General features: G+C 43.9%; 1 protein-coding gene across 2 annotated transcripts; it reads left to right on the top strand.

The window, feature by feature from the left end:
* The first annotated feature begins 57,388 nt into the window (after positions 1-57,388).
* LOC147629559 (disease resistance protein RPP2B-like) lies at positions 57,389-122,105 on the top strand. Of its 2 annotated transcripts, XM_086811056.1 has the most exons (5): positions 57,389-57,719; positions 58,090-58,675; positions 59,070-59,360; positions 119,902-120,591; positions 120,766-122,105. In XM_086811056.1, the coding sequence occupies exons 1-5, from the start codon at positions 57,685-57,687 to the stop codon at positions 121,324-121,326; spliced, it is 2,163 nt and encodes a 720-aa protein (XP_086667182.1). In that variant the 5' UTR covers positions 57,389-57,684; the 3' UTR covers positions 121,327-122,105. The 2 variants fall into 2 exon arrangements, with proteins under 2 accessions (XP_086667182.1, XP_086667183.1); XM_086811057.1 differs by lacking the exon at positions 59,070-59,360 and having other exon boundaries at positions 57,553-57,719.
* The last annotated feature ends 10,395 nt before the right edge of the window (positions 122,106-132,500 follow it).

Raw genomic sequence — 132,500 nt, 5'->3', positions numbered from 1 at the left:
TACATACATACATACATACATACATAATATAATATGTGTGTATTTATCTATGTATGCATTGGTTTTTTATATTCTCTCTCTTACACATGTATATAATATAATATTAGAAGATATATATGTGTGTATGTAGAAGGGTGGGCAATTTGCTTTCTAATGTATTTTATATATATATATATATATATATATATATATATATATATATATATATATATATATATATATATATATAAAAGAAACTCATTTAATGAGCAAATGGCTTGATGGTGACAATTAATTGTGAGCCCCAATGCATCTAGGTGTGTGGGAAAGAAACCCCCAAAGAGTGTCTTCTTTTCTCCTTTCTCCTTTTCAAAATTTATCCCTCTCCTTTCTCCACGTAAAAAGGGTAGTAGATAGATGTGAATAAATGCCTCCTTCTTTGCCCATGTGGAGGGAGAGGTAGTCGTCCTTTATCTTGTATAGATTCCTTGTGAAATTTCCACCAAAAGTTTTTTGATGGGACAACACCAAGAGTACTTTTTAAAATATTATAATAATAATAAAAAGCAGCATTATATTAAAAAGGGGAGAAAGACACTCCAACCCAAAAAAAGGGTCTACCATAAGAAGTTAAAATGTTATAATAATAATAAAAAGCAGCATTATATTAAAAAGGGGAGAAAGACACTCCAACCCAAAAAAAGGGTCTACCATAAGAAGTTAAAGATTGGAAGTGGTTTAATGGAGTTAAACTCAATAAGGGCTCATCAGCTAAAGTCCTGTGCACAGAGGTAAGGAAATTAGATATAAACATTGATTACTACAATAAAGCTTGGAAAGTAAACTGGAAGGTTGGCATCTAGAGGAAGAGATGGAAGCTTATTTGGGAATCTAACCTGCCTCTGAAGTTTCAGGTTTTCTTATGGAGAGCTTGCCTATTAGCTCTTCCAATTGGCTCTAAACTTCTGCAAAGAAACTTTACCTCGGGATGCTGCCCAAGGTGTAGATCTACTCTAGAGGATGGGAAACATATTTTCTGGGCTTACCCTGCTCTATTAAAAGTTTTTGGTTCAGATTGGGGAGATGGGTGGCTAGGTCATTGGAAATTCTGGGATTCTAGGGGGACTAGGTGTTGGGAAGGGGAGTTGAGGAAGAGGATGTTAGTATACACTCAATGCCCGCCTCTGAGCATATCTCACTTTGATGTATAATGCACATTTGAGGAGTAGCCATGGTGCATATGTATTTAGTGGGAACCCTAGCTTAGACGCCGATGTGGTCATATATTGTGACCATTGATGATGTGATTAGGAGATGGTCAAGGGTACAAGTGTTAGTTGGGGTCTGGGGCATTGCCCCACCTGTGGGGGGTCCCCAGGGAGCTAGCAGCCCCCCTAGTGGGGGTTCGGGGGGTGGAAGCCCCCGAGGTGACGGTATGAGGAATATTCCCTCGGATACCATGCCATCATTAGTGAGTAGCAATGGTCGGTGGTCATCGGTGGGCTGCGTTCTTGATACGCGAGCGGTGACCATGTCTACGCATCTACCACACTGCCTACAATACTATATATGGACATGGTTGCCATGAGCTAAGGCATCCAATGCTTGTGAGTATCCACCCCCTTCTACACTTTGTACATACTCCATCAGAGTCTATCTAGATCGTCACCTAAGTTCTACTTGAGAGCGCATGGGTGGACAGCACCATCACTTGTATCTCTTTGGTATAATCAGAATTTTAAATTCTCTCCATTGTGTATCTATTGCATTGTCTTGCTATCTCTTTCCATTATGCCATATTCTTATAGAGGAAGCATCTAATTGGTTATTTAACAACATTAGATATGTATGCTTATGGAAAATCTGGACTTCTAGGAACACTTTAGTATTTCTAAGAGAGGGGAATCTGGCTTGGATGCTATTGAGATAATGCATAAATGTGTATATGTGTGTATTTCTGTATATTATGTTAACTAAATGAATGACATTAATATTCTTCAAGCCATTCGATCCATTCAGAATGGGATCATTTGATGTGCAGGGCTGATGATATTGGTACATACTAGGCTCCCCTAGCACTTGGATGATTGCAGGTGGCTCCAACAGATAATATGAAGATTAAACTTCCTAAATTTGGACCTAAAACCAAGAGATGGTACCTCAAGGAAAAGCATCCTATACACACTTTTGCAGCTTTTGTGGAGAACCCAATAGGGACTAGACCATTGGTAAAAGTCTGGACATGTAAATATGTGTTAGAGAGACTTTCCCCCAAGGGATTCACTACTAAACCCATGATGATAGCTTGTATGCAACTTGGGTACCATGTATCCTAGAGTCAATCCTCATTTGTTTAGGAGGATGAAAGACAGGAGTTGCTGTGCAAATTACTGAATTGCATAAGTATGATATGGAGTAGGTAGGGGGCCCTTATTCCCTTCTTTTGTGATGATGTAAAAAGGACTCTTATATGTCGTAATTTTCATTAGGGAAAATTTGGACTATGAAATGGGCCCTGTAAGAAATCCTAATTTTTAATAATCTTTTGATTAAATATGCTAATTTTGACCCCATAGTGGGAGACAAAGCAAATGATTCCCCTATTTTTTATAGACTTTTTAGGGCTTACCATCTACATTTTATCCACTCTCTCACTAGCTTTTAGGTCCGTTACACATACCCCACCGCCCATGTATGGAGCGGGGGAGATTGCCTGCCCATGAATTATGGGCGGTGGATACCCCCACCACATCAGCATGGGTAGGTAGGGATATGGCGATGTATAATGGGCCTTAGTACTTTTATAGTCTATAGTTTTGAAATATTTTAGCCCACTACTTTTAGATATAAGTTGCATCATCATTCCCAAGGTTTCACTTTTCGGCCATAAGGGGGGCCCAAAAATTGACTTAAATTTTTTTTTTGAGTTTTTTCATCAAAAAAACTTTCCTTATACATATATAAACCCAAAAAGTGATTTTTTATATCATTTATTAGTTATAACTACCTCATAACAATCTTGTCATATCTTTCTAACTTCTATGATATCTAATGATTGTAAGGTGCATTCTAATATTTTATACCAAAAATAGAATGGAAGTTGCACTACTTTTAGATGCAAGTTGCATCACCATTCTATTTTTATACCAAAAATAGAATGGAAGTTGCACTACTTTTAGATGCAAGTTGCATCACTATTCCCAAGGTTTCACTTTCACCCATAAGGAGGGCCAAAAAATTTGACTTTTTCAAAATTTTTATTTTTTGAGTTTTTTCATCAAAAAAACTTTCCTTGTACATATATAAACCCAAAAAGTGAAATTTTTATATCATTTCTTAGTCATAACTACCTCATAACAATCTTGTCATATCTTCATAACTTCCTCAGAATCTTCACTCTTGTCATATCTTCTTAACTTCTATGTTATCTAATGATTACAAGATGCATTTTAATATTTTATATCCCAAAATAGAAGGGCATTTTTTGAGACCACTAAAATAATGACTTTTTGATACTTTTCACATTTTAGTGTATTTTCATGTAAAACTTTCCTCCCAAATATATATATATATATTGAAAAGTTTATTTTTTAATATCATTTTCAAATCCTTATCTCATTTAATGTCATTTAATGCCACCCCACTCCTTTCATTCTTATCATATCTCCTTATTATCATGACTAGAATCTTTATTTTTGGAGTGTCAAAATGTTTTTTTAGATAGATATATTCTTAATATATATTTCTCTAGGATCATTCCAAATGTTAGAATATTATTATCTAATTTAAATCTCTTTTCTAATCCTCTATTAATCTTAGTTTTTTGTCATCTTGAATTAGGCATGCCTTTAGATGATATTACGAATGGTAGAAAGCGTAAAGTAGACATTCACATTCGTATAGATGAAGATTATGCACTAGCAAAACGTCCATATGTTAGGCAACCATTACCTGATTCAACCATGTCCACACTAAGAAATGAGGGAAAGAAGAATGTTGATCTTTGGGTGGATGGGAATCTCTTCCCCTACTATGATCCTTTGACCTTGTACAGTCCACCATTTTGTGACTTGACTAGTTCGATACATAGGTGATGGGGAAAATGGACTCTTAGGTTATTGTAAAAGACTTTCTATTTGTGGTGGTCTTCATAACCAGTACTTTGAAGATTTGAAAAAACATTCACATGATCTAGATATGAAAAATAAAGAACAAGAAACACTCATAAATAATCAAAGAGATAAATTGTCTAGGTTAAAAAGAAAAATAAGGAGGTTGAAACACACACCAATTAGTGCATGTGAGCGTAAACAAAAGCTTTCTAATATTGAAAATCTTTCGGTGCAAGGCAGCGCAAGGAAACGGAGGGTCATGGCAACAAGGTATGTTTCCATGGAATTTTTTGTTTGTATTTTTTATGTATGTGTTAATTTAAAGGTTTTTCTTGATAGATCTAATGGTGGTTTCGCTATGTCCCAGAAATTTCTTAGTTGATGCATCTGGTGTAGGAGATACTATTCATGTTTTCAAAGCCTGCATGAAGAACAAATAGATAACATCAATCATCCATGATCCAAATTACAAGAGGGTCCTTGAGGTGGTTACAAAGGACATTATGCAAGACATCAAGGGGCTTATGAGTGCAAGGGATGTACAAGATGCATGTGACGAAGCCGGCATTAGTCTCGCAAAAGGGTTACGAGGGAATTTATGGAGTCATCAAAGGAGCTCTTTGTGCCCGAGGGATTCGAGGGCACTTTCTTCCTCCTTCCTACAAAGTATCATTAGAAAAGAAGACAAGCAATGCAGATGTTAAATCATATCCTTGTTGGTGAGTATATTCATGTAGAAGGAACAACGGTTTTAGATCCTAAGTCCAAGGATAGGCTTGAAGTATAGTACAACACATACAACAACCTCTTTGTGGATCCAAATTGGGCACCAATTATTCCTTTCCCAATGGAATGGAAAGTATACACTTTTGCACATTGCATGCCATGATAAGGATTTTTGATAGGTTGCTTAAGCTTCACATTGACTATGCATTCACTCTGCAGCCAGCCTCACGCTCAGCCCAAGCAATAAAGCAAGTGGAGGAGCTCCTCAACTCTCTGGGAGTGCATGGCGGGAATGTAAAGATTGTGAAAGATCTTAAGAAGCATGGGGCACATCATATTGTTGCTCAACAAGTGCCAATGAGCGGTTTAAAGGTGAGGCGAATCTTGCATCCTATGAACGATTGAGGAAGGAGCCTGCGATGGGAGCATTTGAAAGATCTTTGCAAGTGCACCACAGATCTTGACAAGGATCCAACTCTACGAAACAAGCGAAAGAAGGTGTGGGCTTACTTTGATAAGGTTGTGACAACTATGTTAAAGAGCACAACAACTCAAGAAGAACAAAGTGTGTTCAAAATGGATGTGACAACTATGTTAAAGAGCACAACAACTCAAGAAGAACAAAGTGTGTTCAAAATAGATGTGACAGAATTCATCAAGCTTGTTAGTGAGAGTTGGGGAGATACCTCCATTACATATGACATGGTAAGATATTCTCATCTTAATTATCGTCGTTCATTAATTACCATTGCAATTGCTTACTAAAATTCCATAAATTAAACATTTTTCTTCATGATTTCTTACTTGGACATTTTTTCCTAGCACATTGTATATGCACAAGGACCGTATTTTCTACAAAAATACGGGTCCTTGGATATGTTCAGCACCCAAGACATGGAAAAATCACATTACGCAGCTAAAGGCATGTACTTCAAGAATACTCAACATGGTGGAGGGAAGGCACATAGCAATTACCTTGTGGAGATGTTTAATTGGTTCTATCGCAACAATCTTGCAAGAAATGTTACTAGGGAAAAGGCTCGAATGTCAATAATTGCTAAAGCCGCTTACCCATACCAAACTTTAATCTTCTATTTCTTCATAATCCTCTATTTCTTTAATCATTTCTTAAGCTGTTGTGCCCTCTTGCCTTCAAGTGTGACCTTTCGATACTTAAAGACTCGTCAGAGCTTATCCATTCGATTCTTCTATGAAAGATGGATGAAGAAGGATGGGGAGTGGGTTCCATTTCAATCAAGTGAGGGTGTGGATACACCCATAGATTTATCTGTGACTCTTCCTCAATTGAGGTGGTGAATGCAAGCAATGAATGGAACTTAGGAGATGCTCGGGAGCATTTACTCATTCTGGGATTTCAAGATGTCCAAGAAGCAAGCATCAAGATTGGCCGACGAAAGGTGAGCTTTGATATTTGTAAGTTTGCATTGCTTTGTGTTTTTTGAATATGTTATTTTATTTATTACACTTGAATTTCCTTGTTTAGATTGGAAGACGTTTGGAGAAGAGCTTAAAGGTTTGTAAAGATTGGAGTAACGGTGCATGAAAATTTCAACTTCAGAATTAGTGTCGCAAGTCGTCGAGGGGCTATTTGTCTTTTTTTGTAATTAAGATGGTTGTGTATCAAACCTATTATAAAACGATGGTTCCTTGTGACCACTTGTGTTATGTCTTGTCGATTTAATTTATATCTTTATATAAATTTGGGATTATTTACTAGTCACTTATGTTATAGTCTGAAATGCCCAATGTTTAATTTTGAGGTCTATAAATATAGGACCTCTCTCATTTTCTAACACTTTGTTTTGAAGTTCCTCTCTCTTGCAGCACTCATCTCTCCATTTCTAGCATTCGTCACTCCCTTCCAGCATAGACCCAAACATGGCATATGAGAGGTTTCTCGAGTTCTTGCAGAGGACCGAGTGGGCTGACAGAGAGGAACTTTTCTTTATCTTCTCCCATGAGATTGACTTTGGAACGACCATCCTCTTGGCGCATAAGAGGACTACAAAGGTACTCTTGACTACATGGAGAAGTACATGAGGCCCTGGACTATCAAGCTACCACAGGAGGATGGTGATTGGGTGCCATGCGATCTCCTACGATATATCAACAAGAATGACGCGAATGCCCTCAGGAGGTTGTAAAAATTCCAAGATATTGTGCTCCTTGATGGTCACTACAAGCAAATCACCAAGGAGGAGATGCTTGCACTTCAAAGGGGGAAGATTGGCCTTGATTTCCTCTCTTGGGTTGCCACCTTCATATACCTTTCTGGTGAGCAAGACTCTAATGAAGAGGTAGAGGTGGAGGATGTCTCAATTGGAGGCATGGTACAAGGCAAGGAGGAGGATCCTAAACCTGAGGTCCTCAACCAGATTACTGAGGCCGTTATGGCCAAAGGTCTCCTCCTCCAAATTGAGGCACCTCAATCTGGTGAAGCATCCTCGTCAAAGGCATTGGTGCCATACTCTGGAGAGACAAGTGCCTTAGCCACAACAGAGGGTGGAGAAGAGATGGGGGAGGGTCCTATAAAGGGTACCCTAGATGTACCGGCGGATGTTGTGGGCAAGGGAAAGGAGGTTACACATGAGATGCCGAAGCTTGAGCTTAGTAAGCTCAGCTCTATTGTTGGTGATTTAGGGGAAGAATTCCTCTTTTTACATGACCTAGAAAAGGTCTACAAGCTCAAACAAGCTGAGTGCCTCTCCTTGTTAGCTATGAATGATGAATTTCCCATCGACAACGAAGGCTTTGCAATAAGGGTTTGTTCTGGTGCAGGGTGGAGTGCATAAGTCGGTGATGATTCTGAAATCAGCAAACTGCAGAGACTAATCAAAGCCTTGTGGACTGAGAAGGAGTTTAGAAAAGCTCAGGAACAATGACCGCTGACCAGAGAGTTTGAGGATGCTACATTAGTGCCGTTGGTGGAACACAAGTCCTCCATTGACATTTGCAAGCCTAAGGTGGTTAGCTCTGATTTCAAACACACAGTAAGATAAATTATATATGAATCTAATAAATATAATTAATAATACTAGTAGAATTCCACTAATCCTCTTTCTTGTGTGCAACATATAGTCTTTGTAGATGCTTGGGCTCAACGTAAAGGTGGCATGTGAGGGTTTTGTAAGAGATGCTGTGTGTTAGCCCATTACATGGGTCATATTGCACCTCAACACCTTGTTGTAGTGCACAATGCATTCACCCCCATGGCAAGATTCATGTTAGCCCTCAAAGTACTTAGCAAGGTCCTATACTTGTCAACGATTCCAAGAAACGCTGACAAGATAGTGCTCATCAACAAGGTTGCAGCGTACGCTGCCTTCCAAGGGGGTTACGCTTCTAAAGTGCTCACACATAGTGCATTTGCACGGCAGAGAGTATTGGTCAGAAGTACCTAGATTGTGTTGTCGATGCCATATTGTCGGGGACCCTTCCACTTAGCAAGAAGAGGTGCAAGACTCTAGCTAGGCATCTCAAGAACATTATGAGTTAGTCTGAAAATTTATCGTAGATACTGTGTTCGATACTACTACTTTGTTAAAGACAATTAATGTAATTTCTTTTTATTAATACAAGTGGGGATTTTTTATACATAATCTCTACATAAAGTTTGAATAATGTAAGTTTTCATGATATGAGAGAGAGAGAGAGAGAGAGAGAGAGAGAGAGAGAGAGAGAGAGAGAGAGAGAGAATAACACTAGATTGCATGCATGTTTAGGTTGTGGTATCGATAATGATTAATTTGGGTCAACTTCCCATGATGTCCCCTGTCCTCTCTAACCACAATGGGTGTGTAGTTTTGTCCTATCCAGCCATGATATGAGAGAGAGAGAGAGAGAGAGAGAGAGAGAGAGAGAGAGAGAGAGAGCCATTATGGTGGATAACACCTAGCTCTACTAGATAGCAAGGCCTATGTGTATGGAATGTGAATGTGAATGCTTGTACATGACAAGTGGAGGCCACCAAATACAAAAATCGTCCCAACCTGAACAGGGTGACTTTTGCCCAGACAGGCTTGCTGTCTAGGCAAAAGTCGCCTTGTTCAGGTTGGGGCTCCTTTTGCATTTTTTAGCTTTCAATTATCATGTATAAGCATTCATATAGGCTTTGCTATAAACTAGGTGCTTAAAATTAAAGATATATAGTGCCTTACAAAGTAGTATTAAGATCATAAAAGATACCCTTTTACATAATGAGAGAGTTCTTACACATGGAAGGAGAGAGTTCTTACATGAGTGTGTAGTTCTTACATGAGTGTAGTTCTGTCTAATTTAGCCAACACCCAACTTTAATTGATAGGAAGGCCTATGTGTATGTGAATATGAATGCTTATAAATGCTTGTACATGAGAATTGGAGGCCACCAAATACAAAAATAGCCCCAACCTGAACAAGGCGACTTTTGCCCAAACAGGCTTGCTGTCTGGGCAAAAGTCGTCGTGTTCAGGTTGGGGCTCCTTTTGTATTTTATAGCCTTCAATTGTCATGTATAAGCATTCATATAGGCCTTGCTATAAATTAGGTGCTTAAAATTAAAGATATATAGTGCCCGACACAGTAGTATTAAAATCATAAAAGATACCCTTTTACATGATGAGAGAGTTCTTACACATGGAAGGAGAGAGTTTGATTAATGTGAACCATAGATAGATACATTTTTCCCATGATGAGCTATCGATAAAATGGAAAATGTGGTGCCTTCACACGGGCCCTAACATCACCTAGTTATTTAGAGTTCAAAGTAAAATGGTAAAATGTTGCATTGTCCCTAATGCTGACATTGGAAGCATATTTTGAAAACTATCTATATCATACATTGCAAGCTTTTCTATCACCAAGCAATTTACAACTAAATAATATTGAAATAAAGAAATATTGATACATATGGTTGGAAGGAAGGTTTACAAAGGCAAAAAGACCTCCAACCTGAAAAGGGTGACTTTTGCCCAGTTAGGCTTCTTGTATGGGCAAAAGCGCCCTGTTCAGGTTGGGCTTTTTTTAAAACTTTCCTAAGCCTTCAAACTATACATACTAGCAAGTGAAATATACAAATCACCCTTGCAAATGAAATATACAAATCAAATATATTAAAATTTTTTTGATACAATTTTGATATAGATACACATGCAATCAAGGCCTTGATGGACAACTTGAGAAGCACCCAAAAAAGAGTAGATTAAGTGAAGTTTTACATTGTTCAATCATGTAAATCACAAGGGAAAATATTCATACGTTATCACGTCGAATGGTGCTGTCTTTACACATGATTGTGACCCGCTTTGCATGGTTTGCACATAGGTTAAAATCTTCAAACATGGTGACCAAAAATGCCTCCGCTGCTTCTTGGATTGCAGCCAAGGCAAGGCTTTGCATCCTCTTGTCTCGGGCCCCAAAATTATACAGTATCTCTTTGACAAGACGTGCAAAAGGAACTCTTGGGATGAGGAGGCCGACACTCTTCTGGAACCTCCAAATCTCCTTTAGAGCTGCCATGCCATTGCATTGTTTCCTCCTGGGGGCACGAGGAGGAGGGTTTCTTATTGCGGGTGGTCGAGGAGGACGTGCATGAGCACTCCAATCTTGTGCACGTTTATGCCGAGAGGATGATGGATCTCCTTTAGTTGCTGTTGCTTCTGTGCTGCTGCTTCCGTTGTTGCTGCTGCTGCCACCTCTTCTCGTGTTAGCAACGGACCCATGCCTTGATGCATGCTCTTCCCCCCAATTGTGAAACGTATTGGGGGGATAAGAATATCACCCCATGGCACTCCATCAGGGTCAACATCACTCCCTGTCTCTCGATCAAGGTCAGTGGTATCTGGATGAGGGGGAGAGGGAGGTGGAGGTGGAGGTGGAGGTGGAGGACGATGAGGTGATGGTGGATACTTACGTGCAGTGTTTTTCGTGCGAGCCATGGCAAAAAGTGAAGTCAAATATATAGAAATGAGAATGAATGAGACTATTATGCCTTATATAAAGTCATTTATAATGTGTTCAGATAGTCTGAAACTGGCCAAAAATTACAAAACCACCATATTAGACACGTTTAACCCAACGTCTTCCATGTCTTGCCATTGTGGCATGCCATGCAACATGGCCTGCTATTGAACTTCCATTCCACTTCTCTATGTTTGCCTCCTTCCTTTTGAGTTCAAAAAGGAGATTTGACCCTTGCCTTAAACTTTGGTGTGACCTCTAGAGAGAGGTGGAAGATAGGGGACAAGGCTAAGAAATGTAATAACTACCCTATATTTCATAGCTAAAGCTAGTGGATAGAATGTGCACTCCCCCCCTTCCCATTGGTGGATATCTTGATTAGCACTAATTTTTTGATTAGTAAAGGACCCATTTTATAGTCCATTTTCTCCCTAATGTATCTTTTTGAAGTTTAATATTTATAAATATTCTCTCCCCAAAAAAAGGTTTTTGGCATTTTCCCTTGTGGAAAAGAGGCCTCCTTTTCCTTCTATTTCTGTTCAACATCATGAGCTTCTACAAGAGAGTCACCGCATACCTAGCTAGGTGCGGTGGGGGACCACCAACCTTAGCTCTAAATGGCATGGGCTAGGGGAGATGGGATCAAGGGCCCCTATACATTTGGGGTGCTGAGGCGAATTATGCGTTGTAGATCTTGTTAGCCTGAGATTACTTTTTTGCCCGAGATTACTTTCGGGTCACACATTAAAGTCACTTGTGGCACCAATATGTCATGAAAGATGGGCGGGCATAGTGGTAGAGTGTGTGCCTCTAGAACCGGGGGCTCGAGTTCAAATCCCAGCGGATGAAGGGGGCCTTGCACCTGAGATTACCCACCATGACCTGTGATTACTTTTGGCCTGAGATTACCCATTGCAAAATCTCCACCGTAGATCTTGGGGGGTTAGATGAGAACCATTGATCCCATCTCCACTAGCCCATGTGATATAGTTCTGAGGTACTGCCCCCGACCCCCACTCGGGGCTAGCAATCCCACACCTAGCTAGGTATGCGGTGCCTCCCCTACAGAAGCTCATGATGTCATATTTCGCAAAGTGGAAATTATGGTGGGACAATGTCTAAAACTTCTTAGCCCACCAAAGCACTAGTAAAACTTGGGACCCATAAAGGCTCCTAAAATCTAGAAACAACGATACAACTTGGAAGCTATCAGGCCCCTATATTCTTCCGGAGGAGAGGATTAGACCACAAAGCTCTCTTTGTTCCAAGGGTAAAATACACAGGGGAACCCCTTGCTGCAAGCAAAGTGCTCCAATCTAAACAGTTCACTTGCTCTCCCAATATAGGATTGTAAAGGCATATTGACTGCTTCAACTGCAATTTGAAGGCTATCTACATCAAACATATCAATTTTAAGCTATGAGGGGGGTAGGGCTATTAAAGACCTTAACTTCCAAATGTGCCATAAAACCTCAACTTTGGTAGTGTTCAATAAAGATGAAGAATAGCCTTTGAAATCTCTCTCTCTCAATGGCTGGATAGGACAAAACTACACACCCATTGTGGTTAGAGAGGATAGGGGACATCATGGGAAGTTGACCCAAATTAATCATTATCGATACCACAAGCTAAACATGCATGCAATCCAGTGTTACCCATAATGGCTCTCTCTCTCTCTCTCTCTCTCTCTCTCTCTCTCTCTCTCTCTCTTTCATATCATGAAAACTTACATTATTCAAACTTTATGTAGAGATTATGTATAAAAAATCCCCACTTGTATTAATAAAAAGGAATTACATTGATTGTCTTTAACAAAGTAGTTGCATCGAACACAGTATCTACGATAAATTTTCAGACTAACTCATAATGTTCTTGAGATGCCTAGCTACAGTCTTGCACCTCTTCTTGCTAAGTGGAAGGGTCCCCAACAATATGGCATCGACAACACAATCTAGGTCCTTCTGACCAATACTCTCCGCAAATGCAGTGTGTGTGAGCACTTTAGAAGCATAACCCCCTTGGAAGGCAACGTACACTGCAACCTTGTTGATGAGCACTATCTTGTCAGTGTTTCTTGGAATCGTTGACAAGTATAGGACCTTGCTAAGTACTTTGAGGGCTAACATGTAGAATCTTGCCATGGGGGTGAATGCATTGTGCACCACAACAAGGTGTTGAGGTGCAATATGACCCATGTAATGGGCCAACACAACATCTCTTACAAAACCCTCGTGTGCCACCTTTACGTTGAGCCCAAGCATCTACAAAGACTATATGTTGCACACAAGAAAGAGGATTTAAAGTGGAATTCTACTAGTATTATCAATTATAATTATTAGATTCATACATAATTTATCTTACCCTGTATTTGAAATCTGAGCTAAACCACCTCAGGCTTGCAAATGTAAATGGAGGACTTGTGTTCCTCCAACGACACTAATGTAGCATCCTCAGACTCTCTGGTCAGTGGGATTTTTTCCTTAGCTTTTCTAAACTCCTCCTCAGTCACACAAGGCTTTGATCAGCCCTGCAATTGCTGATTTCAGAATCATCACCGACTTATGCACTCCACCTTACACCAGAACAAGCCCTTGCAAAGCCTTCGAGCCCTTGTTGTCAATGGGAAATTCATCATTCACAGCTAACAAGGAGAGCACTCAGCTTGTTTGAGCTTGTAGACCTTTTCTAGGTCATGTAAAAAGAGGAATTCCTCCCCTTCAATCACCAACAACAGAGCTGAGCTTACTAAGCTCAAGCTCCGGCATCTCATGTGTAACCTCCTTTCCCTTGCCCAAAACATCCGTACATCTAGGTGTGCGCTTTTACCGCACAGGTCGTAGCTGGGGACTTGCCAGACACCGTATGCGAGCCACGGTTGGCTACAAGCATACAACCAGGGAAGGAAGCTCAAAACAGAATGCAAAAAGGTGTGTCACTCACCGCTTAACTGTCGCCTTGAAGGATTCCCGCGTCGTAGCCGTGAAGGAGGAGCCGCCGTCGCCGCTCTACCGCCTCTCCGCCGCCGTGCCGCTACACAGTGCTCGATCACTCTCTCTCTCTCTCTCTCTCTCTCTCTCTCTCTCTCACACACACACACACACACGCAGGAGAAGGAAACCAAAGAGATAAGGCAAGAGCACTCTTGTATTCACAACACATGAGAATGAGGATTTTAGGGTTACATTTGACTCATATAGGTGACTTGGCCGTTCACACTTGGGCGCCCATACATGGCCGGCCGACCTTAACCCTTATCCTACTGATATCCAAGGTGCGCCTCTCATCGGCGATCACCCAATCCCTTTATCCTTAACATATGGTGCCGACAAGCCCGGCCCATGACTCAGAATATTTAAATTAATGACGTAAAACATAGTGCGTCCGTCATGGGTTAACATGCCCCCCTTCCTGATGTAGATTCCGTCCTCGGAAGCTATGGTATGGTAAGCTCGAGAGGGTTGTTGTGGTAGACCGTCTGCAAAATAGGGAAGTAGAGTGAAAGTATGCTAGAATTCAAAAGATATAAAGTGTAGAAATTCAAGCATGTTAGACCACAATGGATGTTGCGATGAGAACTTAGTTTAAGGGTCACATGAATGAGCTGGTGTAGCAAATTAACAGGAGTTTAAAATTATTGAAAGTAAATCAAGAGTCAGCAAGGTGTCAAAGTTTAATCAAGGTTTATAACTGGCCTAAGTCAAGGTAAATAACCAAGCTTAATAAATAAACAGATGACCACACTGTGTCTACTCTAAGAACAAGTTAATACCACGAGTCTAGGGACACAAGAAACATTAGAGTTACAGGAGCCTTTTGCCTTCTTTTTTTTTTTTTTTTAAAATGCACGTGACAATTTTTACACAATGGCGACCTTCCTAAGGCAAAACTAACATCGATCCTAGTACCATGTTTAACACAAGGCATTATCCAGGAATCTATTAGCTCACTTTAGGCAAGGCTACCCCCTACCAACCAAGGCATCGGTTTGGAGTAGAATACTCCTCGCCTACCAAGTATCAATAAGGCGATAGGCCAACATTAAAGCACATCATAGACTTGTATTGCCATTTATTGTAGGCTTTTTTTTAAAAAAAATCTATTTCTTTTGATCCTCGCTCCTGAACTATAATTTGTCTTGCATCCTTTCGACAAAGGGGTAATAGCTATGTCCTAGAGGTCAACACACACATGGCCAGGTGTCAAACATTAAGATGGTTTTACCCTAGACCTAAGACAATCGTATTCCAAGGTTAACTAAAGACGTCATGCTGCCTAGGAATATTTCCAATAAAGTTAAGCTCATTAATGATTTACACTAGCATGCAAGCAACTTCAAAAACTAAGTAGTACATTGACAATTTCCATGTGGTCATGCATTATAGTTTATGCAATTGATTGAACAGTAAAAACGAAAGAGAGTGGGTATGGAAGAATTACACCTGTAATTGGAGATCTCCTTGATTTGACGAGACAGCTTGCAATTTGATGTAGATATATTTTGATGAACGTTGCGACAGTCTCTGGACTTGGAAGCGAACCCACCTCAAACTGTTTAACCTGTACAATTAACTAACAAGCACTATACCTCGAGAGGCACATCAGTGTGAAAATTTCAAGACTTGTTTAAGGAATCTGAACTAGAAAAAACTTGAAAACGCTAACCTACCTACCAGTCACCACACTACTACTGAGGATACGGTAAGAGGATGTTGTAGAGTCCTGGCTCTAGCCCTAAGGCTAAGCCTCTATCCGCATCATCCAAACAAATAAAGTCAACCTCAGTAGTGCCATGAGTTTCATCCGTCCATTCATCATTGTCAGATATTTCCTTTTCATTTTCCCATCCACATAGACTCATCAAGAATGTAACCATGCGAGGATAGTCATCTTGTGGAAAAGGAAAGCATTGGGCTATCGGGGATATGTCCTCTACGGAGTAGGGGTCAGTCATGGTTAATAGGCGAATTAGCCATTCTAATTCCTCAACATTTTCCTCTCTGGCTAATACATCTATATGATCCCATTCAGTTTCAATTACAGGATAGCACATGTGAAATATCTGAGAAAGGTACAGATGATACCCCTCATCAAAGGTAGGAGTGGATGAAGTGTATGATGATCGTGCATCTGCCATATCTGCAAACACACACAAATATCACTCTCGGTTCTTGAGAGACTCTCTGTTTGAGACTCTGAAGATGTCTCGAGAATGCTCTCCAAGTTGCCAACAATCGATTGAGTGCCGCTCCCTTGAGTGGTTACCCTAGATGGTGCACTAGTGTTACGTCCCCCTAGTGTTGTTCCCGAGCGTAGGTTCATATGCTATTTTTAGCACGTAGTAGTGTCCAGTTTTGATTTTTTTTATTTTTTGATTATATATATATATATATATATATAAACCCTACCTAACCACTAAATGCAACTAACATGAATATGTGTGTAACTATCTATTATTATTATTATTATTACTACTATTATTATTTTAGTTTTATTTTAATTTTATTTATTTTTTTAATAATTACACAAAAAATAAGAATTATGCTAAAAATACTAATTATGCAAATTATACTAGTTATGCAAAAATTTACAAAAATTTAAAAAAAATATAAAATATGCAAAAAAAAATGTGGACTCAAAATAAAACACATAATTTACATAATTTTATTTTTGTTTTTCTTTTCTTTTCTTTTCTTTTCTTTTTTTAAATTTATTTTTATTGTTTTATTTTTTTTTTAAAATGCAAAAAACATGAAAATTAACAAAAAAATAAAAAATAAAAAATAAGAAATAAAAAAATACTAACCTTATCTTCGGCACCTTATCGCTTCCGGATTTCTCTGCTGCTCCTTCGCTTCCTCCCTCGTCAGCTGCGCGCCTTCGTCGGCTTCAGATGCCACTCCTCCTCTGCAGCCTCCGCGGCTCTCCTTCGCCGCCCCCTTCTCCGCCGGTGCTGCTTCGTCTACACCTGGAGTTCGCCTCCTAGCACCGGCCACCCTCCTTACCTTCTCTTCCGGCCACTGCACCACCGCCGGCCATGTTCGCTTCCTTGCTTTCGGCCTTCAGCGGCCACTTCACCACCGCTGCTGCCGCACCTTCGCTGCCTTCACGCCTCCTCACCGGTGCTGCTGATGGCGACACAGGCCACCTCACCACCTTCTTTTTTCGGCCAGTTCACCACCGCACCGACCTCTTCGCCGCCTTCGCAGCAGCTGCGCACCTTCACCTGACCTCTTCACACCTGCAGTCGCCACCGTCAACGACGCATGGGCCTACGCCACCTCCTTCGCGTGCGTACAAGTAACGAGCCCTTCACCTTCTTCTCCCCGCTCTCTCTTCAGCCTTCGCTAGCCCCTTCACAGCTCTGCTGCTGCCGTTTTGAGCTTGAAAACCGGATCTCCCTTCCCGTGCAGTAAGTGAACGAGAGAGAATCATCGCCTTCTCTTTCGGCCCTTCACAGCTGCAGCCGCCGCTTTGAGCTTGAAATTAGCATAAGCACAACTTCATTTAGCTTAATGATGCAAGTACATGCTTTAATCTTCTCTTAATCTCTCATTAATTTTTTACAAATCACACTCTCTCAGCCGCACAACTAGGTGCCTCTTTTGAAGTTGTATCAAACCATTTACTATAGATGAGAGTGTGCTTACTAAGCACCTATTTACACACATGGAAATGTTTTAATGAGATCATCTATTCTCTCTCAAAAAGCCCTCCCATAGGAAGAGGATCAATAAACTTTGTGGTAATGAGTGTCCCTTCCCAATTAAAGTTTTCTAGTTTTGGATTTCATAGGATAGGAAGAGAGATTCCACACTCGTGCTAACCCTAAGCCTAAAAACAAAAAGAATTAGTGGTAGTAATGCAAGCTTCTCAACCGGTTTTGAGTCTTCTCCCCAGCAGCGGTGCCAATGGAGAGACGGAAGACTCTCTCACTTGTAGCATGAGTAGTATGATCCGTGTGTAGCTCAATCCAATGGGATTTGCATCCCTTTCGGAGCTAGGGATTCAACCCGTACCGATGCACAAAAGCTTATCCATGAATGGAGAAAATGCTATGAACACCACTACCTTGACATAGACTTTACACACACAAGCTCAATCTTGCCATTGCTCATTCACTCATCATCCCACTCATTCATGCATCCAATACAAGAAGAAAGCTAAGCTAATGCATACACAAGCTCAAAGCATACTTCATTCTCAAGCTCTTACTTCCCTAGCATGCACACAAATCTTGAAACTTAATGAAACTTGAAATAAACATGCATTCTCAATCACTACTCAAGTAATGCCTTGCCCATGGATAAGCTACAAGCTATGGAGAAGCTTAAGCTTGAATCCACTACCACACAAAGCCTAATAGAGAATTCACAAGCATCAACAAAGAAGCATGCACACTAGAGAATAGAAATGAGAAGAGAGAAAAACATCATCTCATTGCATTGAATTAGAAGAGCATTGCTCATACAATAGTGTAGATAGGAAGAGAGAAGAGCTTGCACCTCTATGAACAAGAGGGAGAGCTAGTCTCAAGAGAGCTCAAGCATAAGTTTAGCCCAATGTGTCCATAAGCTCTCAAATGAGCCACTTTTTATACTAAAACTCCTAAAACTCCCAAAACTTCCCATGTGGGATTATTCTCAAGCCCACTCCTACACTCACCTACAACTTGGAACTTTTTACAAGAGCCCTAAATAAGAATGTCAAGTCTCTTGTTTTACTGCTTGCATCTTTGTGTTGCATCCTTGCATTGATCACCACTCGTCACACAACAGCTGTTGTGCCCTCTTGCCATCAAGTGTGACCTTTCCATACTTGAAGACTCGTCAGAGCTTATCCATATTCGATTATTCTATCAAAGATGGATGAAGAAGAATGGGGAGTGGGTTCCCTTGCAATTAAGTGAGGGTGTGGAACACCCATAGATTTATCTGTGACTCTTCCTAATGGTTCAATTGAGGTGGTGAATGCAAGCAATGAATGGAACTTAGGAGATGCTTGGGAGCATTTACTCATTCTGGGATTTCAAGATGTCCAAGAAGCAAGCATCAAGATTGGTTGACGAAAGGTGAGCTTTGATATTTGTAAATTTGCGTTGCTTTGTGTTTTTTGAATATGTTGTTTTATTTATTACACTTGAATTTCCTTGTTTAGATTGGAAGACGTTTGGAGAAGAGCTTAAAGGTTTGCAAAGACTGGAGTAACGATGGATGCAAATTTCAACTTCAGAATTAGTGCCGCAAGACGTCGAGGGGCTATTTGTCTTTTTTTTTGTAATTAAGATGGTTGTGTATCAAACCTATTATAAAACGATGGTTCCTTGTGACCACTTGTGTTTTGTCTTGTCGATTTAATTTATGTCTTGTGTTGTGACCACTTGTGTTACGTCTTGTCCATTTAATTTATATCTTTATATATAAATTTGGGATTATTTACTAGTCACTTATGTTATAGTCTGAAATGCCCAATGTTTAATTTTGAGGTCTATAAATATAGGACCTCTCTCATTTTCTAACACTTTGTTTTGAAGTTCCTCTCTCTTTCAGCACTCATCTCTCCATTTCTAACATTCGTCACTCCCTTCCAGCATAGACCCAAACATGGCATATGAGAGGTTTCTCGAGTTCTTGCAGAGGACCGAGTCGGCTAACAGAGAGGAACTTTTCTTTATCTTCTCCCATGAGATTGACTTTGGAACGACCATCCTCTTGGCGCAGAAGAGGACTACAGAGGTACTCTTGACTACATGGAGAAGTACATGAGGCCCTGGACTATCAAGCTACCACAGGAGGATGGTGATTGGGTGCCATGCGATCTCCTACGATATATCAACAAGAATGACGCGAATGCCCTCAAGAGGTTGTAAAAATTCCAAGATATTGTGCTCCTTGATGGTCACTACAAGCAAATCACCAAGGAGGAGATGCTTGCACTTCAAAGGGGGAAGATTGGCCTTGATTTCCTCTCTTGGGTTGCCACCTTCATATACCTTTCTGGTGAGCAAGACTCTAATGAAGAGGTAGAGGTGGAGGATGTCTCAATTGGAGGCATGGTACAAGGTAAGGAGGAGGATCCTAAACCTGAGGTCCTCAACTAGATTGCTGAGGCCGTTATGGCCAAAGGTCTCCTCCTCCAAATTGAGGCACCTCAATCTGGTGAAGCATCCTCGTCAAAGGCATTGGTGCCATACTCTGGAGAGACAAGTGCCTCAGCCACAACAGAGGGTGGAGAAGAGGTGGAGGAGGGTCCTATAGAGGGTACCCTAGTGTTAACCCATGACGGACGCACTATGTTTTACGTCATTAATTTAAATATTCTGAGTCATGGGCCGGGCTTGTCGGCACCATATGTTAAGGATAAAGGGATTGGGTGATCGCCGATGAGAGGCGCACCTTGGATATCAGTAGGATAAGGGTTAAGGTCGGCCGGCCATGTATGGGCGCCCAAGTGTGAACGGCCAAGTCACCTATATGAGTCAAATGTAACCCTAAAATCCTCATTCTCATGTGTTGTGAATACAAGAGTGCTCTTGCCTTATCTCTTTGGTTTCCTTCTCCTGCGTGTGTGTGTGTGAGAGAGAGAGAGAGAGAGAGAGAGTGATCGAGCACTGTGTAGCGGCACGGCGGCGGAGAGGCGGTAGAGCGGCGACGGCGGCTCCTCCTTCACGGCTACGACGCGGGAATCCTTCAAGGCGGCAGTTAAGCGGTGAGTGACACACCTTTTTGCATTCTGTTTTGAGCTTCCTTCCCTGGTTGTATGCTTGTAGCCAACCGTGGCTCGCATACGGTGTCTGGCAAGTCCCCAGCTACGACCTGTGCGGTAAAAGCGCACATTTTTGGCGCCGCTGCCGGGGAGTTGCCCTGCACCAAGCTCCAGTTTGCAGCTCGGCTGCTGCGTGAAGTTTAATCTACACTGTAGGAAAGGCGTCTGTGTTGCTGTTGAGGTGTTTCTGTGGTTTTCAATCTCTGTTTCTGCAATTTGTCTTCTGTATTCCTGTTTCTTTTGTTATATTTTCGCTCCGCGTGTGGGCGTACGTACTGTTATCTGGTTTCTGCGTGTGAGAGGGATTTCTGAATCCCCAGATCTGTGCTGTGTGTGCGAACTGCACCGCGGCAAAGGCTGAACCCTAAGGAAACCCTAGAAAACGCAGCTCACAAAAAAAAAATAGAAAATAAAAAAGAAAAAAATTATAAAAAGTAAAAAAGAAAAAATTAAATTTTATTTTCAAAGAAAGAACCAAACATGTGGAGAGGAAAGATTTTCTAATTGGAGAAAAAAATTTTGAAAAGAAAGAACCCCAAACGACCCACGACCCCGGCCTCGGCCTCGGTCTCGGTCTTTTGATATATATATATAGGAGAGTGAGCCTCCATAGCTTTCTCTCAAGTGAGAGCTTTGGGAAGTCGTGCCCTATATGTAGCCCACTCCCCAAGGAGTAAAGTGAGCATGTGGGATAAAGCCCTCACCCTTTCCTCCACAAGCAAATAGGCTTTTGCCCCTTCCCCCCAAGGGAAACGAACTGTTTTGAGGACTACAGGAGCTCTAGATAGGCGAACACGGTGCTGTAAAGCACACTAGGATCCTTTGAACGATACGCTCGTTTCGAGCTATCATACGCCCTAGTCCAAGTTCGACTGTAAGTAAGGGGGTCAAAAACGGGTTAAAAACAACACAAAAACAAGTAAAAACGGGGTGCGAAACACCTAAGAAACCACTTGTGTGAGTTTCAAGGGTAGTTACAACGCACGTAGGGTACCCACGTCACATGCATCTACGTTCTGGTCGGGTGCTAGAGCCTGAACCACTAGAAAGTGTTTCAGTTTACGCAGGCTCACACCATCCCTCCACGTTGGCATCTTGGCCTTCGGCTGGAACCCAAGGGAGTGCAACCCAAGATCCACGAATAGTGGATAGTGACTCGTCCTCTGACTCAGAAGCCATGGAAGGGCACCCTACCAAGAACCCTGAGGAGACAAGCCAAAACATGCCAGTGTGGGCCCCACAGCCCGGATCTAGCATGTTTAGTCGTTTAATAGAGACCTTTAGTAGAGCTACACGCTCTGAGCATGCGACAAGCGAAGTAAATGAGGAAGGAGGGGTAGTAGATTCGCCATTCACATCTTATGTGAACCCTACCCTCCCAAAGAGTGTCCATGTGGATATTCTACCCACTTCGTTTAATGAGGGCCCTACTGAGCTACCACATTCCGATGCTCTTCCTAAAGTAGAGGTCCCTAGAAGCCAATCCATAAGAAGTGACATTGCGTCCACTTCAAGAGAACCGTTTGGCACACCAAGTCTAGATGGGATATTTCTCAATGAAAATTGGGAATATGATCTACACACAGAGACTCTAACGGACCTATACACGGGTTACACATACCATGTAGGTTGGTTAGAAGTCCTACGATCTACATCTAGCGCCACTAATCTAGAGGAGCAACAACACATGATATGTGAGGTTATTCATAGAATTATCCAAATTGAGAGGCAAAATAGGGGAGTGGACCTAGTTTCCACTGGCCCTATGAGGTTTTTGGATACGGGCAAGGCCAAACAACCAACCCTATCACAATTGGAGACTCCCTCGGTGAGTCCCATAGACCCTTCATATGTTGTTTCGCCTGGAGTCTCAATGCAGGTTGAGCCCACGAGCAGTAACTTTAGTTTTCCAACCTTGGCTCAACTTTCCATTAAGGAATCCGCAATGCCTACCCCAATGATGAGCATAGCTGAAAGTGCACCTGTTGCCGCTGTAGTTAGTACGACACTGCTACCTAGTGGAACAGTACCTACAACAGTGCGTGCCAGTGCCTATCGGCCTTATGTACCTATTGTTACTCATGCTCATGTAGCTCCTACGCCTCCTAGTATGCCAATGGCGTATGCTCCAAGACCGCTTTATCATAACCATTATCCAAGGGGAGCTAGGCCTAGTCACATATCATATCCTACGTCATTTGCCAACCTACTCAGACCAACGCCAACTCCTATCAGCCAGGCTATCCCAGAAGTGCCTCCACTAACTATGCCTGCTCACCTAGGTGATCTCGCAGTGTTTGCTCAGACGATCGGACGATCTATTGCGAAAAACATGCGGGGTATGCCTGAGAGAGAACCTAGAAGCAAGGCAGTACAAGTGGCTAAGCTCACTCAAAACTTCAGTGGTAACGAGGATGTTAGGAAGCACATTGAAGTCTTTGAGCACGTGTGTGATTCCTTGGAAGAACACAATGAGCTGCATAAGTGTAAAGCCTTAGGCTTAACCTTGAGTGGGAAGGCCGGAGATTGGTATCGAACCTTAAGGGTTGAAGAGCGCACTCACTACCCCACTCTCAAGAGATTGTTCTTGAAAGAATACATACGTGAGGATGTGCTTTGGGGAGTAGCATCTCAACTCCAAAAAGCTGAACGCGAGGAAGGGGAGTCAGTGAGAGACTTTATAAGTCGATTGAAGCATCTAAATTCTCGCTGCACTCCCGATGAACGCTTCAATAACAACCAACTCCTCGATAGATTCATCCGAGGATTGCGCCACGAGGACATTTACAATGGCCTAGTCATTAGAGGTCTTACAACGTGGGAAGCAGTCACTGCCAATGCAATCCAGTTAGAAGATAACTTGATGATTGCAGGTAAAAAGGTGTCTTCAGAAACAAAATCCGTTAGTTCGCAAGTATCTGGGCACGAGCCAATGACGGTAAAACCTATTGCCAAGGAGCCCAAGATATCTGAAATGTCTGTGACCGACCTTACTAAGGCTCTCCAAGAATACTTTAGGGGTAATCGAGCTCCTCAGAATAGCCATATGTATCCAAGGAGAGAGCAACAATGGTGTTCGGTGTGCTTAGGACCACATAGCACGAGTGAATGTCCCACATTCAGAGTCAAATTCAATGGGAATTGCAATGCATGTGGTAAGTATGGCCATCAATCTAAAGATTGCCTAACACTTAAGCGAATGTTGGCAAACCAGGCACCACTAGCTTGGTCAAACACACCTCAAGTACCCGCGCTAATGCCTGCACAACCTATCGAGCAACCGTCACAGCACATAGTTCCAAGGAATCCAAATGTAGTCCAGTCTGTGCCGTTACCACCGCCAGTGCTAGGACCACAACCTCCACATCCAAGGATTACCCCAATAAACCAGATGGGTTGTGAGTCGCATAGTGCATGTGGGGATTATGAAGAGGAGATAGACCCCACTGCTCCATATGGGATTGATACGTTTGAAATGATTTCCCAGTACTACATGGAGGATCATTTCGGGCAAGTCAAGCCTGTATATCAAGCGGCTGCTCTCGCCACAAGAGGGCAAAACCTTAATACCTTGGCGAGGAGACCACCTCTTCAATGCTACGATTGTGGTGGACCGCATCGTGTAGCAGAGTGCCCTAATAGGCTACAGAAGATCGCTACTCATATGCAACCAAATCAAGGGAGCACATCGGGAATGCCGGTACTTACATGTAATCGTTGTGGCATAGATCATTTGATCGCTCAATGTCCACATAATCCTAATGCACCCAAGATTACGCCATTGAATTTGGTTGAGGTCACCAACCAAGCACGAGGAACCACACCCGTTGTACCCGTGAATGTAGTTACACGATCAATGCTTCAAAATCAAAACTACATTCTTGAAGAGAGGGATACTGCATCAATCGCTCAGGCAAAGAAAAAGAAAACACGACGAAAGAGATCACTTAATGCCACGAGCTCCAAGCCCAGTTCAAAGACTAACATAGGGACAGGAGACGACCCCGTGTATATGAATGATCCTGAAGACGATTCTGATTCAATAGAAACCATGGGGACCAAAGCCACTACCTTAAGGGAGGAACCCACACGGGAGCTCAATGAAGGAGAATCAAGCGAGTACATAAATAAGGGGAAACAGAAGGAAACTTCCTCGGCCCCACAACCAAGTCAGTTAATGCCCTCTCGACCACCCAAACTGACTGAGACTCCCCAAGACAAGCCACGTGGGCCAAAAACCCTCAAGAAAAAGATTGGAACTTACCCAAACCCAGTTGAGGAGATTGAACAAGTACAACACTTAAGGGGTTTGGTGGAAGAAACACAAAGAGAACTAGAGCCAAACCCGAGAAAAGTCAAAATTTCAGACACAGTGTTTCCTACGCAAGTTCAGCCTCACCGGAACCATAAACCGTTAGCTATACCGAGTATCATTCGGGAAGAAAGTGAGGATAGGACATCCGGAAGTGGGCAAACACCCTTCTTGCTGGAAAGAATGTTTAGTGAGGGAATGCCTGACCCCATCGAAGAGGAAGTGATTCCATCTTCACCAGTCCCTAGTCAAGGGGCGATGTCTCGAAAAGTACCATTGAATGTGTCCAAGCTAATGGATTTCATGTCCTCCGAAATCAGAACCACGATCATATCCAAATTATACGGAGATCCTGAGCTATTCTTAGCTCTTCGGGCATTTCTCAATGGAGAACTAAAGGCGGGGTTACTACAATTTGCAAATATGGATAGACCCGACACGCTTCAAGATGAAGGGGAACATTGGGATCTACAACCCAACTTAGATGAAGATTCGGTCGTTGAAATACCTGTGAACAAGTTGGGTCAGTACTTTGAAGGGGACGAATCTAATGCAACCCTCCCCATTACTACCAAGGGATTAACTCTAAAGGGAATCCTTGATGGTGGTGCTGGTGTGAGCATTGTGACTAAAAACTGTTGGGAATCCATGGGGAGACCTCACCTCGAAGTCACAAACATAGTGGTTAAGATGGCAAATGGAACCATAGCTAAACCTATTGGAATGTTAAGGGACCTCAAGATCAAGGTCCTGGGATACAAGGTAAAACATACCTTCATTGTAATGGATTTCTCCAAGCATCCTATGTCATATCAAATGATCTTAGGACGTCCTTTCATGAGGGAAGCACAAATGGTACATGACTGGTCGAAAAACCATGTCTACCTACAATTCCAGAACTCTGTCATTCGAGTTGATCTTGAGAATGGTCGTGCACATCCTTTAGGAAGCAAGGTTATCATTGATAATCGATCAGATACCACTATTCACTCCGCCCCATTAAGGTATTGCTATACATGCAAAAAAGAGACTGATGATGGGAAAGACTCTCCTTACATGGATGTCCTACCAGGTATGACTGAGTCGGATAACGTGGATTGGGTACACCTAGCGGCAACCATAGACACATGGGGAAATAGAGGCACAAGTTGGGTAACACCTGAGGGGCAAGATATGCCACCGTTAGTGCCAATAAACATGATAGGTGTTATGCACATGACTCCTGATGGCGAGAACGTGGCAAACTCCACCGACACTGAAAGTAGCGAAGACTCTGACCAATGCAACTCTGAGTATGAATCTCAAGAAGAAACTGACCCTGAGCCTGATGGAGAAAATGAATCAAATATTCACCCAAATGTGGAAGCAAGGTGCTCAAGGCCTAGGACAGTGGCCTCCTGCAGTTCATCCGAAAGTGAAGATCGACCAAGTGAGTCCGAATCGGATAGAAACAAAAATCAAAAACTTGGTAAGAAGAAAACGAGACATAAGCGCCAACGCTATCGAGCTAATGTACGAACTGCAATAAATAAGGAGAGATCCACTGCAGAATGGCTTAGTTATATAGGAGCCATTGATGCTCATCGGAAGATAGCGGATAATTGGGGACAATACCTCCAAAGTATCATGTGGTGTATTCCGCAACCTCATGACGTCGCCCAATTAGAAATCAAAGAGAAGCCGAAACTAAGTCGTACTGTAAGAAGGCGGCAAAACCAAGAGTTGGCTCAACAACAAAAGGAGGTGGAATTAAAAGAAAAAAACCGGGCACAACAAGAACCAGTAGACTTACATCCCGCACCCGAGCATTTCAAATCATTCACCACAGGGGAACGTAAAGTAGTCTACACAAAAGCCCAACGAACGCCTACCAATGGGAGTAGCGGTGTCTACGATGGCCCTGCGGTAGTCAAGGAGATAGACTTAGCAGATCCGGGTGAGGAGTCTAAACCAGTTTTTATTGCTCAAGACCTCACCAAGGCGGAAGAAGCTGCACTTACGAAGCTTCTTAAGGAATTCAAGGACATATTTGCCTGGACATATCATGATATGAAGGGTGTCCCACCCTCGGTGGTGCAACACACGATTCCAATGATTAGCACTGCTAAACCAGTCCAGCAACGTCCCTACCCAATGAATCCTAAGTACGCAAAGATTGTACAAGAGGAAATTGAAAAGCTGGTAAAATGTGGATTCATATACCCAATTGAGCACTCAGAATGGGTTTCTCCGATAGTCATCGTGCCAAAGAAGAATGGGAAACTCAGAGTGTGCGTTGATCTCAAAAAGGTTAATGCAGCCACCAGAAGGGATCATTACCCCTTGCCATATTCTGAACATGTGCTTGAAAGAGTGGCAGGCAAGGAGGCATATAGCTTTTTAGATGGGTACTCGGGTTACAATCAGATCACAATTGCAGTCGAGGACCAAGCTAAAACAGCATTTATCACGGAGTTTGGAGTGTTTGCCTTTCGCGTCATGGCTTTTGGCTTGACCAATGCACCTGCAACATTCCAACGATTGATAAACACGGCCTTTAAGGAATATCTAAGGGACTTCTGTGAAGCTTTCTTAGATGATCTTTGTGTTCATTCCTCTTGGGATGAGCACTTGATGTGTTTACGAAAAATATTTGAAAGGTGTAGATTATATCGCATCTCATTGAATCCTTTCAAATGCCAATTCTGGGTTAAACACGGAGTTATCTTAGGGCATATAGTGTCCAAAAATGGGATTTCCACAGACGAGAGTAAAATCAAGGTCATTCTGGAACTGCCACCACCCACCAACTACAAGGGAGTCCAACGCTTTATGGGCCACGTTGGTTATTATCGAAGATTTATTCTCTTCTTCGCCGAGATAGCTCGACCATTGTATAAGCTTCTCATCGAGTTTATTTGGATCGAAGAATGTGACCGTGCCTATGAGCTATTAAAGAAGGCCTTGGCGAGTGCTCCAATCTTGAGAATGCCTAACTGGGATTTACTCTTCCATGTGCATATTGATGCATCAAACTTTGCTATTGGGTGTGTGTTAACTCAACCTGGAGAACATAAGCTAGACTACCCCATTAGCTTTGCCAGTCGCCAGTTGAACGATGCTGAGATGAACTACACCACTACGGAGCGAGAAGGGTTGGCAATGATATATGCAGTAAGGAAATTTCGTTATTACCTCCTTGCCACCAAGTTTGTTTTCTATGTGGATCATCAAGCATTGTTGTATCTGGTAAATAAACCATGCTCCACAGGAAGAATCACACGATGGCTATTGATTCTTCTTGAGTTTGATTTCATGGTTGTTGTGAGACCTGGCAAGAAACATGTTATGGCTGATCATTTGTCTCGCATACCCAATGGTGAGGCTCCTACGGGGGTTGATGATGACTTACCTGACACTTCCCTGTTCATGGTGGAGACAATGCCTGAATGGAGTGAGAAGATTGTTAACTTTTTGGTTAATGGCTTTCCACCCAAGGAGCTTCGTAAAGATCTAGCTCGAAAGCTGATCAAAGAATGCGAACCTTATTGCCTGATAGCCGGGACTCTTTATAAAAGAGGAAAGGATGACGCTCTTAGGCGTTGTGCCCGAGAGGATGAGTATCTATACATTTTGCAAGAGGCACATATGGGCGTAGCCGGTGGTCACTTCTCAGGCGACTTAACTGCGCGAAAGATCTTACAATCAGGGTATTGGTGGCCCACTATGTTCCAAGACGCATCACTCTTTGTGAAGGGTTGCGATGAATGCCAACGATATAAGAAACCCCAGAGGAAAGATCAGATGCCCCTACATCCGATCAAAGTAAACCAACCATTTGAAAAGTGGGGTTTAGACTTTGTAGGTCCAATTAGTCCAGCGGCCCGAAACACACAATCTCGCTATATTATTGTGGCCACTGACTATATGACCAAATGGGCTGAAGCGAAAGCGACACGTAAGGCAGATGCGAGGACAACAGCCAAGTTCCTCTTTGAAAATATAATCACACGATTCGGTTGTCCTTTTGAACTTGTGAGCAACAATGGTACGCATTTTATAAATGAAGTGATTAAGGAGCTCACAACAAATTTCATGATATCCCATCATAAATCTACTCCTTACTATCCGCAAGCGAATGGCCAAGCCGAGAGTACCAACAAGACTTTAATCTCTGTTTTGACAAAGACAGTTGAAGCTCATCGCACGGATTGGGATCTAAAGCTTACGACAGCTTTATGGGCCTATCGTACTGCGTACAAAGTGGCTATTAATTGTACACCATTCAAAATGGTATATGGCCAAGAAGCAGTCATGCCGTGGGAATTTGTCATTCCAAGTCTTCGTGTTGCTACTCAAGAGGGTTGGGATGGTAATCCCTTAGCAGAACGTCTGTATATCCTTGAGCGGCTAAATGAAGAAAGACAATTGGCTGTATACAATGCCCTTGTGGAGAAGGATAGAAGGAAAAAATGGTTTGATCGCCATCTAAAGGACAAGGACATCAAGGTGGGGGATAAAGTCCTGATGTATGGAGTGCGAAATGAAAAGAAGAAGCTCAAATATGCTGGTAAGGGACCATATAGAGTATGTGAAATTACCCCGCAAGGTACTATCAGAGTGGAGACTCTCGACGGAGTTGAAACCATTGGATTCCTTAATGGGAGTAAATTCAAAAGATACTATGACCCCCTAAGCCAAGAGGAGTTACATGCAATCCATCAAAAGAAGGCAGCTAAAGAACAAGCTGAGCTTAAAAAGATACAAGCGAGAGTCGAAGCCAAAGAACGTCAACAGCGTGCTAGGCGACAACGAGAAGCCAACTTGGGAATTACGCAAGTATTTTTCGAGGAAGCAGAGGAGGATGCGCTGGAATCTGACCCACCTCTAAGATACCCAATTGAGTTACAGAGTCCTTACGGGGAGGTGCTGTATAATGCATTATTGGATACAGGAGCTCAACATAATTTGCTATCATATGGCGTGTGGTGTCAACTGGGAAAACCACCTTTAACCAAGAGTTCTATCCAAGTTCAAGGAATCAACAAGAAGAAAACCCCTGTATCAGGAATTCTGCACACTCCGGTTGCCTATGACAAGGGAACCATAATTCAAAGCTTTTTGGTTATGCCTACTGGTACCATGGAAGGGACTGTAATCTTAGGGCGCAAATGGATGATGGCCACCAAGTGCAATATCGATTGGGCAACCAGACAAGTCACAACGCAAGAACCAACACTAGGTCTGACCGCTTAAAATCCCGCACCTAAGTCATCCACTCAAATATTAGATAACGAAAAATCACAAAGTCCAGCGGCAAAACCATCTTCGATTGTTGGCCACCCCTCTAACGCTTCAACGCCAAGAGTGGAAACAGGCAAGGTGGTCCCTAAAGCTTTGCTTACTATGCCAAAGAGTACATACAAATGGGTCCCCAAAGCTTCGCTAACAGCTACTTCCCCTTCTCAATCTCCTTCAGCCACCAAGAAGCCTCGTAAAAGGAAAGCAGCTACCCACCCGAAAAAGGGCAATGTAACATCACGATGGATCCCAAAAAAATTATTAGTAGCCCAAGGGTACTACGAGGGAAATGACCAGATTTGGGTCCCTAAACATAAGCTGAATCCCTCTACATCACTTGTAAAACCTTGCAAACCAATTGTTGCCACCCCAACGATAATTCAAGATCGTGGTAAGGGAAAGGTAACAGAGTGCTCCACACCACTTCTTCCAGAGTTAGTTTGGATTCCCAAACGATATCGATCATTACCACCTAGCTCAGGAAGGGGGGAGCCACATGAAGCTTCTAGCTCCTCATGCTAGGCACACGCTGATATAGAAGTTTCTACATGCTCTACACCTACTCTTGCCAACACCCAACAAAAAACCGATGAGTCTATGTCTCCCCTTGTAATAGTATCATCGGAAACCATTTCCTCCATTCGTCAATGGGAGCGTACACTACCATCTCTGCAATTGGATGTGGCCACAAGGGTCATAAAAAGCTATCTGCCCACATCACAACCTATGACCCGCTGGACAAATTGGTTCCAAGAGGCTGCAACATCATTGCAAATAATATGATCTACCCAAGGAAAGGAGGAGCATGTACTCACGCTCGACATTCTAATGCTTCCTCCTTATAACCTTCTCCCCTGACCATGTAATTGACAAATTCAAGGGGATGTATATATATAGCTTTATACACAGAAGAGAAAAGAAAAGAAAAGCAAAAAAATAGTAAAAAGCGCAAGAGCACGTTAAAAACAGAAATATCCGTATATACAATCAAGAATTAGATTGACCTGTCATAAACCTACTGATGCTATATCTGTGTTTGCAGATATGGCAGATGCACGATCATCATACACTTCATCCACTCCTACCTTTGATGAGAGGTATCATCTGTACCTTTCTCAGATATTTCACATGTGCTATCCTGTAATTGAAACTGAATGGGATCATATAGATGTATTAGCCAGAGAGGAAAATGTTGAGGAATTAGAATGGCTAATTCGCCTATTAACCATGACTGACCCCTACTCCGTAGAGGACATATCCCCGATAGCCCAATGCTTTCCTTTTCCACAAGATGACTATCCTCGCATGGTTACATTCTTGATGAGTCTATGTGGATGGGAAAATGAAAAGGAAATATCTGACAATGATGAATGGACGGATGAAACTCATGGCACTACTGAGGTTGACTTTATTTGTTTGGATGATGCGGATAGAGGCTTAGCCTTAGGGCTAGAGCCAGGACTCTACAACATCCTCTTACCGTATCCTCAGTAGTAGTGTGGTGACTGGTAGGTAGGTTAGCGTTTTCAAGTTTTTTCTAGTTCAGATTCCTTAAACAAGTCTTGAAATTTTCACACTGATGTGCCTCTCGAGGTATAGTGCTTGTTAGTTAATTGTACAGGTTAAACAGTTTGAGGTGGGTTCGCTTCCAAGTCCAGAGACTGCCGCAACGTTCATCAAAATATATCTACATCAAATTGCAAGCTGTCTCGTCAAATCAAGGAGATCTCCAATTACAGGTGTAATTCTTCCATACCCACTCTCTTTCGTTTTTACTGTTCAATCAATTGCATAAACTATAATGCATGACCACATGGAAATTGTCAATGTACTACTTAGTTTTTGAAGTTGCTTGCATGCTAGTGTAAATCATTAATGAGCTTAACTTTATTGGAAATATTCCTAGGCAGCATGACGTCTTTAGTTAACCTTGGAATACGATTGTCTTAGGTCTAGGGTAAAACCATCTTAATGTTTGACACCTGGCCATGTGTGTGTTGACCTCTAGGACATAGCTATTACCCCTTTGTCGAAAGGATGCAAGACAAATTATAGTTCAGGAGCGAGGATCAAAAGAAATAGATTTTTTTTAAAAAAAAGCCTACAATAAATGGCAATACAAGTCTATGATGTGCTTTAATGTTGGCCTATCGCCTTATTGATACTTGGTAGGCGAGGAGTATTCTACTCCAAACCGATGCCTTGGTTGGTAGGGGGTAGCCTTGCCTAAAGTGAGCTAATAGATTCCTGGATAATGCCTTGTGTTAAACATGGTACCAGGATCGATGTTAGTTTTGCCTTAGGAAGGTCGCCATTGTGTAAAAATTGTCACGTGCATTTTTAAAAAAAAAAAAAAAGAAGGCAAAAGGCTCCTGTAACTCTAATGTTTCTTGTGTCCCTAGACTCGTGGTATTAACTTGTTCTTAGAGTAGACACAGTGTGGTCATCTGTTTATTTATTAAGCTTGGTTATTTACCTTGACTTAGGCCAGTTATAAACCTTGATTAAACTTTGACACCTTGCTGACTCTTGATTTACTTTCAATAATTTTAAACTCCTGTTAATTTGCTACACCAGCTCATTCATGTGACCCTTAAACTAAGTTCTCATCGCAACATCCATTGTGGTCTAACATGCTTGAATTTCTACACTTTATATCTTTTGAATTCTAGCATACTTTCACTCTACTTCCCTATTTTGCAGACGGTCTACCACAACAACCCTCTCGAGCTTACCATACCATAGCTTCCGAGGACGGAATCTACATCAGGAAGGGGGGCATGTTAACCCATGACGGACGCACTATGTTTTACGTCATTAATTTAAATATTCTGAGTCATGGGCCGGGCTTGTCGGCACCATATGTTAAGGATAAAGGGATTGGGTGATCGCCGATGAGAGGCGCACCTTGGATATCAGTAGGATAAGGGTTAAGGTTGGCCGGCCATGTATGGGCGCCCAAGTGTGAACGGCCAAGTCACCTATATGAGTCAAATGTAACCCTAAAATCCTCATTCTCATGTGTTGTGAATACAAGAGTGCTCTTGCCTTATCTCTTTGGTTTCCTTCTCCTGCGTGTGTGTGTGTGTGTGAGAGAGAGAGAGAGAGAGAGAGAGAGAGAGAGAGTGATCGAGCACTGTGTAGCGGCACGGCGGCGGAGAGGCGGTAGAGCGGCGACGGCGGCTCCTCCTTCACGGCTACGACGCGGGAATCCTTCAAGGCGACAGTTAAGCGGTGAGTGACACACCTTTTTGCATTCTGTTTTGAGCTTCCTTCCCTGGTTGTATGCTTGTAGCCAACCGTGGCTCGCATACGGTGTCTGGCAAGTCCCCAGCTACGACCTGTGCGGTAAAAGCGCACACCTAGATGTACGGATGTTTTGGGCAAGGGAAAGGAGGTTACACATGAGATGCCGGAGCTTGAGCTTAGTAAGCTCAGCTCTGTTGTTGGTGATTGAAGGGGAGGAATTCCTCTTTTTACATGACCTAGAAAAGGTCTACAAGCTCAAACAAGCTGAGTGCTCTCCTTGTTAGCTGTGAATGATGAATTTCCCATTGACAACAAGGGCTCGAAGGCTTTGCAAGGGCTTGTTCTGGTGTAAGGTGGAGTGCATAAGTCGGTGATGATTCTGAAATCAGCAATTGCAGGGCTGATCAAAGCCTTGTGTGACTGAGGAGGAGTTTAGAAAAGCTAAGGAAAAAATCCCACTGACCAGAGAGTCTGAGGATGCTACATTAGTGTCGTTGGAGGAACACAAGTCCTCCATTTACATTTGCAAGCCTGAGGTGGTTTAGCTCAGATTTCAAATACAGGGTAAGATAAATTATGTATGAATCTAATAATTATAATTGATAATACTAGTAGAATTCCACTTTAAATCCTCTTTCTTGTGTGCAACATATAGTCTTTGTAGATGCTTGGGCTCAACGTAAAGGTGGCACACGAGGGTTTTGTAAGAGATGTTGTGTTGGCCCATTACATGGGTCATATTGCACCTCAACACCTTGTTGTGGTGCACAATGCATTCACCCCCATGGCAAGATTCTACATGTTAGCCCTCAAAGTACTTAGCAAGGTCCTATACTTGTCAACGATTCCAAGAAACACTGACAAGATAGTGCTCATCAACAAGGTTGCAGTGTACGTTGCCTTCCAAGGGGGTTATGCTTCTAAAGTGCTCACACACACTGCATTTGCGGAGAGTATTGGTCAGAAGGACCTAGATTGTGTTGTCGATGCCATATTGTTGGGGACCCTTCCACTTAGCAAGAAGAGGTGCAAGACTGTAGCTAGGCATCTCAAGAACATTATGAGTTAGTCTGAAAATTTATCGTAGATACTGTGTTCGATGCAACTACTTTGTTAAAGACAATCAATGTAATTCCTTTTTATTAATACAAGTGGGGATTTTTTATACATAATCTCTACATAAAGTTTGAATAATGTAAGTTTTCATGATATGAAAGAGAGAGAGAGAGAGAGAGAGAGAGAGAGAGAGAGAGAGAGAGAGAGAGAGAGAGAGCCATTATGGGTAACACTGGATTGCATGCATGTTTAGCTTGTGGTATCGATAATGATTAATTTGGGTCAACTTCCCATGATGTCCCCTATCCTCTCTAACCACAATGGGTGTGTAGTTTTGTCCTATCCAGCCATTGAGAGAGAGAGATTTCAAAGGCTATTCTTCATCTTTATTGAACACTACCAAAGTTGAGGTTTTATGGCACATTTGGAAGTTAAGGTCTTTAATAGCCCTACCCCCCTCATAGCTTAAAATTGATATGTTTGATGTAGATAGCCTTCAAATTGCAGTTGAAGCAGTCAATATGCCTTTACAATCCTATATTGGGAGAGCAAGTGAACTGTTTAGATTGGAGCACTTTGCTTGCAGCAAGGGGTTCCCCTGTGTATTTTACCCTTGGAACAAAGAGAGCTTTGTGGTCTAATCCTCTCCTCCGGAAGAATATAGGGGCCTGATAGCTTCCAAGTTGTATCGTTGTTTCTAGATTTTAGGAGCCTTTATGGGTCCCAAGTTTTACTAGTGCTTTGGTGGGCTAAGAAGTTTTAGACATTGTCCCACCATAATTTCCACTTTGCGAAATATGACATCATGAGCTTCTGTAGGGGAGGCACCGCATACCTAGCTAGGTGTGGGATTGCTAGCCCCGAGTGGGGGTCGGGCAGTACCTCAGAACTATATCACATGGGCTAGTGGAGATGGGATCAATGGTTCTCATCTAACCCCCCAAGATCTACGGTGGAGATTTTGCAATGGGTAATCTCAGGCCAAAAGTAATCACAGGTCATGGTGGGTAATCTCAGGTGCAAGGCCCCCTTCATCCGCTGGGATTTGAACTCGAGCCCCCGGTTCTAGAGGCACACACTCTACCACTATGCCCGCCCATCTTTCATGACATATTGGTGCCACAAGTGACTTTAATGTGTGACCCGAAAGTAATCTCGGGCAAAAAAGTAATCTCAGGCTAACAAGATCTACAACGCATAATTCGCCTCAGCACCCCAAATGTATAGGGGCCCTTGATCCCATCTCCCCTAGCCCATGCCATTTAGAGCTAAGGTTGGTGGTCCCCCACCGCACCTAGCTAGGTATGCGGTGACTCTCTTGTAGAAGCTCATGATGTTGAACAGAAATAGAAGGAAAAGGAGGCCTCTTTTCCACAAGGGAAAATGCCAAAAACCTTTTTTTGGGGAGAGAATATTTATAAATATTAAACTTCAAAAAGATACATTAGGGAGAAAATGGACTATAAAATGGGTCCTTTACTAATCAAAAAATTAGTGCTAATCAAGATATCCACCAATGGGAAGGGGGGGAGTGCACATTCTATCCACTAGCTTTAGCTATGAAATATAGGGTAGTTATTACATTTCTTAGCCTTGTCCCCTATCTTCCACCTCTCTCTAGAGGTCACACCAAAGTTTAAGGCAAGGGTCAAATCTCCTTTTTGAACTCAAAAGGAAGGAGGCAAACATAGAGAAGTGGAATGGAAGTTCAATAGCAGGCCATGTTGCATGGCATGCCACAATGGCAAGACATGGAAGACGTTGGGTTAAACGTGTCTAATATGGTGGTTTTGTAATTTTTGGCCAGTTTCAGACTATCTGAACACATTATAAATGACTTTATATAAGGCATAATAGTCTCATTCATTCTCATTTCTATATATTTGACTTCACTTTTTGCCATGGCTCGCACGAAAAACACTGCACGTAAGTATCCACCATCACCTCATCGTCCTCCACCTCCACCTCCACCTCCCTCTCCCCCTCATCCAGATACCACTGACCTTGATCGAGAGACAGGGAGTGATGTTGACCCTGATGGAGTGCCATGGGGTGATATTCTTATCCCCCCAATACGTTTCACAATTGGGGGGAAGAGCATGCATCAAGGCATGGGTCCGTTGCTAACACGAGAAGAGGTGGCAGCAGCAGCAACAACGGAAGCAGCAGCACAGAAGCAACAGCAACTAAAGGAGATCCATCATCCTCTCGGCATAAACGTGCACAAGATTGGAGTGCTCATGCACGTCCTCCTCGACCACCCGCAACAAGAAACCCTCCTCCTCGTGCCCCCAGGAGGAAACAATGCAATGGCATGGCAGCTCTAAAGGAGATTTGGAGGTTCCAGAAGAGTGTCGGCCTCCTCATCCCAAGAGTTCCTTTTGCACGTCTTGTCAAAGAGATACTGTATAATTTTGGGGCCCGAGACAAGAGGATGCAAAGCCTTGCCTTGGCTGCAATCCAAGAAGCAGCGGAGGCATTTTTGGTCACCATGTTTGAAGATTTTAACCTATGTGCAAACCATGCAAAGCGGGTCACAATCATGTGTAAAGACAGCACCATTCGACGTGATAACGTATGAATATTTTCCCTTGTGATTTACATGATTGAACAATGTAAAACTTCACTTAATCTACTCTTTTTTGGGTGCTTCTCAAGTTGTCCATCAAGGCCTTGATTGCATGTGTATCTATATCAAAATTGTATCAAAAAAATTTTAATATATTTGATTTGTATATTTCATTTGCAAGGGTGATTTGTATATTTCACTTGCTAGTATGTATAGTTTGAAGGCTTAGGAAAGTTTTAAAAAAAGCCCAACCTGAACAGGGCGCTTTTGCCCATACAAGAAGCCTAACTGGGCAAAAGTCACCCTTTTCAGGTTGGAGGTCTTTTTGCCTTTGTAAACCTTCCTTCCAACCATATGTATCAATATTTCTTTATTTCAATATTATTTAGTTGTAAATTGCTTGGTGATAGAAAAGCTTGCAATGTATGATATAGATAGTTTTCAAAATATGCTTCCAATGTCAGCATTAGGGACAATGCAACATTTTACCATTTTACTTTGAACTCTAAATAACTAGGTGATGTTAGGGCCCGTGTGAAGGCACCACATTTTCCATTTTATCGATAGCTCATCATGGGAAAAATGTATCTATCTATGGTTCACATTAATCAAACTCTCTCCTTCCATGTGTAAGAACTCTCTCATCATGTAAAAGGGTATCTTTTATGATTTTAATACTACTGTGTCGGGCACTATATATCTTTAATTTTAAGCACCTAATTTATAGCAAGGCCTATATGAATGCTTATACATGACAATTGAAGGCTATAAAATACAAAAGGAGCCCCAACCTGAACACGACGACTTTTGCCCAGACAGCAAGCCTGTTTGGGCAAAAGTCGCCTTGTTCAGGTTGGGGCTATTTTTGTATTTGGTGGCCTCCAATTCTCATGTACAAGCATTTATAAGCATTCATATTCACATACACATAGGCCTTCCTATCAATTAAAGTTGGGTGTTGGCTAAATTAGACAGAACTACACTCATGTAAGAACTACACACTCATGTAAGAACTCTCTCCTTCCATGTGTAAGAACTCTCTCATTATGTAAAAGGGTATCTTTTATGATCTTAATACTACTTTGTAAGGCACTATATATCTTTAATTTTAAGCACCTAGTTTATAGCAAAGCCTATATGAATGCTTATACATGATAATTGAAAGCTAAAAAATGCAAAAGGAGCCCCAACCTGAACAAGGCGACTTTTGCCTAGACAGCAAGCCTGTCTGGGCAAAAGTCACCCTGTTCAGGTTGGGACGATTTTTGTATTTGGTGGCCTCCACTTGTCATGTACAAGCATTCACATTCACATTCCATACACATAGGCCTTGCTATCTAGTAGAGCTAGGTGTTATCCACCATAATGGCTCTCTCTCTCTCTCTCTCTCTCTCTCTCTCTCTCTCTCTCTCTCTCTCATATCATGGCTGGATAGGACAAAACTACACACCCATTGTGGTTAGAGAGGACAGGGGACATCATGGGAAGTTGACCCAAATTAATCATTATCGATACCACAACCTAAACATGCATGCAATCTAGTGTTATTCTCTCTCTCTCTCTCTCTCTCTCTCTCTCTCTCTCTCTCTCTCTCATATCATGAAAACTTACATTATTCAAACTTTATGTAGAGATTATGTATAAAAAATCCCCACTTGTATTAATAAAAAGAAATTACATTAATTGTCTTTAACAAAGTAGTAGTATCGAACACAGTATCTACGATAAATTTTCAGACTAACTCATAATGTTCTTGAGATGCCTAGCTAGAGTCTTGCACCTCTTCTTGCTAAGTGGAAGGGTCCCCGACAATATGGCATCGACAACACAATCTAGGTACTTCTGACCAATACTCTCTGCCGTGCAAATGCACTATGTGTGAGCACTTTAGAAGCGTAACCCCCTTGGAAGGCAGCGTACGCTGCAACCTTGTTGATGAGCACTATCTTGTCAGCGTTTCTTGGAATCGTTGACAAGTATAGGACCTTGCTAAGTACTTTGAGGGCTAACATGAATCTTGCCATGGGGGTGAATGCATTGTGCACTACAACAAGGTGTTGAGGTGCAATATGACCCATGTAATGGGCTAACACACAGCATCTCTTACAAAACCCTCGCATGCCACCTTTACGTTGAGCCCAAGCATCTACAAAGACTATATGTTGCACACAAGAAAGAGGATTAGTGGAATTCTACTAGTATTATTAATTATATTTATTAGATTCATATATAATTTATCTTACTGTGTGTTTGAAATCAGAGCTAACCACCTTAGGCTTGCAAATGTCAATGGAGGACTTGTGTTCCACCAACGGCACTAATGTAGCATCCTCAAACTCTCTGGTCAGCGGTCATTGTTCCTGAGCTTTTCTAAACTCCTTCTCAGTCCACAAGGCTTTGATTAGTCTCTGCAGTTTGCTGATTTCAGAATCATCACCGACTTATGCACTCCACCCTGCACCAGAACAAACCCTTATTGCAAAGCCTTCGTTGTCGATGGGAAATTCATCATTCATAGCTAACAAGGAGAGGCACTCAGCTTGTTTGAGCTTGTAGACCTTTTCTAGGTCATGTAAAAAGAGGAATTCTTCCCCTAAATCACCAACAATAGAGCTGAGCTTACTAAGCTCAAGCTTCGGCATCTCATGTGTAACCTCCTTTCCCTTGCCCACAACATCCGCCGGTACATCTAGGGTACCCTTTATAGGACCCTCCCCCATCTCTTCTCCACCCTCTGTTGTGGCTAAGGCACTTGTCTCTCCAGAGTATGGCACCAATGCCTTTGACGAGGATGCTTCACCAGATTGAGGTGCCTCAATTTGGAGGAGGAGACCTTTGGCCATAACGGCCTCAGTAATCTGGTTGAGGACCTCAGGTTTAGGATCCTCCTCCTTGCCTTGTACCATGCCTCCAATTGAGACATCCTCCACCTCTACCTCTTCATTAGAGTCTTGCTCACCAGAAAGGTATATGAAGGTGGCAACCCAAGAGAGGAAATCAAGGCCAATCTTCCCCCTTTGAAGTGCAAGCATCTCCTCCTTGGTGATTTGCTTGTAGTGACCATCAAGGAGCACAATATCTTGGAATTTTTACAACCTCCTGAGGGCATTCGCGTCATTCTTGTTGATATATCGTAGGAGATCGCATGGCACCCAATCACCATCCTCCTGTGGTAGCTTGATAGTCCAGGGCCTCATGTACTTCTCCATGTAGTCAAGAGTACCTTTGTAGTCCTCTTATGCGCCAAGAGGATGGTCGTTCCAAAGTCAATCTCATGGGAGAAGATAAAGAAAAGTTCCTCTCTGTCAGCCCACTCGGTCCTCTGCAAGAACTCGAGAAACCTCTCATATGCCATGTTTGGGTCTATGCTGGAAGGGAGTGACGAATGCTAGAAATGGAGAGATGAGTGCTGCAAGAGAGAGGAACTTCAAAACAAAGTGTTAGAAAATGAGAGAGGTCCTATATTTATAGACCTCAAAATTAAACATTGGGCATTTCAGACTATAACATAAGTGACTAGTAAATAATCCCAAATTTATATAAAGATATAAATTAAATCGACAAGACATAACACAAGTGGTCACAAGGAACCATCGTTTTATAATAGGTTTGATACACAACCATCTTAATTACAAAAAAAGACAAATAGCCCCTCGACGACTTGCGACACTAATTCTGAAGTTGAAATTTTCATGCACCGTTACTCCAATCTTTACAAACCTTTAAGCTCTTCTCCAAACGTCTTCCAATCTAAACAAGGAAATTCAAGTGTAATAAATAAAATAACATATTCAAAAAACACAAAGCAATGCAAACTTACAAATATCAAAGCTCACCTTTCGTCGGCCAATCTTGATGCTTGCTTCTTGGACATCTTGAAATCCCAGAATGAGTAAATGCTCCCGAGCATCTCCTAAGTTCCATTCATTGCTTGCATTCACCACCTCAATTGAGGAAGAGTCACAGATAAATCTATGGGTGTATCCACACCCTCACTTGATTGAAATGGAACCCACTCCCCATCCTTCTTCATCCATCTTTCATAGAAGAATCGAATGGATAAGCTCTGACGAGTCTTTAAGTATCGAAAGGTCACACTTGAAGGCAAGAGGGCACAACAGCTTAAGAAATGATTAAAGAAATAGAGGATTATGAAGAAATAGAAGATTAAAGTTTGGTATGGGTAAGCGGCTTTAGCAATTATTGACATTCGAGCCTTTTCCCTAGTAACATTTCTTGCAAGATTGTTGCGATAGAACCAATTAAACATCTCCACAAGGTAATTGCTATGTGCCTTCCCTCCACCATGTTGAGTATTCTTGAAGTACATGCCTTTAGCTGCGTAATGTGATTTTTCCATGTCTTGGGTGCTGAACATATCCAAGGACCCGTATTTTTGTAGAAAATACGGTCCTTGTGCATATACAATGTGCTAGGAAAAAATGTCCAAGTAAGAAATCATGAAGAAAAATGTTTAATTTATGGAATTTTAGTAAGCAATTGCAATGGTAATTAATGAACGACGATAATTAAGATGAGAATATCTTACCATGTCATATGTAATGGAGGTATCTCCCCAACTCTCACTAACAAGCTTGATGAATTCTGTCACATCTATTTTGAACACACTTTGTTCTTCTTGAGTTGTTGTGCTCTTTAACATAGTTGTCACATCTATTTTGAACACACTTTGTTCTTCTTGAGTTGTTGTGCTCTTTAACATAGTTGTCACAACCTTATCAAAGTAAGCCCACACCTTCTTTCGCTTGTTTCGTAGAGTTGGATCCTTGTCAAGATCTGTGGTGCACTTGCAAAGATCTTTCAAATGCTCCCATCGCAGGCTCCTTCCTCAATCGTTCATAGGATGCAAGATTCGCCTCACCTTTAAACCGCTCATTGGCACTTGTTGAGCAACAATATGATGTGCCCCATGCTTCTTAAGATCTTTCACAATCTTTACATTCCCGCCATGCACTCCCAGAGAGTTGAGGAGCTCCTCCACTTGCTTTATTGCTTGGGCTGAGCGTGAGGCTGGCTGCAGAGTGAATGCATAGTCAATGTGAAGCTTAAGCAACCTATCAAAAATCCTTATCATGGCATGCAATGTGCAAAAGTGTATACTTTCCATTCCATTGGGAAAGGAATAATTGGTGCCCAATTTGGATCCACAAAGAGGTTGTTGTATGTGTTGTACTATACTTCAAGCCTATCCTTGGACTTAGGATCTAAAACCGTTGTTCCTTCTACATGAATATACTCACCAACAAGGATATGATTTAACATCTGCATTGCTTGTCTTCTTTTCTAATGATACTTTGTAGGAAGGAGGAAGAAAGTGCCCTCGAATCCCTCGGGCACAAAGAGCTCCTTTGATGACTCCATAAATTCCCTCGTAACCCTTTTGCGAGACTAATGCCGGCTTCGTCACATGCATCTTGTACATCCCTTGCACTCATAAGCCCCTTGATGTCTTGCATAATGTCCTTTGTAACCACCTCAAGGACCCTCTTGTAATTTGGATCATGGATGATTGATGTTATCTATTTGTTCTTCATGCAGGCTTTGAAAACATGAATAGTATCTCCTACACCAGATGCATCAACTAAGAAATTTCTGGGACATAGCGAAACCACCATTAGATCTATCAAGAAAAACCTTTAAATTAACACATACATAAAAAATACAAACAAAAAATTCCATGGAAACATACCTTGTTGCCATGACCCTCCGTTTCCTTGCGCTGCCTTGCACCGAAAGATTTTCAATATTAGAAAGCTTTTGTTTACGCTCACATGCACTAATTGGTGTGTGTTTCAACCTCCTTATTTTTCTTTTTAACCTAGACAATTTATCTCTTTGATTATTTATGAGTGTTTCTTGTTCTTTATTTTTCATATCTAGATCATGTGAATGTTTTTTCAAATCTTCAAAGTACTGGTTATGAAGACCACCACAAATAGAAAGTCTTTTACAATAACCTAAGAGTCCATTTTCCCCATCACCTATGTATCGAACTAGTCAAGTCACAAAATGGTGGACTGTACAAGGTCAAAGGATCATAGTAGGGGAAGAGATTCCCATCCACCCAAAGATCAACATTCTTCTTTCCCTCATTTCTTAGTGTGGACATGGTTGAATCAGGTAATGGTTGCCTAACATATGGACGTTTTGCTAGTGCATAATCTTCATCTATACGAATGTGAATGTCTACTTTACGCTTTCTACCATTCGTAATATCATCTAAAGGCATGCCTAATTCAAGATGACAAAAAACTAAGATTAATAGAGGATTAGAAAAGAGATTTAAATTAGATAATAATATTCTAACATTTGGAATGATCCTAGAGAAATATATATTAAGAATATATCTATCTAAAAAAAACATTTTGACACTCCAAAAATAAAGATTCTAGTCATGATAATAAGGAGATATGATAAGAATGAAAGGAGTGGGGTGGCATTAAATGACATTAAATGAGATAAGGATTTGAAAATGATATTAAAAAATAAACTTTTCAATATATATATATATATTTGGGAGGAAAGTTTTACATGAAAATACACTAAAATGTGAAAAGTATCAAAAAGTCATTATTTTAGTGGTCTCAAAAAATGCCCTTCTATTTTGGGATATAAAATATTAAAATGCATCTTGTAATCATTAGATAACATAGAAGTTAAGAAGATATGACAAGAGTGAAGATTCTGAGGAAGTTATGAAGATATGACAAGATTGTTATGAGGTAGTTATGACTAAGAAATGATATAAAAATTTCACTTTTTGGGTTTATATATGTACAAGGAAAGTTTTTTTGATGAAAAAACTCAAAAAATAAAAATTTTGAAAAAGTCAAATTTTTTGGCCCTCCTTATGGGTGAAAGTGAAACCTTGGGAATAGTGATGCAACTTGCATCTAAAAGTAGTGCAACTTCCATTCTATTTTTGGTATAAAAATAGAATGGTGATGCAACTTGCATCTAAAAGTAGTGCAACTTCCATTCTATTTTTGGTATAAAATATTAGAATGCACCTTGCAATCATTAGATATCATAGAAGTTAGAAAGATATGACAAGATTGTTATGAGGTAGTTATAACTAATAAATGATATAAAAAATCACTTTTTGGGTTTATATATGTATAAGGAAAGTTTTTTTGATGAAAAAACTCAAAAAAAAAATTTAAGTCAATTTTTGGGCCCCCCTTATGGCCGAAAAGTGAAACCTTGGGAATGATGATGCAACTTATATCTAAAAGTAGTGGGCTAAAATATTTCAAAACTATAGACTATAAAAGTACTAAGGCCCATTATACATCGCCATATCCCTACCTACCCATGCTGATGTGGTGGGGGTATCCACCGCCCATAATTCATGGGCAGGCAATCTCCCCCGCTCCATACATGGGCGGTGGGGTATGTGTAACGGACCTAAAAGCTAGTGAGAGAGTGGATAAAATGTAGATGGTAAGCCCTAAAAAGTCTATAAAAAATAGGGGAATCATTTGCTTTGTCTCCCACTATGGGGTCAAAATTAGCATATTTAATCAAAAGATTATTAAAAATTAGGATTTCTTACAGGGCCCATTTCATAGTCCAAATTTTCCCTAATGAAAATTACGACATATAAGAGTCCTTTTTACATCATCACAAAAGAAGGGAATAAGGGCCCCCTACCTACTCCATATCATACTTATGCAATTCAGTAATTTGCACAGCAACTCCTGTCTTTCATCCTCCTAAACAAATGAGGATTGACTCTAGGATACATGGTACCCAAGTTGCATACAAGCTATCATCATGGGTTTAGTAGTGAATCCCTTGGGGGAAAGTCTCTCTAACACATATTTACATGTCCAGACTTTTACCAATGGTCTAGTCCCTATTGGGTTCTCCACAAAAGCTGCAAAAGTGTGTATAGGATGCTTTTCCTTGAGGTACCATCTCTTGGTTTTAGGTCCAAATTTAGGAAGTTTAATCTTCATATTATCTGTTGGAGCCACCTGCAATCATCCAAGTGCTAGGGGAGCCTAGTATGTACCAATATCATCAGCCCTGCACATCAAATGATCCCATTCTGAATGGATCGAATGGCTTGAAGAATATTAATGTCATTCATTTAGTTAACATAATATACAGAAATACACACATATACACATTTATGCATTATCTCAATAGCATCCAAGCCAGATTCCCCTCTCTTAGAAATACTAAAGTGTTCCTAGAAGTCCAGATTTTCCATAAGCATACATATCTAATGTTGTTAAATAACCAATTAGATGCTTCCTCTATAAGAATATGGCATAATGGAAAGAGATAGCAAGACAATGCAATAGATACACAATGGAGAGAATTTAAAATTCTGATTATACCAAAGAGATACAAGTGATGGTGCTGTCCACCCATGCGCTCTCAAGTAGAACTTAGGTGACGATCTAGATAGACTCTGATGGAGTATGTACAAAGTGTAGAAGGGGGTGGATACTCACAAGCATTGGATGCCTTAGCTCATGGCAACCATGTCCATATATAGTATTGTAGGCAGTGTGGTAGATGCGTAGACATGGTCACCGCTCGCGTATCAAGAACGCAGCCCACCGATGACCACCGACCATTGCTACTCACTAATGATGGCATGGTATCCGAGGGAATATTCCTCATACCGTCACCTCGGGGGCTTCCACCCCCCGAACCCCCACTAGGGGGGCTGCTAGCTCCCTGGGGACCCCCCACAGGTGGGGCAATGCCCCAGACCCCAACTAACACTTGTACCCTTGACCATCTCCTAATCACATCATCAATGGTCACAATATATGACCACATCGGCGTCTAAGCTAGGGTTCCCACTAAATACATATGCACCATGGCTACTCCTCAAATGTGCATTATACATCAAAGTGAGATATGCTCAGAGGCGGGCATTGAGTGTATACTAACATCCTCTTCCTCAACTCCCCTTCCCAACACCTAGTCCCCCTAGAATCCCAGAATTTCCAATGACCTAGCCACCCATCTCCCCAATCTGAACCAAAAACTTTTAATAGAGCAGGGTAAGCCCAGAAAATATGTTTCCCATCCTCTAGAGTAGATCTACACCTTGGGCAGCATCCCGAGGTAAAGTTTCTTTGCAGAAGTTTAGAGCCAATTGGAAGAGCTAATAGGCAAGCTCTCCATAAGAAAACCTGAAACTTCAGAGGCAGGTTAGATTCCCAAATAAGCTTCCATCTCTTCCTCTAGATGCCAACCTTCCAGTTTACTTTCCAAGCTTTATTGTAGTAATCAATGTTTATATCTAATTTCCTTACCTCTGTGCACAGGACTTTAGCTGATGAGCCCTTATTGAGTTTAACTCCATTAAACCACTTCCAATCTTTAACTTCTTATGGTAGACCCTTTTTTTGGGTTGGAGTGTCTTTCTCCCCTTTTTAATATAATGCTGCTTTTTATTATTATTATAACATTTTAACTTCTTATGGTAGACCCTTTTTTTGGGTTGGAGTGTCTTTCTCCCCTTTTTAATATAATGCTGCTTTTTATTATTATTATAATATTTTAAAAAGTACTCTTGGTGTTGTCCCATCAAAAAACTTTTGGTGGAAATTTCACAAGGAATCTATACAAGATAAAGGACGACTACCTCTCCCTCCACATGGGCAAAGAAGGAGGCATTTATTCACATCTATCTACTACCCTTTTTACGTGGAGAAAGGAGAGGGATAAATTTTGAAAAGGAGAAAGGAGAAAAGAAGACACTCTTTGGGGGTTTCTTTCCCACACACCTAGATGCATTGGGGCTCACAATTAATTGTCACCATCAAGCCATTTGCTCATTAAATGAGTTTCTTATATATATATATATATATATATATATATATATATATATAAAATACATTAGAAAGCAAATTGCCCACCCTTCTACATACACACATATATATCTTCTAATATTATATTATATACATGTGTAAGAGAGAGAATATAAAAAACCAATGCATACATAGATAAATACACACATATTATATTATGTATGTATGTATGTATGTATGTATGTATTTATAGGTATGTAAGCATGTATATATAAATATATATCTATATATATATATATATATATATATATATATATATATATATATATATATATATATATATCATACATTAGAAAGCAATCCCCCCCTCTTTCATATACACACACACATATATTTTCACATACACACACACATATATTTTCTAATATTATATTATGTGCATGTGTAAGTGAGAGAATATGCATACCTATACATATATAGATAAATATATACATACACACACACACACACACATATATAGATACATACATACATACACACACACACACATATAAATACACACACACACACACACACACATTATGTATGTCTGTATCTATAGGTATGTAAGCATGTATATATAAATAGATCTATACACACACGCACACACACACCACACAAACACACGCACACAAACACACACATACACACACTTGCATGCATGGACACACGTGCACACATAAAGATATGTACACACACATACACACACATACAAGCTTACACATACACATACATGTGTATATATGCACACAAGCACATACATACGCTCACATACACAAGTACATGCATGCACACATGTATACATAGATGGAAACACATACACATTCACACGTGCTACATGCACACACTCTCACACACACACGTGCATGTGCACGTGCACACACATAGACCCAAAGATGTACATACGGACATATTCACATGTTCACACACATGTATATGCACACACTCGCACATGGATACACACAAATATAAACATACACACATGGATACACACTCGCACATGGATACACACAAATATAAACATACACACCATGTACACATACATACACTAGCCATATGCATAATCAAGACACTTGCACGATGCATGAAGTCAAGATTACACAATTACACACGTATATATGTGCACACAGTCACACACATATGCGTGCAAGTGTGTGTGTGTGGAGAGAGAGAGAGAGAGAGTGAGAGAGAGAGAGAGAGAGAGAGAGAGAGAGAGAATGTGTGTGTGTGTGTGTGTTTCTATGCGTGTGTGAGGGGGTGTAAGAAGAGAGTGCATGTGCATGTGCATGTGTATGCATAAGAGAGGGGTGTGTGTGTGTGTGTGTGAGAGAGAGAGAGAGAGAGAGAGAGAGGTATATTGCACGTGTATGTGCGTGCATGTGAGAAGATAGGATGTCTGTGTATGCGTGCGTGGGAGATTGTCTCTATGAGAGAGAGAGACACACACACACACACACACACACATACATGCACACACATGAACGTATATGTATTCATGCACACACACACACACACTTGAGCTTACACACACATATACATGCATATGCACGCACATAAGTATATACATATATATACACACATACACAAACTCACACACACAAGTACACGTGCGCGCACATGGATATGCACACCCACATGCACATCCATGTATACATGGATGCATATGCATATACATTTACATGTGTACATGCACACACATAGACACAAAGATGCACACACAAACACATTCACATGCTCACACACTCGCACATGGACATACAAACACAAACATACACACGTACACACACTCACACCATACACACATACACACACTAGCATGCGCACAATCAAGACACTTGCACGATGCATGCAGGCATGAAGTCGACATTACATAATCACAGACACGTGTGTATGTACACACACAGTCACACAGATGAGCGTGCAAGTATGTGTGTGTGTGTGGGAGAGAGAGAGAGAGAGAGAGAGAGAGAGAGAGAGAGAGAGAGAGAGAGAGAGAGAGAGAGAGAGAAAGAGAGTTTCTATGTATGTGAGGGGGTGTGAGAAGAGACAGTATATGTGCAGTGTATGCATGAGAGAGAGAGAGAGAGAGAGAGAGAGAGAGAGAGAGAGAGAGAGGTGACTGTGAGGGGGTGTGAGAAGAGACAGTACATGTGCAGTGTATGCATGAGAGAGAGAGAGAGAGAGGTGTGACTGTGTGTGTGTGTGTGTGAGAGAGAGAGAGAGAGAGAGAGAAAGAAAGAAAGAAAGATTTTATTAACGTCTTCCAAAAGACCGAACTCGGCCTATGAGACAAATCGGAGTACCTGTATGGGGTATCCTCTGTCATCCCAACAAAATGAAAAAGTACTGAATAAAGAAAGCTGAATCTGGGTGTGCAGGAGATGGAGCTCTATTACTAGGAGAATGCAAAGCTATATGCATGGAGTATACAATCATGATATGCAACCTAGCTAGCTCCATCCTGTACCATACTGGGGGTATAAAATGGTATACATCAGTGAAGGGGGTGTCCACAGCTCCTTGAAGAACATGCCTGGGTGTGCTCTGAAGCGAGCCAGTCGCTCCGCACCCTCTCTGTGAAACTGAGCTCTGATCTCTGTCATCTCTCTCTGGTATAGGCGTGGTGTCCGAAAGCCAGGTGTCCTCTGTCTCCTGCGGGCTCTAAGTGTCTCTGCTCTCCAATCGGTGTGATGAAACTCTGAGCTGACCAATAGCCACTCGGGAGCCGTGTGGTAAAAAGCCCTCCATGTATCTAGGCCTCTCTATAAATCCATCATCAGTGATACTCATGAAGTGATCTCTGTATAGCATCTTCGGTGGAAGAGGCTGTGTAGGCGATATCCATGTCTCTCGTGTATAGAGCTGCCATAGATCCTGTCTCAATACTCTGTTCCTCTCACTATGAGAGAGACGGATATGTGGTGCATCCCTGTCATACTGGAATGGTGGTAGATGATCCATGTCTAGGCCATGCTGTGAGAACCAATGTGTGACCTGTGCATACCATGATCCTCTGTCTCCTGCCTCAGCCAACTGTCTAGATGATTGAAAAGCTCTGTATGATAATCTGTCCTGTGGCATCTCTCTGAATCTGTCTAGCAGGCATATAGTCTGAAATATGGCCTCTACCATCATAGGAGGCGCAGCAAACTCTGCTCGGATAATGTCATAAGGTACTGACGGTTTGCTGCGTATCATGCGTGCCATCATGAGGGCATGTGGTCTCTCTATCTGTGTCCACCAATGGGTAGCAAGGCCTGGCGCCCATACTACTGCTCCATACATCAATGCCGGTGTGACTAATGTGTCAAATAGCCACCCCTTCGTCCGGGGCTCCTGAAAATGCGCCTGGTGGCACTGTCTCTCTAACATAGCCAATGCTGCATATCCCCGTGTCAATCTAGCTCTGGCTGCTGAACCCATGGTAAAGCGTGTGGCTGGCTGCAGAGAAGGTAACCCCTAGGTACACGTATGATGTCACCACCTCTCGGCGAGAGTGAATGTCAGCTGACTCCTGCCCTGTCTCGATGTATGAAAGACCATAACCTTGGTTTTCCCAAGGTTCACAGTAAGACCCCTCTGTGTGCAGAAATCATGGAGTGCATGTAGATGCTGCTGTAGACCACCTGGGGACTCAGACACTAATACAATATCATCAGCATAGAGTATAATATGTACTGAGGTACCTGCTAAATCAACTCCATCTCCGCCTCCCCGTGTAATGAAGTCAGCCACCTCATCAATGTATAACCCAAATAGCATGGGGGAAAGTGGGCATCCTTGCTTCACACCAATGGTGCTAGCAATAGTCTCGGACATACCTCCTGGACATCTGACTCGCCCAAAAACCTGCTCATATAATGCATAGATGCCCCATGTCATATCTGCTGGTATGCCAAGAGACTACAGGCGTTGAAAGAGCCTCTCTCGTGGTACTGTGTCAAATGCCTTGCGGAAATCCACAAAGCAGCAATAGAGCTTTCTCTTTCTCACTCTGGCCTGATCAATCATACATCTCAAAGTGAATACATGGTCAGTGGTAGAGAAAGCTCTCCTGAAGCCTGCCTGCCCTGATGAGCGTAAACCTGCTCGCTCAGCATATAAGCTAAGCTCCTGCTCCAGCACTGCACCATAGAGTTTGGCCAGCACGTGGCCAACCATAACCGTCCTGTAGTTGCTCGGATCGAGCATATCCCCTGTTTTGTGAATCGGCACAATGGTGTGCATTGTCCACTCCGCAGGCAAACCTTCTGCTAGTGCCCTGTTAAACAGGTGTGCAAGAAAAGGAGCTAAAGAATCTACTGCATATATGAGATGCTCACCCTGCAGGCCCATATGGTCGGCGGCCCGTCCATGCTGTAGGCGGCGGATAGCTTCCTGTACCATCGCGAGTGGGTAAAGAAGCTAGCTGTGGTAGGTCGAGGCTCCTGTGGTGGCTGAGGTATAGGTGGCTGCTGTGGGGCATGGTATAGAACCTCTGCATATGTGTGCCATGTCTGTGGGTCTGCAAATAGGTGTCGGGGTCCGGGGCTCTCTGAAGTGCCGCAATGAGACAGGGCTATCTCTACTCATGAAGAAATGAAAGATCTCTAGCTCCTGCATCTCTGCGAAGGCCCGCCTTTTGCGGCGAGTAAGTCTCCTCATCTCTCTCCTCGACTCCTGCTCTATGATGGCTCCCAAAGCTCTCTGTATGCGGAGTCGTGAGTATAGGGCTCTGCACTCGTCATCATACCATCTGTTCTGGGGCATAGTCCTAGGTCTCGCAGGCTCTCCTGAGTGTACACGATGTGGGAAGCTCTGTAATGCAGCCGTGTGTAGGAGTGATGCGAGCTGGGCTGTAATGGTATCCATAGATGCTAGGGGATCCATGAGTAGGAGCCCATCCTCTACTCTGCCAGTGTATATGTCTGCCATGTCATGTGTGAAGTAGATGGTAGTGTGTGGCGTCGGTATGTGGGGGGCTGGTGATATTGGTGATCCGGCTAGTGAAAATGCCAAGTATGTATGATCTGCCCCAATAGGACGAGGTGGAATGGAGAATGAGGTGACAAGCTGTGATGCCTCCAAAGACCCCATAATGTAGTCTACCACCGTGTCTCCGGTCCGTGTATGACCCCCATGTGGGAAGCATGTCAGCCCTCCTGATCCCGGCCACTGTAGCATCCCGTTATAAATAACGAGACGATACCTGGCTCCCAACTCTAGTAAGTGGTCCCCATAATGTCCTCTGTCTGGTCCAGTGTCCTCTGATGCCCGACTAGCCCCTATCTCCTCTGGATCCACAGGGTGGAGGATCTCCATGTCATCATAGTCATACACCTCACACTGTCTGCTCTGTGTGTGGGCATTGAAGTCGCCCATAAGAAATACTTCCCCTAGTGTAGAATAATGCATAATCTCCTCTGACAGACAAGTGTATGGCGAGGCTCCTATCTCCTCCTCCTGTGGCATGTCCTCTGTAATGACATAGGAGGATCCTGATGGAGAAAAGTAACATAGAGCTATGTATATAACCCTGTCCTGTGAGAGCTGTAAGCTGATCCACATGTATCTGGCCTCTGGATCCTGTGCTACCACTCTCAATCTCCCCTGTAGCTCCCGTCTGAATAGGACTGCTACTCCCCCCGACCCTCTCGAGGTACCCTGGCGTGTGGTCCTCCTGTATGCTGACTCCCACTGGAATCCCTCTACTCGAGGTAGCCCTCTCTCTGGGCTCTGATGTGTCTTTGTCAGAAGTATGATGTCTCTCCCCACCATAACATGCTCCAGTCGTCCAGGTTGCACCATAGTGAACCATTACAGTTCCATACTTCTATGTGTATCTCTGTCAGTGGCCTGGTCTGTGTCCCATAGGCCCCAAACCGCTAATCCATGGGCCGGCCATCAATGATGACCCGACCATCTCGATAGAAGGCCTTCTTGCCTTCTCTCCTCACGTGTAAGACTCGTGGCATGCAAGTTCTCCTATGCTCAAGCTGCATCCTCGTGAGATCATCATCCAAGAAAATAGGAGCTCCCTCTAAACCCCGTAGTATGACCCTCTTCCTCATGAAGGTGACCCTCTCCATCTCTCCTGCAAACTGTAGGATGAGGGCTCGCTTGCGTGTTGAGTCTTTCCCGGCTCTCCATGCTTTGGTGAAGGGGAGAGGGTGCTCTTCCTTGTAGCCGAGCTTCATGCATAGAAGCTGTCCATCTTTCTCGGGAGTGGAGTCGGGTGTCTCGGCTATACCTGTGACTTGAATGTTGAGGCGGCGGGCATGCCTCATCTTCTCCTCCTCAATGGTGGTGTGAATGATTTGGTTTTCTTCCCTTTGAGTTTCCTCCCTCACTTCTTTACGGATGTTCTTCTTCACCACCTCGACCCATCCTGACTGCTTGGCTTCGAGCTTTCCCTCCATGTCCTTTGTGATCTCCTTGGAGATCTCTTCTTTGATGGCCGTGAGAGTGTTGTCATTGATCTCCCCTTCTTCCTTCTCAGCATTCTTGATGGCTACCATTTCCACTTTCAATGCACTCACCTCCTCCTTGAGTGCCGTGTTCTCTTGTTCGAGGTTCGTGACCCGTGCTTCGAGAGCTATGATGTGCTTGTGTAGTTTGTTTTCCACCTCATTGAGGTTGGAATCGGATGTCTTCTTGTTCTCCTTGATTAATGCCTTCATTGCCATCTCGAGGGCCTCGAGTTTCTCTTGGAGACTCGGGGCCATTCCTCCAAATCACTCTGCAGTCCTTCCCACAGGCAGGGAGGAGAGAGAGAGAGAGAGAGAGAGAGAGTTATGTTGCTGCCTTGGGGGCCTGAGCAAGGGTGGGTGGGGAAAGGGGGCAGAGAGGCGAGCTGGGCAGCGAACTGGCGAGGGGGCCAGGCCTAACGCGAACTGGGGGGCAGAGAGGCGAACTGGGCAGCGAACTGAGGCCTAACGCGAACTGGCGGCGGGCAGAGAGGCGAACTGAGCAGCGAACTGGCGAGGGGGCACAGAGGCGAACTGGGCAGCGAACTGAGGCCTAACGCGAACTGGCGGGCATGGAGGCGAACTGAGCAGCGAACTGGCGAGGGGGCCAGGCCTAACGCAAACTGGTGGGCAGAGAGGCGAACTGAGGCCTAACGCGAACTGGAGGGCATGGAGGCGAACTGAGCAAGCGAACTGGCGAGGGGGCACAGAGGCGAACTGGGCAGCGAACTGAGGCCTAACGCGAACTGGCGGGCATGGAGGCGAACTGAGCAGCGAACTGGCGAGAGAGAGAGAGAGAGAGGATGGGTGCATGTGCATGTGTACATGTGTATATGTGAGGATGTTTGTATGCACATATGTGGGAGATTGAGTGTGTCTCTGTGAGAGACACACACACACGCATGTACACATGCACATGCATACATGCACACACATGAACATACACACTTGCACATATAAACACATGTGTATACACATGAACATACACACTTGCACATATAAACACATGTGTATACACATGGAATGCACACCACATAAAGTACATGCACACACACTTAGACGTACACACACTCACTCACATGTACAAACATGTATACACATACACTCACTTACGCAAACATATGCATAGAGTTGCACGTTTATATATGCATACATGCACATGTACACTCACCTACATAAACACACACACTTGCATGCATGGACGCGCATACACACACAGAGATATGCACACTTACACACACACACATACACATACACTCAAGCTTGCACATACACATACATGCATATGCACGCATATAAGCATAAATAGATACACACATACACACACTCACATACACAAGTACACATGTACACATATGTGTATATAGACACACATGCATACACAATTGCACGTGTACATGCACACACACACTCTCACACACATATACACGTATATATGCATATACATCTATATTTGTATAGGATAAAGCAAGGGTGCCTACCCTATAAACCTAGCCTTTACTTGGAGAAAGGAGAGGGAGAACTTTTGAAAAGAAGAAAGGAGAAGAGAAAACAGCCTTTGGGGGTTTCTTTCCCATATACCTAGCTACATTGGGGCTCACAATTAATTATCACCATCAAGTCATTTGCTCATTGAATGAGTTTCTTATATATATATATATATATATATATATATATATATATATAATACATTAAAAAGAAATTACCCACCACTCCCTCCTCCTCCTCCTCCTCACACACACACACACACACACACATCTTCTAATATTATATTATATGTATGTGTAAGAGAGAGAATATACCTATCTATACATATATAGATAAATACACACACACACACACACACACACACACACACAGATAAATACACACACACACAGATAAATACACACACACACACACACACATATAATATATATGTATGTATCTATCTATAAGTATGTAAGCATGTATATATAAATAGATCTGTATGTATGTGGACGTACACATGTATGTGCATACACACACACGCACATGATACATGCACATAAATACACACACTTGACTTATGGACACGTGTATACACAGAGATATGCACACTTACATGCACACACACTCAAGCTTTCACATACACATACATGCGTGTATATGCACATAGGCACATACACGTACACATATACATACACTCACATTCATAAGTACATGTGCACACATGTATACATAGACGTAAGCTCATACACATTTGCACATGGTACATGCACACACTCACACACACGTATGCACATGCACGTACACACACATAGATAAAAAAGATATACATGGATATATTCACATGGTCACACACATGTACATGTTTACACTCGCACATGGATACACACAAACACAAACATACACACCACGTACACACACTCACACCATACACATAATCAAGAGACTTGCACGACACATACGCACATGAAGTCGACATTACACAATCACGTATACGTGTGTATGTGCACACAATCACACACATTAGCGTGCAAAAGAAAACACAAAAGACATTCTATGTAAGATACAATTATTTAAGAGTGAGCACACCTCACCCCATGCATCCCTAAGTATTAAAATTTATTATTAATTAAAAGTATATGTGTATGTGTGTTTATTTATTTTAGAAATACACATGTATATATAGGTAAATGCACGTGTATATAGGTATATGCACACACACTCACACATATATGTCTCTAAATATAATAAAACATAATATTATAGATAATATATATTTACATATATGTGTGTGTGTGTGTGCATGCGTGCATGACAAAGAGAGTGTGTGTTTGTGTGTATGAGAGAGAGAGAGAGAGAGAGAGAGAGAGAGAGAGAGTTTCTATATGTGGGAGAGTGTGTGTGTGGCTGGAGAGAGAGAGAGAGAGAGAGAGAGAGAGAGAGAGAGAGAGAGAGAGAGAGACATGGAAGTCTATGTGTGAGAGTGTGTGTGGGGGGGGGAAGAGTGTGTTTGCTTTAGTGCATGTGCAGGTGTGTACATGTGTGTGTGTGTGTGTGTGCGTGTGAGAGAGAGAGAGAGAGAGAGAGAGAGAGAGAGAGAGAGAGAGACAGGGTGTGCATGTGCATGTGTGCGTGCACAAACCTCACCACGCATCCCCACCATTAAAATTTAATTAATTAAACTTATGTGTGTATGTGTGTGTGTGAGAGAGAGAGAGAGAGAGAGAGAGAGAGAGAGAGAGAGTGTTAGAGAGAGAGAGAGAGAATTTCTATGTGTGAGATAGTTTGTGTGGGAGGAGAGTGTGTGTGTTTGTATTAGTGCATGTGTAGGGTGTTTACATGTGTGTGTGTGTGTGTGTGTGTATGTGTGAGAGAGAGAGAGAGAGAGAGAGAGAGTGCATGCATGTGCGTACATCTGCATCTATGTGTGTGTGCTTGAGAGAGAGTGAGATGGGGCAAGCATGGAAAGAGAGAGAGAGTGAGAGAGGTGCAAAGAGGGAGAGGGTGAAAAGAGAGAGAAAGAGAGCGAGAGATAGAGAATAAAAAGTAGCTTTTAATAAAATATAAATATAAATATAAATTAATATATAGAAAGAGAGCGAGAGATAGAGAATAAAAAGTAGCTTTTAATAAAATATAAATTAAATTAAATTAAATAAAAAATATATATGTATATGTGTATACATGTATGTGTGTTTTTATTTACATTTATATATTTATACATATATATATATATGTGTGTGTATATACAGATGTGTGTGTGTGTGTATGTATATACATATATATATGTAAATGTATACACACATATATATATAGAAATATATATCTGTGCGTGTATGTGTGTGTGTCTGTGTGTATAATATATCTATCTATATGTTTAAAAGTGAGCACACCTTACGACCCATCTCTATACATTAAAATTTAATCAAAATTAATTAAAATTATGTATTTGTGTGTATTTATATTTTAAAATTCACCTATATGTATCTAAAACATAATATTATATATACTAATATTTACATGTGTTTGTGTGTGTGTGAGAGAGAGAGAATGTGCGTGAGTACGTGTGTGTGTGAGAGAAAGAGAGAGCTTCTATGTGTAGTGTGTGCGTGGATGCGTGTGTGTGTGAGAAGAGATGGGGACATGTCTGGAGGGGGGAAGAGAGAGAGAGAGATGACCAGTTCTTTTCTGGAACCTTGGTCGCCGCATGTGTGAGAGAAAGACAGAGCTTCTATGTGTAGTGTGTGCGTGGATGCGTGTGTGTGTGAGAGAGAGATGGGGACATGTCTGGAGGGGGAAGAGAGAGAGAGAGATGACCAGTTCTTTTCTGGAACCTTGGTCGCCGCAGCAACGCCCGGGTCAATAACGAACGTAGACTTGTGTGTAGAGAGAGAAAAAGAGAGAGAGAGAGAGACTCTTCGTAAGATTGATGTCGTCTGAGTGCTGCTCTGCTGCTACTACACGGTATGAAGCTTTCTCTCTTTCAGCAGTTTCACATAACCTCTGTTTTCAATTACATTCTATAATGATTTTGTGCATGCTTTGCATTTTCATGCTAACCTCAGCTGCATCACAACGCCCTTCTCTTCAATGAAAAACCTTTAAGCGAGCATGTGTCGGCTTGCAGCATTTGTTTGCACTGTAACATGTGTGTGTGCGTGTGTGTACGTATGTATAATGTATGTATGTTATGTATGCTTGCATGTATAATTGTATGTATGTTATGTATGCTTGCATGTATAATTGTATGTATGTATCATGTGTTTGCTTGCAATGATTTCTTTGCATTAATCATGCTAGCGTAACACATTTTCTGTTGCCATGTTTATCGTAGCATGCATATGCTGCAGCTGGAACATCACAGTGAACCGGTGTACGACATCTTTTTGTCACACAGCGGGGCACAGAAGGGTTTTGCCAAGGACCTCTATAGGGTGCTAAGTCCTTTTTACAACACCTTCTTTGACATTAAGCGCCATAGCCTACCTCCTGGGGATCACTTCCCTACATGCATTTTTAATGCAGCTAGACAATGTCGGTTGGCGGTAGTGGTGCTGTCAGAGGAGTTTGTGTGCTCCAAGTGGCCGATGTTGGAACTTTGCGCTTTTGTAGATGCGCTTCCTTCGATCAAAATCCTGCCCCTCTTCTTTTTGCTATCACCAAGTGACCTCAAGGATGGAGAAAACCTCAAGCGATGGCACAATGCATGGAACAATCAGCAGGATGTTAAGTGTCATGTTGATGTCTCCAAGTGGGCTTGTGCTCTTGCAGCACTACGGTCGTTGAGTGGCCTCGTCTTTGATCCATCAGAGGGTCTGCTCACTTACTTGGACGAAATCATTTCCAGCATCTCCTACATCATGTCACCCGCCATCAAATGTGATGACCTTCTTATAAATGGAAAAGATCGTCTTTGCAAGGTAAGATTATATCTACACCTATTCTCTAGCTTTGATTTGTTCCAGCTCTGTAGGGCAGGCTATGAATCTCTCTCCCTCTCTCTCATACACACATACACGCAGATGCATGTATGCATACGTAAATACATACATACATAATACATACGTACATACTTACCGGCCTACCTACCTACCTACCTACCTACCTACACACACACATACACAAGCACGCACTCACGCACGAACATCATGCATGCATGCATGCATGCATAAATAGATACATGCATACGTACATTTATACATATATGTGTGTGTGTATGTATGTAGAGAGAGAGAGAGAGAGAGAGAGAGAGAGAGAGAGGCGTGTTTCTTTCTAGATGTGTATGATATGTGTTGGTTGCATTGCATTGTGCAGGTCATCCTGGAGAAATTCAAGGACATGGAATCACGAGAGCAGGCCTCTCATTTATCAAAGGCTTTTGTGCTGGGGTTGTATGGACCCCCCGGAAGCGGCAAGTCTAAGATATCCTTGTTTCTGCGGGACCACTTTTTTCCCCACTTTGGGTGTAAAGTGCTATACATGACACTGCCTGCTGAGTATAGGTCCTCTAATCAAAAGGAGACGGTTAAAGCCTTTAAAAAGTTACTTGATCTCACTGACTTTCGGAATAGGATCAATCTTGATAAAATGTCAGACGTAAGCGAGGTGAGCATCTCTTTCTTTTGAGCTTTTACTTCTTTACTTGTTCTTTTAGACACAATCTGTTTTTGATGTTTTACTATGCAATGAAACATTAGGGAACAACAACAGATTTTGGAAACTGTCTCTTGAATCTTTTTACTTAAGATTCACACAATGCTATCTTTAAACATATAATTTGAAGGGAGCTCAAATGTTTGTATCAGATTAGTTTTTTTTGAAAGGTGCTAAGTGGAATATTTTGGCTTGCTTCAAATTTTTGAGTATTGTGTTTGTTTCCGATCTCCAGAATTCTGGTTGAGAGAGTCTTGCAAAGAGGGTGTTTTGCTTTGCTAGGAAGGGAAGGTAAGACTCTTGCAAGTATGATAAGCTCGAGGACCTTGATGACATTGTAGAGACAATATAGAGAAAGATGGGTGATTTATGGAAGAACTAAAACTTAGGACCACCCCATAAAACCAATTGTACATGGAATGTGTGGAGGATCACATCCTACACATGCTGCCTTGCTTCAAGACCCAAAGAGGATGGAGCAAAATGGTGTAACTTTTTCGTCATTTGACTAAACACTCAACAAGCAAATGTTACCATCAAGGTATTAGAGAGAGCAAGACTTATGGCAAAATCAAGAGCAAGCAAGGCCAGTGTCGGTAAGATTCTTAAATACACTTGCTAAATAGTCTAATGTGATGAAAAAGTTACTTTATTTTGCTTTTACAAGCTCCCTTATCACAATGACTTGCTAAACAATGGGAGCTCGAAGATAAGCAGAAGGGCGCCCATGACCAGGAGTATGAGCGCAACGAATTGCTCAAGTCCTTTGGCTACATAGGTGGCTAGAGAGTCGTTGTCTTGTTTGACAGCGGCAGCACGGAGGATGTGATCACGGAACAAGCCGCTAGGCGTGCCCGTTTCGAGCTGACTCCGGTGGACAAACAAGTTGAGGGTTTTAGCACAGGTATGACAACGAGCGTCAAGTATGAAGCTCTAGGTGCTAAGTTAGTGATTCAGGGCATAGAGTTTGTGCGTGACTTTATGGTTGCCCCTCTTGTAGGAGCAGACATAATTTTGGGTATCCAGTGGTTTCACAAGTTTCTTCCTGATGTCAAGTGGGACAAGCACACGTTCCAGATCGATCGGAATGTGTCAAACACCCCGGTGACCATTAAGTGTGAGCCAGGTATTTCAAACTTTCCGCTCATAAGCCACTTGCAGGCTAAGCGAGCAGTCAGGAAAGGCGCACAGTGTGCGATGATTTACATCCAGACAGCCCAGACGGTGGCCAGTGCTTCCGAGAAGTACTCGGTTCTCCATGAAAAGTTCCAGAAGATTTTTCTTCGGGACAGTCTCCCTCCCCAGCTCCCCCCGTCCAGACCGGAGGATCACAAGATTGACCTCCTCCCAGGCTCGGAACCCCCGAGCAAGTTTCCGTATCGCCTTTCTAAGGCAATGGAATCGGAGTTGGACCGTCAACTCCAAGAATTGTTGCAAGCTTGCTTCATCCGTCCTAGCGTGTCGCCATTTGCAGCACCGATCTTGTTTGTCAAGAAGAAAGATGGGTCTTCTCGGTTGTGTGTCGATTATCGTGCACTCAACAAGCTGACTATCAAGAGCAGATTCCCGATGCCTCGAATTGATTATATTCTCGAGAGGCTGAATGGAGCTAAGGTGTTCTCCAAACTGGATTTAAAGAGTGGGTACCACCAGGTACGGATTGTAGAGGGGGACATCCCCAAGACAGCCTTCCGTACAGAACGGGCCCACTATGAATTTGTGGTTATGCCATTTGGATTGACGAACGCCCCAGCTACATTTAACCGCATGATGATGCGTATTTTCCGGGAGTTGATTGGAGAGTGTGTGTTCATATTTCTGGACGATATACTCATATTTTCAGCTACAGTTGAGCAGCATGACATTGATGTGGAGAAAGTCCTTAAGTTGCTGGAAAGCAACGAGCTCTATGTCAATGAAAAGAAGTTAGAATTTTATCTGTTCCAGGTACATTACTTGGGATATATAATTAGTGCCGAAGGCATTTGACTTGATCCGGCTAAAGTGGCCGAGATTGTTAACTGGGAAGTACCTCAGACCGCTTATGACATTAGATCATTTGTGGGTATATGCCAGGCATATTCCACCCACATTGACAAGTTTTCTGATCTCTCGGCAGACCTCATCGATCTGCTAAAGGGAGTGAAAACAAGAAGGCAAAAGATTCGAATGACTCCACGAGCGTTGGAGGCATTCCAGAACCTCAAGGTGGCTTTATCAGAAGCGCCTTGTTTAGCCCTTGCCTCGTGGGACGAACCATTTCAAGTGATCACCGATGCGAGTAACATCGCAATTGGAGGTGTATTGCAACAGAATGGTCATCCAGTAGCTTACATGTCTCGTAAGTTACTGCCCGCCGAAAAGAACTACTCAGTCTATGATCATGAACTCCTAGCAGTTATACAGGCCTTGAAACATTGGAAACATTTCTTGTATGGCCGTGACTTTGAGGTTCGCACTGACCATCAGGCATTGCGCTGGATTCAGACGATGCCAAGTGCACAGTGGAGTGATCGACAACACCGCTGGAGTGAGATATTCCAGCAGTTCGGTGGCATGATTGAGTACCTTCCAGGAAAGGCCAATCCAGTGGCCGATGCTTTGAGCAGGAAGGGACAAGTATCTGCGATTCCGACCACTAGACTGGACCTTGTTGGTACAGGACTAGAAGACATGAAGCACACGTACGCGGATTCCGAGGAATTCGGTACTCAGTGGGAACAGGCATTGGATGCCACAGGATCATGCCATTTTCTGATACGCGATGGTTGGCTTTTCTACAAAGGCCGACTATGTGTCATGAATTCAGTCCGGGCAGCTCTTCTCCATGATGCCCATGATGCCATTACAGGTGGTCATAGGGGCATGAATTCGACTCTGGAGAAATTAGAACGGCAATACTATTGGCCAAAGATGAGGCGTGATGTGTTTACATATGTACAACGCTGTGACATTTGTCAAAAGGTGAAAGCTCCTCGTGGAAAGAAGATAGGGTTGTTACAGCCTTTGCCAATTCCTGAGGGTCCTTTCCAGGACATTTCGATGGACTTTGTCACAAATCTGCCTCCCAGTCCGAGTAAGCGTAATACACAGTGTTTAACTATTGTTGATAGATTCAGCAAATTTGTTATGCTTATTCCTTGCAGGGCCAATGTGACCGCCGAGGATGTTGCCCAGCTATTCATTCGGCATTGGTACCCGATTGGCGGGATTCCTAGGACCATAGTGTCAGACCGAGATGCCAAGTTTACCAGTCATTTTTGGAGGGCATTGTTTGATAATTTTGGTACTAAGTTGAATTTTTCCAGTGCATTCCACCCACAGACAGATGGCCAGACAGAGATATACAACCAGTTGGCCTTTGATGTGCTGAAGTGTTATGTCCACGATCAGCAAGGTAAGTGGGAATCGTTTTTGCCTTTAGTTCAAGCTGTTTTGAATGACTTTTTTCTTCAGCTATTGGCAGGACTCCATATGAGGCAGCGTTTGGAAGGCCTTTCCAGTCGTTGTTAACCAGGACTTCGTCTTCAGTACCGGAGGCGAACAGAGTGACGAAGTCTTACCAGGAGATCCTAGAGTCCGTTAAAGACAGATTGGCTAAAGCGCAAGAGGCCTACACTCGACAGGCCAATCAAAAGACCGAAGGGACATGAAGTTTTCGGAAGGGGATTGGGTGTATCTTCGGATTATGAAGCAAAGATTGAAGCAGGTGGGCAAGCGATGCCCAAAGTTGTCTTTCAGGAGCTTCGGACCATTTCCCATCCGGAAAAAGATTAATGAGGTGTCTATGCAGTTAAAGCTACCTCCGAGTTGGACTATGCACGATGTATTTCATGTCAGTTGGTTAAAGCCATATGCAAGTCCACCCCCTTCAGAGGTCAAAGACGAAGCGGAACCAGACATTATTGATGAAGCAGAAGTAATGATTCCAGAACAGATCCTTCTGCACCGTTTCAAGCATGGCTCAGGCCGAAGACTACGACAGTTCCTCACGAAGTTTCAGGACCGAGGAACTCATGAAGCGGTATGGCTCGACAAAGAATTTTTCGAAGACTATCCGGCATTATTGACGGATTATTTGGAGGCTATGCAGCTTCCGTGAAGTTAAGCAGAAGGGGATGTCACGTGCATCCCGCACTTGGATGCCACGTAGACATTTCTGTACAGAAGGTGCAGGACCTGGGATGGTGAACTGGTCCCATGTGAGCCCAGTCCGGGACGAGTCAGCCAGGGATCCATCTCAGTCGTCCGAGGTCAGGTGTGCATTGTCCTGCACATGAGTCCAAGGTCAGGTGTGCACTGTCCTGCACATGAAGCAGTGCCAGTCCGCGCTGTGAGTCTCCCTCTGGAATGATGTCAGATGTTCTGTGTATCTGGTTTGCAACTGGATGCCAGACCTCTGTAGGCATGTAGGTTTGCATGTAGAGATGGGGCCAGCCCATAGGGCTACCCCAGTGCGAAGGTTTGCACTTGAAGTGTGGGCATGGGGGAGGTGTAGAACCACCCCCAAGGGGCCAGGAGGGCCCAAGCTGTGCCCACCAGCCATGGCATGGGCTGGAAGGGCTGTCGGCCAGCTTTAATGCTGCTGGACAGGCAGCCGACAGGGTTAGAAACCCTACCCAGCAGGTCGGCCAGGTGTAGGGGCAGTCCCACACCCATGCGCTGAGTGCCCAGCCGCCTGGTGCTGTCCCAGCAGGCCTGCGCAGAATGGCCAGCATGTGGCATAGTGTGAAAGCACTTTATTAAAAAAGAACCTAGTCGTGAGGCTTTCATGAAGCTGGCTGACTGGATGCTTAAGGGAGTATAAATACTCCAGCCTAGAATCATTGAAATCATCTCATAATTCACCAAGTGCTCCAAGCAAACAAGGGCCAGGACAGCCAAGAAGTTGCTAACGCAAAGGGGTGAAGGACTGAAGGTCAAGGGCAGGATTCTCCAGCCAAGAAAAGGTCAAGTTTCTGTATTTTGTTTTCAGATTTACATCATTCTAATAAAGCAAATACACCATCCGTGGTGGGGGCCCTACAGAGGGTAATTGGGACCCAATACTGTGTCCTCTCCATCTCCCCCTTCTCTCTCTATTTTCTGCACATCTCCTTTCAGTTTGTGCGTTAATTCCGTCGCGAAAAGAGTGCTGATTTCTGAGTTTTGAAGTACCGATCCTTCTCCGAAGCTTCCGCATATTACATGCACTCACGACCGCAGCTAAGGCAGCCCCCTTTCCTTCACTTTGTTGAGGACATTGACGCCAGTAATGACCTTTTTCAGTGCAATTGTTGGAGGTCCTTTTTGCTTTCAACTTTCAAGGCATCCATATTCGATGACTAGCTTCGAGCTTTTTCTCGGAAGACTTTGTTTGAGGGGCATGTGAAGCCTTACCCTTTCCCTGTGCCTTACCTCTGTTTTTAGACTGATGTCCAGTCAACACCGTAGGCCTCTTTTGATTGGGTGCCCTGGAACTTATCCTCTTGGTCCAAGATCATTGGCACAAGATCTTCCCAAGTAATATCACCGAGCCTCTCCGATGTGATCAATGATGAGTAGAATCCCGAATGCTTCTATGGTAGACAAGACAATAACGTGATGGCCATGTTCTTTGACGAGATCTTTTTCCCAACCTGTAAGACCTCCTGTTCAAGAGCTTCATCTTGTTGATGTGTTCCCACATTGACGCAAGATCCAACCACTGCAATTGGACTTCCAAGGAGACCCGCTTCATGGGTGTCATCCGATTGTACATTGGGGCCGAGTAATCCCATGTCACCGCAGTTCATAACCACTTGCATAACTGCGCCAAACCCTAATCCATGCCCTAACCCTAATTTATTCAGCTGAAAACACATCAGGCCATAATTGCTGATGATGTGGCAGGTTGCCACATGGCAGCCTGCATAGATGACAGTGTGTGGACTTTTATTATTTTAATTTTAAAAGTATTATAAATTTTAAAGCAAGTAGCTTTAAAAATAAAGCAAACAGCTTTTCGTGGGGGTGTAAAAAGAGAGCTTGGGCTGTCACTTGAACACAACTTCCTGTGTGAAAGCTTGCTGTGGACAATCCTTTGGGTGTAGAATTCTCGCATGTGGAACTCTTGCGAGAGTTCTCTCATGAAATGTAAAGTGGAACGGCATCAGTAAAAAAGAACTGCCAGAAGGGGCGCCAAGCATTTGGGGCCATTATAGTGTCTTGTGCAGGAGTGTTCTAGCTCCCAATTGTCTATTTTCAGCTTGCTGTTTGATTTAAGGTTGAAGCAGTACTTGAATTGTTGAAGTGTACTTTCACTGCCGCTTGATTCTATCAACAGCTGGTTTCAAGGTTCCATTGCCAGGAACACATCGTCAACTCTCTAAAGTAGGCGACACTTTGTAGGTGGTAGTCTGACTTAAGGTCTATCTTGCTAAATACCTTGGCTCCCACTCTCAAGCACCCTGGAGTTTTCTTTTAAAGAGGACTTATGTTGGACATGCAGTTTAGGGTTTGCCTTGCTGGTAGGGTAGCGGAGCCAAAGGAAGCGCACCTTAAACCAAAAATTGATATTTTTGGGCGTGGATTTTGCCTCACAACTCCAATTTCAAAATTGAAAAAAGATTTGAATTTAAATTTCAAAATGAATTGAAAGATGATAGGTAAATTCAAGTTTTAATGTTAATGGGAATTCGATTGTAAGCCACCACATCTTTGTTAGACAATGCTCCACCCTCATATTGCATTGTCTAGGCACCGTCTAGCTCATGTTTGCATGGTCCCCCATTATGAGGAGTAGCCATGGTTGGGCAGCTCGGGCACCTTGCATCCTTGTATTCACACGTGATGGTGGCGTAAGAGGCAAGATGGTATTTGGCAACACAACCAAATAAGCTACATGGAAATCTGTACAAGTGCTCACTGCTTAAAGTCCAGGGTTGTAGACAAGCCAAGTGAAGTGCCATAGCAAGGTGGAAAGGTGTAGATCAAGGGATTTGACGTCAGGCTGAAAGGTATTTGAGTCAAGGAAGTTGTCTTGAAATAGGGCACGGTTTGACAGGAGGGGATGATTGATGGTAGAAGGAGAGGTATCAATGGCAGCAACAACAGAAGAGGTATGGACAAGCGAATAAACGAAGGCGGCAAAGAAGTTAGTGGCAATGGCGAGAGACGGCAAGGCAGGAGCACTTAGGTGGAACTAGGCCAATTGCAATAGCAGGCAAAACCAATGGGCGAAGCGAAGCTACCAGCGAAGGACACTCTTGTCACCGGTTTGCCAAACAAATGTCCGACGGCGGCTCAGCTGTGAAGAAGGGCGGTGAGCGTCAAGCAGGGACTTGCGAAGCACGAGAGGGCAAATGGAATAGACCGAGACGTTGACAGAAGTGTGTTAGAGCAAAGATGGCGATAGGCACAAAGGCCTTACCTTGTCACACTAAGGTGGTGATGACACGAAAGATCGAGATGGAGTAAGCGCCCTGCAAAGGTGAGATCAAATTTTATCATCAAAGCTCAAGCACGGTGGTTCAAGTCGGCCTTTTTTCTGATCAACCTCATGGCTAATCACACACAACCCAACCAAACCCCCCCCCCCCTCCCCCCGGGTGGGGGGGAACCATTATTTTCTCAGAAGCTAAGCTTGCGACCCTTTTTGCTGAAATTGAAAAAGACACAAAGACGACCCTCATTGCCAAAGTGTTTGGGTCTCATCCCTCCTGTTGGGTTTTATGCTGTGTATGCACCCAGAGGAGTGCTAGTGATCATCAGTAGATTACTGGGGCACTTTTTACTTCAGTTAGTAGAGGTTTTTTCTCCCAGTTTAGCTTAGTTTCACTTATAACAGTTCATAAGTGTTTTGGTCCACCCCGCACACTTTATGCCGGACATGTGAACACATCTTTTAGGTCACTTCATTATGTGGCTATTGTACTTCACATTATCATAACTGAATACACACAGAGTCGTGTTCTCTCTCTGTGCTCTCTACGTTTCTGTTTGCAGTACCTCCAAACCCTAACCCTAACTGCTGAAAGCCTTCATTTGGTATCAGAGCCATCCATACAGGCCATCGCCACCAGCTGCCCTTGCCGTCAACTGTCCGTACACATCTGCGCAGCCAGACAAGTGCTTCCGTACAGTCAGCGCCGCCTTCAGTCGTACATTCAGTACGGAACCTGCCTTCTATCCGTACTCTGCTCTGTACCGTACTGTACCTGTATACAGCCGGCCGAATCTGTACCTGCTTCCGTAGTGTACCTGCATACAGTTGACTGAACCTGTACCTGCTCGTCTGCTCTGTACTGTGCTCCGTACAGTACCACGACTGTACTGCAGTACCTGCTTCCGTACAGTACCACGACTGTACTGCAGCATCTGCTTCCGTACAGTACCACGACCGTAGCTGTTGTGTATCTGCACAATAGAGTCGACTGTACTTGTTCCTTACAGGACACCAAAACCTACTCTGTACAGTTGTGGTAAGCTTTACAAGTTTTGAAATTTGGGCATTTTTCTCTGTGAAAATTTTCTGGCAGATACAGGCAGATTTTCTTGCAAAGAAATCTCTACAGGTTTGCAAGGTTTTGGGTGCAGTAATTTTGGGCATTTTTGGGCATTTTGGCACTGTGTAAGCCATTTGTGCTGCTCTACTCAGTCAGTGGTGCATTGTGTTGCACATTCAGAGGATTGAGAGTGCAGGCATATTTGGGTTAGCTGTATTCAGTGGAGTACAGTTGCTTTCAGGGTCTTTGCTTGGGTTTTTTGATACACAGGTACAACATTGTGCATTGGCATAATGGCAAATCAACAGCAGAGTGATGTATTCACGTATTTGTCTAAGGAAGACAAATTGGACGGCACGAACTACTCCTTGTGGAGTTTTATGCTGAGAAATGTGCTCGTGGCAAAAGGTCTTTGGGATTTTGTTAGTGGTGATGAACCACGTCCAGGTCCATTGGCTCCAGAGACTCCTCCCCAAGGGGGTGCTCGTGGACGAGGACAACAGGTACAGGCACCAGGTCAGCCATTGCCTGTTCAAAGAACAAATGCTCAGAAGACATGGGATGCCAGAGATGCACAAGCCTTGTCACTCATTGCATTGTCAGTACAGAGGTCTATTATACCTCATATTCGTTCAGCTGGCTCTTCACGGAATGCATGGGTGACTTTGGAGCAGATGTATGCTGCTCGTAATGAGGCTCGAATCTCGTTTTTGAAAAGAGAGCTGGAAAATCAGAAAATGCATGAAGGAGATGATATGTCTAGCCACTTAAACAAGCTGCAGGATTTGAGAGAGCAACTCATCAATGTGGATGAGATTATTCTTGAGACACAGCTTGTGTCCACCATCTTGAACTCTTTGCCAAGATCTTACTTGGCTTTTCATACCTCTTTGAACCTCAGCATGAGGAATGCTGTTGAACCCCTTAAGTATCAGGAACTTGTTGCTCTCTTGCTACAGGAAGAGCAAATCAGGAAGAATATGAATATGAACACAAGTGCTGAACAAGCATTTACTACAGGTCAAAAAGGGAAAGGCAAATCTCAGCCAAAGAGTTCAAATCAGAATTCAGGTGATGGTGGTTCATCTCAGGATATCAAGAAAGGTGATGGACAGCCCAAGAAGAAGGGCAAATGCCATTACTGTAAGAAGCCAGGTCACTACATCACAGAGTGTAGAAAGAGGATTGCCAAAGAGAAGGCAAAGGAATCTGGGATGTTTGTAAATGATGCCTCCCAGAGACTGCTTCTTTTGTTGAGGACAGGGATTACTGTTTCTATACATGCAGCTATGATGCCTCTTGGTCTTCACAGGCACTTAGTATGACAGAGCATGCATGTACTTGGTATTTTGATAGTGGTGCTTCAAAGCATATCACATCTCGCAGGGATTTGTTTTGTCATGTTGGCCCTGCCCCTGTTGGCAAAACTGTTCAGTGTGCCAATAATGCTTCATATCTAGTTCGTGGCATTGGGGAGATTCAGCTCACAGTCATTGATGGCTCTATTCTTCGCCTTACAGATGCCTTATATGTACCAGGGATAAAGAAGAATTTGTTGTCCATTTCTTCTTTAGCACACTGTGGTATGCAAGTCCACTTTGATGATGACAAATGCATGGTCAGAGACAAAGCTAATGCTTTGGACCTTGATGCTTACTGGTACATTATGTCATGGACTTTATCAGTTGGATGCATTTCAGCCAGTGGATCAGTCTGCTTATAATGCATTCACTCTTACTCCAGCTATGGTTGATGCGGAGTTATGGCATGCTCGCATGGGGCATGTAAATTTTGGTAGTCTTATGCTTATGCAGCGACATAACATGTTCACAGACCTACCTCTTATGGAGAAGCCTCTAGATCACATTTGTGAAGGATGTATTTTGGGAAAAATGCATCGGTTTTCCTTCCCACGTGATCAGGCTCTACGAGCAACTGCAAAGTTGCAGCTTATACACAGTGATCTTTGTGGTCCCATGCAGACAAAGTCATTAGGAGGTTGCTTCTATTTTACACATTTATTGATGACTTCTCTCGTATATGCTGGGTCTATCCGTTGACATAGAAATCACAGGTATATGATGCATTTTTGGCCTTTGTAGCACTTGCTGAAACAAGAGTCAGGATGCAAGGTTAAGACTCTCCGTTCTGACCGAGGGGGGGAATATATGTCACACATGTTGAATTCCTTTCTTGAGAGTAGAGGTATAAAACATCAGTATACTACTCCTTATACTCCACAGCAGAATGGGGTTGCAGAAAGGAAGAATCGGTCACTCATGGAGATGGCCAGATGTATGCTAAAGGCAAAGAAGCTACCACATATCTTTTGGGTAGAAGCTGTCATGTGTGCTTGTCATATTTTGAATCGATGTCCTACAAAGGCATTGGTTTCCATTACTCCTTTTGAGGCTTGGCATGGCCGCAAGCCTTCGGTATCACATTTTCGTACTTTTGGGTGTCTTGCATATGCACACATACCCAAAGAGTTGAGGAGGAAGTTGGATGATAAAGCCACAAAATGCATTTTTGTTGGGTATAGCCGTGAGAGCAAGGGCTACCGGTTATATGACCCACTATCTAGGAAGATATTCACTAGTTGGGATGTGATTTTTGATGAAAAATCAGAAATATCCATGGCTGGTTATGATGCAAATCAGGCTGAAAATGATGTGTTTGAAGGTCTACTACCTATGGAGTTTCATTCCACAGTTGGTGATCCAACTCATGAGGGTACAGGACAGCCAGCAAATCATGAAGTGTGCAGAAATTCAGCAGCAAATTGAGCCAGAAGCTGAACCAAATATGGGGCAGCAGGCACCACAGGTCAGACACATACCTAGATGGTATTTGAGGACATTACAGGACAGCCATCTAGAGGGTCCTCTTGCTGGTCGTACTCGTAGGGAGACACGGACCAATGAGCATGCACACATCATGGATTTGAATATGGTTATGGCAGCCAGTTTACAGGATGATGTTGAGCCTGATTCATTTGTGGATGCACGAGACAATGTGCATTGGAGTAAAGCCATGCAGGATGAGCTTGATTCTATTAAAAGGAATCAAACATGGGATTTGGTTGATCTGCCCAAAGGCAAGAAAGCCATTGGTACTAAATGGGTCTATAAGTTGAAAAGACATGCAGATGGATCCATTGACCAGTACAAAGCCCATCTAGTTGCAAAGGGCTATGCATAGAAGAAGGGCATTGATTATGAGGAGACATTTGCTCCTACATCCCGTATTTGTCGACACTTAGGTGTGTCATTGCATTGGCTGCACATGGTGGCTGGGTTGTTCACCAGTTGGACATTAAGACTGCTTTCCTACATGGGGATCTCGAGGAGGAAGTCTGTATATCAGCCCATAGGTTTTGCAGAACATGGTCATGAAGGGAAAGTATATAGGCTGAAAAAGGCCTTGTATGGTTTGAAACAAGCTCCACGAGCTTGGTATGCAAAGATAGATGCTTTCCTACTCACTCAAGGATTTGTGAACAGTCCATCAGAAGCCACTTCGTATGTAAAGAAAGAAGAGAAAGATCTGTTGGTCATCAGTCTTTATGTAGATGATCTTTTGCTCATGGGATCAAATGATGACAAAATTGCAGCTTTTAAAGAGATACTGCAACAGACATTGACATGTCTGATTTGGGGCTCGTACACTACTATTTGGGCATACAGTTTGTGTAGGATAACACAGGCATTGGGTTGTTGCAATCTCGTTATGTTGCTAAACTTGTGGAGAAGTTTAAATTTCAGGATTGCAAGCCTATTAGCACTCCTATGGAGCCTGGGATGAAACTGTCACTACAAGATGACAGTATTTTATTTAATGCCACTACATATGCTCAGGCTGTTGGGTGCCTTATTTACTTGTGTACTACACGGCCAGATATTCAGTATGCCATATCTCAGTTGAGCAGATTCATGCACAACCCGCGATTGTCACATTGGCAAGCTGTGAAGCATGTATTCCGGTATTTGCAGGGTACCTTGTCTCTTGGATTGCTTTATCCTGAGGGAGGTGACATGCAGTTATATGCTTACAGCGATTCAGATTGGGCTGGTGATTTTGATACCAGACATTCCACTAGTGGAAATTGTTTCTTTCTTGGCTCTTCATGCATTTCTTGGCTAAGCAAGAAACAAACCACAGTGGCCACTTCGTCTTGTGAGACAGAGTATAGAGCAGCCTACACTACTACTGTTGAGTGTGTTTGGCTGCGTCGTCTCATGACTGATATGGATATTTCAGTGGAGGAGCCTACACCTATCTATACTGATAGTCAGAGTGCCATTGCTGTGGCCAGGAATCCTGTGTTTCATGCTCGCACGAAACACATCGAGATTCACTATCATTTTGTTCGGGAGAGACTCCAGGCAGGTGATATCAGTCTGATCTACTGTCCTACAGATCAGAATGTGGCAGACATCTTCACCAAGGCATTACCACGTCCGAAATTCGAAGCATTCCGCACTGCTTTGAATTTGTTTCCTTTTGGTGGATGATGTACAGTGATCACATATCACTCCAGGGGGGTTTGTTGGGTTTTATGCTGTGTATGCACCCAGAGGAGTGCTAGTGATCATCAGTAGATTACTGGGGCACTTTTTACTTCAGTTAGTGGAGGTTTTTTCCCCCAGTTTAGCTTAGTTTCACTTATAACAGTTTATAAGTGTTTTGGTCCACCCCGCACACTTTATGGCCGGACATGTGAACACATCTTTTAGGTCACTTCATTATGTGGCTATTGTACTTCACATTATCATAACTGAATACACAAAGAGTCGTGTTCTCTCTCTGTGCTCTCTACGTTTCTGTTTGCAGTACCTCCAAACCCTAACCCTAACTGCTGAAAGCCTTCACCTCCTGTCTCCAAGCCCGTGACTGGGCCCTTGTGGCATTGCCCTCCGACCTTACTCTGCACTTCACGGATGTCAGATTACTTGGGAGAGGCTTCTTCCAAGTCGACTTTGATGATGAGGATTCAGCCTCTTTGGTACTGGAACCTTATTCCAGCTACTTCGATCTTGTGGTAGAAGACCGGAAGAATGTCCCCATCACTCTTAGATTTGCAGGTCTTCCTCGTGCATATTGGCCTATGCTGGAGGCCATCGAGTCATCGTTTGGATAGGTCCTTCAGGTGCCGCCCATATTACTTGGGAGAGGCTTCTTCCAAGTCGACTTTGATGATGAGGATTCAGCCTCTTTGGTACTAGAACCTTATTCCAGCTACTTCGATCCCGTGGCAGAAGACCGGAAGAATGTCCCCATCACTCTTAGATTTCCAGGTCTTCCTTGTGCATATTGGCCTATGCTGGAGGCCATCGGGTCATCGTTTGGACAAGTCCTTCAGGTGCCGCCCTACCCTACCTTACCGACTTCATTAGCCAGGTGGTCACTGCCTCGGCGGATGCTGTCCCCAGGGTTATGGTGCTCGTTGGTTGTGATGAGCCTTTTGATGATTTTGTGTTGCTTCCGAGACCTAATGGTCTTTTAAAGCAATGTATGGAGGTTGTTGGTAAACCTGACCAGTGCCGGGTTTGTCACCAGCAGGGGCACTTTGCCTAGGATTTCCCTAAAGCTAGGGGCCGTAAGAGGCAGCGCAAACACGCCTCCCCCTCGACACAGCCTATGGCCCCAACCCGTCCAGTGGTCCGTCAGGCATGGCGGGTAGTGTCACGTGCCCATCCTCCGCAGGGGGGCACTAGCACCCCTCCCTCAGGTCATACACAATTGGATGGTGATGCTTTGGATCATAGTGGTGAGATTGTTGGATCATCCGTGCAGGGATGGTGGCTCAGGCCAGGATGACTTTGTTGAGTCCTCCCTGCTTGGGCAGGGCAGTTTGTAGGATGTATAGGGCTTGAAAGATTATGCAGATAAACAACAGAATGCACAACAAGATGTATCAGGTCACGGTGCCTTGCATGGCAATCATGTATCTTGCACTTATGCAGACACTATGCAGAGTCCCGGACATAGGAATGTCAGTGGACTTTGTCCCAAAGATTACCCCCTCCTTTAGCATTATTAGAGGAGGGCTCCGACCCCGGCCTAGCGTTTGCTTCGGTCATAGGTCAAAACTCCATCTTGTCCATGCGAATGTGTAGGGCCTAGGCGGGCTTCCCACCCGTAGTAGGAAGCACCTTGTGAAGGACCAACTCCATCAAGCGGGCACAGGTGGAAATATGGATGTACATTTGATGTAGGAGCACAAATTGGATACGCTCCAATGCTGCAAAATTGGCAAGTTTCTTTCGGGCTTTACTTTTTGGTATGGGGCAGTTGGAACCAAAGGAGGTGTTTGCATTTCGGGCAGCTTCCCTCTTGCCTCATGTTGTTGGATCTGTTGTTATTATACCTGCTAGGGCACAGTGGATTATGATCATGCATGAGGGTCAGCAGTTAGGCATCCTGAATATCTATGCACCTAACTTGAGAGGTGAACCGTGAAACGGTGGCCTTTTGGGACACCATCACAGGGCTCCTCCCCAGGTTGATCATTGGATAGTTGGAGGAGATTTCAATATGGTTGAGCTGCCTTCCTACAAAAAGGGTGGCAGACGTAGGCTCTTGTGAGCTAGGTCGTGCTGATTTTGAGCCGTGAGGATGCCGCACGCTACCGCGCGCTGCAGTGTCCCTACGGCCTAAAAGAGCTTGAGAATGAGCTTCATACACTCTTGGTGCTGAGCTTCTTGAAGGTTTGAAGGCTTCTATCAACATTGGAGAGGAGGGAAGAGAAGAATGGACAGCTCTGCAGAAATCTGAAATTCTTCCAAGATTCATTCAATTGAAGCCTCATTCAATAATTCCTCAAGCATTGGAGGCTTGGTGATCAAATTAGTAAGTGGCTATTGCAAGTTCTTGCTTCAATGGTGAATTTTCTTGCAAAGGGGGCAATTAATTAGGATTCTTACTCATAAACCCTAATTTCCAGAAATTAGTCAATCCCTCTCTTCATTAGTGTGCCTTGGGAATTAACTAATAAGCTAATGATGGCTTAATGCAAGCTTGAGCCATCCATAAGCACATTGGGCAAACCCTAGCTACTAATTTGGGGATTTTGGACTAATTGGGACAATTAGTGAGAATGGGATGTGGAACGGGAGTGTACATACCCTAATTGCACTATGCTCATCATTGGTTACCACTCCATTTGATATTTGGATGCCATATGGATCAAATCTTGGCATAGGGTATGCCTCTTGAATGCCATTGGACATTCATGTGACATGTGATTGAGCCAATTGTGAGGGATGCCATTCTATGCTTTGGAATTACACATACATGGTCTATTGATTTGATGCCATTGGATTTACTTGATTTGGTTGGCTTATGTGGTTGGCTGGATGGAGACACATGAGTATTGATTGAGTGAAGCATGAGTTCATGCTCTTGATGTAATTCATATGAAACGGTTGGCATGAGTCATGCCTCATATGTGTAAGATCTCCAACTCACTCATTTGATTCAAGCAAGTACACCTCACCTCACATTGTACCCACTTTCATTTCATAGAATCTAGTATGTGGTGAGGATACCTCGGGCATTGGCGGAGAGACTTGGGAGTGAGCATGGCTTGAATCCACCGTGCCGTGAGTGCCGTGGTAAAGCGGTACGGTGGAGGATTAGGTACCCGGTGGTGACGCCATGGCTCCAACTTGTGCCTAGATTTGGACTAGGTACGAGGGTGGAAAGAGCTTGGCCGGGAGATCGGCAAGCTTCGACGCACTACACCGACGGACACCATCGGCATTCCATTGCATCCAAGTGGCAAGATCATTGGACATGTGATAGCAAGTGGACAATGTATGCATAAGCAACAAGAGGTTGATGGCTTTGATGCATGCGGGCAATGGGACCCATTGATCGACTTTGATCATTTCTTGATGCCATGAGATGGGAATTGATGCTATTGGTATTGGACAAGAGATGAGCAAGTAAATTGGATGATTTTGGATTGATTTGGAGATTGAGATTCAGAAGCAAAAACAGGGGAAATGTTGCCAAAATTTCTTGGGAATACCCTATTTTGGCTGAGGAGAAAAGCTTGATTTAGTTCTTGGGGTTATAATCGTTTGCCGAGCCATTTACACCCTCTTATAGAGCCAATCAAGAGGTTTGTAAACAAGCCGTAGCTACCTCGAATCGGACATCTCTAGGGTCACCAAATTAGGGTTTTTGAGAAATTTGAAAACCCTAATTCAGTCATAAACCCTAATCCATCTTGCTAATCTTTTTACACCCTTTAGTAGCACTCATTTCCCTCTTTCCATCAAGCTATCAACTACCCAAATCCGATACCCGAGGTGATGCCAATTTAGGGTTTTGCAGAAATCTGTAAACCCTAATTCAGTCCTAGGGTATTTTGGATCTCATAACCAACCTTATACCTCTTCGTAGTGCTCATTGAGGGTTTCGATTTAAACCAAACAGTTTCAAATTCCGATAACCGGAGCCCAAGATAGAGCCAAATCAGTGTTTCAGTCTACACCTCTGCAAATCCCAAAACAGAGAATACTAGGACACCCGGAACCTCAAGTTTCTCATCAGAGGTGTCTAGTAGATTCTGGGGCGGACCTATAGAGCCAAAGATCACTAGATTTGGACACCATTTGCCTTATCTACTGCGACCTCTTGCATTTTCAGCTGCCATGCCAAAAGGAAACTGAACGAGCAATCGCTTGTGCCTCAAGATTTGAAGGATCCGGACAACATGTAGCATGTAGAGAATGTGGAGGAGGGTGAGGCAATGCAAAAGGCTGGATACACTATGGCGAATGAGGAACAACGGGCATGTTACGTACAAGGAGGTACACATTATGCCACAACTAGCAATGTTCAAGCACATTTGGTGGATGCCAATGTCAAGACCAATGCAATGTTGAGATATCGAGCTCATCTAGTGAGGCGGTGGATATTGATGACCCACCTGGGGGATAGGTCCCACACTTACACCACTGGCATGGTTGGTGAGATCATGTGTGATATGCGGCTAGTGGGATGACAGGCTGTGTGACAGCCATTCTAGAGACTGGCATAGTTATAGCGCCAGCTCATTTAGTTGGGTTCACACTATAGAGAACCCTAGTATGTATTTGGTTGAGTACCTTTTCATATGTGTGTACTCTTATCTTTGTATTTGGTGTGTTGAGTGTTGAGTGAAGAAGAAGAAGATTTTTCAGCCTCTCACCTTGTGTGTTCTCTTTTAGGGTTTTGTGAGTGTGTGTGTGCTTGCAAGAGCTCAAGCTCTCTTCTCCCTTGCATCTTTTCATGGTCCAAAGTCTGGTTCATGCTAAGGGCTGAGCTGCAAGCAAAAGAAGCACAGGAAGCGGTACGAGGGTAAGAGCTTCAACTACTCTTCCCTATTTGTGTTGGCGACTACACCCTTGTCGGGAGCTCTACGGGAGGCACCGGCAAACGATCCCTGATTGAGGAGCTTTCTTCGCGGGAGTAAAGCTATAGGGCAACTATAGGGTCCTATCGGATAAAGTTTTTCGGGCCAAAACGCGTTTCGGGCGCGTTACGACCTCCGTTTTCTAGAAAGCAGGCGATTTCGAGCACTGCGGGTAAGTCATCGATTCTCTGCAGAACAAGAATTGTAGAAAGACAGATTAGTTGTGCAGACATTGTGTGTGCTGCAAGGAGGTCAACAATTGTCATTGGGTGTATGTATGCACATTGAGGTCATTGGTTGTGACATTTGAGTGTAGTACAGTATCGCTGCAGAAAGTACAGCAGTTTGTGCAGGACAAACCAGAGTGCTGTTTTTGGTAAATTTGTGTGTCTGGCAAGATGTCAAATGATGGCATAAACCAGATTGTTGCTGAGAAGCTTGATAAGAACAACTTCTAGGCTTGGAGGTTCAAGTTGACAAATTTCCTGATGGGAAAGGGTTACAAGGACTATATAGAAGGTGAGCATGAAGAGAGAGTTCAAGGATTGGAACCAAGGAGCCAGAAAAGCTATGTATTGGCTCTCTATCAGTATATAGGACACCATGATTGGGCACATATAGGATACAAGGAGGCGTGGGACACCTTGGTAAAACTCTATGAAACGAATACCAAGGCACGAAAGATACAGTTGAAGAACGAACTTCATACTGTGGAGAAAAAGAGTATGTCTGTGAATGACTATGCATTGAAGATCAAGGGTATTGTGGAATCCCTTGCATCTATTGGTGTTTGAGTAGATGATGATGATAAGGTGGAAGTCTGTCTACGTGGTCTCGGGCCACAATACTGTCACGTGCATCCCGCACTTGGATGCCACGTAGACATTCTGTACAGAAGGTGCAGGATCTGGGATGGTGAACTGGTCCCATGTGAGCCCAGTCCGGGACGAGTCAGCCAGGGATCCATCTCAGTCGTCCGAGGTCAGGTGTGCATTGTCCTCCACATGAAGCAGTGCCAGTCCGCGCTGTGAGTCTCCCTCTGGAATGATGTCAGATGTGCTGTGTATCTGGTTTGCAACTGGATGCCAGGCCTCTGTAGGCATGTAGTTTGCATGTAGAGATGGGGCCAGCCCATAGGGCTACCCCAGGGCAAGGTTTTGCATTGGCATACTTAGTATGGGCATGGGGGAGGTATAGAACCACCCCCAAGGGGCCAGGAGGGCCCAAGATATTGCCCACCAGCCAAGGCAAGGGCTGGAGGGGCAGTCGGCCAGCTCCAGAGTCTCTGGACAGGCAGCCGACAGAGTGTAAAACCCTAGAACAGCAGGCGGCCAGGTGTGGGGGGCAGTCCCACACCTCTGCGCAGCATGTCCAGCAGCCAGGGTGCTGCCCAGAGTCATGCGCAGGCTGGACAGCCATCAAACAAGTGTGAAAACACTTTATTAAGTGTGTGGGTATTTTAATAAAAATACTCAGTCGTGGGCTGTCCTGAAGCCAGCCGACTGCATGAAGGGAGGGGTATAAATACCCCAGCCCATAATCCCATTATTCATCTCATAATTCACCAAGAGCATCAAGCATTCAAGGGCCAGGACAGCCAAGGGTTTGCTAAAGCTAAGGGGTGAAGGACTGAAGGTCAAGGGCAGGTTTTCCAGCCAAGAAAAGGTCAAGTACTTTGTATTTGTTTCAGATTTACATCATTCTAATAAAGCAAATACACCATCCGTGGTGGGGGCCCTACAGAGGGTAATTGGGACCCAATACTGTGTCCTCTCCATCTCCCCCTTCTCTCTCTATTTTCTGCACATCGTCTTTCAGTTGGTGCGTTAATTCCGTCGCGAAAAGAGTGCTGTTTTCTGAGTTTTGAAGTACCGATCCTTCTCCGAAGCTTCCGCATATTACAGTGGTATCAGAGCCTACTTCAAGGACAAAGATTCAGCAAAGAAAACCAGAAAATTTTTCGCTCGTGTGGTTGGTTTTTAGACGCCGGTGGACTACCCCTTTCGGAGTGACTCCTGTCCCTCGAAGGACGGTTGGTTTTTAGCCTCCGGAAGCCTCCGGAAGTCTCCCACATAGATAGTGGATGGTCAGATTGCGTTCCGGAAAGGAACTGCATATTCCCGCTATGGCGAGCTTTGGCGACGAGAGAGAACCAGAACCATGGGACCAGAGTGCACCAGGTAGCCCAGCTCGGGCACCCGGCTTGAGTGTACAAGACATGTTCCAGCAGATGATGCGAGCAATCGCAGACCAGACAACCAAGTTGGACGAGCAGAAGGCGCGGATTTTGGCTCTGGAGGAGCGTTCTCGCTCTCCAGCGTCGCGTTTTCCATCTCCTCCTCCCTCTCCTTCCGTACCCCAGATACCAGATCCTCGTCACAGGGACCCTCTCGAGGGGTCACAGCCGCAGCCAAGCTCCTTGCTTGAGATGCAGATGCGTGCATTGGAGATTCGACAACGAGAAGACGAAGCCATGCGACGAGTGGAACACGAGCGTTACCTCCGAGCTTTGGACGCCAGATTGACACCGGCGGCGCCCTCGAATCATTTTCCCGAGAAAATGAACTTCAGTAAGTATAATGGTAAACTCGATCCCACTACTCTGTATTCATGGTTACATCAATTTGAAGCTTACTTTGCCGCAGTTAGGAAATCAGATATTGACAAAGTGATCTTAGCCAGTTGGTATTTGGAAGGTGAGGCCATTCCTTGGTGGACTCAGTGGGCTCATGCCCACACCAGATCAGGTATGGCAGCTTATGGGTGGGACGAGTTCGTCCGTGACCTTAAGCAGCGGTTTTTACCGCCCCACTCTCTTGAGCGACTCGAAGACGAGTTCAGGGGTGCGCGTCAGAATGCGCAACCAGTCCTTCAGTTTGCCAATAGAATTTCGACCTTGTGTCTACAATTAGGCTTATCTGATGCGGACAAGAAAGGGCAGTTTTTGTATGGCCTGGACACGCAAATCCAATGGGAGGTGCGTATGTTTAGGCCAGCCACCTTTGAGGACGCACTCTCGCTTGCGCAGAGTGCAGAAATGAAACACAATGGTAGCAAGCCCAAGACTTCCCAGCCGGCTTCTCCCAAGGCTAACACCTCGGGGGGCAAAAGCCAGAACCAGACGGGGTCTTCCCCAGGACAGAGCCCGGGAGCCTCTGGCTCCAAGAACTCGAACAATGCGTCTAAGCTTACTCCAGACCAGAAAGCGGAGGCAGGCAAGACAGGTGGCAAGTTGAGTGCTGAGGAGCTTTCTCAGTACAGGAAGGAGGGTAGATGTTACTTTTGTCACACAAAAGGACATACTTCTCGGGATTGTCCGAAGAAGCCTCCAAAGGCCGCCGCCGCCTCCACAGCTTCCGTGGTGAGCACAGCTCCCACACAGACCCCAGTGGCTACCCCTAGTTCTTCCACCCCCGGTGCTTCAGTTGGAGCAATTATTAGCCGGGAGCTCGAAGATAAGCAGAAGGGCGCCCATGACCAGGAGTATGAGCGCAACGAATTGCTCAAGTCCTTTGGCTACATAGGTGGCCAGAGAGTCGTTGTCTTGTTTGACAGCGGCAGCACGGAGGATGTGATCACGGAAGAGGCCGCTAGGCGTGCCCGTTTCGAACTAACTCCGGTGGACAAACAGGTTGAGGGTTTTAGCACAGGTATGACAACGAGCGTCAAGTATGAAGCTCTAGGTGCTAAATTAGTGATTCAGGGCATAGAGTTTGTGCGTGACTTTATGGTTGCCCCTCCTGTAGGAGCAGACATAATTTTGGGTATCCAGTGGTTTCACAAGTTTCTTCCTGATGTCAAGTGGGACAAGCACACGTTCCAGATCGATCGGAATGTGTCAAACACCCCGGTGACCATTAAGTGTGAGCCAGGTATTCCAAACTTTCCGCTCATAAGCCACTTGCAGGCTAAACGAGCAGTCAGGAAAGGCGCACAGTGTGCGATGATTTACGTCCAGACAGCCCAGACGGTGGCCAGTGCTTCCGAGAAGTACTCGGTTCTCCATGAAAAGTTCCAGAAGATTTTTCTTCCCCTCCCCAGCTTCCCCCGTCCAGACCGGAGGATCACAAGATTGACCTCCTCCCAGGCTCGGAACCCCCGAGCAAGTTTCCGTATCGCCTTTCTAAGGCAATGGAATCGGAGTTGGACCGCCAACTCCAAGAATTGTTGCAAGCTGGCTTCATCCGCCCCAGCGTGTCGCCGTTTGCAGCACCGATCTTATTTGTCAAGAAGAAAGATGGGTCTTCTCGGTTGTGTGTCGATTATCGTGCACTCAACAAGCTGACTATCAAGAGCAGATTCCCGATGCCTCGAATTGACTATATTCTCGAGAGGCTGAATGGAGCTAAGGTGTTCTCTAAATTGGATTTAAAGAGTGGGTACCACCAGGTTCGGATTGTTGAGGGGGACATCCCCAAGACAGCTTTCCGTACAGAACGGGCCCACTATGAATTTGTGGTCATGCCATTTGGTTTGACGAACGCCCCAGCTACATTTAATCGCATGATGATGCGTATTTTCCGGGAGTTGATCGGAGTGTGTGTGTTCATATTTCTGGACGACATACTCATATTTTCAGCTACAGTTGAGCAGCATGACATTGATGTGGAGAAAGTCCTTAAGTTGCTGGAAAGCAACGAGCTCTATATCAATGAAAAGAAGTCAGAATTTTATCTGTTCCAGGTACATTACTTGGGATATATAATCAGTGCCGAAGGCATTCGACTTGATCCGGCTAAAGTGGCCGAGATTGTTAACTGGGAAGTACCTCAGACTGCTTATGACATTAGATCATTTGTGGGTATATGCCAGGCATATTCCACCCACATTGACAAGTTTTCTGATCTCTCGGTAGACCTCACCGATCTACTAAAGGGAGTGAAAACAAGGAGGCAAAAGATACGAATGACTCCACGAGCATTGGAGGCATTCCAGAACCTCAAGGTGGCTTTGTCAGAAGCGCCTTGCTTAGCCCTTGCCTCGTGGGACGAACCATTTCAGGTGATCACCGATGCGAGTAACATCGCAATTGGAGGTGTATTGCAACAGAATGGTCATCCAGTAGCTTACATGTCTCGTAAGTTACTGCCCGCCGAAAAGAACTATTCAGTCTATGATCGTGAACTCCTAGCAGTTATACAGGCCTTGAAACATTGGAAACATTTCTTGTATGGCCGTGACTTCGAGGTTCGCACTGACCATCAGGCATTGCGCTGGATTCAGACGATGCCCAGTGCACAGTGGAGTGATCGACAACACCGCTGGAGTCAGATATTCCAGCAGTTCGGTGGAATGATTGAGTACCTTCCTGGAAAGGCCAACCCAGTGGCCGATGCTTTGAGCAGGAAGGGACAAGTATCTGCGATTCAGACCACTAGACTTGACCTTGTTGGTACTGGACTAGAAAACATGAAGCACACGTACGCAGATTCCGAGGAATTCGGTACTCAGTGGGAACAGGCATTGGATGCCACAGGACCATGCCATTTTCTGATACGCGATGGTTGGCTTTACTACAAAGGCCGACTGTGTGTCATGAAATCATTCCGGGCAGCTCTTCTCCATGATGCCCATGACGCCATTACAGGTGGTCATAGGGGCATGAATTCGACTCTGGAGAAATTAGAACGGCAATACTATTGGCCAAAGATGAGGCGTGATGTGTTTACATATGTACAACGCTGTGACATTTGTCAAAAGGTGAAAGCTCCTCGTGGAAAGAAGATAGGGTTGTTACAGCCTTTGCCAATTCCTGAGGGTCCTTTCCAAGACATTTCGATGGACTTTGTCACAAATCTGCCGCCCAGTCCGAGTAAGCGTAATACACAGTGTTTGACTATTGTTGACAGGTTCAGCAAATTTGTTATGCTTATTCCTTGCAGGGCCAATGTGACCGCCAAGGATGTTGCCCAGCTATTCATTCGGCATTGGTACCCGATTGGCGGGATTCCTAGAACCATAGTGTCAGACCGAGATGCCAAGTTTACCAGTCATTTTTGGAGGGCATTGTTTGATAATTTTGGTACTAAGTTGAATTTTTCCAGTGCATTCCACCCACTGACAGATGGCCAGACAGAGATATACAAGCAGTTGGCCTTTGATGTGCTGAAGTGTTATGTCCACGATCAGCAAGGTAAGTGGGAATCGTTTCTGCCTTTAGTTCAAGCTGTTTTGAATGACTCTTTTCCTTCAGCTATTGGCAGGACTCCATATGAGGCAGCGTTTGGAAGGCCTTTCCAGTCGTTGTTAACCAGGACGTCGTCTTCAGTACCGGAGGCGAACAGAGTGACGGAGTCTTACCAAGAGATCCTAGAGTCCGTTAAAGACAGATTGGCTAAAGCGCAAGAGGCCTACACTCGACAGGCCAATAAAGACCGAAGGGACATGAAGTTTTCGGAAGGAGATTGGGTATATCTTCGGATTATGAAGCAAAGATTGAAGCAGGTGGGCAAGCGATGCCCAAAGTTGTCTTTCAGGAGCTTCGGACCTTTCCCCATCCGGAAAAAGATTAAATGAGGTGTCTATGCAGTTAAAGCTACCTCCGAGTTGGACTATGCACGATGTATTTCATGTCAGTTGGTTAAAGCCATATGCAGGTCCACCCCCTTCAGAGGTCAAAGACGAAGCGGAACCAGACATCATTGATGAAGCAGAAGTAATGGTTCCAGAACAGATCCTTCTGCACCGTTTCAAGCATGGCTCAGGCCGAAGACTACGACAGTTCCTCACGAAGTTTCAGGACCGAGGAACTCATGAAGCGGTATGGCTCGACAAAGACTTTTTCGAAGACTATCCGGCATTATTGACGGATTATTTGGAGGCTATGCAGCTTCCGTGAAGTTAAGCAGAAGGGGATGTCACGTGCATCCCGCACTTGGATGCCACGTAGACATTCTGTACAGAAGGTGCAGGACCTGGGATGGTGAACTGGTCCCATGTGAGCCCAGTCCGGGACGAGTCAGCCAGGGATCCATCTCAGTCGTCCGAGGTCAGGTGTGCATTGTCCTCCACATGAAGCAGTGCCAGTCCGCGCTGTGAGTCTCCCTCTGGAATGATGTCAGATGTGGTATCTGGTTTGCAACTGGATGCCAGGCCTTTGTAGGCATGTAGTTTGCATGTAGAGATGGGGCCAGCCCATAGGGCTACCCCAGGGCAAGGTTTTGCATTGGCATACTTAGTATGGGCATGGGGGAGGTATAGAACCACCCCCAAGGGGCCAGGAGGGCCCAAGATATTGCCCACCAGCCAAGGCAAGGGCTGGAGGGGCAGTCGGCCAGCTCCAGAGTCTCTGGACAGGCAGCCGACAGAGTGTAAAACCCTAGAACAGCAGGCGGCCAGGTGTGGGGGGCAGTCCCACACCTCTGCGCAGCATGTCCAGCAGCCAGGGTGCTGCCCAGAGTCATGCGCAGGCTGGACAGCCATCAAACAAGTGTGAAAACACTTTATTAAGTGTGTGGGTATTTTAATAAAAATACTCAGTCGTGGGCTGTCCTGAAGCCAGCCGACTGCATGAAGGGAGGGGTATAAATACCCCAGCCCATAATCCCATTATTCATCTCATAATTCACCAAGAGCATCAAGCATTCAAGGGCCAGGACAGCCAAGGGTTTGCTAAAGCTAAGGGGTGAAGGACTGAAGGTCAAGGGCAGGTTTTCCAGCCAAGAAAAGGTCAAGTTCTTTGTATTTGTTTCAGATTTACATCATTCTAATAAAGCAAATACACCATCCGTGGTGGGGGCCCTACAGAGGGTAATTGGGACCCAATACTGTGTCCTCTCCATCTCCCCCTTCTCTCTCTATTTTCTGCACATCGTCTTTCAGTTGGTGCGTTAATTCCGTCGCGAAAAGAGTGCTGTTTTCTGAGTTTTGAAGTACCGATCCTTCTCCGAAGCTTCCGCATATTACAAATACAAGGCGTTCAAAACGTCTATTCAGATTCGGAAAAACATTCGCAATTTCACAGATTTGGTATCTATGTTGATTATAGAAGAGAAGAGCTTGGGTGAAGACCAACAGTCTTCACAAAACAAAAACAGCTCAGAGCAACAGGCCTTCTACACAAGTTCTCGAAGAGAACGAGGTAGAGGAGGCCGTGGACGCGGCCAAGGAGGTGGCCGAACAGGTAATCAGAATTATGGCTAGTAGCAGCAACAACAACAGTTCCAGAATTCACAACAACAACAGCACGCAGGTGGAAGAGGCCAATTCAGAGGCAAGGGGAGTCAAAGAGGTCGTGGAAATCGGCAAAGACAGTATAATGATACACGTGGATGCTTTTATTGTGGTAAGCTTGGACATGTGCAGGTAGATTGTTATAAGAAGCAGGCTGACATGCAAAATGGAAAATTACAGTAAAACAACTATGCATCCTCGAGCAGAAACAATGAGGATAATGAAAGGTTGTTTGTTATGTAGCATGTCATTAATGCCATGTCTGAAAATGTTGAAGCAGCACATAAAGATGATGTATGGTACGTTGATTCAGGTGCTTCGAACCACATGACAAGTCATGGGGAGTGGTTTAAGGAGATAAAAAACCTTGAAAGACCAGGTTTTGTGGAAACAGGGGATGACACTGCTCATCCAATTGCCCATGTTGGAGATGTGCCATTGTCTATGCAGGATGGCAAAGTGAAGTACCTTACAGATGTACTTTTTGTTCCGAACATAACAAAGAATCTGGTTTCAGTTGGCCAGATGATTGAGCAGGGTTTGCAGGTTCGGTTTAACCCTGATGGTTGTTATGTTGAAGACTTTAAAGACAAGTGCAGGTTGGTTGCAAAAGGCAACAGACTGGGCAGAATGTTTACATTGAATGTAAACATGCTTGAAGTGAGTGCTGCGATGTTTGCAAATGGTTCAGGAATTGTTGCAGACATAGACATTTGGCATAAAAGAATTGGACATGTGAATGTGCAGAGAATGAAGACTATGCAGACTAAAGGAATTGTGACAGGACTGCCAAAATTTAAAGTTGAAGGTATGTAGAAAATATGTGAAGCATGCCGATTTGGAAAGCAAACAAAGCATGTATTTCCACGTAACAGAAATGTGAGCAGAAATGCACTAGATGTTGTGCATTCTGATGTATGGGGTCTTACGAAGACCATGTCTATGGGAGGCTGCAGGTATACCCACACAAGGAAAGTGTGGGTATACTTCATAAAGGAGAAGGGTGAGGTGTTCACTCATTTTTAGAATTTCAGAGTTATGGTTGAAAAGCAAACAGGAAAATATGTAAAGTGCCTAAGGTCAGATGGAGGGGGAGAGTACTTCTCCAATGAGTTCTCTGAATTTTTGAAGAAGAATGGTATTCGGAGACAGTTTACATGTAGATACACTCCGCAATAAAATGGAGTTGCTGAGCGGAAAAACAGGCACATTGTTGAGATTGCGCGAGCATTGATGGAAGAGAAGAACATGCCGCATAGCTATTGGGCTGAGGCTGTTTCTACAGCAGTTTACATCATGAACAGGACTCCAACTGCAACCATACATGATGTAACTCCAGAGGAGAGGTTTACTGGCAGAAAACCTGATTTATCTCATCTTAAAGTCTTTGGATGCATTGCATATGTGCATGTGTCAGATGAGCTGAGAACTAAGCTGGATCCAAAAGCTAAAAAATGTGTGTTTATTGGATATTCCCTTGAGCAAAAGGGATACAGGTGTTATAATCCTGCTACACGTAAGTTGAGGGTAAGCAGGGATGTTGTTTTTGATGAGATGAGCAGCTGCTTTGCTGCTGAAAAAGAAGCTGTTGGGACTGATGTGAGTGGAAATGTGGTTGCACAGAATGCAAGTCAGCAATCACAGTCTTTGAGTGGACCAGGAGAGTCCTCATCTAGTGGTTCAGTTGATAGACCATGGAGTGGCAGGCTGCGTCATAATACCAGTCCTGGAAATGTGATTAGTACATCACATAAAGGCAAAGAGAAAGTTGTTGAGCCCCTTAGTATGCCTGACATTTCTGCAGGGCACTCTCATGTTGATGGAGAGTCTAGTGACTCAGAGATGAGCCTTGATAAGGAGCTTGGGATACCAGCTATGAGAACACCTAGTGTAAAGAAGGCTATGGAAGCCATGAATGCAAAGCTGCGAAGATCTGGGAGAGTGAAGAATCCTGTGCAGAGGTTTACCTATGATGGTTACGTGGCACATCACCATGCATACATGGCAAAAGTTGTGCAGGTTGTAGAGCCCACATGCATTGATGAGGCTGTTGTAAATGTGTGTTGGGAGAAAGCTATGGATGAGGAGATAGATGTACTATATGGAAATGAGACTTCGGATTTAGTGCAATTGCCTGAAGACAAGAAAGCCATTGGATGCAAGTGGGTGTACAAAGTAAAACATAACAGTGATGGAGGCATAAGTAGGTACAAGGCTAGATTGGTAGTGGCCAAAGGATATGCGCAGACATATGGCATTGATTATGAGGAAACTTTCAGCCCAGTTGCCAAGATGGCAACAGTGAGAGTTGTGATAGCAGTGGCTGCGTCAAAGCAACGGTCTTTACATCATATGGATGTAAAGAATGTATTCTTGCATGGGGATTTGCAGGAAGAGGTGTATATGTTGCAGCCACCTGGTTATGAAGATGTGAGTCACCAGGAGCATGTTTGCAAGTTGAAGAAAGCCTTGTATGGCTTAAAACAAGCACCAAAAGAATGGTCTGACAAGATTTTTGAATATCTTGTCACTATTGGCTTTCATGTAGCCAATGCAGATTTCTCGCTGGATGTGAGACACAGTGATAGAGGGGTTGTACTTGTTGTCATCTATGTAGATGACCTGATCATTACAGGGGACCATGATGGAGAGATATTTGATGTAAAGATCTTGCTTAGACAGAAGTTTGAGATGAAGGATCTGGGGGAGCTCAGATATTTCTTGGGCATTGAGGTGATTAGGTCACCACATGGTATTGGATTACTGCAGAGACAGCATGGCTTGGACATGTTGTCCAAGTATGGTATGACAGGCTGTAAACCTATCTCAGTGCCATTGGATCAGAATGGCAAGTTGAGTGCAGATTCAGGGGAGATTTTGGAGGATCCTAATATGTATAGGTGCATAGTAGGAAGCTTGATCTACATGACGATCACCAGGCCAGATTTGAGCTATGTTGTTGGGTTGGTGAGTCAGTTTATGCAGGTTCCTCAGAAGCCGCATTTGGATGCATTGAGACGCATACTGAGGTATGTGAGGTCTACTTTGCATTGTGGACTATTTTATGAAACTGGGATAGAGATTTGTGTACATGGGTACATAGATGCTGATTGGGCTGGTAGTATCTCAGATAGGAGATCTACTAGTGGCTTCATGTTTTCTTTGGGGAGTGCTGTTGTGACTTGGAGCAGCAAGAAGCAACCTACGGTTGCTCTATCCAGTATAGAGGCCGAGTACAGAGGTGCTGCTATGGCAGCATGTGAGATAGCTTGGTTGAGAAAGCTACTTGCAGATTTGGGTCTATCAGTGGATAGACAAGTTGTCATTTTCTGTGACAACATTAGCAGTATACAGTTGGCTAGGAACCCAGTTTTTCATACTCGCACAAAGCATATAGAGGTCCACTACCATTTTGTCAGAGAGAAGGTCTTGGCAGGAGACGTTGACCTTGTTTATGTCAGCACACAGGATCAGGTAGCTGACATCTTCACCAAAGCATTGGGTACAGAGAAGCTCCGCAGATTCAGGGCTTCGCTTGGTGTACATGAGATGGAGTTGCGCTCGAGGGGGAGTGTTGAGATATCGAGCTCATCTAGTGAGGCGGTGGACACTGATGACCCGCCTGGGGGATAGGCCCCAAACTTACACCACTGGCATGGTTGGTGAGATCATGGGTGATATGCGGCTAGTGGGATGACAGGCTGTGTGACAGCCATTCTAGAGATTGGCATAGTTATAGCGCTAGCTCATTTAGTTGGTTTCACACTATAGAGAACCCTAGTATGTATTTGGTTGAGTACCTTTTCATATCTGTGTACTCTTATCTTTGTATTTGGTGTGTTGAGTGTTGAGTAAAGAAGAAAAAGATTTTTCAGCCTCTCACCTTGTGTGTTCTCTTTTAGGGTTTTGTGAGTGTGTGTGTGCTTGCAAGAGCTCAAGCTCTCTTCTCCCCTGCATCTTTTCATCCAATGGCTTCTATGTCTTTTGATATGAGCCAAATGATGATGATGATGAGAGGCATGGTGGAATCAATGATGAAGCTAATGATTGAAGAGATGAAGGGTCTCGGAGATGACATCAAAAGTGAGGTCAAGGGTAGTCTTGAGCAAGCAAGACAACAAACTCATGGGGAATGGATACATGATGTCGGTGGTCCCTCTCATCGCCCCAATCTCATGGATGCTTCAAGATCAAGCAAAGGCATTGTGTTTGGAGACATGGATGGTATGATGCGGATGGACAAAGAGAAGACCAACCCAAGCATGCACTCTTCTTTTGGGGTAATGCATAACAGTATGTATGCTTCTACACCAAGTGATGCAAAAGGGAAAGGACATGTGGGGCAATCTTCTCGAATGCATGCACATGCCGCAAGTCACGGCCATGATTACCATGCATTAGGATCAAGATATGTGGAGCATGAAGAGCGTTTTGAACAGATGATGGATGATGAGATGCATGGGGATCACATGGTTCGTAGGGATCGACATTATTCATGGATCAAGGTACTCATGTGGATAGACATGCTCATGAAGATCATGATGAGTTCAATGGCATTAAGGATAAGATGTGTTTGCCAAGTTCAATGGCGAGGCCACTTCTAATGAAGAGTTTGAAGAGTGGGTCAATAAAATGGATCTCTATTTTGAGATGAATCCGCGTAGCGAGAGGGCCAAGGTCTATTATGCCACTTTGCATTTGGAAGGATATGCTCATGCATGGTGGAGGCATTTACAATCTCAACACTATGAGAGAACGATATGGGATGCTTTCAAGGATGATATAAGAGATGCATTCACTTCTAAGTTGCATAGGGACAAGTTGGTTTGTGAGTGGGATAACTTGGAACAACGAGGATCAAGTGTTAAGGATTACACTCACAAATTCCTCAAGCTCATTCTTCATGTCAATGGCTTTGGAGAAGATTTCAAGGTGGTAAAGTACATGAAGGGGTTGCGGAGCAACATTGGAGCCGATGTCAAAGCTCAAAGGCCACGCACACTCAAAGAAGCTAAGATGTTAGCTGATTTCTATGAGGAGAAATACACTCATTCTTGGACAAGTCGTAGCTATGGGCGACCAGATTTTGGCTCAAACTCTTCTACAAAGCAACCTCGGGATGCCAACACTACTTCAAATGTGCCCAAGTTTCCTACCGTGTATGGTGGTAGTGGTGGTAAGACAAATTACAGGTTTGGCAATGCTTCAAATAGGCCTTATTTTGGAGACGGGAAACCTCCTAGTGGTGTGAACAAAAGCAAATTTATGAGGGAGGACCGTTTGAACGAGATGAGAAGCAAAAACTTAGGCTTGAAATGTGGAGAAAAGTGGAGTAAGGAGCATGCCAAGTCTTGCAAGGCACGCAATGTCACCATTAACATGATCTTTTCCGAAGAGGTGGATGAAGACGAAGACAAAGAAAGAAAGAAAGAAAGATTTTATTAACGTCTTCCAAAAGACCGAACTCAGCCTATGAGACAAATCGGTGTACCTGTATGGGGTATCCTCTGTCATCCCAACAAAATGAAAAAGTACTGAACTAAAAAGATGAATCTGGGTGTGCAATAAGTACAATGAGTGGGAGAGGGGATGGAGCTCTACTACTAGGAGAATGCCAAGCTATATGCATGGAGTATACAATCATGATATGCAACCTAGCTAGCTCCATCCTTCACCATACTGGGGTTCTGATCTCTGTCATCTCTCTCTGGTATAGGCGTGGTGTCCGAAAGCCAGGTGTCCTCTGTCTCCTGCGGGCTCTGAGTGTCTCTGCTCTCTGGAGAGTAATTCCCTGCCGTGTAGGGGCTGGGAGTGGGATGGATCTATGAAAAAATGTAGTAATCTGTGTCTGTCATCCCCCCTCTGGAGCTGTCTGAGCCTGTAATGATGTCTCTCTGTGGCACTGTATGTCTAGAATGAATCTCCCCAGTATGCGCCGGTCTGCTGCCTCAAAGATCTGGCGTAGGGAATGTGGCTCTCTGAATAAAATGGGATATCTCTCTCTAATGGCTGTATATGCTCTGCACCTGCATACATAATGCTCCTCACTCTCCACCTCCTCTCTGCACAATCTGCATACCCTCTCCTCTCGGGGGATCCGTGCTGCTCTGCCAGCCTCAATCTCCAATAGGTGTGATGAAACTCTAAGGTGACCAATAGCCACTCGGGAGCCGTGTGGTAAAAAGCCCTCCATGTATCTAGGCCTCTCTATTAAATCCATCATCAGTGATACTCATGATCTCTGTAGTATAGCATCTTCGGTGGAAGAGGCTGTGTAGGCGATATCCATGTCTCTCGTGTAAACCCCTAGGTACACGTATGATGTCACCACCTCCACCTGGCGTCCTGCGAGAGTGAATGTCAGCTGACTCTTGCCTTGTCTCGATGTATGAAAGACCATAACCTTGGTTTTTCCAAGGTTCACAGTAAGACCCCTCTGTGTGCAGAAATCATCGAGTGCATGTAGATGCTGCTGGAGACCACCTGGAGACTCAGACACTAATACAATATCATCAGCATAAAGCATAATATGTACTGAGGTACCTGCTAAATCAACTCCATCTCCGCCTCCCTGTGTAATGAAGTCAGCCACCTCATCAATGTATAACCCAAATAGCGTGGGGGAAAGTAGGCATCCTTGCTTCACACCAATGGTGCTAGCAATAGTCTCGGACATACCTCCTGGACATCTGACTTGCCCCAAAACCTGCTCATATAATGCATAGATGCCCCATGTCATATCTGCTGGTATGCCAAGAGACTGCAGGTGCTGAAAGAGCCTCTCTCGTGGTACTGTGTCAAATGCCTTGCGGAAATCCACAAAGCAGCAATAGAGCTTTCTCTTCCTCACTCTGGCCTGATCAATCATACATCTCAAAGTGAATACAAGTTATCCCACTCACAAACCAACTTGTCCCTATGCAATTTGGAAGTGAATGCATCTCTTATATCATCCTTGAAAGCATCCCATGTCGTTATCTCATAGTGTTGAGATTGTAGATGCCTCCACCATACATGAGCATATCCTTCCAAATTTTGTTGTTCCAAGTTATCCCACTCACAAACCAACTTGTCCCTATGCAACTTGGAAGTGAATGCATCTCTCATATCATTCTTGAAAGCATTCCATGTCGTTATCTCATAGTGTTGAGATTGTAGATGCCTCCACCATACATGAGCATATCCTTCCAAATGCAAAGTGGCATAATAGACCTTGGCCCTCTCGCTCTGTGGGTTCATCTCAAAATAGAGATCCATTTTGTTGACCCACTCTTCAAACTCTTCATTAGAAGAGGCCTCACCGTTGAACTTGGCAAACACGATCTTATCCTTAATGCCTTTGAACTCATCATGATCTTCATGAGCATGTCTATTGTCATGACCCTGTGAAAGTGGAACAGCATGAGTGTCAGCATGGTGGTTGGTGAGCAAGATAAATATTTAATGATTCATATTTGGGTGCTTGGACAAATAGTAATATGTGTGGACATCCCCAAGTGTGAAGGGGGACCAAGGGATTTATTATTTATAATGTTTTAACCTTGGGTGGCCCCTAGGCATAAGTGGCCCTTAGAAAACTTTAAATGAATTTTAAAAAGGGGCCTAAGATATTTATGGAAGGAGGGCCACTCCACTTTTGGAGGTACACGCCTCTCTCTTCTCTCTCTCTCTCTTGCTTTTGGGGAGAGGTCGTGCAAGCTGGCTGCGTGGAGGAGAAGGGAAACATTGGCGGGTTGGGTGCGTGGAGAGTAGCCGTACAGAACAGCAGGCCGTACAGAACAGTAGGCCGTACAGAACAGCGGCTGCAGGTTGGTTGGCGGCTGGTACAGGCGGCGGTGCAGGCGACCAGGTACAGGCGGTGGCAGCTGCATGTTACTGGCGCAGGCGGCTGCAGTGCATCACCAAGATACAGGCAGCAGCTGCAGGCGTAGACCTGTACGGACAGGTGCAGGCTGACAAGGACAGCTCTGTCCAGCCAGTATAGACGGGTACAGTGCAGACCCGTATAGCTGGTACAGGCGGCGGTGTATCAAATAGGCGGCGGTTGCAGAAGCTGACCTGTACGGACAGGTACATGCAAGTACTGACAGCTCTGTCCAGCAGGTACAGACAGGTACAGTCCAGTCTTGTATAGCTGCAGGCGGCGCATCATCAGAGTACAATCGGTGCATAAAAAGAACAGCTGCTGGTACAGTTTTGAGGTGGTTGCAGGGAGAAAAGTACAGACAGGTACACATGTGTGCTGCAAAATTACTGATACAAGCAGCTACAAGTATAGACCGGTACGGTCAATCCCTCCGGAGAAGAACTGCGCATAAAAATTGGTAAACTCTGAACATATCTTTCTTTCTTTCCACTGGCTTATGTCTGCTACAGAGTTGTTTCTTCTGGCCCTTTGTGAGAGGAGGGGTATGGCAGTTTGAAGGGTGGAAACAGAGATTGGACAGGATTTGTATTTAGGCTGAGTTTGAAGCCATGTTCATGGAACAGCCAGATGTATGCTCAAGGCTGCCCTGTTGAATTGTCTTGGTTGATCGGAGGAAAACATAGTGTGATGCTTTTGTGGGACACAGATCTGTATGTGAATCCTCTATGCTAAGAGGTCTTGAGGGTTGCCAGATTGGACATGCAGGTTTACTTTCTCTGACTGGCTTTGTTGTACTCAGTTATACATTTCTTTGAATTTGAATAAAGAAATATCGAAAGGGGTGCCAAGCTTTGGGGCCAACAGGTGTCGATTTCCTTTTAGTTCTGGAGCATTCTAGCTCCTGCTAATTTGTTATTTGTTTGGACTACAATTGGAAGGGTGACTGCTAGTCTATTGCACTTTGGTTTCTACCAGAGGCCGGTTTCAAGGTTCCGTTGCCGGGACCCATCATCAACTTTCTTAAGGGGATGAGCTCGTGGTTGTCTCGAGGAAAGTCATTGCTGAAAAAAAAAATTCAGCAACATGTCAGACACAGAAGATGAATATTTTTATGATGAAGAGGAAGAGCAAGAGGCCTCTCTTGAGAGAAATGAATCTGAGGATATTTTTGCAGGAGAACAGGCTGCAGTAGATGCACAATATGAGGATGTAACGTAGCCAGAAGATATGCCTAGTAAAGAGGAAGAAGATGCTCAGTTTAAAAATCGTTTGGCAGGTGTAATGGATGTGTTTATGCAGCTCACTCAAAGTGAGAAGTTTGCTGAATTTATGAGATCCCGTTCTGAGCCTGAAAAGAAGAAGAAAGTGCATTCTAAGAACCCACCGCAGGGCAATAGTGGTGCTTTCCCACAAGATACATCTTTTGGACAGTTTCCGAACATGCTGTTAACATACTTTTGGTGCCAACTCACAGAGTTCCTTTTTCGGACAGCCATCTATTCCACAACAGTCTATGTATCCAGGCTATTTTGGTGGTGGCTTTGTGTTCCAATCCATGACTGGGGGTTATCCTAAGGGAGGCATGGGTATTCCAGGGAATTTTGGAGCTAGTTTTCAGCCTGGTATGCAAGGGAATATGTATGGTGGTATGCAGTCCGGAATGCAAGGAAACATGTTTGGGGGCATGCAGCCCGGAATGCAAGGAAACATGTATGGGGGCATGCAGCCCGGTATGCATAGTGGTATGTTTGGAAACATGGCTGGAAAGTATGGAATGCCAGGTGTGGGAATTGGTAATGTTGACCCTATGATGGGCATGAATGCCGGGGGTAGCAATCTTATGAAGCCACTTCCTTACGATAATCGAACGCCTATGGGTAAGGCGAAGGATTATAAGGAAGGGGGAGCTGCTGTGAAATTTGACACGTTCAGTGGGGCCAAAGATAAGCTAAAGGCACTTATCTTTTTACAGTAGTTTGATGCTGCTTTTGCTGGTGGTAATTACACAGAATCCTCTAAGGTGAGAAAAGCTGCGACTTTTCTCAAAGGCAATGCATTGCAGTGGTGGTCCACTCTTCTTTTACAGGGTATAGCACCATCGACTTGGGTACAGTTTAAGCAGGTGTTCTCTTCCGTATGGCTCACATCTACTTTTGAGGTGGATGTAATGACAGCATGGCACAAGTTGGATGCATCAAAGTGTGAAAATCTGGAGGATTATAATAAGAAGTTTTGGGAAGCTTTACTCCCAGTTACTTCCTATCGTGCAGTGCCTTTGTCTGAGCAGGTGGAGAAGTATTGTTGTGGGCTGCCCAAGGAAGTGCGTGACTATTGCATAAAGACTCGAGTAACAAATATGTCGCAGATGATAGAGAATGCTATGACAGCAAATGCGTTACTCACTGGGGTCTCATCTGGATTTAAAGGAAGTAAAAGCTCAAGCAAGAGATCTGAAAAGTCAGGGCATGCTTCGCGTGATGCTTGCAAAAGGGTCTACAGAGAAGCGGTATAAGAAGTTACCAATGCCCAAGAGAACTCCTGAGGAGAGACAGGCTTTGATGGATGCTCGGAAATGTTTTTACTGTACAGAAGAGGGACATATGTCTTTTAATTTCCCCAAGCGTAAGTCCCAAAAGGACTCTGACACTAAAGGGGAGCCCAAGTCTAAGAAACCAAAACCTTCTGCAGGTTTAGTTTCCGATCTTGTTGGGGAACAGCGAGGTGGTGAAGAGACTGAGTTGTGCAGGGCATGGGGTAAAGTGAGAGATCAAAATGCCTTGATTTTCTTTGACACAGGTGCTAGAGCCAACTTTATTTCACCGGATTTGGCTGGCCGATTGGGAATTCGTGCAGAGGAGATGGGGCCTTTGTATGAGGCTAATATGACTTGTCATGGGTATGCAGAACCCGTTACTCCTATTATTGGGAAGCTCAGGCTTCATGTGCAGGGTTATGTGGACAGTGAGGAGTTCTTCATCATGCCACTTGATGGATGTGATGTTTTGTTGGGTATGCCATGGTGCCATAGAGTACATGCGGTGGTGGATACATACAACAGGAAGATTACTTTGACTCATAGAGGGAAAGAGCATATTTTGGATGTAAAGCTTAAAGGGGAATCTGTCCCTATTGTATCAGCTTCCGCAATTTCATCAGTAATGAAAAAGCATCTTTCCGCGTACTTGATTTTTGTAAAGGATGCAAAAGATGATGAGTCTAAATCTAATTTGTCTACGTTAGATAAAGACAGGATTGATTTCTTATGTGAGTTCCAAGATTGTTTTTCCGAGTCATTGCTAGGAGAACTTCCTCTGGAAAGGCCAGAAGATCATGCTATCGATCTAATTCCGGGGAGTACTCCACCAAATAGACCGCCGTACCGTGTTAGTGCAGCCCAACAAGAAGAAATTATGAGTCAGGTACAGGAGTTGTTGAATAAAGGGTTGATCCAGCCTAGCTCATCACCCTTTTGCTCACCTGTACTCTTAGTGCAAAAGAAAGATGGTTCTCGGCGCATGTGTATTGATTACAGGGCACTAAACAAGAATACCATCAAGAATCGATTCCCTACTCCGAGGATTGATGACATATTGGACCGCTTATAGGGCTCCACAGTCTTTAGTCGGATAGACTTGAAAAGCGGGTATCATCAGATACGTATTAGACCCGAGGATGTGCATAAGACAGTATTTCGAACCACTTTTGGGTTATATGAGTTCTTGGTTATGCCCTTTGGTTTGACAAATGCACTTGCCACATTTAACAGAATGATGGACAGGATTTTCCGGCCTCATAGAGCGTTTGTGGGCACATTCTTTGATGATATGATTGTGCATTCACACACTGAGGAGCATAGGAAGCATTTGGCCATTGTGTTTGAAGAACTCCGAAAGCATAGGTTGGTCATTAATGGCAAGAAGAGTGAGTTCTTCTTGGAAGAGATACACTTCTTGGGGCATATTGTGTCTAAGCATGGAGTCCGTATGGATCCTTCGAAAGTGGAAGCAATTCTTAATTTACCAGATTTGAGGACCGCGCATGATGTACGCAGCTTTTTGGGATTGTGTTCCTATTACAGGCGGTACATACGGTATTTTGCTGAGATTGCTTCGCCCCTTCATGCCTTAACAAAGAAGGCAACTCCGTTTAGATGGGCTGATCAGGAAATTACAGCCTTTAAAAAGCTTAAAGAAAAGCTTACTTCGGATCCCGTATTGGTATTACCGGATCTCCGAAAGGCTTTTGTTGTCCAGTGTGATGCATGTGGAAACAACATTGGGGTAGTTCTCATGCAGGAAGGACATGTGATAGCCTATGAGAGTCGTATATTGCAGAATGTCGAGAAGCATTTGCAGGTTTATGAGAAAGAGATGTTGGCTGTAATTCATGCTCTTTCTACATGGAAACACTATTTGCTTGGGGCTGATTTCACTGTGCTGACAGATCATCAGACCTTGCGTTATTTCCTCACGCAAAATAAACTTTTTGAGAAGCATATGCAATGAGCCAATTTTTTGTCTATGTTCCACTTCCAGATTGTGCATGTGGAAGGCAAAAAGAATGTTGTGGCAGATGCTTTGTCACGCAAGCCACAGGTCTCAGCAGTTTCACTTGCTTATCATCATGAGCTTGATGAGATGAAAGAGCAGTATGCCCATGATGAGGACTTTGGAAGGCTCTATTATCAGATGTCAGAGGGTCAGCGGCATGATCATTATACTCTCAGAGATGGTTTTTTGTTGATGCATGGTAGACTGTGTGTTACCAGGCAATTACGACTCAAGGTTATGATTGAAAGTCATGCTCCACCGTATGCAAGTCATGTTAGGCAATGCATCGTATGTCAGAAGGTGAAGTTTGACTGTCAAAAGACACCAGGGTTACTTCAGCCTTTACCTATTCCAGATAGACCATGGGAGAGCATTGCCATGGATTTTATATTTGATCTTCCACGGACACAAACGGGGAATGATGGTATTTGGACTATCATATGCAAGTTCAGTAAGCAGGCTCATTTCATTCCCGTGTGTAAGACGATCAAAGTTGATCATATGGTGAAGTTGTTCATGGTGAACATCTTCAAATATCATGGCTTACCTTTGTCTATCATCAGTGACCGTGATCCACGGATGACGAGTTTATTTTGGAGAGGATTGTTTGACAACATGGGTACAACTCTCAAGTTTTCATCTTCGTTTCATCCACAAACAGATGGTCAATCGGAAGAGGCTAATTCTACAGTGTTAGATCTTCTTAAGTGTTATGTGTCAGAGCACAAGCAACAATGGGAAAAGTATCTTCCTTTGGTGGAGTTTGCATATAACAACACCGTCCATACCTCGATGGGCAAGGCGCCTTTTGAGATTGTGGAAGGAGGGAAGAAGGTACCACCTATTTTGCACACAAAGGATAAGATCTTTGAGGCTGATCAGTATGTGGAGAACATGGATGAAGCTTATCGGAGAGTTAAGTTGGCACTCCAGAAAACTCAGCAAAAGCAAAAGAAAGCAGCAGACCGTCACAGACGTGCATTAGAGTTTGCAATTGGGTGATTGGGTTCTTTTGCGATTTGAAAAAGCTAGGCTCAAGAAGATGAAGGGTAAAGAGCGCTTATTCCCTAAGTTGAGCATGCGTTGTTATGGACCTTTTTAGGTATTGGAAAAGATTGGTGAGGTGGCCTATCGCTTGAAGCTACCAGATTACTGGAGGATTCACAATGCATTTCAGTCTACTTAGACCTTTCCATGGGGATGTGCCTGAGGATGTATCAGATGAGGCTCAGTCGGAAGTTGAGGAACTTGATGAGGTTCTTATTCCAGAGCAGATACTGGCACATAAGGAAAGAAAGGTAGGAGGTCAAGTTTCCCGCCGCTATCTTGTGAAGTTCAAGAACTATTCACCGATGGATGCGAAGTGGATGGAGGAAGGTGACTTAACAGATTCACCTTAGGTTTTGCAGCTTTATCTCGATGCCTTTGAGTTGGGGCCGACTCTTGTTACGGCTCATTCAGGTTCAGCAGAGCATGGGTCTGGAGTATTGCTTGATGCTCAAGAGGGGGGTAGCACCTCCACTACCTTGATACAGACAGGCTCAGATGACATCTAGAGGTCGCTTGGTGCAGCTTTTGTCTCACCCGAAGGTACTGATGGCTGATAGTACATCTGTTTATGGGACTTCTATGATATATGTGTACTAGTCACATTGGATGTTGTGGTTGTGTATGGTTCACAGTGGTATACAACTTGGACTACTACTACACCATTGGTTTGTAGTGAATGTTGTTACATATGCATGGCTTAGAGAGATTGGGACGTTGATCTTGCCATATTGTACATTTCACTTTGGATATTTTGTTGTATCACTAGATTGCAATCGAGGACGCTTGCCATTTTTCAAGAGGGGGGGTATGTCATGACCCTGTGAAAGTGGAACAGCATGAGCGTCAGCATGGTGGTTGGTGAGCAAGATAAATATTTAATGATTCATATTTGGGTGCCCGGACAAATAGTAATATGTGTGGACATCCCCAAGTGTGAAGGGGGACCAAGGGATTTATTATTTATAATGTTTTAACCTTGGGTGGCCCCTAGGCATAAGTGGCCCTTAGAAAACTTTAATGAATTTTAAAAAGGGGCCTAAGATATTTATGGAAGGAGGGCCACTCCACTTTTGGAGGTACACGCCTCTCTCTTCTCTCTCTCTCTCTCTCTCTCTTGCTTTTGGGGAGAGGTCGTGCAAGCTGGCTGCGTGGAGGAGAAGGGAAACATTGGCGGGTTGGCTGCGTGGAGAGTAGCCGTACAGAACAGCAGGCCATACAGAACAGCGGCTGCAGGTTGGCTGGCGGCTGGTACAGGCGACCAGGTACAGGCGGTGGCAGCTGCACGTTACTGGCGCAGGCGGCTGCAGTGCATCACCAAGATACAGGCAGCAGCTGCAGGCGTAGACCTGTACGGACAGGTGTAGGCTGACAAGGACAGCTCTGTCCAGCAGGTATAGACGGGTACAGTGCAGACCCGTATAGTTGGTACAGGCAGCTGTGTATCAAATAGGCGGCGGTTGCAGAAGCTGACCTGTACGGACAGGTACATGCGAGTACTGATAGCTTTGTCTAGCAGGTACAGACAGGTACAGTCAGGTACAGACAGGTATAGTCGAGTCTTGTACAGTTGCAAGCGGCGCATCATCAGAGTACAGTTGGTGCAACAAAAGAACAGCTCTGCTGGTACAGTTCTGAGGTGGTTGCAGGGAGAAAAGTACAGAGACAGGTACACACGTGTGCTGCAAAATTGCTGACACAGGCAGTTGCAAGTACAGATTGGTATGGTCAATCCCTCCGGAGAAGAACTGCGTATAAAAATTGGTAAACTGTGAACATATCTTTCTTTCTTTCCACTGGCTTATGTCTGCTACAGAGTTGTTTCTTCTGGCCCTTTGTGAGAGGAGGGGTATGGCAGTTTGAAGGGTGGAAACAGAGATTGGACAGAGGATTTGTATTTAGGCTGAGTTTGAAGCCATGTTCATGGAACAGCCAGATGTATGCTCAAGGCTGCCCTGTTGAATTGTCTTGGTTAATCAGAGGAAAACATAGTGTGATGCTTTTGTGGGACACAGATCTGTATGTGAATCCTCTATGCTAAGAGGTCTTGAGGGCTGCCAGATTGGACATGCAGGTTTACTCTCTCTGACTGGCTTTGTTGTACTCAGTTATACATTTCTTTGAATTTGAATTATGAAATACCGAAAGGGTCACTAAGCTTTGGGGCCAACAGGTGTCGATTTCCTTTTAGTTCTGGAGCATTCTAGCTCCTGCTAATTTGTTATTTGTTTGGACTACAATTGGAAGGGTGACTGCTAGTCTACCGCACTTTGGTTTCTACCAGAGGCCGGTTTGATCTATCCACATGAGTACCTCGATCCATGAATGAGTGTCGATCCCTACGAACCATGTGATCCCCGTGCATCTCATTATCCATCATCCGTTCAAAACGGTCTTCATGCTCCACATATCTTGTAATGCATGGTAATCATGGCCGTGACTTGCGGCATGTGCATGCATCCGAGAAGATTGCCCCACATGTCCTTTTCCTTTCGCATCACTTGGTGTAGAAGCATACATACTGTTATGCATTACCCCAAAAGAAGAGTGCATGCTTGGGTTGGTCTTCTCTTTGTCCATCCGCATCATACCATCCATGTCTCCAAACACAATGCCTTTGCTTGATCTTGAAGCATCCATGAGATTGGGGTGATGAGAGGGACCACCGACATCATGTATCCATTCCCCATGAGTTTGTTGTCTTGCTTGCTCAAGACTACCCTTGACCTCACTTTTGATGTCATCTCGGAGACCCTTCATCTCTTCAATCATTGGCTTCATCATTGATTCCACCATGCCTCTCATCATCATCATCATTTGGCTCATATCAAAAGACATAGAAGGCATTGCATTGGTCTTGACATTGACATCCACCACATGCGCTTGAACATTGCTAGTTGTGGCATAATGTGTACCTCCTTGTACGTAAAATGCCCATTGTTCCTCATTCGCCATAGTGTATCCAGCTGTCATGACCCTCTGGTGAAAATGGAACAGCACTAGTGTGGGCATGGTGGTTGCTGAGCAAAAATGTTAAATGATTCACATTTGGGGTGCCCGGACAAAGAGAATGATGTGTGGACATCTGCAGATGTGAAGGGGGACCAAAACACTTAAAATTTATTAATGTTTGAAACATGGGTGGCCCCTAGGCCTAAGTGGCCTTAGGAAACTTTAATGTTTGGGCCCTAGGATAATTTTGGAGAGAGGCCACTCCACTTTTGGAGTTACACGCCTCTCTCATCTCTCTCTCTCTCTCTTGCTTTTGGGGATTCGTGCAAGAAACAAGCGTGGAGAAGAGGAGAAGGCTGGTCGACTGCATATGCTTGCTGCTAGTGTTTGGCTGCATGCAAAACTGCCCTATCAAACAGGCCGTACAGCCAGGCCGTATAGCTCTGTACGGGTAGCAGGTACAGTGCACAGTTGCTGAAGGTACAGGCGGCGCTGGTTCATTGGCTATTGGCTCAGGCGGCGTTTGCAGGTACAGACAGCAGGCTGAAAACAGTACGGACAGAACTGTACGGACCGAGTAGTTGTCTGCAGTTCCGTACAGTCAGTACAGGCGCTGCTGTACGACAGCAGAAACAGTCAGCTGGACATCTTCAGGTTCAGGCGGCGCAGGCGAACAGAGCCCAGTCAGCAGGTACAGTCCGTACAGTTCTGTACGGACAGGTACAGTCAGACTCTACTGTCCTGTACGGACAAGTACAGGCAGGTAGTATCTCCAGCTGCACGTGGGATTTTATCAGAGTTTATTTGGTGCAACAGTCAGGTGGTTGCAGGGGAAAGAGTACAGACAGTCGTTGTCAGGTGTACAGACTGGTACGAACTACCTCGCGAGTGCAGAACCACGTGCTGATCTGGTAAGCTCTGAACTGGTTCATCTTTCTTTCTTTCCATTGGCTTATGTCTGCTGAAGAGTTGTGCTATCTGGCCCCTTGTGAGAGGAAGGGTATGGCAGATTGAAAGGGTGGAAACAGAGATTGGACATGTTAGAAGTCATCTCCTGTCCAGTTTTATACACCAGGGCCTTTGTTGTGGGTGTGCCCGCCCTTATGAGGTGTTTTCCCATTTTTCCCCACTCTCCGTATTTTTCCCCTATTTTTTTCCATTTTTCTGAGGCTTGGGAGGGCTGCCAGAGGGTGCCAAGAGCAGTACAGTGCTGGCCGACTGGGTGTTTATCAGTCGTGGGCACTCTTGCTGCTGGCCGACTGGTTTTGATCAGTCGTGGGCAGCACCAGATAGCTGGCCGACTGCATTCATGCAGTCGTGGGTCTTTTTTATCAGTCGTGGGAGGTATATATAGGACCCCAGCCCCCATACCTCATTTGTATCATATCTCGGGATCTTCTTGTGTATATAGAGCAGAGTTACACGCCTACATCTCTCTTTCTCTTGTGCTGTTTTTCTGCCTGCGTTTTTGCTGTTGTGTTCCCAGATCTGGTCATCATCTCCGCTGCGTATTTTGACATGGTATGAGAGCCCTAGGCTCTAGATAGGTCTTGGGATTTGTGTGAGCAAGAGGGGGACCGTTTTGTGGCTGATTGGTGGACTGTTTTGGGCTGATCGGGAAGAGGAGAAGCAAGAGGAAGGCGGGCTGATTTGCTGGACAGCCACTTGCAGGTTTTAGTTCTTCTTTGTTCCCACCACCCACCCTTTTCAGAGTACATCCCCGCTATGGCAGATCTGTTTGAGATGGCCGAGAGACATGTGAAGATCCCGACACTCTCCACGTTCCCGGTGGACCGTCACTTAGACGGGAGCAACTATGGCATATGGAAGGTGATGATGGAATCCGTTCTGGAGTCTTACGACCTCACCGATTTCGTCGTTGTTGGTGTTCCACGGCCGAAAGTAGAGGAAGGGGAGTTACCGTCGATCCGAAAGGACCGGGAGGCCCAGACACAAATGTTTTTTTCGTGTCAACGCCAGGGTCCGTTCGTTTATTTTCCTTAACTGCACACCACAAGTAATTAATCATGTAAAGCATATGACGCTGGCCAGAGGTATATGTCAGCATTTGGCCTCACTTTACAACAGGGTATCGCCCATGAAGAGGATTTCCTTGGAAGTACAGATGCGGGTTATGAGCCCTGCAAAGTCGTCGACGATGCGGGAGCATATTAACAAGCTGCAGGCTCTTCAGCAGGAAGTTCTTCAGGCTGGGAAGGAGATATCGTCAGAGGACATGGCCATCACGTTGCTGTCACATTTGCCCTCTTCGTACTCAGCATTTTACTCGTCGTTGATTACCAGTGGCAGGCTCAGCACCATCACGTGGGAGGAGCTTGTGCCCATGGTCCTGGACCAGGAGGAACGATTCACGAACCCTCCTCAGGTTGGAGGTTCGGAGGCCTTTACTGGCGAACGGTCGAAAGGCCGTAACTCGGGCAAAGGGAAGGCTTCATCGGAGAAGTCTTCTGAGAAGAAGTCCGACGCTGACCGCGAGAAACTGAAGGCAGAGAGGACCTGTAATGATTGTGGCGAGAAAGGCCACTATTGGAGGCAGTGTCCCAAGCGGAAGACCGAGAAAGGTGAGGACTCCTCAGCAGCAATCATGAAGACTCCGGCTTTTGTGCACCTGGAGGTGATGGACACCGATGCTTCATTTTCTTCAGGCAGGGAGGAGATTGGAGGACTCTCTGCAACGGATACTCGTCGGGAGTGGATTCTCGATAGTGGTGCTTCCTGGCACATGACTCCTTCCCGTTCCGGTTTACAGGATCTCTGCAGGCTTTCTGGTCATATTCTTACTGGGGATACGTCCACTATCCCAGTTCATAGTGAGGGCAGGATGGAGATTGTTCCCAATGGCAGAGGGAGGAAGCATTCCTCCCAGGTGTTGTATGTTCCGGCACTTGGCTTTCATCTGTTGTCAGTGCATCGGGTTTGCAAGACTGGCGTACGGGTGGAGTTTGATGAGCATTTTGTTGCTCTCCGGGACAAAGCAACAGGCCAAGTGCAGTGTGGTAATAGCTACTCAGGTGGATATACGCTGCAGGTGCGGGCTTTCCGAGACCAGGTGGTGGATAGCTTACCAGTAGATGGCAGCAGTTGGCAGGAACTTTCCAGTACTGATGTTGGTAGTTCTTGTGTTCGTGAATTAGAGAAAGCTGAACAGGTCACTTATGCTCTGATGTCTCGTAGTGTTCGGGACATAGAACTTCCAGTAGATGAGGATGTTCTTTCCACGGGGACCTTTCGGAAAGCCAGGCAGGTGACAGGTGATTACTTGCAGAAGGAGGTGGTTTCTCCAGGCTTTGTGGTTCCGGATTCAGAGGGGGTTGTTGACAGGTTTCATCAGGTTTCCAGGACTTGTTTGTGCACCGTAACAGGTGTTGATCCTTGTGAGCAGTGGTATGTCTCTGTGACTCAGAAGCTGTATGGTTCAGTGATCTGGTTGATGGACACCAGATCGGACGGGAGCTTCCTGATGAGGCAATTGAGCTCTTGGTTGCAGATATCTCTTTGGGAGGCAGGATTGCGTTTCCTGTGGTTTCTGCGACATGCGAAGGATCAGAGACTCTTTTACACAGGAGGGGGATTGTTGGATGGAGTCCGACTCCACGGTAGGAGTGACTCAGTTTGGGGAGGAGATCCGGACACGAGGAGATCTACTTATGGCCCAGGAGCAGTTTTACGGAGCAGGAGGAGGTTACATTGCAGGTTTGGGCTTCCATTGGAGGAACCCATGGTCATCCAGAGGCACTTTGTTCGTGAACAGATCGTTGCTGATGACATCTTGCTGGAGTTCTGTTCGACGGAGGACAGTACGGTGGACCTCTTCACGAAGTCGCTCTCAGGATTTGCTCAGGCGGCACCCCAGCTCCCTGTGGTTGGTTACACAGCCAGGAGCTGAGAGGGGGTGTTAGAAGTCATCTCTTGTCCAGTTTTATACACCAGGGCCTTTGTTGTGGGTGTGCTCGCCCTTATGAGGTGTTTCCCCATTTTTCCCCACTCTCCGTATTTTTCCCCTATTTTTTTCCATTTTTCTGAGGCTTGGGAGGGCTGCCAGAGGGTGCCAAGAGCAGTACAGTGCTGGCCGACTGGGTGTTTATCAGTCGTGGGCACTCTTGCTGCTGGCCGACTGGTTTTGATCAGTCGTGGGCACCAGATAGCTGGCCGACTGCATTTATGCAGTCGTGGGTCTTTTTTATCAGTCGTGGGCACTCCTGCATCTGCTGGTCGACTGCCCTCTAGGGAGGTATATATAGGACCCCAGCCCCCATACCTCATTTGTATCATATCTCGGGATCTTCTTGTGTATATAGAGCAGAGTTACACGCCTACATCTCTCTTTCTCTTGTGCTGTTTTTCTGCCTGCGTTTTTGCTGTTGTGTTCCCAGATCTGGTCATCATCTCCGCTGCGTATTCTGACAGGACAGTGGATGTATGTTTATGCTGAATTGTGGAACCATGTACTTGGGATATGCCAGATGTATGCTCAAGGCTGCCCTGCTGAATGGTCTTGGCCGATCAGAGGGAAAACACAGAGTGTTGCTTTTGTGGGACACAGATCTGTGTGTGAATCCTCTGTGCTAAGAGGTCTTGTGGGCTGCCAGATTGGACATACAGGTGTATTCTCCTGGCTGGTTTTGTTGTACTCAGCTTTACATCTTTTTGAATTTGAATAAAGAAATACTGAAAGGGGCGCCAAGCTTTGGGGCCAACAGGTGTCGTTCTCATTTCAGATTTGGGGCACTCTAGCTCCAATTAAATTTGTTTTTATATCTGGACTACAAGTGGAAGGGTGACTGCTAGTCTACCGCACTTTGGTTTCTACTAGAGGCCGGTTTCAAGGTTCCATTTCCGGGACCCATTACTCAACTTTCTTACGGGGGTGAGCTCGTGGTTGACTCGAGGAAAGTCATCGCCGAAAAAAAAATTCAGCAACATGTCTGATACAGAAGACGAATATTTTTATCATGAAGAGGAAGAGCAAGAGACCTCTCTTGAAAGAAATGAATCTGAGGATATTCTTGCAGGAGAACAAGCTGCAGATGATGAGCATTATGAGGATGTAACACAGCCAGAAGATATGCCTAGTAAAGAGGAAGATGATGCTCAGTTTAAAAATCGTTTGGCCGGTGTTATGGATGTGTTTATGCAGCTCACACAAAGTGAGAAGTTTGCTGAATTTATGAGATCCCATACAGAGCCTGAAAAGAAGAAGAAGAAGGTTTTTTAAGAACCTTCCTCAGGGTCATAGTGGTGCCTTCCCACAGGATCCATCTTTTGGACAGTTTCCGAACATGCAGCATGCTTTTGGTGCTAACTCTCAGAGTTCCTTCTTTGGACAGCCATCTATTCCTCAGCAGACTATGCATCCAGGTTATTTTGGTGGTGGCTCGGTGTTCCAATCTATGACTGGGGGTTATCCTCAGGGAGGCATGGGTATGCTTGGGACTTTTGGAGCTAATTTTCAGCCTGGTATGCAGGGGAATATGTATGGTGGTATGCAGTCCGGAATGCAAGGAAACATGTTTGGGGGTATGCAACCTGGAATGCAAGCAAATATGTATGGGGGCATGCAGCCCGGTATGCATAATGGTATGTTTGGAAACATGGCTGGAATGTATGGCATGCCAGGTGTGGGAATGGGTAATGTTGACCCTATGATGGGCATGAATGCTGGGGGTAGCAATCTTGTGAAACCACTTCCTTACGATCATCTAACGCCTATGGGTAAGGCGAAGGATTTTAAGGAAGGGGGAGCTGTTGTGAAATTTGATACATTCAGTGGAGCCAAAGATAAATTAAAAGCACTTACCTTTTTACAGCAGTTTGATGCTGCTTTTTCTGGTGGTAATTACACGGAGTCCTCTAAGGTGAGAAAAGCTGCGACTTTTCTCAAAGGCAATGCATTGCAGTGGTGGTCTACTGCAGGCATAGCACCATCTACTTGGGTACAGTTTAAACAGGTGTTCTCTTCCGTATGGCTCACATCTACTTTTGAGGTGGATGTAATGACCGCATGGCACAAGTTGGATGCATCAAAGTGTGATAATCTTGAAGATTATAACAAGAAGTTTTGGGAAGCTTTACTCCCAGTTACTTCTTACCGTGCAGTGCCTTTGTTTGAGCAGGTAGAGAAGTATTGTTGTGGGCTGCCCAAGGAGGTGCGTGACTATTGTATAAAGACTCGAGTAACAAACATGTCACAGATGATAGAGAATGCTATGACAGCTAATGCGTTACTCACTGGAGTCTCATCTGGATTTAAAGGCAATAAGAACTCGAGCAAGAAATCTGAAAAGTCTGGGCATGCTTCGCGTGATGCAAAAGGGTCTTCAGAGACGCGGTATAAGAAGATGCCAATGCCCAAGAGAACTCCTGAGGAGAGACAGGCTTTGAGGGATGCTCGGAAATGTTTCTACTGTATAGAAGAGGGACATATGTCTTTTAATTGTCCCAAGCGAAAGTCCCAAAAGGACTGACAATAAAGGAGAGCCCAAGTCAAAGAAACCAAAACCTTCTGCAGGGTTAGTTCCTGATCTTGTTGGGGAACAGTCAGGTGGTGAAGAGACAGAGTTGTGCAGGACATGGGGCAAAGTGAGAGATCAAAATGCCTTGATATTCTTTGATACAGGTGCTAGAGCCAACTTCATTTCACCGGATTTGGCTGGCCGATTGGGGATTCGTGCAGAGGAGATGGGGCCGTTATATGACGCTAACATGGCTTGTCCAGGGTATGCTGAACCCGTCACTCCTATTATTGGGAAGCTTAGGCTTCATTTGCAGGGTTATGTGGACAGCGAAGAGTTTCATGCCACTTGATGGATGTGATGTTTTGTTGGGTATGCCATGGTGCCACAGAGTACATGCGGTGGTGGATACATACAATAGGAAGATCACTCTGACTCATAGACGGAAAGAACATGTTTTGGATGTAAAACTTAAAGGGCAATCTGTCCCTATTGTATCAGCTTCGGCAATTTCATTAGTAATGAAAAAGCATCTTTCCGCGTACTTGATTTATGTAAAGGATGCAAAAGATGATGAGTCTAAGTCTAATTTGTCTATGTTAGATAAGGATAGGACTGATTTCTTATGTGGATTCCAAGATTGTTTTTCCGAGTCATTGCCAGGGGAACTTCCTCCGGAGAGGCCAGAAGATCATGCTATTGATCTAATTCCTGGTAGTACTTCACCAAATAGACCGCCGTACCGTGTTAGTGCAGCCCAACAAGAAGAAATTATGAGTCAGGTATAGGAGCTTTTGAATAAAGGGTTGATACAGCCTAGCTCATCACCCTTTTGCTCACCTGTACTCTTAGTGCAAAAGAAGGATGGTTCTTGGCGCATGTGTATTGATTACAGGGCGCTAAACAAGAATACCATCAAGAATCGATTCCCCATTCCGAGGATCGATGACATTTTGGACCGCTTACAAGGCTCCATAGTCTTTAGTCGCATTGACTTGAAAAGCGGGTATCATCAGATACGTATTAGAGCCGAGGATGTGCACAAAACAGCATTTCGAACCAGGTTTGGGTTGTATGAGTTTTTGGTTATGCCCTTTGGTTTGACAAATGCACCTTCCACATTTAACAGAATGATGGACAGGATTTTCCGGCCTCATAGAGTGTTTGTGGGCACATTCTTTGATGATATGATTGTGCATTCACAAACTGAGGAGGAGCATAGAAGGCATTTGGCCATTGTGTTTGCAGAACTCAGGAACCATAGGCTGGTTATTAATGCCAAGAAGAGTGAGTTCTTCTTGCAAGAGATACATTTCTTGGGGCATATTGTGTCTAAGCATGGAGTCCATATGGATCCATCGAAGGTGGAAGCAATTCTTAATTGGCCAGATTTGAGAACCGTGCATGATGTACGCAGCTTTCTAGGATTGTGTTCCTATTACAGGTAGTACATACGGTATTTTGCTGAAATTGCTTCGCCCCTTCATGCCTTAACAAAGAAGGCAACTCCGTTTAGATGGGCTGATTTGGAAATTACAGCCTTCAAAAAGCTCAAAGAAAAGCTTACTTCAGATCCAGTATTGGTGTTACCGGATCTCCGAAAGGCTTTTGTTGTCCAATGTGATGCATGTGGAAGTAGCATTGGGGCAGTTCTCATGCAGGAGGGACATGTGATAGCCTATGAGAGTAGAATATTGCAAGATGCCGAGAAGCATTTACAGGTTTATGCGAAAGAGATGTTGGCTGTAATTCATGCTCTTTCTACATGGAAACACTATTTGCTTGGGGCTGATTTCACTGTGCAGACAGATCATCAGACCTTGCGTTATTTCCTCACGCAAACTAAGCTTTCAGAGAAGCATATGCGATGGGCAAACTTTTTGTCTATGTTTCACTTCCAGATTGTGCATGTGGAAGGCAAGAAGAATGTAGTGGCAGATGCCTTATCACGCAAGCCACAGGTCTCAGCAGTTTCACTTGCTTATCATCATGAGCTTGATGAAATGAAAGAGCAGTATGCCCATGATGAGGACTTTGAAAGGTTGTATGATCAGATATCTGAGGGTCAGCGGCATGAGCACTATGTTGGGGTAAAGGCATAATGCCCACCCTTATAGTGTGTACAAGCCCATAAGTTATAGTACATAGTACACTTAGTACTTTTAATGTACTAAGTGCACTATGTGTACTAGTGCAATATACATGTGTGATAGGGGAGTCACACACTCATTCTCATGAGTTGACTTATCCCCACAACTCTCTCTCTCTCTCTCTCTCTCTCTCCCTTGTTCTCTCTGTGTATGTCTCCCACATGAATCTCTAACCCTAATTAACTCCCATTCAACTGGTATCAGAGCGAGTTATTTTTCTAGGGTTTCGTCGCTGCAGAGAACCTGCGTGTGCTGTATGGATCTGCGTGTTACATCATAGCAGGGGTTGGTCGCCTGTGAGTGCTGGTTCTCGTGTGTCAGGCGCAGAGGCTGTGGTGGCAAATCTGGGACGAGTAAGAAGCTCAGGCTGCCTAGCGCAGGTAGCCAACAGCCAATCGTAGGCTTGCAGCAAGGCGCCTGGCCACATAAAGCGTAAAGCTACTAGGAAGGCGGCGAAGGCAGCTGGGAGCAATGGTGTAGAAGGTCGCAGGCAGGCGAGCGAAGAAGGGTTGTCAGCGCTGGGCGTCAAAAGGCGTGGAAACAGTCGCAGCAGCCAGGCGAACACGCGTATGAGCGCTGGAGGCAGACGGGCGTCAATACAACAGGCGAACACGACTCGTCCCGTGTAGCGTTGGCCAGGCGAAGGCGAATACGTCTACAAGCGATCCGTCGAAGCCCAGGCGTGTTATCGCTGGGCGATTTCAACTGGTCCCGGCTAGTTGTGCTGTCGTGGGAGAGTTGGCGTCTCAAGCAGCCACGCTGCCCAACCAGACAGCAGGCTTACAAGTTGACTCCAACGCAACCTGGTGCGCAGCCAATCAAGTCCTGCAATCTACGACTTCCAGCCCAATATGCAGCAGCAGAGAAGAGCCAACACCCTGGAGCATGGATCCACAAGCTGTAGCAGTGTAACCACCCATTCGTTCGAACTGGCAGCAGGAGCATCAGCATCAACATCAGCAAGAAGCGCCCCCCCCTTTCTGCATCAGATTTCTGCAACAGCATCAACAGAAATTCAGCCTGCAAATCTCAGAGAAATTCAAAATTAAGAGGTATTTGCCTGCAATTTTGGGAATTTCTTATCAATTCAATCAATTGAGCAGGTACAGGTGCCGAATTGTTCAATTTCTGAGCAAAATTGGCAAAATTGGGTGACATTGGTCACAATCAGGATCAATTTGCAGGAAATTGGATGTCGAAATTTGGGGCTTTTGATGTAATTGTGCAATTAAGCAGTCATACATGCTGTATGATGTGAGAAATCGCACATTTGGGCAAAATTGCAGCAAATTGCAGTGCAAATCAAGGGGCTTTTGTGCCGATTGAATTGATTTGCATGCAGGGAATCGCATTTGATGCTGTGGATAATGTGTTGATGCCTGACAAGCACTCAATGTGCCTGTAAATCAAGGGGCTTTCATGTATTGGATGTATATGTGGCCACGGGGAAGCATCGCGAAGACTCTGGATGCCTTCATGTGCATCAATGTACCATGTATGATCAGCAATTGATCTTAAATCAAGGGTCTTTTCAAGTTCGTATGCTTGTTGAGCTTGGCAAAGCAGCAGGCAAGACACTTATGCCTTGAATCCTCAGAAATCAGCTTGCAGTCAAGGGGCTTTTGCCCAATTTCTGTTCGGGACTATTGTATGCAGTGTTCGGGACTGTAAAAGTCTGATTTTCACTCAATTGGACAGCCAGGAGAGCATTTATTGCTACTGTACCTGCTGGTACAGATTTGGCACAGCTTTGTGCAAGTTTTGGCATGGCTGTACACTGTTTTGAGTGACCAAAAGGTTCAATTTCAGCTGCTGTACTTGCCGGTACAGGTTTGGTACATCATTGGTGAGCACTTAGTACTGCTGTACAGTACTTTGGAAGGGCAACAGAGCACATTTAAGGTGCTGTCCTAAATCTGCAGCAACCAGATTTTGGTGTTTTCATCACATAAAGTGGGAGTAGAGTTGCATTCGTGCTTCCGCAGTGGGAGATAAAGCTTGGGAGAACAACTGTGAGCACTTTGTGTGCTTTTGGTGCAGTGTTTGCACATTTTGCAGGGAGTCAGGCATTGACAGGTTGCATATTGCTATGGCAACCACAGGTGAGAGCTCTTCATTGCTTCACATCAAGAAGCTTGAAGGCTCACATAACTATGATATTTGGCAAACCCAGTGCTACAATGTGTTGCTCCAGAAGAAGCAGCACAAGCCTATCAAAGAAAGGGGTGTAAAGCCCGCTTCTCGTACTGCTGAAGAGTGGGAAGATATGGATGAGCTGGCAAGATCTACTATCATGTTGTCTGTGTCAGACTCTTTACTTTTCAGCATTCGCGAAGAGAAGACAGCTTGGGGAATGTGGCAGAGATTGCAGGACTTGTATGCCCAGCAAAGTGCCTCAAGCAAAGTGTATTGGTTGAAGAAACTCATAGGTCTTCAGATGAAGGAAGGGGCGTCTATGGCAGCCCATTTAAATGAGTTTAATGGTATTGTTAGCCAAGTTATAAATCAAAAGTTGGCAATGGACGATGAGTTCAAAGCCACTTTTCTGTTATGCACTTTGCCAGAGAGTTGGGACACATTCAGGACAGCCACTAGCAATTCGAATGCTATACTGTCATATGCAGATGTTGAGGGTGCTCTTCTTCAAGAAGAGATGAACAGGAAAAACAACTCTGTTGGAAAGTGCAATGCAATGAATGCACGTGGGAGATCCCAGCAAAGGGGTAAAAGCCAAGAACGGGGAAGGAGCAAGTCTCGCTCCAAAAAGGACTTGGAATGCCATTATTGTGGCAAGAAGGGACACATTAAAAAGCAATGCTACAAATGGAAAAATGATCAAAAAGAAAAGGCAAAAGGCAAAGACAAAGACAAAGATGAAGCCAAAGATGTAAAGCCAAAGGGCAAAAGTGGAGTCAAGATTGAAGAAATCAATGTGTCACATGCAGGTGACAGTGAGGATGAGGTCCTATTTACGTCTTCACTTGATGTCCATTCACTTCTTACAGGTGGTCATGGTATGCACTCATGGATCATTGATTCAGGTGCCTCCTTTCATGTCAGAGGTTGCAGAGACTTGTTTGTCAAGTGTACTGCTGGCAATGAAGGAGTGGTTTATTTGGGTGATAACCATGCATGCAAGATTCTTGGCAGAGGTGATGTGAGGCTTGTGTTTTCAGATGGCTCACAGCTTATGCTCCATGATGTCAGGCATGTGCCTGAGATCAAGAAGAACCTGCTTTCTACTGGACAGCTTGATGATGCTGATTATGTTACCACATTTGGTCGTGGAAAGTGGAAAATTAGTAAGGGCTTACTGGTTGTTGCCAGAGGCTCTAAGGTGGACACTCTTTATTTCATGCATGCAGGTGTTTGGCACCATGCTAATGTAAATGCAACCGAGCTGCCGGAAATCTCTATGTGGCATAGCCGGTTGGGACACATGAGTGTCAAGGGAATGGAGCAATTGTCTTGTTTGGGTTACTTGCCTTCTCTAAAGTTTTCAAGTTTTCAGTTTTGTGAGCATTGTATATATGGCAGGCAACTGCAGTGCCCCCACAAGAAAGCTCTTGGACAGAAAGATGCTCAGTTAGAGCTTGTGCATACAGATGTATGTGAGATGCCTCAGCTTTCTTTGGGAGGGGCAAAATACTTTGTGTCTTTTATTGATGATGCCACACGCAAGGTGTGGGTTTATCCTCTTCGTTTGAAGAGTGATACATTCTCAGTGTTTCAGAAGTTTGTTGCTCTTGTTGAGAATCAAACTGGCAAAACACTGAAGGCTTTGCGTTCCGACAATGGTGGAGAGTATATGTCCAAACAGTTTCAGGACTTTTGTGATGCTAAAGGCATCAAGAGGGAGCTCTCTACTCCTTATGATCCTCCACAAAACGGGACAGTAGAGAGGATGAACAGGACCATTCAGGAGAAGGTCCGTTCTATGTTGTCACATGCTCCATTACCTCATGGTTTTTGGGCTGAAGCTGTTATGACAGCCGTTCACCTTATAAACAGGTCACCTAACACGAGGCTTGGTGGGAAAGTGCCAGAAGAAGTATGGACAGGGAAGCCTCCGTCATACAAGCACTTGAGAGTGTTTGGTTGCGTTGCGTACGTGCACATACGCAGGGAAATGCGCACCAAACTTGATCCTAAGTCTCACAAATGCATATTCCTAGGATATGGTGACAAAGGTGAAATGGGGTATAGACTTTGGGATCCCGTGAATAGAAACATTATACGCAGCAATGATGTCATTTTTGATGAAACATGCATGTATAAGGAGCTTGCAAGGCAACAGGAGCCTGGCAGAGTCATCTTTGATGATGATGGACATCATGGACAACAACCAAGGGCTGTAAATCAACCATTACAGCAGCAAAACCAGCCCTTAAATGGTGCTGAAAATGGTCCAAATGGACAGCCAGAGATGGCAGAAGATATCCCTTTGGATATACCACAGTTAGAGGAGATACCGGGCATGATATTTCAGCCTTATGGCATGGAACAGGAGCCACCAATGGGTGATATGCAGGCTGGACAGCAACCTGCAAATGATGGTCATTGGGTACGGAGGTCCACAAGACCCTCCAGAGCCCCTGACAGGTTTGTTCCAGGGGTTGACTACTTGATGCTTACTGACTGTGGGGAGCCCTCATGTTATAAGGAGGCTTTACAGAGGGCAGACAAGGCTCTTTGGGAGCGTGCCATGAAGTCAGAGATGGATTCTCTGCACAAAAATGGAACATGGAAGTTGGTGCATTTGCCTACAGGCAAGAAGGTTTTGCCATGCAAGTGGGTTTACAGGCTCAAAGTTGCACCAGATGCAAAGCCAAGATACAAAGCCAGGTTAGTGGCTAAGGGCTTCAAGCAGGAATATGGTGTGGACTTTGAGGAGATCCTCTCTCCGGTGGTCAAAATGACCACACTTAGAGTTGTGTTAGCTTTGGTTGCGCATGATGATCTGGACTTGATTCAGATGGATGTGAAGACTGCTTTTCTTCGCGGTGATCTCCATGAGGAGATATATATGCAACAGCCAGAGGGTTATGCAGTGAGTGGAAAGGAGAAGCTTGTATGCAAGCTGAAAAAGAGTCTTTATGGGCTCAAACAGGCACCAAGAGAATGGTATCATAAATTTGATACATTCATGAAATCCCAGGATTTCAGGAGAAGTTGTAGGATCGTGGGGGCAACAACTTCCCGGGAGGTCACCCATCCCAGTAGTGTTCCAGCGCAGGTGCGCTTAACTACAAGGTTACACAAACTGGTCTAGCCATCTAGACCCCAAAACCTTAAGGTGTTAGGGACCTCCGGTCTAGCCAATTCATGCAAGCCTTGCCACAAGTTGGGCTTACCCCAACAACCACCCCCTTAAGCCAAACTTGGGACTCACCTGTCCCCCTTAGTACCAACATGGTCCAACCGGCTCAGAGGTTGAGAGCTTCAACGTGGCCTCTGCCCTGGCTCAGAGGTTGAAGTCACCTTCAACATGGCACTTTCCATGGACTCAGAGGTTGGACTTTCAACCATGGCTCTGATACCACTTGTAGGATCGTGGGGGCAACAACTTCCCGGGAGGTCACCCATCCCAGTAGTGTTCCAGCGCAGGTGCGCTTAACTACAAGGTTACACAAACTGGTCTAGCCATCTAGACCCCAAAACCTTAAGGTGTTAGGGACCTCCGGTCTAGCCAATTCATGCAAGCCTTGCCACACAAGTTGGGCTTACCCCAACAGAAGTGACATAGATCACTGCTTGTACACCAAGAAAGCTTTGGATGGCAGTCTATTGATCCTCATCTTGTATGTTGATGATATGTTGATTGCCGGGAAATCTCGTAAAGAGATGGATGCCTTGAAGAAGAGGCTGCATGAAACCTTTGATATGAAGGATTTGGGTGATGCAAATCACATTTTGGGTATGTGGATACTTCGGGACAGAAATCAGCATGTGTTGTATTTGTCTCAGAAGGAATACATTGGCAAAGTTTTGCAGAGGTTCAATATGGACGGGGGGAAGAAGACTAGTACTCCTTTGCCTCCATATGTGAAACTCAGTGCTATGGACAGCCCACAGTCAGATAGTGGCAAGGCTGATATGGCCAAGGTTCCGTATGCTTCAGCTTGTGGCAGTCTCATGTATGCCATGGTTGCTACTAGGCCGGACATTGCATTTGCAGTGGGAGTAGTTTCTAGATACATGGTTAAACCTGGCAAGAAGCATTGGGAAGCAGTGAAAGGTGTCATGAGATACCTGAAGGGCACACAGGATATGTGCATATGTTTTGGCAAACAGGATGCATTAGTGCATGGTTACACGGATTCGGATTATGCCGGTTATCCAGATAACCGGAAGTCTACTACCGGTTATGTGTTTACATTCACAGGAGGTGTTGTGTCATGGATATCCAGGATGCAGAAGTGCACTGCCTTATCTACTACAGAGGCCGAGTATATTGCAGCCACAGAGGCTTGCAAGGAGGCATTATGGCTATCTCGGTTAGTGGTTGATTTGGGCTATACAGGGGATATTCCATTGTTGCATTGTGACAGTCAGAGTGCCATCCAGTTGGCAAAGAACCCTGTATTTCATGCAAAGACGAAGCATGTGGATGTGAAGTATCACTTCATCAGAGAGGTGATAGAGAACAAGCAAATTCAGCTTGTTAAGATTCACACGGATGACAACCCGGCTGATCTGTTGACAAAGAGTTTGCCTCCGGAGCGGTTTGCTCATTGCAGACACTTGATGGGCATTGGATGAGGCCAGTTTCAGCCTTGATATGGCCTTGTATATTATCATGTACATGCTGATTTTTTCTTTTCCTTCATTTAAGGGCGCTTTGCCTTTAAGTGGGGGGTTGTTGGGGTAAAGGCATAATGCCCACCCTTATAGTGTGTACAAGCCCATAAGTTATAGTACATAGTACACTTAGTACTTTTAATGTACTAAGTGCACTATGTGTACTAGTGCAATATACATGTGTGATATGGGAGTCACACACTCATTCTCATGAGTTGACTTATCCCCACAACTCTCTCTCTCTCTCTCCCTTGTTCTCTCTGTGTATGTCTCCCACATGAATCTCTAACCCTAATTAACTCCCATTCACACTATACTCTCAGAGATGGGGTTTTATTGATGCATGGCAAACTGTGTGTTACGAGGCCATTGCGACTCAAGGTTATGATTGAAAGTCATGCTCCACCGTATGCAGGTCATAGAGGTATTGACGCCACGGTAAAAGCAGTGGAGACTTTCTTTTATTGGCCAACCTTGAGAAGAGATGTTGATGCCTTTGTTAGGCAATGCATCGTATGTCAGAAGGTAAAGTTTGACCGTCAAAAGACACCAGGGTTACTACAGCCTTTACCTATTCCAGATACACCTTGGGAGAGCATTGCCATGGATTTTATATTTGATCTTCCACGGACACAAACAAGGAATGATGGTATTTGGACTATCATATGCAGGTTCAGTAAGCAGGCTCATTTCAGTCCCGTGCGTAAGACGATCAAAGTGGATCATATGGTGAAGTTGTTCATGGCAGGCTTGCCTACGTCTATCATTAGTGACCGTGATCCACGGATGACGAGTTTGTTCTGGAGAGGGTTGTTTGACAACATGGGTACAACTCTCAAGTTTTCATCTTCATTTCATCCACAAACAGATGGTCAATCGGAAGAGGCTAACTCTACAGTGTTGGATCTTCTTAAGTGTTATGTGTCAGAGCACAAGCAACAATGAGAAAAGTATCTTCCTTTGGTGGAGTTTGCATATAACAACACTGTCCATACCTCGACGGGCAAGGCGCCTTTTGAGATTGTGGAAGGCATTTTGAACACAAAGGATAAGATCTTTGAGGCTGATCAGTATGTGGAAAATATGGATGAAGCTTATCGGAGAGTTAAGTTGGCACTCCAGAAAACTCAGCAAAAGCAAAAGAAAGCCGCAGACCGTCACAGACGTGCTTTAGAGTTTGCATTGGTGGGTGATTGGGTTCTTTTGCAATTCGAAAAGGCTAGACTCAAGAAGATAAGGGTAAAGAGCGCTTATTCCCTAAGTTGAGCATGCGTTATTATGGGTCTTTTCAGGTATTGGAAAAGATTGGTGAGGTGGCCTATCGCTTGAAGCTACCAGATCACTGGAGGATTCACAATGCTTTTCACGTGAGTCTCCTTAGACCTTTCCGTGGGGATGTGCCTGAGGATGTATCAGATGAGGCTCAGCCGGAAGTTGAGGAACTTGATGAGGTTCTTATTCGAGAGTAGATATTGGCACATAAGGAAAGAAGAGGTAAAGTTTCCCGTCGCTATCTTGTGAAGTTCAAGAACTAGTCACTGGATGGAGGAAGGTGACTTAACAGATTCACCTCAGGTTTTGCAGCTTTATCTCGATGCTTTTGAGTTAGAACCGACTCTTGTTATGGCTCATTCAGGTTCAGCAGAGCATGGGTCTGGAGCATTGCCTGATGCTCAAGAGGGGGGTAGGGAAGCACAGAGGATTTGGACCGTGATAGCACACCTATTTGCTATGCCTACATATCTTTTGGTGCTATCATTTGGTTGACTCAGTTGGGTCCCCAGCTTAGGTATGAGGGGGGATGACAAGAATCACGCCATTTTGATCAAGCAAGGAGTTGCTCAGCGGGGTTGCCTTAAGGATTTGCCAGATTCAGGATACGCCCCGCCGGCACAGAGATTGGATAGTGCATGGGAGACTATTGCTAGTATTACAGCCTGGCACATTTGGGTAGATGCACTGAGGCCATAGAGGGCACTATTGTCTTGGACACACAATGCCTTTGCAAGATTTGGAGTGATATTATCCATACCCATATGGCAACCTGGGCTAGAATCCAGGGATCTTCGAGGGCCGCATAGAGAAAGTGCGGCCAGTTTATGAGAGAGTGGGATCATGGTCTATTCTTCATTTCCACTCATATGGGACCTTGTTGGCAACACGAGGCACTTGGTTGAGATTTCGACCTAGTTTGGTTTGAAATCTCCCTTTTGTATATTTTTTCATACTTAATATAAGTCTCTTCTCCGAAAAAAAAGAAAAGAATTGAAAGAGTCCAAATTTGATATCGTTTGGTTTGAATAGAAAAGGGCACTTTTCAGCAAATCAAATTAAGCTATAGTATAGGAATATTCCTGATAAATTGCTTTAAGATTGGGATGGTAATTGGGGGATGTGTGCTTATTGGCTCCTCTACCCTATACTTAATTGGAAGAGTAAAGTTAAAACATTTGCATCTAATCATACTAATGCTACCCTCAATGTTGCAAATTTTCATGTGTGCTTATTGGCTCCTCTACCCTATACTCAATTGGAAGAGTAAAGTTAAAACATTTGCATCTAATCATACTAATGCTACCCTCAATGTTGCAAATTTTCATGTGCTTGCAGGTGATCAATCTCCTAAAGGCTCATAAGCTACCTAGTTTGAGAGTCTTTTTGGTAGTCGACAACATATCTGATGAGTCCATGAAAGCAGTACGAAGAGTTCTAGAGCTGGGTGTAGGCCCTGGCAGCAAAGTGATACTTGTAGCTCGTAGCCTTGATATTTTGCACCCAGCTCTCAGAATGCAAGGCCATCGTTACATCTGTGACAGTATAAGCATGCCAAGCCTGCTTGAAACAGAAGCTGCTGACCTTCTCCTGCAAACTGTTGGAGCTGGTATGGGCTTGGATGGAGAAGCAATTGAGAAGTACCTCTCTCCCAGGCAGTGGGAGATAGTGTTGGCCATTGTTCGCAAATGTGGTTTTGGTTCAGAAAATAACATGTTGTACCTTCCTTCAGTTATAGAAAAAGTTGCGGAGTGGTTGTTGAGGCACAACAAAGATATATACAATTCTGAGAATCAGGTAGGAAGGTTTTTGGAATGTCAAGGCATATCAAGAGTGGAGAATTACAAATGCGAAGTTGTGAGGGAGCTTCTTTGGGAAAGCTTTCGAGCATTACCTGACCAGAAGCTTCAGCTTTTGTTTCTGGACATAGCTCTCTTCATCTTACCTGCAAACATCTGGAGTGCATCTGAGGCACTTAAAATTTTAAGCTTGATGCATGGATGCAGTCAAGAAAAAATGGAAACTATGGTATGTGCATTTCAGCTTGTGCTCTTTAATTGCGCACTTCAGCTTCAAATTAAAAATTTAGTATGCTAGATCTTTTGTTTAGTGTTGACTACTACATTTGATCTTAATCAAACTGTACAGATAAATTACATTCTGATAATGTTGACTACATGTGATCCCAATCAAAATGTGCAGATAGAAGAGTTGCGAAGGTCTGATTTCTTGAGAACTTCAAGCTGTGGGTTTTCAGTTCATGATGTGCATGCAGAGTTTGCTCACAGTATAAAAGAAGACTCTACTATGCAATTCTTGGGGTCTTTAAGGCGCTGGATGACATACAAATGTACAGATCCAGATGAAGTGGGAAGGGATTTGCTGTTGAGGCAGGATGAAACGAACAACTATTGCCAGGTACGAACCATGATTCTGGAGGTAGGTGAGGGTTGCAAGAGAGTTAGTCTGAATGGCTTTTCGAGCCTGAAAGCCTTGGTTGTGAGAAACTCCAAGTCTTTAGCAGTGTTGGAGTTGGTAGGTCTAACCGCACTTGTGAGCTTGGACATTCAAACCTGCCCAAACTTGAGGTGGGTTGAGGCACCCCAGGAGGACCACAATCGTGATTTGCACAGTGCAGGAAGGCTAAGAATTTGGGATGCAGATGGTTATATTAGGCAGGAGGAGAAGAGCTCTTGGTTGGTAGTTCGAAAAAAATCAGAAGACCCACAATGCATCAGCTCATTTAGGCAAAACCTCAGATGAGAAGTGCAACAGGTGGCCCTATATATATATATATAGCCATGCATTGGCATGCTCTTGAGTCTGCATGTCTTTCCTCTTAATTCTTTAAGTGGAGTGCTTGAGAAATTACAAGAGTCGATAGCTTTTTTAGATTACAAAAGCGGAGCGCTTTTGAGATTACAAGAAAGAGTTGCCCTGCTACAAGGAGGGTGTTGTGGATAGTCTCTATACAGAGAGGTGCATCATGCCGTCTTCGACAGTAGTTTGCCATAAATTTGTCACCCACACGCAAAGAACCGATTGCAACAACCACACATCTTGCACCTCATCTTTAAAACAAGCCTTTGCCCTTTGTACATAGATAGCCTTCACTCCTGTATCTAGGTAACCTTTACTCCTTGTGAACTAACCCTCTTAATCTCTTATTACCTATGTATCAAAGCAACTTGGAACCACCTCTTGCATAATTACCTCCATCCCCATGAATGGTCTCAATCCCTTGTCGCCATCTCATCAATTAGTTTCTTTGTCCTTAGCCGCCATTGACTAAAGTGGCCATTACCACATCATCATGCGTGGAAACCACCTTTGTCTACCACACAGGCCACCAAAACACTCAACACCCTTCACACAATCGACCTTCACCTTTTGGCTTGCTACAGGCAATAACTTAGTGGGGATTGGGAATGTTTTTATGCCTTAGGAAATTTGATGATGGAGTTTTAATCATTGCTACAAAATTGACTATGGTTTGTATATTTTAAATCTTTATATCTCATAATTGCACGAAAGATTTCTTAGATCTTGATATTTCCCTCATCATTTGACCTCACCTCTCTATGTCTCTATCACTACGGGCCTCCTCTCTGTCTCCCTCTCTCTATCACTATTGGAGGAGTAAGAGGAGGCAGAGGAAGAGAAGACTGGGGAAAATCATCTAGAAGAATAAGAGGAAGAGGGGATAAAGAAAATAAGAAGGAAGAATGTTGATTTAGTATACTATATTGTATCGAAAGAGTTTGACAATCCACATGGTTATCTATATGGAAGCATATGATAGGTCCTAAGGACTTTTGTGTGGCAAGGAAGCATCATGAAGTATAGGATTGCAAAAAGATTCTCTGGCTAATAGTCAACATAAAAAGTGGTAACATTTTCCACAAACCTACACCATGGCTGTTAAAGAAAGACACATTTTAACGACGAATCGGCGGGTACAACACCTTTGTATATCCACGGATCATATCAATGCAAAATGCACATTTATAGTAGACAATGAAAGGCAAGTGTTCTCATTTTCGAACAATACATGTTCTATGTGCTACTTATGGTAGACAAAACCTTATGTGATGTCCTAATTGCTTTGCTACTTATGGTAGACAAAACCTTATGTGATGTCGTAATTGCTTTGCTAACAAAGGTGGGCTGGAAAAATATAATATATTACTTAGGATCACTAGCGAGATATTTATGTTTTTGCAAATTTTTGAGGATGTTTTTTTGCACGTGCTTAGGGAAATAAATGTTTTGCTTTTGGTTTTTAGGTGGATTTTATCTCAAGAGATTAGGAAATACGAGATTTTAGAAATAAAAAATGGGCTACATAGCTTTTATGCATGATTAAGAAAGAGCTTCCAACAAGCTTCTTTGACATCCAGGTTTATGCTCTAATACCTCTCGTTGAGGAAATAGAGTTGGCTTGTGTTGTGAGCACACATTTGATGTTATATAAGAGATTTATGTGTTTCCTCAAATAATGTGTTTGTAGCAAAGCAAGTCTAGAGAGCTCTATGGTTGAGTGGAGATGAATCAGATACTATGTCAAACTTTGTTGTGTTGTGTATTAAAGGGAAAACAAAATAACTTACCATTTTGCAACAAGAGCAATTGTCCACTTTTTTGGGTGACAAGCCGAATGCATGCAAAGGTGGAGTGAACGATATGAGGTTTGCGGGTGCGTGTGCACACACAGAATCAAAATTCCTTAAAGAGACAAAAGAGATAGTAACCTTGCTAATGGAATGGGCACATGATTTACAAGAAATTAGGACACAACTATAAGAACATAGACCACCTAAGAGGAAAAAGTAGCAAAAGAAACTACTAAGACAGTGCAAAGTAGAGACTAGAGAGAATTTTAAAGTTTCAATTCTACTAACAAGTAGCGAGGTACAATGTGATGGTGTTGAGTAGAGCCTAGATGGAAATCTAGATAGACTCTCAATGGAGCATGTACTCTATATAGAAGGCATGTATGCTCTCTATAGCATTGGATGCATCAATTATTGATGACGACATCTCTCTATAGTATTGTGGATGGTGTGAATGGGTGGCTATGTTGCATTGACTTAGTGCACCACCCGCATATTAAAACCACGACCAATTGACCACATACATCAATCTAGGAGATTACATACATCTTAGAGACTCACAGGCCAGTGCCAAATCCAGATCTACAATTTGGGATCATTTAGGCCTCAAGTGGCGCGTGCAAGTTAAGGCGAGTCGTCTTAACCAAATCTACCTAAGTCCTACTTGGCAATATACCAACTCTATCTAACCCGTCTTCATCCATCATCGATGACAATAAGAACCCAAGTTGTTGGGATTCCTATCGTGATTGGCTTCTCCTCATGATGGGGGATTTGCAAGTGTGCAACACATAACAAAGGTAGGACTTTGCTGAGAGGTGGGCATTGAGCATATATTAACAAAAATGATGCATTCAAGGAGCGTGAGAGCAGTCTTGGGTGCTCTAAGTATGTTAAATGTCACAATAGTACGTGGGTATATAAAGAGCAATTCAAGATCTCTAAAATTGATAGGTTGTGCATCACCTAAAACTCTAATATTATGGCCTTCTTCAAGAAATGAAGCCATTAAAGTACCCACAATCCAGATGTAGTTGAGTTAGGGATTAAATATAAGGGAGTAGTATTGAAGTTGATTACAGAACCTTCAATCAACCTTATATGAATATTTATTATAGATATTTTTCCCATCGTAGAGGTGGTGTTAAAATGCAAGTGGTTTAGTAAAAACAAGAATCTCCACAAGACAAAAATAGTTTCTATTGCTTCAACTCAAGGGAGTCTCTTGGAAAAATAGTGGAGCCATACATGCTTCTTAAACATTCTCAACAAGAATTCTTCTATAGTTTCTCCAAAAGAATCCAACTTGGAAAGTGATCGAGGTTAATCCCCATGGTCATTGTTTATTTTATGACACTTAAATACCTCAAACACACAAAGTAGCTAAGAAATTTCAAGAGGATAATGACAAGGGATATTATCATTGTGTAGGCATAGGGGTTTTCCCCACCCTCTAGTCATATTAGACGAAGAATCAAACAACCAAACTAGACCATATTGGCATCCCACAATGGGAGAGTAGTAGTAATAAGTAGAAAAAGATAGCTATTCACTAACAAAAGCTAAGAAGGAGGCTCTCGCTATGGCCATGGCATAGCCAAGCATACTCCACCCTAGTCTACACACACTCTAAATCCACACAATCGCTCAAGCAAGCATGCATGCATGCGCGTACTCATGAACCAAGCCCACACACAAGCAAGCATGTGCGTACTCATGATTCAAGCCCACACACAAGCAAGCAAGCATATGAATAAAAAATTAAGCAAAATAGCAATGTTGTCATTCATAATTACAACATGGAGCTCCCTTGGGGGCCAATAATACATCAAAGACGAAAAATACATCATCAAAGATGAAAAGGCAAAAACTTGGGTACACGTGTTACGGGACCTCCACCATGGCTAACGGCCCCAGCAGGAGAATGATACTTGTGAAGAGTTACATTAGTAGTTGTGAGTAGGAAGCTACAACTAACCACCATGCTAAGCCATCAAGCTTCACTACCAACCCCTTACAAGCGCGTATACATAGCTCACACACATGCATGCGCTACTTGAAAGTAAGAAAGAGGTGAAGAGATTAGAGGACAAGGAGTATTATTCAGGTCCGCACTTACTCTTGCCAGCTTGGGCACCCAAAATTGCCCAAAACATACAACAACTAACTCGAAGAAGTGAAGTTTTAGCACGAAGGATTAAGGAATATAACAAAAGCATTGGCAAGCCCAAAACTACAAGCGGCATTGCCCAATAAATACATATCTTGCAGCACCTCGGTCGATTCGTATTATAGGAATGATCTCTGTATAACACCCCTATTTTCGGGAATGAAACTTAGGCAGATATAGATTAACGGTAGATTATATGCCTTCCAAGTAGAGGATATGGGTTCGATTCCCGTTATCCGAATTGATAGGTAGGGCAAGGGATGGCTACAGGTCATGGCTATATGAAAACGGTGCCATTTATTTTGAAAAATCTCGTATATAGAAAAAACACAAATTAAACCATGAATCGCAAAATCGTACACAACATGACGTTGGGACGGGTGAGTCTCACACACCCCAGGGTGGAGACGAATTTCTCCAGGGGCCCTGTCTCCCAAAAACTGGCTATAGTGGCGGTTGTTGGGGGCCCCACGTGGTTCAAGGTTTAACCCACTGTTCAAGGTTTCTTTTTCCTGTCAATTTTACTCTTCCTTTTGGACCAACTAATTTTACTATTCCTTATTCAACTTTTTTGCCAAAAGATGCCAGATATAATTCTATTGGTTACCCATTAACTTCTCTTAAGATTGCACGGGCTCCCTGGCCCTACCACCTTCTCTCTTACCTCTCTTTTACACGGACTTCCCTCCGGCTTACTTCTTCAGGATCTAAGCCCTATGGTCTAGGTAAAGTTGTTTGCTCTCTCTCTCTCTCTCTCTCTCTCTCTCTCTCTACTAAATCACTCGCAGCCCTTATCTGGGACCTCTTTCCAGCCTCCGTCCCCACCCCACACCTCTTCCCGGGTTGAACCACCCGCTCCACTACCGCAGTGCGTCGGATCGCCCCTAGCACTACCGTGCTCATCACCCCAGTTGATTTGTTCAATCCTAGTACCCCATTTCCGATGAATGGCTTGAATTTGTGATTGAAGGGCCAATTTAATAGTGTCATTTTTTTCATTAAAGCCCAACTCGAGATCTTTGATCTCTTGAATACATTCCTTCTTAAGGTTTTCTCTTGCGATCCTTTCTTCGGCTCTGATTAGAACTCTAATACCTAATTACATAAATAGAAAGGGTCACAAATTAATTGGCACTTTGGGATCTAACTTGACATGCTTGATCTGTGGTTTCTCACTTCCATCCAGACTCATGAAAAAGAGTAGACATATGACATCTCCTCTACCTGCCAATGTACCTGATAAAGGTCATAATGAAGAAGATACACCAAGAACTTATGTTATGGTTCATCAAAGCCGGATAGAGGACCTAATGAAAAAAAACTCCAAACAGAGGACTGTCTAAATGAGCCGGCAGCTAAGGCCTTTCCACTTCTTTTGCTTACTTAGATATACCTTTTATAAAAGCTAATTGACCATCTATGCCCTCTTCTTGAGGTAGAGAGCCCTCAACATCGGTCAAGGTACTTTCTCCATGGGTGGGTTCAATTCCCACCACAGCTAGGTGGATATAAAAGAGATGTAACAAATTACACATGGAAATGAAAGTTCAAAAATTGAAAAGGGATGCTTTAATGAGACTAGTTATTCTTTGTTGTCAACCTCTAGACTTGTACCTATTAGACTAACCTCTTCTAATTTGGTGCAAAGCGGTGTTGATAGACCAAAATTTCTTTGTGTACTTCAACTTCACAATACATTCGTGCTAGGCACCTTGATAAGGTTTTATGGCCTTCCTATGATTTTTGAAAAAGCTACTATTACTGGAATCTACTCCCCTTGGAGTAGGAGCAGTTTCCCATGGAGGGAAACGTTAAAGAGATACGATTTATTTGGGTTTGCATGAAAAATTGAACTTCAAATATGGAGCAACATTCATCTTTTGAAACTAAAACAGTTACAAGCTTACACATGAATGGTGATGCGGCAGACACTTTCACTGAAGATTTCACATTGAAACTGCGGCAGGAAAATGGGAATAATACCATATTGGAGCCGCAGTCGGCTAGTAAAATGAGGGGAGAGGAATCGACAGTATTGGGTGAGCATCAACTTACAGGCAGAAGGAACCAATATGCGGAACAAGTTTGTTCGATGCTTACACATTAGTGTGAAGACATTACTGCGAAAGCCTTATTTAACGTTGTGCTTAAATGGCTTTGTCATAGGATTCTTCTAACTACCACTGCGCTGGTTTGATAGGGAATAACTTTTTTGTTCTTTTCTTTGTTTATTTTCTTCTTGTTGGGCTGCTAGCCAATCTACGGCTTACTGTGTAGATATGGGGGAAACCTCGAGTAGTGAAAGCGGCATCGATTGCTTTGTTTTAAATTTTAGAAAAGTCTTATAGTGCGTTTGTACACCATCCTCCCTCGTCAAGCAAGCCCATATCTGCTTGTTGGCGAGGACCTGGAGAATCAATACGTGTTCTTTCTAGATATATTAAAATGGGTTGGCACGACACCGCCTTTGATGAAATGGAAAGGGATGCCCTTCGTGCCTCATATTCCTTCATGGAGGATATCACTCTTTATGTATTAGGGGCGACTCATGGAGGAATATGAGGCACGAAGGGCATCGATCGCTTAGTGAAAGTGGCATCGATCACTTTGTTTTAAATTTTAGAGGTCTTATGGTGCATTTGTACACCATCCTCCCTCATCAAGCAGGCCCATATCCGCTTTGCGAGGACCTGGAGAATCAATACGCGTTCTTCCTAGATATATTAAAACGGGTTGGCATGGCACACCGGCCTTTGATGAAATGGAAAGGGATGCCCTTCGTGCCTCATATTCCTTCATGAAGGATATCGCCTTTTATGTATTAGGGTGACTCATGGAATTCGAAAAAGAAATCGCAGAAGAACATAAATCGACAAAGACTTTCATAGTTGATTTCAAAGGGCTGAGAAACATTACCTTTAATCTATTTAAAAGATGTGAGGGTTCGAGAAAGCTAACAGAAAAGAGGCTAGAGGACATAGGAAAAGCACACTCCAATATAGAAGAAATATGGGGTACACACAGAGTAATTCTTGATAACATCCCGGATGATAGAATTGACTCCGCTATGGGCGTTTCTGTGAGGTGAGCCTCATCGGGGCTAATAGACTATGTTATGGATACTTTGTCACAAGAACATTGAACAGTTTTGACCAAAAAGCCAGAAAACTAAGAAATTGGAATCGTATTATTAGTGCACTGAGGATAGACCTATAAATGGTCTTTTTATGATTTTTTTAAGTTTTTACCATTTCTTATCTCTACCACGAGTAGCGTCGCCATATAGCGCTCATGTGAGACCTCTTCAAGGTGGTCTTCATGTTGACTCAACCTATAAACCACGAACAAATAGGTGGGATGGGGGCTTGATGAATCCCCCCTCCCACTAGAGGTATGGCTGAGTGCCTTAAGGCATTGGTTTGCTAAATCAACATACAAGAAGATTGTATCATGGGTTCGAATCCTATTTCCTCCTCTACAAATAATCGTGATTACCTGTTTGGTCAACTAGACATAGGTTGGCTCATAGGCTTGCCTTTGGGTTCGGAAAGGTGTCGAGATCTCACAAGTCAAAGCGAAGAAGTGGCGTTGTTGTCTCATACGCGTGTGGTTTTCCATGGAAAGTTACTAAAAAAAACCCAAAACCGGGTGATCTAACGTAGGATTTACACTCCTCAAACCAACAAATCCGGTCACAAGAAATGAATGAAGCCTGAACCATACCTTCGGCGGGAGACTGAACGACCCGAGGGACTAACTACAGGGACTGTACTTCCCAAAGGGAAAGGGACTGCCAAGAATCTAGTAAAAGAGATCGAATGGTTCAGAGAACAATATAAAGATATAAATAGAAAAGAGTCCCGTAGTGTCACATCAAACTTTAGAGTCAGTTGGAAAGACCTCAATGTCTTCTAAAGTGACATGTTATTTAATCTAGGTATAGACCCCAATAGAAAGAGGGAAACCGTGTATGACGAGAATGGGCTATGGGTTGATACATTGTCCTTCAAGAATAGCGTTGTGGTACGCAACAATTCTCTACAGAACAAGTACTAGAAATTAGAGAAGGCGGATAAACCCGCCCAACCCACAGATAGAAGTGCCCTTCCCCTACAATCCCAAACGTCAAGTTCCATGCCAAGGGTAGACCAATATGTTAGGGAATGCGAGAGAGAGATACACAATCTTGAGAAAAACTTATTGAAAGAAATAAAAGGGTTGTCCTATCAATCACAAATTGAATCAATTCGTAAGAAGTGGGACACTATAAAGGAAGAAGGTGCGGTGGTGGATTCTACCTACTCAAATAATGTCAATGTTGGCGGAGTGAGACTGATGGGGACCTACACGATGATTAGTGCATGGGAAAAGGAATGGAGCGCAAAGACAAGGGTAAAAGGACCAAAAAACCACGTCTAGATACTGAGACCATAGCGCCTGGGTACGCAACAACCTCAACCAAATCTACCAAACAAATCAAGCCTTTGGCCCCGATCACGTGAACCACTAGCTTTACCCAATAATGGTCTTAGATAAAGATTTGTTGTTTACTGCTTATGGAAACATCCGATGATCACACCCAGGAAACCCCACCCCTGTCGCTTATAGCCAAACACTGGACGGAGTCTCAGTCAACAAAATGGGTGGACCTTTAGAATAGAAATGAAGAATAACCAAGAATGGTTTTGGTTCTACTAAGTCCCTTATGGGTGAAGTATCCCCAAAAAAATGAGGCGGAGAGCAAACTCCGACCCCTGACCATCATCCCGCCACCCACAGGACAGGGTCATACTAGGAACTATGAGAGTGGTCTTGGCGGAAGCTACTATACAAACCCATCTTCTATAACTGGTCACACGGATTTCAAATGGGAGTGTCACATGACACTCAGGGATATTCACGCCATTACTGTTAGGGGCGGTCACTACGTGGGCCGGGCCGGCTGTTGAGGGCCAAAGGTTGCCCAATATATGTTACTATACACTAGCACAAACTGATGGGAATTGGGAGGAATGGGATTGGCTATCCCATTATGAGGCTCATCTGGACAGAGAGCATATACCGTTACTTGGAATCCCAAAATCCAAAGACAGCTTTCTTTGGTTAGGTGTATTATGGGCCAACGTCTCTCTCCCACCACCGTCAATATTTACTCGAACAAATTGGATAGAAGAAGGAAGGAAAGATTCAGAACTTCAATCAAGAAAAGAGAAAAAGAGGCTTTCACTCCTTCGTAAAACCAATAGAGCGTTTTCAATCAAACAAGATATTCAATCCACTCATATAGATATATCTATATATGTACATATTCATATGTACGTATTCTTTGCTCTCTATTTTGTAGAACCTTTGTTCTTCACTCTCTTCGTTCTTCAAAAACCAACTCTACGTTCCCCTATCAAATTATTCCCATGATATGGGCAATACGATACTGGCATTATCAATGTGTTGAGCGAGGAAAAACTGAAGATGGATTGGCTCTTGGAGTTACAAAAAACCAAACGGAGCGCTTATGATGGCCTACCTCACCCCTAGACAAAAGGGCAATCAGTGCCAAGGTCCACACCTGAAATACTGTCGATAGGCACCGGAATAGGAACAACAAAGAGTGCTTATGGAAGAGTGCAATCTCATACCCAATCAAGGAATTTGATAAGGTTTCGCAAGACACTTCAACATATACGTGACGTTAGCAAGGCCCAAGGTTTCTGCCTCGGGCCTTGCATTCTCGGAACACTTAATGAACGATGCCTAGTGCGCAGGACTAGTGGAAATCCATCGTGTTCGCAAACTCTCGACAGTGAAGGCGCAGAGTGACTCGATTACTGGATACCTATAGGTCATAAACCGTAAGCCTTTAGCCTTCTCCAAACATGTGCTTGCTTATAAACATTCAATTTCCAATGCTTTGGCATTCTCTAGATTCTTGCTTTGGGCATGCATCGGATCATGCACTCGCTATTTTCTCCTAAAAGACATTCTCCAATTTTCTTTGTAGTCAAGGAATATCCCCTTCTTCCCTTTGGGCTTCCTCTTGGTAATGCTACTTTCACCACTATTGCTTCTTTCTCAATTTATAGCTCTAAATGGGCGGCCGGTGAGCTTTCTTTATTTCTTAATCAACAGCAGTGAGATAATTTGCGTGTTGACAGTAGGTAGAGATCATATTTATTTTTTCCAACATTTTCTTGAGCTCAAATGGATTGAGAACCAAAGCATTGCTACTCCTTGTGCTGCGTAAGTTCTTCACAAAATTTAGGAGTTTTTTTCGCTTTGATGGCTCTTTTCCTTCTCTTTGATGGAGGTAGTAGCTTCATCATCCGTAATGGGCATCTTTGTTGTACTGGAGGGTGGAGTTTTCATTAGATCCTCAGGCTTGAATTTTCATCAATTCTAATGGGATCTTGTTTAGTTCTTGCTCCTCCCATTCTTTCTACCCACTTATTGAACTCATCAAGTGGCTTCCCATATTCCCAGCAGATTAGTGCCAAAACCACTTCCATCCAAATCCACTAAGTTGCATTATACCGCCTGAATAAGTGAAAAGGATCGTAAAAACCATGATTATTCAAGATAAGATGTATAATTGGTGGAATAACGTTTTTTTTAATTGATTTTGTTTGATGTAACACAACACATTTGAATGTTGTTTGTTTGAATAACGTTCACTCGAACACCATACATTCGTATATTTAACGATTGAGTTGTCTTGCTTAAAGCTTTAAAGTCCACCTATGTACAAACCATGTCACTGTTTTGGGTGGCATTGTGGTACTTACACATTCACATGATAGGATATAGGTTATATATATCATTGTTTCGGTTGGCATTGTAAACACTTATGAATCTAGCAAAGGGTAAAGGTATAATGTGTTAAGATAGTCGTACACACTATGTCAGTGTTTCGGGTGGCATTGTGGCTCTACTAAACTCTAGAATAGAAAACCTCTCAACAAGAATTTAGGTACAAATGAATATAGACTAGTATTATACCCGCCCATTGCTGCGGCCGACCAAGGTTCCAGAAAAGAACTATTCCCTCTCTACAACCATCTCTCTCTCTCTCTCTCTCTCTCTCTGTTTCACACATGCACATGCACATGACCCTCTCCCTCTCTTTGTCACGTACACACACTCTCAAATGTTGAAACTCT

The sequence above is a fragment of the Cibotium barometz genome, chromosome 17 (genome assembly GCF_041138505.1).
Source record: "Cibotium barometz isolate CiBa-2024 chromosome 17, ASM4113850v1, whole genome shotgun sequence".
Lineage (NCBI taxonomy): Eukaryota > Viridiplantae > Streptophyta > Polypodiopsida > Cyatheales > Cibotiaceae > Cibotium > Cibotium barometz.
The sequence above is the reverse complement of the archived record's forward strand: the minus strand, read 5'-3'. Positions and strand labels throughout refer to the sequence as shown.

What these genes read in the sequence shown, in the direction of transcription:
- LOC147629559 (XM_086811056.1), top strand. Translation starts at nt 57,685, where the DNA reads ATGTCGTCTGAGTGCTGCTCTGCTGCTACTACACG. An exon ending in TGCTCTGCTGCTACTACACG is followed by an intron (nt 57,720 to 58,089) that starts GTATGAAGCTTT and finishes TGTTTATCGTAG; the next exon opens with CATGCATATGCTGCAGCTGG. An exon ending in AAGAAAAAATGGAAACTATG is followed by an intron (nt 120,592 to 120,765) that starts GTATGTGCATTT and finishes CAAAATGTGCAG; the next exon opens with ATAGAAGAGTTGCGAAGGTC.